At 41.9% G+C, this 113,090-nt stretch overlaps 7 protein-coding genes across 11 annotated transcripts; 3 read left to right on the forward strand and 4 right to left on the reverse strand.

The window, feature by feature from the left end:
- Positions 1-12,144: 12,144 nt before the first annotated feature.
- Positions 12,145-27,466, reverse strand: LOC310960419 (uncharacterized protein). 2 transcript variants are annotated; one of them, XM_083932123.1, is made up of 6 exons: positions 27,272-27,466; positions 24,820-25,079; positions 24,391-24,637; positions 18,504-18,713; positions 18,246-18,419; positions 12,145-14,587 (listed from the first exon to the last, which is right to left on the reverse strand). In XM_083932123.1, the coding sequence occupies exons 1-6, from the start codon at positions 27,404-27,406 to the stop codon at positions 14,423-14,425; spliced, it is 1,191 nt and encodes a 396-aa protein (XP_083788249.1). In that variant the 5' UTR covers positions 27,407-27,466; the 3' UTR covers positions 12,145-14,422. The 2 variants fall into 2 exon arrangements, with proteins under 2 accessions (XP_083788249.1, XP_083788248.1); XM_083932122.1 differs by having other exon boundaries at positions 18,246-18,422.
- Positions 27,467-33,289: 5,823 nt separating this feature from the next.
- LOC310959749 (protein NLRC3-like) lies at positions 33,290-42,988 on the forward strand (the record flags this gene model as incomplete). Its single annotated transcript, XM_083931208.1, has 7 exons — positions 33,290-33,512; positions 35,005-36,814; positions 36,908-37,081; positions 37,238-37,411; positions 38,347-38,393; positions 38,543-39,070; positions 42,726-42,988. The coding sequence occupies 7 exons, from the start codon at positions 33,290-33,292 to the stop codon at positions 42,986-42,988; spliced, it is 3,219 nt and encodes a 1,072-aa protein (XP_083787334.1).
- A 2,244-nt stretch (positions 42,989-45,232) lies between these two features.
- On the reverse strand, positions 45,233-60,605 carry rab11fip4a (RAB11 family interacting protein 4 (class II) a; the record flags this gene model as incomplete). 2 transcript variants are annotated; one of them, XM_083931470.1, is made up of 15 exons in its annotated part: positions 45,233-45,436; positions 45,543-45,686; positions 46,826-46,972; positions 47,043-47,180; positions 47,440-47,521; positions 48,202-48,342; positions 48,639-48,742; positions 48,830-48,938; positions 49,138-49,173; positions 50,360-50,494; positions 50,609-50,770; positions 51,105-51,253; positions 54,315-54,403; positions 54,629-54,716; positions 60,453-60,605. In XM_083931470.1, 15 exons carry the CDS (start codon positions 60,603-60,605, stop codon positions 45,320-45,322), a joined length of 1,794 nt encoding a protein of 597 aa, XP_083787596.1. In that variant the 3' UTR covers positions 45,233-45,319. The 2 variants fall into 2 exon arrangements, with proteins under 2 accessions (XP_083787596.1, XP_083787595.1); XM_083931469.1 differs by having other exon boundaries at positions 50,609-50,753; positions 51,085-51,253.
- Positions 60,606-62,945: 2,340 nt separating this feature from the next.
- Positions 62,946-69,395, reverse strand: coil (coilin p80). Of its 2 annotated transcripts, none has more exons than XM_083932059.1 (7): positions 69,126-69,395; positions 67,150-68,152; positions 66,781-66,870; positions 65,593-65,640; positions 65,444-65,513; positions 64,789-64,877; positions 62,946-63,272 (listed from the first exon to the last, which is right to left on the reverse strand). In XM_083932059.1, exons 1-7 carry the CDS (start codon positions 69,374-69,376, stop codon positions 63,225-63,227), a joined length of 1,599 nt encoding a protein of 532 aa, XP_083788185.1. In that variant the 5' UTR covers positions 69,377-69,395; the 3' UTR covers positions 62,946-63,224. The 2 variants fall into 2 exon arrangements, with proteins under 2 accessions (XP_083788185.1, XP_083788184.1); XM_083932058.1 differs by having other exon boundaries at positions 62,946-63,275.
- Positions 69,396-70,082: 687 nt separating this feature from the next.
- scpep1 (serine carboxypeptidase 1) lies at positions 70,083-77,309 on the forward strand. Of its 2 annotated transcripts, XM_083931882.1 has the most exons (13): positions 70,083-70,214; positions 70,418-70,560; positions 72,225-72,314; positions 72,533-72,688; positions 73,227-73,301; positions 73,860-73,932; positions 74,727-74,764; positions 74,853-74,981; positions 75,771-75,855; positions 75,931-76,044; positions 76,132-76,269; positions 76,549-76,712; positions 76,817-77,309. In XM_083931882.1, the coding sequence occupies exons 1-13, from the start codon at positions 70,154-70,156 to the stop codon at positions 76,877-76,879; spliced, it is 1,329 nt and encodes a 442-aa protein (XP_083788008.1). In that variant the 5' UTR covers positions 70,083-70,153; the 3' UTR covers positions 76,880-77,309. The 2 variants fall into 2 exon arrangements, with proteins under 2 accessions (XP_083788008.1, XP_083788007.1); XM_083931881.1 differs by having other exon boundaries at positions 75,771-76,044.
- Positions 77,310-78,166: 857 nt separating this feature from the next.
- engase (endo-beta-N-acetylglucosaminidase) lies at positions 78,167-89,204 on the reverse strand. Its single transcript, XM_083930614.1, has 14 exons — positions 89,075-89,204; positions 88,200-88,279; positions 87,918-88,119; positions 86,358-86,506; positions 85,711-85,865; positions 84,434-84,582; positions 84,158-84,329; positions 83,963-84,069; positions 83,766-83,877; positions 82,453-82,640; positions 82,213-82,355; positions 81,258-81,354; positions 81,053-81,164; positions 78,167-80,686 (listed from the first exon to the last, which is right to left on the reverse strand). Exons 1-14 carry the CDS (start codon positions 89,188-89,190, stop codon positions 80,288-80,290), a joined length of 2,181 nt encoding a protein of 726 aa, XP_083786740.1. The 5' UTR covers positions 89,191-89,204; the 3' UTR covers positions 78,167-80,287.
- Positions 89,205-91,463: 2,259 nt separating this feature from the next.
- On the forward strand, positions 91,464-106,639 carry csnk1da (casein kinase 1, delta a). The gene is made up of 9 exons (XM_083931379.1): positions 91,464-91,911; positions 98,198-98,308; positions 99,887-100,035; positions 100,248-100,476; positions 100,554-100,724; positions 100,832-100,980; positions 101,824-101,992; positions 102,087-102,196; positions 103,722-106,639. Exons 1-9 carry the CDS (start codon positions 91,836-91,838, stop codon positions 103,770-103,772), a joined length of 1,215 nt encoding a protein of 404 aa, XP_083787505.1. The 5' UTR covers positions 91,464-91,835; the 3' UTR covers positions 103,773-106,639.
- Positions 106,640-113,090: the final 6,451 nt, after the last annotated feature.

Here is a 113,090-nt window from a genome sequence, read left to right on the forward strand (position 1 = left end):
ACCCTCTTCACCGTGTTTACTTATGCCACACACTTATTTTCTGGTTTATCAGTTGATGCTAATGCTGTTAGCTGTCTGAATGTTTGCTGGTAGCCAGTGCAGGGGTCCAAAGTGTGCCTGCTCTCCCCGGGGCGGTTGGGACAGTATTATTTTTAGTTCATATCTTGTTACAAATCAGCAAAAACAAGACAAATGTTTTTCCTAATTCAATACCACCCACTTTAAAGTCACCGGGTGAATGTTGACTCAAGTACCGGCGAGACACACAAGACTGCCAAATTCCATATCTCAGTAATTAATTTATATTCATTTTATTGTAATAATAAATGCTTTCTTTTTATCAAACAAATGTGTAAATGAGTGGTATTGTTGATATATGATGTCAAGATTTAGACTGCATGTTCTGTTGAAATGATTTCTTTTATTTATGGCGTCCCAATCGACTTTAGGAGAAATCCATGTACAACAAAATTCTGCCTTTCATGTTTGGGTTGGGCTCTCACGCTAAAATTGTTAGCAGATACTTGCAGATTCATTACTGTTCAAGTATTCTGTGAGTAATGGAAGGTCGTTTCGTGTTGATACTCAAGCGTCCAAACCGACCACGCCCTTCCCTACTTGGGTAAATGCACTGAGTAATATTCAACCTCTGCACATACATTACCTTGGAAGAAGAAGAATCAGGAAATGACTTTCTGTGTGTGAGTGTGTGTGTGTGTGTTGGGGGAGGGGTGCATAGGTCAAAGGCTGTGCAGAAACAGGGTGAATTGGGCGGGAATGCAGAAGGAGGAGACAAACAAAGTAAATGGTTGAATGTTCATCTCTTCTTCTGTCCTCTGTCTTCACCCTGAGAGCGCTGTACGGGATGCACTGGTAGTCTCTGAAATGTTGTACGTATATATATATATATATATATATATATATATATATATATATATATATATATATATATATATATATATATATATACGTAAACCAACAGAACTGCTTCAACACAGACCAGTAGTTTACACTGTCACCTTTGATCTCACACATCAGGGTTCAGACGAAGTTGGAAAGTTTGGAAAATGCTTCATTTTAACAGTTGTGTTCTAAAGGTGCTTGAATTTCAATTGTGCTCCTTGGGAAATGCTTAATTTTCAACATTAGCTTAAACATGGACATATTTGCGCGTTGACATCGAGGGGTCGTGAAAGCATTCGTATGAGAACTGTGTATAAAATATTATACACGAAACGCATTAGCAAGCAATAAATAGTCACGATCGAAACATGGAATAAAAGTTGATATAAACAGCTGATAAAGTACACAAAGTGACACTTACTGCTTTGGGTATAATTTAATTATGTTAACTCTTGTTTTTCCCAATTGCATTTAGTAACAATTTACATGTGATGAGAGGTTTGGAGAGCCTGGGAATTGTTGCTTTAGGTTCTGGGAAAGTGCTTAAAAAGTGCTTGAATTTTACTGTTCAAAGCTGCACATCCCTCTGTACATCATACATATTTTTTTGTAGATTTGAGTGCAGAGCTGATTCACGGAGATTTCAGCCGGTACCTGCCTCAGCACAAACAGACAATACATAAACACTGACCACTACATACACAGCTACATATTCAAGATACTCAAAATAATGGCTTTTTACCTGCAGGCAGAGGGACAGTATAGATATTTACTGCCAGTTAAGCAACGTCACCAAATCGAATGTTCGTTTTTCAGAGCTGAGGCATCTGGGAAATGTAGTGTAAGCTCAAAATTCTGTCATCAGAAATTCATTTAAACACACACATAACACAATAGTACATATAAACTCAACCCAACAGCGAAAAAGTAAAGTGTGTCACAGCCCGATCTCTCTGCTTCCTTCATTAGAATCAGAACAAGTTTACCATGATTACACACACTAGTTTATTTTGACTTAGTCCTACACACACCACTGTCACAAATACTCACCAGAGCCCCAAGCGTGGATTGATCCGCTGCTGAAAATAGTCCCCAACAAATGCACTCTTTCCTCCTGTTTGATAGGAAACCAAAGATCCTCCCCTGGATTATTTTTTGTTGTTGTTTAAAACAAGCTCTCAAAATCTCTCTTTTGATACTTGTCTTAAGTTCATGTCTTAATCACTGAAATGTGTTCCTCCAAAAACTTTTGTTTACTTTCCAGATGTGATGTTGATAATTAAAATCATAAATCTGTATCAAAATTGTGTTTTGTTTAGGTGCCTATGGACCTTTGGAAAGTATATAGGTGCTTAGAACGTCATATGTTTAGTATGTGATGTTCTGTAACGAATCTCAGTAAAATGCTGCTACACTGTACTTTACTGTAACTTACTGTAACTTACTTCAGTAAGAAATGCTGCTACACTGTACTTTACTGTAACTTACTGTAACTTACTAAAGTAAGAAACGCTGCTACACTGTACTTTACTGTAACTTACTGTAACTTACTTCAGTAAGAAATGCTGCTACACTCCACTGTGCTTTACTGTCACTTAGTTCAGTAAGAAATGCTGCTACATTTTTAACACTGTTATCACTTATCGCTCCTTCTCACTTATTTAGTTTGTACTTTTTTTATTTCAGTATGCTGCTAAACTGCACGCTGCGTATTGTTGTATATTGTATAAACCTACGCTTAACCACAATGTCTGTTGCACTCTGTCACACTTAGTTATTGTTTGATTAATTTTACGTTAGCTTTACTTGGATCTGATTTATGTTTTTATGCTTATTGTCACTCTGATCCTTTCCCACCTTTGTATTGAAACTGTTCCACAATAATTTCCCTCGGGATAAATAAAGATTCTTGAATCTTGAATCTTGAATCGTGATGCTCATCCCCATGCTCTATTATGTCTCATAAATTGTTGCAGTAGTTTTTGGGATTGAAACCATTTGTTACACAGTTTCGGTGCTAAATTTAACCTTTTATACCACTTGAGAACTGGTCAAAATGGCCACAAATCCGTCCAAAATACCACAACAAGACACCGAGACCTTGAGGAACACGAGAGAAAAATCCATGCTGTGATCTAGTATCAAAAACCTTTGACATTTGGAGATTTCTGCAAGATGTTCTTGGTGATTGGACGGCACTCCTGTTGTGTAAACCGCTCAGAGACACATTTATCGTCAATACACTTAGGAAAGCCATCCATCCTCTGAATTGCTGAGCTTTTTTAATGATTTACGTCTTCAGTAGGAAACAATGAGCTGAGAGCCACAGACAGGGAGTAGGCAGTACTGAGAGACACACTGTTTTCATGAGATCTGGTGACAAAAAGAAAAATCATAAGAAAATAACCTTCCAGGTCAAATTCAAGCACCTTTTTCAAGCATTTCCTAGCTTTTCCAGACCTTACTGCTGTATTAAATGACATACTATTTGTACATGTATATACAGAATACTAATTATTCAATTTCATCACATTAAATTAGATGATATGGTGCTATAAACAACCAAAATATCACCAAATGTCACCTGTTAACTCTGCATGTATATAACCCGGATGAGCCCATGCAAAACAGTCAATAGACAAATAACTTTGTTAATACAAATAACACATTTCAATCAAATATTTAGAGGAAATAAATTAAAATAAGAGAAAGTAATCTTTGAGGCACGAAGTCAAAGAGCTCCTTGAGCCTTTTTAACTAAATTACATTGTTAAAACAAATAAAAACAAATCCGTACATGAAACGATATAAAATAGTGCAGATAATAAAATGGGCCTATCCCAGGTTAGGCCCATTAGAGTCGGGCCTGTTAGGGACAGTCCTTGAGGTCCTCGAGTTTGTTCGTTGGCTGTTTCTCCACCAACTTATTTAATCTGTTTATCTAAAAAGCTGTTTAGTCACACAGATATTTATTATAAAAGTAATTTCAATTCCAACCAGTTTCTAGCACCTTATTCAAAATTCAAGCGCTTTTCACACCTAGAAAACATCCCAGCACCTGTATGAACCTTGAATCTTCTCATTTCATTTTCAGGTCCCTGACGAGATGAGCCACACAGGATGTGTCAGAAGTGTAGGGGTCGGCGTTCACAGCAGCCTGTAAACAGATGGAGAAAAAGGTTTTTAGTGGATGCAAAGTGTGAGTGAGGAAAAAGGAGGCCCTGCGTATATGCAGTGGTGAGGTGCTGCTGTGTTACATAAGAAGGTCTCATGACAGACGGATTCTCAATCCAGAGTTCTCCTCTGCAGTGTTCCCCTTTCAGTGTCTAACACAGCCTGCAGGTGCAAACCGCTAGTGTGACGTCTAACCCTTCCTGCAGAAACAAAGGGCCTGAGCACTAACGATGAGGCTGCTGAGACAGGAAACGTCAAAAGGAATAATAAGATCCAGCCATTGTTCTTCTATTGTTTGAGCATAATACAAATTGAGGCCCACATATCTGCTTCTATACTGGAAAACATCTGTCATTTTATAAAACATACGGTATAATTTCAGACATGTGAGCCACCTCCATCCATTTACCGATTTAAATGTGGTTCCTGTGTTCATCTCTTTCCCTACCGTGTCAAAAAGAGAAAAAGTTGCATGTGAGTCGTTTCTTCCTGCGTGCCCATCGCACGTATTCAGAAGCTTTCCCAGAGTGTTTGCTTTAAGAAGAACAGAACCAGGACATCAGACGGTATGTTTTTCCTGTCATGTCTATATACTGTATTTGTCTTGGTCTATCATATGACCTCAGACATACGGAATTTTTACGGTGTATAGAAGAGATCATCAACAGGGGGTCCGGGACCCCCCAGGGGGTCCTCGGAGTTACTGAAGGGGGTCCGCCAAATTGTTTGATAATCTTTCCAATGATTTTTGGTCAAAAATATGTCGGAAAGTATACATTTACATGAATGCAACGTATTATTAGCAAAGATAGATTTTTGTGAATAAATTAATAAATACATTTACACAACCTTGATGATTGGCTCACTGGATTATAGGCACTTAGGAAGCCATGCACAGATTCTGAGCTGAAGGATTCAATGTGTCTTCCTAATGTATGTTTAACATTAACATAATATGATGTATAAATATATGAAAATGTTAATAATGATCACTGTAATATCTACTATTATATGCACCATAAAAAGCGGTGTAGGCTTTAGGCCGCCCTAGCTGTTAGGCCCAATTTAATATGCAACTCAATCTAATACAATATTTGTATTAGGGGGTGCTGCTTCATCTCTCTTTCACCTGAGGGACCCCTGCTGTAGCCAATGAGGCTTTGACCTGTTGGTTGACTAACAGTCTGAGCTGAAAGCATAAATGTGTAAATCCCAGTGTGTTTATTTTTATTTATAGTAATTTGTATTTGCGTGTACATCGTGGGGCTTATCAGATAAAACCGATGTGGCAGATTCCTTGCTGTCCAGATGTGTTTCATTACACATGTTCTCTCCGTCTGCCGACAACCACCTCTTCTCTTAACCGTTCAGACTAAACGGGTAAAAAGACCTCATTGACTGCAAATCAACAACCTCTCTTTTTGAACAGAGCGCCGAGCAGCAACAAGTTAAAGCTGGTTTGAGTTCCGCGGAATAACGTATAGATAACCTAGATAAGACAGGTGTGTGACAGTTATGGCAGCGTGTTAAAATGGACTCATTTCTTTAGGCTTTAAGTGGATCCCTTTAAATGATGTAAAGACATGAAATGATTGGATATTTATTTCTTTACACTTCTATTTTTTACACTGTAAATAAAGAGCAGGAATTTGCAGAAGCTGAAAAAAGAATCAGATCTTTTACTGCAGTTAAAGTAGTAATGCTAGCGTAGAAATACTTTGTTATAAGTAATCCTTTACTTAACTTAAAGTACAAAAGTATTAGCATCAAATTTTTCTTGAAGTACAAAGGGTAAAAGTACTACTACGCAGGCTAATGTATGTTATATTGTTGTATTAGTGTTCATCACTTTAATGTAGCAGCTGGTAAAGGTGGGGATCATTGAAATGACTTTATATACCCTGTGGATCAATAAAGTTTGATCATAACTTGATCTATAATAGGCCTGATGTGTCGTTATTATGTGTTGAATATATTGTGCATTAATAAACTGAATCTGCAAAGTTACTAAAGTTGAAGAAAGAAGATGGAAATCCTCACGTAAAGTAGCTCAAGATGAAATGTACTTTGTGACTTTCCACCCTGCCTGCCAGTGTCTTTCACTGCAAACGTCCCACCGAACAAGAAGTGGAAGGAGACTTTACACATTTCTGACATGTTTGAATATGAATATCTTCCTGATCTCACAGCCTGGAGGGGTGTGAATCATTTGTTTCTGCTGTTGCATTTATTCTGCGGTCTTGAACGGACAGTTAGTGAAGAGTTTAAAATGTCGTTACAGTCTATAAATGTCTTCATATGTACAAACATAAACATTGTGTGAAATCATAAAAGCATCCTTAATTTGACCAAGGGAACGCAAACCACAGAAACGGACTTAAAATAACAACAAACAACCCAAGGCCTGACTCACTAAGCTTTTAACCAGCACAGTCTTCTCCTCCTCCTCCTTCTTCTTCTCTTCCTCCTTCTTCTCCTTCTTCTTCTTCAAATCCAGAAAAAAAGACTGTACTGTCAAAGTGCAATTCTGTTTGGGAAAATACAAATTGGAGCCAACTGGTGGTTAAATACGTGATGAATTTAAAGAGAAATATTTCCTCTCATCGTTCTCTAACTGATCCGCAACAATCCACCGCAGTTTGGTTTAAATCCCAGTCTTTGTATCAGAAAGATATGAACAGTTCTGTCTGAGCTGTGGGGGAAATGTGTCTGCTGAGATCTGGATATTTCTAAGATAACCTGAACAATCTGCTCACTTTAAATAATAACGGAAACATTTGAGTTCAAGTTATTTAACTGATTGGTGTGCTCGTTACAAACCATGAGAATGAGAATAAAAAAGGAAACGCAGCTTCACTTGTCAGACCGTAGAGCTAAAGCGAATGGCTGTCACCCTGCAGAAGGCTGAAAACCCCTTTGATGTATGTGCTTATTAAATGTCCATGATGGAGGATGGAAATGTGTATAAAACATAGTTCCTGAAAAACAGATTCCGATATGTGACTCAAGTACAGATACAGATGGGAATGTTATTTACATACAAGAAGTATTATGAGAACAATGCACTAAGGCAGGGGTGTCAAACTCCATTTCACAGTGAGCCACATTTAAAAACTGGGGCAAAGTTTCGGGCCAAACTCAATATCTAGAATTAAAAATAAAGACCGCAAATGTGCATGTTTTCCCTTCTCTCCAGCTTAGGTCCTTGTTCTCGTCGTGGTGTTTCTTCTGTTTGATTCTTTGGTTACTCTACGGGGGAATTGTAGGTCTATGTTAATCATAGAGTGTGGTCTTTACCTAGTTTGTAAAGTGTCCTGAGATAACTTCTGTTATGATTTGGCACTATAAATAAAATTGAATTGAATTTAATTTAATTTGGTTACAGCCACGGTGGCTCTGCAGACGAGACAAACAGCTCTTTACCTTCAGACACAGATCATCTGCCTCCCACCGCTGCTGAAAGCTCCTGTCCTCCATCTTTCTTTTGGTCGTTTTTGGGGAGGGGTGGATTAAGTTTGTCAGCAGAGACTGGTAGCATGGATGCTCATGTGTGTTAACAGAAAAGTAGACGTGTATGTGCTTTATACTCATGGTCCAGCTCTCATAAAGCCTTGATATGATCTTGCGGGCCAAATATAATTACACCGCGGGCCAGATTTGGCCCACGGGCCTGAGTTTGACGCCCCTGCACTAAGGCTATATCGATTATTTGATCATTGTTATTACCTATAATTATTGAGTAAAGTGTTAAGTTTTATTTCACATGTAAAAGTGATGAAAGAGTTTTAACAAAGTACATGTGTGGGTGCAGCAGAAACCTGTGCAGGCTTGTGTGACAGCAACACACAACACACAAAAACATTTGAATACTAGAATACAGCACAAAACAATGAAATAAATCTGCTACAAAAGCAGCAAAGTGTAGAACAACAACAGATTATATCGGGTTTAATCTGTAGCAATGCATCATATTGTGAAGATCTTCACATGTTTGAAGAGGACTGAAAAATACAGCAGAGTGATAGTTGCAGTATTTCCTTCTGTGCTGCAGTGCAGCGTACAAAGAGCTTTAAATGGACTGAACAGTAAATGTACCCGCAGTGAAAAGTAACTAAGTACATTTACTTCTGTACTCAAGTACAATTTAGAGGTGCTTTTAATGGTATTTCCATTTTGTGCTACTTCATACTTCTACTCCACTCTGCTCAGAGATACATATTGTACTTTTACTACACTTATTTATATTATATTAATCTGACAACAGTTACTTTGCAGATTCAGGCGCTTAAAGGGAAATATAATCAAGTAACGACGACTGAATATTACTGGTTAAACTACCCAGCAGTAAATAAAGTAACATTAAAGTGATTCATATTAATGCATCAATGGATATAATACGATAATATAATATATATTATTTATTATCCATGTGTCTCATTGGGTCATTTAAGCTTATTTTGATGTCAATACTGTTGCACTTTTACTTGAGTTTAATTCTAAATGCAGGATTTAAAGAGAACTGAAAGAAACAAGTGAAGCAAGAAAGAATCATAATCAAACCTGCAGGACAACATAATAATAATAATAATAATAATAATAATAATAATAATAATAATAATAATAATAATAATAATAATAATAATAATAATAATGATAATTCAGTGTTAAATATGATTTTTTATTGCAATGGTTTCCACAAAGATCCAGGGTGAACAGAGAAAAGGAGCCTATGCGTGAGATCCCATTATAAATATTTATAATAACATGCAGCTATGTGACTTTTAATTATTAAACACACCGGAATGAGAGGAAAAGGGGGACTTTTGAACAATGAATGAACTGTCAGGAATAAGAAGTGTTGTGTAACCCGGCGTTAGAAACAGAGACAGAGTGAGCACATGCTGGGCGCGAGGACACGATCGGATCCCCTCGTGCAGCCTGATCCAGTCACACTGCATGTTTTCATTTCGGCCGCTCGGGATTGGATGAACGAATTAAAAAAAAAAAAACATCCAGGGACTTTTAAACCATTTATGATTCACACTCACCGCCACGAGCTGGATCACAGTAATATCCAATGAACAGCCTCGTGCGCCGGACTGACAGAGAAGACCTCTTTCACTGAGGACACAAAATGGAGAGAGAGAGAGGGAGAGAGAGAGAGAGAGGTAGGGTTTTCCTCCAACAAGCAGGGGCCGCGAACCAGTGAGCTCGTTACCGTGTCCACTTTAAAAAGCGTGCACACTGATCCACTGTGCATGAGAACAGACCGAGAGCCACCTCATCATGGAGGTGTAGGCTTAAAACACCGAGTGGTTCTTTCGTGGGGCTCTCATTTGTTTCAAACCGTTCAGTTTATGAGCAGATATTTAGTTTATGCATCATTTCAGGAAACAAAAGACAAGAGAAGAAAAAGGAAGCAGCGTCCTGAGGAGGAACAAACACGTGTGTCCTCCTATAAGATCAAACAGCCAGCTTCCTGTTTACTTAACAACGTAAAAACAACACTTTGATTCATTGTGTTAGTTGTTGCTTTTAAAGTGTTTTAACTGTTGGATGTGTTTAAAATAACACACGCTGCTCGTTAGCCTCCAACAGTAAAGTCCACTCATTCTGCTCGTCTCTTCCAGTCCGGGACACCACCGCCACCAACAGGCCGAGACAGGACGCTACACCCGGGCGAGCCTGCGCTGCGGGCCGGTGTTGGAGGGGAGGGGAGGGGACGGGAGGCCGGTGGGCCGGGGCCTTCAGCTGCAGGCCTGCTGGGGAACAATTCTATCCTGACACAACACCGACAACTTTTAGTTTGTGCCTTTCAATGACATTTTTATTGATGTAATTATGGTTACACCTTTTAAAAAAACAATCAAATACATTGTTTTTACTGAACTGAATCGTCCTCAGCTTTCATGTCTTTCGTCGTCATTAACGACATAATGTTAGAAGAATGAATGCGACTAAAACACTCGTTTAATTTAATTCAAATCATTTAATTCACTTTTATAAACTTCCATTCATTTAGATGGTGGGGGGAACAAAGCGTGTTCTTCTTCTGTTCTGATAAAAAGGACGTTTCCGGTCGGTCACAGCTGTTCCTAATGACCGGTCAGTGCGTGGAGTCAGTCCGGCTCAGGTCCGGGTCCGGCAGCGTGCTGCCCGGTGTGCGTCAGCGCCGGTTCCCGGTGTACGGGCACCGGGCTGATCCGCAGAGGCCCGAGCCGAGAGCGGCCATCGAACAGGCGAATGATTTCTGCTCAATAACCCTCATCGATACCGAACAAACGCCCCGTGCACCGACACGCGCATTTTAATTCGCTGCGATCCGCACCCAAGTCTCGCGCGGGGGGACACTCCCGAGCCCGTAACCGGCCCGATAAGACCGCGCGCGTCGGTCATTCATTTCTTTAAGAGTTCAATTAGAATGCGCGTTCACGCCGCGTGCACGCAGCTTGATGGCATATATTGAATTAATATTAATAATGGAGCTTGACTGTAGGGGTGTCACGTCATGTAATGATCATTTAATAATAATTTCATATTAGGCCTAATAATTATCAATGTTAACACTTTGACCCAGTCATAGTCTCTAATCCACACAGTCTACACGAGTTTATAACTTAAAATAAATAAATAAATATATATATATATATATATATATATATATATATATATATATATATACATATATATATATATATATGTATAATAATACAAAGAAACAATAAGACATCCTGTAGAAGCGTGGATCAGATGGAAGCATAACAGCTCCTATTATATTATATTTAATCATTTAATGTCACGGAAGGTTGAAGTCTGTTTATGAACATGTTATAAAACAGATAGGATTATAATATTAGTCAATCTGAAATATTGTTTTATATCCTATTATCAGGACACAGGATGCTTCTGACGTCCAGCACACTGCAGAGCCGCAGCTTTACCACATGTTTAATGTTTAATGAATGAAGTGTGTAAATGTGTCTTTAATGACATCTGCCTGGAGGCTGTTTCCATGTCCCTGTTCAAATGTGGAGTTCAGCCTCCTGACTGTTTAGTTGTTGCTTTTGTAAACGGGAGAGAGGCTGAAGTTTAGAGCTGGACCACATCAAGATGCATCATCATGATTGGATCTTATCTGCTCTCTCAGGATCTCTTACTTAATCCTTCTTCCTTCCTGGTGACATTCACGCTGCTCATCACTATAACAGAACTCATATTGCACAGCTACTGTTCAGAAAACTTGTTTTGGTATTTTTACTCTCAGTATTTTCCATGTTTGTGGGCATTAACATGTGACCATCTGAGCGTTAGTGAAGCTATGGGGGAGAGCAGTGTTTCACCTCCAGGTGGTTTAGTCTTATACATTATTCACATGTTTTTTTTTAACTTGTCTATATTGGTTATAAAATAACCACCTGTCTTTTGTATAGTAAATTTTTTTTATCTTAATTTATACTTATAAGAAAGTCCATCTACTGCATACTTACTCATACTTGCCATATAACATAATCTGAACCCAAATGGCACAGTGAGGGCTTCTGGGTCCTCATGATGGGCTGTACTGTGAAAAGTTCAGTGTTATTTGAGTGAAAGGTTAATAAACTCATTGTTTGGCTACAAAGTGTCATTGTGGCTCTGGCTCTTCATCACAGAGAGCATAGGGAATGATGTTATCAATATCCATTTGGACCATTTTCAATCAGATAACGGGACAGAGGGCAAATCGCCCCCTGGTGGCTGTTTTCTGAACGGAGCAGAACACCAGGCCAGTACGGGTTCAGACTGAATGAAGATCCCTTAAGGTCCACTTTGACTTGTTCTGGAGCTTTTCCCCTCAGCGCAGTCTTCATCATCAGAGGGAAACGGTCTAATCCTTTATTATTATTCATTATTCATTCATCTGAGCGCTTTACAGCTGTTCGTTGACCTTGAAAACAGCAGCAAGCAAGTAAAGCTCAGAAAAAATTCAATGTCCAACATCTTTTTAGTTCTCAGGAAAATCAAATCTATATTTTCATTTTTTTTTTTTAAACGGGACTACGGGTACTAAAAAGGAGGCACTGATGGTGATAATAATAAAACATTTTATTTGTATAGCACTTTTCTAAATACTCAAAGACACTTTACAAGGAGAGAGAAAGCAACGATGAAAACATGTCATGAATAAAAATAGAAACAACTTTAAAAAGAGAAAATACAATGTCAGTAGAATTGTGGGTATTTCGATGAACACCATGTTAGCGAGATAACGTAACAGGACTACATATTGGAACCATCATTAAACTGTTATTCATCAAGGTGACCGTTTACAAAACTCACTTCATCCTCTAGTTGGAGTTATCTGGCCAGGTGTGATTGGCTGCTTGTTAAAAGCCCCTGCAGGTCGGTGTTCACCAGATCCATCCTGTGAGCAGTGAGACGCAGAGGGGACGGTTTCTCGAGGGAAAGCAACACTGGAGGGTGTGTGGGAACCGTAGTGGGGGGTTGGGGTTGGGGCGTCCAGGGCTGCAGACAGGAGCCGTTTTCACACTTGAGCTCCAAACAATGTAGGGGGAGACAGTTTCCTTTTCACACATGTAGCACACAACACTAGATTCTGTGTCAGATGCGTTCTCACCTACTGGAAAATACTGTTTTTTTTAGACGAGTGGTGGCGCCTGGGTACACTGTGATCGAGGCGAGACATGAGCCGGATTACACGCAGTCACGTAGCCGGTTCATAATTTGGCCAAGAACAACCAAGTGTTTTTGGTGTTCATTGAATTTGTCTGGAGGACACTTCTCAAGTTACACATTTTCGTTGCCATATTGGTGCAAATCACCCTTCTTCTTCAACCTCAGACGTTTGTTTTCTTGACGTTTTGTTGCAAGCTGCATGATAGGAAGGTCATCAACACGCCCACTTCCTCCCCGTGAATGCTCCAGACAACGGACTACTCTATTCACACATGGGGCTCAGTCGGACATTACAAGGACTTTGAAATAGGTAACTGGCAGGGTAAAGTCCGTTCAATGTCCGATCCTACTGCTTTGGACATATGCGTTCTCACATACAGCTACTGTCTAGATAAGTTCAGGGTTGTAGCGCATGTGTGAAAGGGGCTACACTGTGTTTTGGCCACTGTGAATTCCAGATGCAGCGACGGTATGGGCTCCAAGCGGCCCAATACTGCTGCTAAGTCACTGGTGATCATGTGAGCGAGTGGGGATAGGGGGTTGATGTAAGGCGATGTTACATCTTCACAGCCGACACAGCTCTAGATACAGGGTGAGGGTGGGTGTCAAAGACGATAATAATTATACAGCACTTGTCTTAAAGTGCTTTAAAGTGAAAGGAACAAAACATGTTAACAGTCAGTTTGAAACAAATGGGGATGTTATCTTTTAGATTTGATTCCCAGCCAACAGATTATTAAAAACTACAATAACAATGAGCCACCAGTCAGATGCAAGTTTAGAAAAAAGTGAGCTTTCAGTTGTGTGTTAAAAGAGCGGTCCTTGTCGGTGTTTGTGGCTGGTAACATTGAGGTCTTTCTCAACAGCAGGCTTCAGTCTTCACCGCACAGAAAATGTACATGTCAGCATCTTGCACGGAACAACAGTTTGCTGGGTTGTTCCCGTTGTAGATGATGCTTAGAGAAGACCGGTGTGGGCACTGTGAAGTCAGGGGAGAACGGAAGCGGCTTTCGGAAATAGTTGAGACACCTGCTAACGCACAATATACACAATCTTCATTCTGTTGAAGGGGTATGTAAAATAAAAACAATGTCCCCTTCTTCTTCTTCTTCTTCTAGGAGCCTCATTTGACTAAAACATGGGTTTGTGTTCTGAAACATATCAGACTGAAGGAAGAATTTTGTCACATTTACTTTGACAGCTTCGTGCCCTGAAATCCTCGTTCAGGGTTTGGAACACACTCCTGATAAAAATAGCCTTTCGTTTCATTTAACATATGGAAAAGGGGCGGGGGAGGGGACACTATTCATAATAGGAAGGATAGATATTTTCATAACTAGAGTGGGAGAGGAGGATGGGGGAGATAAATTCTTAGTGAGGACAGACATTTTAACTTATATCAGTACATGGCATAGATCATACATGAGGGTCAAGGCAACACATTTTTTTTAAACCTAACTACTCAGTAATCAATCTCAACTAGTTCTCAATGTGCCCTTCCCCAATCCCAAACACGTTCCAAAAGGTGGGGGGAGGCGGTGGAGGGGTGTCCAAAGTCCTCCCTCCTTTATGCTCCTCAAGCGTTGGGTGGGAGGGTTTGGATGAGGAGGGTGTGGGGGTGCTGGAGGTGGACGCGACGTAATGGGGGGCGGCTGGTTTCCCGGGGGTCTCATTGATTGTAGAGGGAGCGCTGCTCCCAGGGCATGGCCTGGATGGTGCGTGGCACGGGGGAAGGCTTGAGCGTGGGCGCTCCGTTTGGATGGAGGGAGTGGATGGGGTTGATGGTGGTGAGGGGCCGCTGGGGAGCCAGAGAGAAAGTGTCCTGGTGCTTCGGCTGTAGGAGGAGTTGAGGGGGAAAGGGGGGAGTTAGAGAATCAGAAGAAGGGAAGGGAGAAAAAGAACAGCGTCAACAGTGTGAGCTTTCAGATTGATAACACTGATTGATGCACTGGTGAAGTTCAAATGGATGAGGAAACAACACGCATACATAAAACCAAGGGCAGAAATGAAGGTGTAGTTAGAGGTGGAGACAGAACATGGAGAGCAGAGCTGCACAAGCTGAGCAACATATTTTTGACGCCTAGTTCACACTACATGACTTTGGCCCCGATTCTTCACTCGCTGAACGTTTTTTAAGCTCCCTGACAAAAACCCCGGATCAAAGGCAAATCAACGCTTGAGCTCCATGTGTGAACTGTTCAAAGGCGTGAGCCAAGATCCTCACCAATTCTTCGCAGACCCTTCCTCGATATCTTTCAGGCTAAATATCTTAACCGGTCAGGGAGTCCAAGAACCAATGAGAGCGCAAGATACGGGTTGAGGGGGAAATCAGGCCCAGGGTTTAAATTCAGGTTAGCAGGAGCACTAAAGCAGAAGTAGCCGGAACGGCTGGTGGAAGTCTCCAGTGTGCAGCCCGCTCTGTGGGCCACACTTCATCATCATCATCATCCGTGTAACTTCAGACATGGCAGTTGAACCTTTTTGGCTCAATGCACCGCTAAGCAACTTTCATAGTGCTATCCCCTCTAATGCATTATGGTATTACGTCATGTCCCGTGTCACTTCTCGCATGTGTTTAACAGAATGAATGCACAGACATCGGGGGTTCCTCCTGGAGAAAGATCTTGTAGTGTGTGACCTGTCGCCGGTCAGTCATGTAGTGAAAACCACAAGGATTTAAAGACTCCAGATTACAAGAGCTGTGTAGTGTGAACAGTACAGCGATCTGAAGACACTGAAAGTCTTGTAGTGTGAACTGAAGGATTTCCTCTGAGGGCTTCACGTCTGTCTACAGGTTTCCTTGTTGAATCCTCAAGGTACACTATCAATATTAACCAAGGTATCAAATTCACATTAATCCCTAGGATTGTTATGTTGCGTTTTGATAATTACATAATTTCCGCAATATGACTCCAACAATCATCAGACAGGGTTAGTGCTGCTGTAGCATTCCCACATCTTACATACACCTGGTGAGTCCAACATTATCAATGCAGAATGGAAGGATGGAAAAATGATAAAAATAAATGAATAAGACCACAACTGTCCTTTAGGTTCACTGTAAGATTGTGATTAGAGTTTAATTAAATGTTCTCATTTCTTCTTACTCTTATAGATATTAATGTAAAGCAGATTATCTCAATATGGCATTTGAACTACTTGCCCTCTTCTTTTCAGAACTAGTCGTGATATTTACCAGATTTACAGTTATTTATGCTGTAAAATAAATACGTTTTTTTAACATTACACTTCTGGCATATACATATATATATACATACATACGTATACATATATATATACACACACACACACACACATATATACATATACACACATATACATGTATACATATATATATATATGTGTATATATACACATATATATATACATATATATGTATGTATATATACATATATATATATATATATATATAATATGTGTGTATATATATATATATATATATATATATATATATACATACATACACACACACACATATACATATATTTGGGTGTTAATACATGACTTTGATCTGGATCCATTCAGTATCTAAAACCTTTGAGAAGACTTAATAACACCTGAGACTTTCATCTTTTGGACCTGCAGACAAAGTGAACATTTGAGGAACTGTCCATTAAACTTGATGCTTCTCGACTGTTTAACCAGAGAAGGCATCACTGATAACTGCAATATCAACATGTGCAACACGAGTGAGTCAATGATTAGTGTCAAAATGTGAAAGGCAGAAAGTTAGCAGCACAGCCCCAAGTTAGTAGGTTCCTACCACCAGTTCAGAGCCAAGCTAAAGAGTGAGCCTGTAAATTGGCTTTTAGTCTGCTGTTTTCCTCTGCTGGGCACTGGGACCTTCAATTGAGTTAACTAGCCATTAGCGTGACTAATTGAATCTATCAGGGGGCTGATAATGTTACTGAATCTAATGAGGCCTGTACTGTTTTAAGTCCCAGTGTCTTATCTAGATGAATTTCTTGCCAGAGTTAGCCTAGGGGATAGTCAGCTAACTTTTCTTCTTCTTTGTGAAACTGTATAACTTGGATCAGACTAATCTAAGAGCAGAATCAAGAGTGGCCTCACTCTACAGACCAGTCTACAATATCTGGGTGAAACTGGCCCCGCGTGTCATCTATTAAGACGTCTTTCTAGCCGCTGAGCTAAAGTTAGCTGTCTTAGTTCAAAATCGAGGTCGATTATGATGGTTCAAATATGAATTCTTAAAATATAGGTCTAGTTAATGTTGTCTCCTATATCCTGGTATTCATAGTTGGACAGTGCAGTATGTGATTGCTTGCACACGTCATTTTTGTATGTAACATTACAGCTAGACCAACAGATTCACCGATGTCTTTTTGAAATGCAAAAAGAGACACAATCCAGCTGCTATTTTTATCATAATAGCCACAAAATGACCTGGCTACAGCTGCTAAAATCTAAAAGTGAGTAGGCTGCTTACAGAATTGACCCTGCCATCGGTTTTACAGGGACCACTGGGGAAGGGGGAGCTTGTAGTTATGGGACATTACCATCAGTGCCACATAAACATTTGAAATGAAAACAGCAGACAAAAAGCCAACTTTAAGAAGACAGCAGAGACTGTATCCACCAGGTGACTCCGCAGACAGCAGCACTTGAGTGCACCTATATTTATCTTAAAGGGACAGTTCACTAAACACATATTTTTCCTTTTACCTATGGTGTAATTTCTCAGTGATATCAGCGATGGAGATGTCTGCTTTCTCTGCAATATAACAGAGCTAGAGGGCACTCGGCTCATCTCATCTCTCATGTCTCATTCCAGAAATCATGAGCCAGTTAATCAAGATAATAATGTGAACGGTACCATTTATTTCGACCAAACTACACCTGCTAACTGTATCACAGCGCAGAAGGAAGCAATGGGAAGCTCACACAGAGATGTAGACATTAATGGCGTCATACTTTGCTTAGCTTTAAAGTAGTATTGACCTACTCCAGGTACTAGAGTACCTCTCGTTCTTCTGCATGGTGACACAGTCGTTAGGTGTAGTACGGTAGAAAGAAAATAGCTAGCCCCTATGGGGAACTGCTCTCAACAAAGTCTGTGGATCATCTTGAGTAACCGGGTCAAGATTTTTTGGTATTATTTGAGTGTAACTAGTTCCATTATATTGAAGAGAAGGCAGACATCCCTACGGCAGATGCCTCCAACACTCCGCAACTCACACTAAAACTATCTAGATTAATAAATAGCACTACAGGTAAAAGGAAAAATATGTATTTTTGACTTGGGGGCTGAACCATCCCTTTAAATCATGAAAACAAACAGTTCTCTGTCTTATCCATAGTCAAGAGGAGGAGAGACAGGAGCTGTGAGCAGAGACTCCCAGTGGACACATAAGATATTAGTTCCTCTCTCCTGATGTTAGTAGCCAGACAGAGAGAAGACAGCTAGGCAGCTAGCCGGCAGACTGTGGGTGTGTGGCGGTTCGCTCTCCTACCATGGGGTTGGCGCTCAGCCTAGTGTATCCCGAGCTCAGCTCCTTTACCTCAGGCACCAGGGGCTGGAGCAGGGAGTAGGAGGAGGACGGGGTGGCACTGGAGGAGGAGATGTGTTTGGAGGACGAGCTCCTCATGCTCTGGCTGCTCTGGGAGGACACCGAGCTGGAACGGCCCTGCTGGAACAGACGCACGCTCAGCACACTCTCATATTAACACAGAATGGTTCCCCAGTGTTTGCTCTGGTTTCTCCTCCTTACCTGGTGGGGGTCAGGCACAGACTGGCTGCTCACGCCGCCCGGCCCTCCCTGGGACATTGGGGAGACGCAGTGGGAGGGCAGAGGTTCCTGCTGGCCATGTCCTCCATGCTGCGGTTGCATCATGGAGTTAGCACTGTTCTGCTGCTGCTGCTGCTGTTGCTGCTGCTGCTGACGGCGAGCATTGTAATTGGAACGACGACCACCTCCAGACTGGATGGGAGGAGTGAGGAGAGCAGGAGGTGGACAGAGAAAGACAGGAGGAAGAGGCATTCTGTTAAACATTTCTGTCTTTATGCACATGGTTTGTGCTACATGCATGAAAGTAATGCATACAGAAGATACGGAGCGGCGGAGAGGTGACGGATGAATGTGATGAACTCCGAATCAGATTATTCTTCTTGTACCGTTTAGTGTAAATGTCTTAAGTTTATGCATTTCAACTCATTACCTTTCACTACCCTTTTTTAAACCTATTAATAAAATTCGATATGAGGCGATGGAGTGGTCAAGTTGTACACTCATGCACATACAAACAGATACACTCACACAAACATTAATTCCACCCAACCTAGAACTGTACAGACTGTCGACTTCAACATTAAAAGGGACAGTTCTCATATTTTGAAGTGTGGTTGCACAAGGTCATAGTCAGTGTAATACTACAGTACATGGCGGTCGGCACGCCCCCAGTTTGGAGAAGCAGACAGGAGGACCGACGCAGAAGCTAAGAAGCTATATGAGCTTAAGTGTACGCTATATTTAGAATACTTTCACCTCTTTACCTTGCTGTCAGACAGCCATGTTAATGTGGGAGGAACTGAAGCTCCCGTCAAAGCCACCAGACTCCACAGGGTAATTTTACCTCACAGAACACAGGAGTTGCTGGTTTACGGCTTCCTCAATCGGCTAGTTTGCTTGTGTTACGGAGTGATTTTGGCGTTTTGAATTGTTAAGAATTAACAGAGCACCTTAAAGTGCATCAGCGTTGTTTTAAAGCAAATTTGCAGCACTTTAATATACACTTTGAAAATAAGTAGTTGCGATAAATGACCTGTTGACTTCCAGCTGTGTCCCCTGGTCAGGGCAGGAATAAGCCACTAGAAGGCCCTGGGGCAAAAATGAGCTGTAGGCCTCTTTTCTCCCATTCTCTGTGCATTTTACATGGTATTTGGTTGGACTTATTTCAAAAGGATTTTTAAATGTTATGGTCAGACAGCCTGCTCTGACAGGCATCGACAGTTTGTCTTTGCTTTAAATGCTAAAGTCACGTTAACATCGCCAGCAGTGCAGTAACACTGAGACAGACGACAGCACAGAGGGAAAACATTTAGACCAGAGACAGCCTCAATCACAAGTGCTTGTGTTTGTGTGCATCACATCTAAATCTCCCTTACTCAAAGCTACAGTCCTATCTGCTGACTCTGCCTCAGACACACGACACACAACACACACACACACACACACACGCACACACTCCCTCAGGCTCACACCAACCTGGTTTTTGGCCGCGGCGCTGCAGCGGTGCTGGGCCAGGTCGAGCATGGTTCGGTAGCTCTTAAAGCAGGACGGGCAGTTGAACCGGTTCTTATGAACCAACCCCACGCACACACAGACACGCACAGACACACACACACATAAATTTGGATTACTAAACTTGTGAGGAACAATCCACTGAATTTGCGTCACTGACTCTTTCCCTAAACTGAGCCTAACCCTGGTCTAACCCTAACTCCAGAGGGTCAACAGACATGTCCTACAATATGTTACATGCAAACAAGGTAAATATTAAGTATTTATTACCACTATACATATGTTCATACACATGCACACATGCACACACGCACACACACACACACACACACACACACAGTAGCCTCTTTCACACAGCAGCGATATTGCCGTCTGGCTTCGCTTTATCACACTGATCCAAACAAAGACAGCGTAATGCGGGCCAGTGTTCAGCACCACAGCATTTGGTGTGGGTGTGTGAGCTACTCCGCACCGTTAATCAACCAACAGAACCCCACCAACAAACCTTTATGCGTTATAGCAGCACAATTTTTTAGTAGACAGAAGGACAGAAACGCACTGAAGACACGTCTTGAGAGTTTATGCCAACATCTCTAAAAAAACAAGTATTTCCAAGGCATCCCTTCACATATGAATACATGTCAATCATTATAAAACACACAGTTTGAGGCCCACTGGACACAGTGTTTGTAGGAATACCGCTTTGTCACATTTTGACCTGCATGTGGGTCGACTCACGCATCACTACTGCACGTGGTCCCGCCCTGCCAGCTGTCCCTTTCACAAAGACAGCGGTTCGGCACGGTTACAGCTCTGTGACTACACTATGTCTCTCTATTTTGTCTGAGAGATTAGAATAGATCAGATTAAAGGCGCACCAGCCCCACTCTGAACAGTGTGAAAGTGGCTGTTTCTCCTACATAAAGTCCTCTGTGGAGCGGCGCCAGTTTTACCACCTCCGCCACAGAAACATCAACAATCTCAATTCCATTATGAAATTTGGAATTGATTAATAAAGTGGTTCCTGTTGGCATACAAGTGGACAAACAGCACCTTTTTCACAGTTTAACAAGGTTACGCTTCAGAAGCTTTCAGTGCTATGTGAAGTTGACATTTGATTCTCCTGCGTCTTCAATGCATTAAGACTTTTCTCCGTTTACAGCGGAGGTATGTGACAAAAACATAATGATTATCACGAATTCAAAGCAACACATAGCATTTGATCTAGAAAATGGTCATTAGGCAGGTGAGGTATTCCTTATTATCATCTACTTTAGTGCGAAATTTACCAGAGAACACCAACAATTAAGAACTTTTAGACAGTGCAAATGTAACTTCATTTAAATTTAACTGGGTTATTGTTGGAATGATATTTCGAACTTTCTGCTCCTTCACAAAATAATAGTACTGTCTTTGTCTTAAGCCATTCTTAGTCAATTAACACTTGAACGATTGTGTCAACCAATCGATTAATCGATTTAAATCGACAGATTCATGCAATGGCACCTCTTTAAAAATCTTTACCACAGATGTGCTCCTAAGTTTTTTGGAAATAAGTCATTTAGCATGAAAAAAGCATAAAAATTGAATAAAGAACCAACCAATTAGTTGACTAATAAACTAAGTTGTAAATAGTTGTAAGTATAAGAGTTTTAGAGCTGTAAACATCAATAACATATGAACTATTATAAATAAATCTAAATTGGCCTTTCATGAGTAGTGGACTGATTTCCTACCACAGCCAACAGTGATGCTTTGTGTAACCGCACAACAGAAACAAACTAAATGAAACAGAATGATTTTAAGTTACTCTATACATCGAACAAAACATAGTAATATACTTCTGCAGACCTGACACACTGGTGTTACACGAGGACACAGTTCTGAGCACTAGTGTCGAGCTGCAGACCAGGAGAGCAGATGCAGTCTAATATTAAACCTGAACATTAAAGTTTAAAATGCTGCCTCTGTAGCCTTCTGTACATTATGTTGGTGCACAGCCCAGGTTCTCTGCCTCCTGCAGGCTACAGCTGCTCTGTTAAAGCACCCACATGTCACACCTGGAGACACGATGTGCTGCACGGTGACAAAGTAGGCCAGAGTAGACTAGTGAAGGCTTTTCGGACAGAGTGCAAGTGAGGGCTGACATCTTATGGTCATTTTTTACCTCTTTGAAACTCTAAATGACCAGATCTTCATCACAGAAAGATGATTACAACCCGGTGGTTAAAGCAGGGCACTTTAGCTGCGGTAACTTCAGTGGATAACAACTGTTATTGAGAGTTCAAACCAACACTATAGCACTGCATTGAAACTACCAAAAACGTTGCACTAGTGACGCCTCCTTGCATGTCAGAGTGCCTGTACGGAGAAAGGTGAACTATTACACCGTATAGAAGAACTTTGATGGCAGGTGAAAAAAAACAAAGACTTGTTGACGCCATGTGTCACGAAGGTAGCACACACACACACACACACAGCAGGGTTGGAACTAGTAAAGACTACAGGGCAGAGGGAACAAATATTTAAAATTTGGGGGAAACGATGAAAATGATGGCATTGTTGATAGTCCTAATTGTCACTAATTAGACCAGGGTCGTACAATTCCAGTCCTGGAGGGCCGCTGCCCTGCATGTTTTAGGCATTTCTAATTCTGAATTAGACTAATCTTAAGTGCAATTTGCTAACAGGCTAAAGTCAAACTTGTTTGTGGGGGAAGAAGCATCACTCTGAAACACTGCTGGAGTGTTTCTGTAGTTCCAACGGCTCCAACAGAGTGACACATCTTTTCTTAGGAATCACATGAATTTCAGGAGTTGCATTCTCCGGTTAAACTTTCATCCACATCAGATCAGTCGTTTAAACTTATAGACTTGATAGCGTTGAATCAGAACCTCCAGTCAAAAATAGGGTGTGTCAGATTTGTTAGCGACAGCTGTTATTTCAGTGCGTCACATATTCACATCAACGTGCTAATTAAAAGTATTGGGGTCCTTAGAAAACAGTTATTAAATACTGTAGAGTGAACAGCTGAGAGGTTTCACTGCTCCTAGCATAACAATAAATGTAACCGTGTGTTATTGTTCAGATAAATGACGTGCGGAATATTAATTTGTGTCTGGTGATATTCTTTATTTCTTTATTGTGCATTAATGCATGGCTGAAAATAGTCCCCAACACATGTACTATGTGTAGTAACGTTTAACTGTTTCTGAAATTATTTTTTATGAAACAATATAATCATTTGTAAAGCCCCTTGTGTCATTAATGTGTCATTAAAGTAATGTCACCTACATGCTCAACAGTGAATTGAATGAATGGCTGACAGGAGGTGATTTTCCCCATTCATTTACTCTGCTGACATTTCAGAAAATCCTTATACAAAGAGTTTTAAGCCTGCAACCGAGCCAACCAGCTACGGGAGGAATTGTGACCCCAAAATATTCAATCTTGCGCAAAAATACATTTGGAAAATAAAATAAAAGGCAAAGGTACAGGACTGTGTACATAAACGACCGTAGAGTTCAGTGGTAGACGTGGCATGGTTGTGTCAACATTACCATGGCAACAGCTACCAATCAAAGGCGGTGTTCACACTGCGGTTACAAGTGACCACTCATGTGTGACCTATAGCTGATTTGCTTTTGACAGTGTGAACAGCACAAGTCCCATTGAATCTGACATTTTCTAATCAGAATTAGGCCACTTTTAAATGTGCTACTAAATCGGACACGTATCGGATTTTTTTTAATGCGACTGCAATCGAAGCAGCAAGGTCACATATAATGCGACTTTGACGACATTCTGACGCGCGCTGCACTGTTTTGACAAATAAAGTTGATTGGAAGGGAAAAAAAGTGTGCCACAGGTGAGAGCCAGGAACAGAATCAAAACAAACATGGACAAGGACAGTAGTGAAGCGGGCGGTCAGTGGAGGGATAGTGAAGTTTTAGACCTCATAAGAATTTGGGGCGACACTTCGGTGCAAGCTAGAGTCGAAGGGTCTTATCGTAACCAAAATGTTTTGAGAGCATTTTGAGAGAAATGACGGAACAGGGCCGTAAAGTCCTACAATACCTGTTGTAGTGCTTGGGCACGGCACGAATGGACAGTGTGAGTGCGCCCTTAGAATTGTTTCACTGGTTTATGTATTTCAGACCTAATTAATTGTACAACACAGTTAGAACATTGAGACGCGGCTGTTAAATAGAAGAGGAGCACAGAAATAAATCTTCTCTGCTCAGAACTTTGATTCATAGACTTGATCACAGAATCTATCACATTCATGTAGCAAAACAAAACACATCATAAAAAATAACTCTCCCACTTCATCGTATATAAGCTCTCGCAGACCCACCTGGTTGGTCGTAGCAGCGGTGCAGCGGTGCTGGGCCAGCTCCAGCATGGTCCTGTAGCTCTTGCAGCAGGAGGGACAGTCGAAGCGATTGGGCCCGTCATCGTGGATCCTCTGGTGGTTACGGAGGTATCGGGCCAGACGGAAGGCCTTCCCGCACAGGTCACACATGTAGCGCTTCTGACCGTGGATTCGCATGTGGTTGCGCAGGGACATGTAGTTGGTGTAGGGCTTGCTGCAAAAGTCACACCTACATTTTGGGAGACAAGAAGAGTGCAGAGGTTAGAGGTAGAAATGTACCAAATGCACTTCACCTCACTACCTTCTATGTAAGTGATGAGTGATGCGGTGGGAGCTCTGAGAAACGGTGAATGCCTGGAGTGCAGGAAAATTGTAATCATCTACGCAGAAGAGGTTGGAGTAAGTCCCTACCTGAAGTCTCCAGTCTTGTGAGTGAGCTTGTGGTTGAGCAGGGAACTGGCATGCTTGTAGGCGCAGGTGCACAGGTCGCAGGCGTACGGCCTCTCGTCTGAATCCATGTCGTCTGTCGCCGTCGTCACTGGTGGCGGCGCTGGCGCTCGGGACTCCAAGGAGAGACCGGTGCTGGAGAGTGACGCTGAGGAGAGACTGGAACTGGAGAGGGCTGCCGCGGACGCAGGGAGCTGATCGCACCAGCTGATGGTCGAACTTGGCTGTGACAGAGGGGAACATATTAAAGATGAGTATTGCAACATATCAGCAAGTCATTGACACTTCAAGGACTGATTGTTTGAGCATTTTACTGGTAACTGGCCATTTTGATATGAAACGATATTTTGTCTTATCGTGCCATGACATACAACTAAACATGTTAAACACTTTTTAATATAATGAGGCAAGTCTTCAGATGTTTCATAAATGATGGGGATATCATTCTATCAAGCACCGCTGTAGTGAGTAGACTTAAAACATAAAATATGCCGTTACAGTGGCCGACCAGAATACACTTAAGGTGAAAACAATCTGGAAGTGCCGCAGCTCAGCACCACGGACAGCAACAGAGCCAGTGCTGCAGAAAAAGAAACACAAACACATAAACACTCTCTGGCAACTTTATTAGGTACGCTTATATAATCTAATGCAGTCCGGTGCTACAGCTCTGCCATAGCCTTGTTTATATTGGCACGGTTCTGTTCAAAAGCTGTTAATCCAACCATATGCGAGTGATGGTGTTGATCTGGACTGCACTGACTGAAATGTGTTTGTAATTTTCTTTCACTCTTTCAATGCAATTTCCATTGATGTAAACTACAACCTCCATGATAAACATGTAGGTGTAGATGAATTAACATCTCACGCTCTGACAGTGTCAAACAAAACCGACCATTATGTTTGTTGCAGCAGAGTTGTTGTATTAAAATATATATTTTTAAAAAACATAAAGGAGGAGTGGGGAGCTGAAAAGCACCCAGGGAGCAATTAGGGGTTCAGTGTCTTGCTCAAGGACACTTCAACATTTGAACAAGAAGCTGAGGATTGAACCTCCAACCTTGCGGTTTAAAGCAGAACCGATCTACCTGCTGGGCCACAGTTGCAGTGATTATAATGCCTTACACTGTAGAGGTGTACCTGACGTAAAGAAATGCACTGCAAATTGAGAAACACAAGAAAACACAAACAATTACGTGTCTTTGTGTTTAAATTGCTGAGATCTCTTGGCCACAGATCAGACAGAAATATAGTAATGTTATTATTAGAGGAAAAACCTGTCTGCTTAACATTGCCGCCTAAACCACTGTACATAGTGTGCCTTTTCCCCATCAACTGAGATGGATGATGAGCTGCACAGTTTCAATAACTGAGATGGGAGACACTGCATTTAGGAGCTGGTGTATGTATATGTATGGATGTGTGTGTGCGTGTGTGTGTACCATAGGGCCATCAGAAATGACCAATGATGTTAAATCATAATTTTTAAGATGCAGTGTTTTGATACCAAGAGTTCTGGGGAGGAAACTAAGCACTGGTTTTGGGAAATTCAGCAGCTCCCTGTACACATGGATGGTGGAATACATCTTGATTTAACTTGCATGTGTGTGACAGCGAAATATAGATAAAAGTAGCCCACATTCAAATATAACACTGTGGTACATATATATATTTAAAATGCGTTGGTGTGCGCGCTGTGCAGATAATCTGACCATGAATGAACCGCACAGTCTGGCATCACAAAGAGGTCTTTCAAAGTCCTCCGCGGGGCGTCTTCCGCTCCCGTTTCCTGTGGGACAGCCCCGGTCTGTTTACTTTGCGCTGTTCGCTAACAATATTGGGAGGCCTCCGTGCAAACACCTCCGCTTTCTCTGCTCCAGTGAAACCCTGTACGGTTCGTAGATACCGGAGCAGACCTTTCCAAAGAAAAACACGCTGCCTTATTTTGCAGGGCTCCGTGTGAGCTCGCCGTGCTGTGATTGGCTGAGGCAGCCAGTGTTGTCTGAAGTTAGCATTAGCTCGGTGATGCTCGGCTACAATAACACGCGTTTTTCGTGAACCTTCGGCGACTGTTCACAACACACATGTGGCGTATACGTCCAATTTCACTATGTACTTTATGGTATCTGTAAGAAATACGGTGTTTGGGAGGTAATAATTAACGTTACTGTGGTCACTTAGCTCGGCAGCTAAGAGTCAAACTAGGCCGTGAGCCGCTCAGCATGACGGTTGGTAGCTACGTTAGCACAGAGCTAACGACGCTGTTTCGGAAACATCACCCGCAGCTTCAGCTCACCAAGTGATGCTAAACTGGACTTCAGTGTGTTAAAACCCCCGTGTGAATTAGAGACCTGCTAGGAAATTGTAGCTTTCTTAGATATGTGTTCGTTAACGGTGGTGCAGCTGTCTTTCTTACTCCGGAGTCGTTGGGATCCTTCTTCCAGAACAATTGGGAGCAGTGGCCGAAAGACTCTGTCGATGTCACATAATTCACTCCGTTTCTGTCCTGAAAGTCTCCGTGTGTGCTGCCGGTGTTCGTCCTGGCGTACATCGTCGCTTCTCGGTTTATTCGACTTTTTTAGTGGCTGGAAAAAGAAATAGGGCCGCTTTGTCGGGATCTTCTTCCGAAAAGAAAAATATTTCTTCTGTGAAATGAGCGTTTTGGCGGCGGACATATCGAAGCACGCGGGCCATTACTGCCGCCTGCCGGACGGGAGTAATGACGACCACGGAAATATAAAATCACATGAAGTTTAATAGTAATATTAACCCTTTAATGTCCTAACTAAGAAAAAAAAAACAATGGATGTTTGTGAAATCATAATAAATCCATACTTAATGAATTAATGATGCGAGTTTTTTGGGCTAGCTTCACTTTACCACATAAGGACTTTTTTTTATCCTCAAAGCAATTTCAGTCAAAAACAACTGGACTGGTTGTTTGTCTAGGAAGACTGGACCAGTCCCAGCCTGGTCAGATGCGTACATGAACTGATGAAGCCTCTTGGATGAGAGGTGAAACGTCTTCCTAGACAAACAACCAGTCCAGTTGTTTTTGACTGAAATTGCTTTGAGGATAACGATGACCTGTACGAATGAGAACATTCACAGGCTTGAGACTTTTTTTAGTTACATCTGTTTAGTAAGACCTCTATAAACTAAAATACCTTGCACTGAGATCATTTCTATGGATCACACCAGCCACAGCGGCAAATTGTGTGTGTGTGTGCGGGGTGACTCCTTCTGTACTTCCTACCCCCCTACTTATGACGTCCTTCCTCAGACCACACACATTGATCTTGGCCTTCATTTTCATCTCAACTACACATCTGTAAAGTCCCATGACTCTATCTTGCACGGGCTTTCTCGGATCGCCACCATTTTCAAACTTGGCCTTCAATTTGATGTCCACTACACACCTGTAAAGTTTTGTGACAGTATCTTGCACCTCTGCAACGCTATCCAGCCACAAACATGTGTCTACAGACAGATAGACAGAAATAAACACCTGGAAAAATACTCAAATCTACTTCTGTGGTAGTTCCTGCTACAGAAGGTGTCTCCTGGACAACGTTTTGTCATGATGGCACACACAAACACTCACAAGGGGAAACAGCCAGGGTTAAATATGCCAACCTTTGAAAATGTCACAGCCCTCAAACTGGAGAATTTTTTTTTGTTCCTTCATTCAGGAGGCGAACTGAAAAGGCAAAGCAACAGTGACATCTTTTGAATTTCTTTGGCAAAACATACCTTAATCTAATAGTAGAGATTGCTCAATCGGGTTGAATTCAACACATCTTTTAAAAAGATATAGTGACTCAAAATGAGGAGAATGTTGGGGAGAACACAGACTGTGGTGGACCCGGAGGCTTCCTACACTTTATTTCTCGGTTTTCTCCTAAATATGATGCGATTAAGAGTTTGTACAACAGGCTCCTGTTTTATCTTTCAAATGACATTTTTTTTTTTATGGGGCTGTAGTAGCTCAGTCCATAGGTGACTGGGCTGAGAACCGGAGGGTTGCTGGTTCGTGTCCCTGTGTGGTCCATGAATGGAGTGTGGACTGGTGACTGGAGAGGTGCCAGCTCATCTCCTGAGCACTGCTGCCCAACTGGGGCGGCGGTCACTGGCAGCCCCCTCGCTCTAACATCTCTCCATTAGTTGCATGTATATAGGTCCTGTCTGTGCATGTGTGTGTATTTTGGGCCTGTGTGTGTGTAAAATGAAAAATAATAGAGTGAAAATTGAATTTCCTCATTTGCGGGACTAATAAAGGAATTCTTCTTCTTCTTCTTCTTCCACGCCTCTTTATCAGGGGCAGATTAAGGTTGTCATGCATCCTGAGGCTACTCTTTGTGTGAGGCCCTCTCTTTCTCACTATGCTACCAGAAAAAAACCTAATTTTGTGCTTAGCTTGCATGCTAGGAATACTACATGGCCCACATGCAGTGGGGTGCACTTGCATACACAAACATTAAGACAGCCTTTACTGTAAATAGCAATGCTACAGAAAAACGCTCACAGTGCATCTGCAAATTTGCAACACACAATTTTACACAAACCATGTATAAACTATAAGACTTTTCCGTTTAGATCAGTTAGTTAAAGTTCAGGTTAAGTGTTGATGTGACATGGCATGAATATTCTACAGTCTGTTAATCTTTTCCAAGGCTGCTCCTTATTGTAGCGATGATGATCGTATTTCAGCATAATAAACCCGCACCACCTGACCTGTGTTTGATTCAAAGGTCATAAGAATAAAGTAAAACATTTATTCAGTCAGCCAACAGTAACACTTTTACCTTGCTGCTGTCTCGTGGGGACAACTTAAGTAAGTGTAATTCTCTTATTATTAGTATCTGCTTCTTTTGAATCTTCCTTCCAGAAAGAATCTATCTTTGCATATGTCTTTGTTTGCTATAAACAGTAAAATAATGTTATTTCATCACTGATTTCTCTTAGATGAATGTTTGTATGTCCCAACATCGTATCAAATACAACTGGATTGACGTCTCTGTCTTTCTCTTTTGTCCATTTATTTTCACTTCTTGTCTCAGCAGCGGGTTCATCTCAACATGGAAAGGTATTGTGGTCAGCATTTTATATTATTATGGATACTACCTTTCTTTAACTGTAAGTAATTCACATGACAACCGTAATAAGACAAAGAAGTAAAATAATGAATGTGTAGCAGTACACACAATATATACATTTGTGCTGTTAACATTATAGATAAATATAAAAATTTGTTGAAAAGATTTCAAAGCTGATTCCGTCCAACAGAACGGTAAATACTGATTTCTGGACTCTGATCTCTGATTTTGACTTTGATACTAAGGCTATTATATTATTGATATAGTCTATTGTTACATATTTAGATTTTTTTACACCTTTATCCAAATTTTGACAGGTTTATATGTACTTTTATTGTGGTTGAAGTAAGTCTTTGTAGTATATCCATACATTATATGATGGATTTATTTTTATTTATTGCGTTGCAAAGTTACAAAGTGCTTTATACAATTTTAAAAACACAATAATAAAACAGTGGAGGAAATATTAGGATAAAGTACAACAGATTATAATTTAAAAGGGCTTTAAAGAAGACCATGTGTTGCCTCCACTGCCTCCAGCAGAAGGTTATTCCACAACTAAGGGCGCACTCACACTGTCCTTCCTGTGCAGTGTGAGTACAAACGGGCCTGGGGCGCGGGGGGAGAGGGAGGGGGGACAAGTACCCTAAAGCCCGGGGCGCGGTCCGGAAGGACAGTGTGAGTGTGCCCTAAAGGGCCCGCACAGAAAGGGCCCGTCCCCCTTTGGTTTTAAGAGGAATGACCATCCAGAGGATCTCAGTTTGCATTCAGGTGCTCAGGAGGTCGGCTATATATTCTGAAGCTAACCCTGTAGCCTTAAACAGGATCCTTTCATAGTTGGAAGAAGCATCATGAGACAAAAGAATTTATGTCAGTGAAAGTTGAAGTGGTTATCAAAGAAATTACAGAGGTTTCTGCAAGAGTTAGTAATGTTATGTTATCTGGGTTTAACTGTAGAAAATGTGACGCTTTCCAGTTATTGGTAGATTGTCAAAAGAAAGATATAATTGTGTATCATCAGCATAGAAATGGTCTCATGTGTGCTTATTAATAATATGACCATTGTGGTGGCATGTGAATAGAAAATAGCAAAGGAACGGATCCCTGTGGAGCTCCATATTTTAGTATATTGAAGCTCAATGATAAATTCCCATTTCAGTACAGAATGAGCTTTCTGAAAGATAAACAACAAAAGAAGAGAACAAATCTAAATCCAAACCTGAGATGCCCACCCAATTATACTGTTTAACTTAAAAAAATGAAAAACATTAAGACTGGTCTAAACGCTACAGACCAGTCTCCTAAGTATCTGTAACACCATATTGCCATAACCACCAAACCATTGAAACAAATACCACTTAAAGCCTATTACTCTGGACTGTGGCTACAATTGAGGACACTGAAATCCCAAATTGCACATTTTTACACGGACCCGTACAGACTTACTGTTTCATAGACTGGTTTAAGTATTTTTAGATGAAATGTATATTCAATTTTGATTCAAATGAATTAAAAAGCAACACAATAACAGCTGAGCGTGATAGTCATGTTTTGTAATTACTACCAACCCAGTGGGCCTAAAGCGTCTCATCCTCTCTGTCAATCAGCACCCAGCAAAAGGGGACACAATCCCCTCTCACCAGCTGTGCGTCCATGCAGAGTGGCCGTTCAATAGGGGGCCTGATTGATTTTAAAGACCAGCAGCACCCTTCCTCTGAAAACATGTAGGATTTGCACCATTCAGTTATGAGCATGTGACACAATATGTATCAATCTTCTCACAGAGTGTTTATCATTTTTACCTTACATCTTCTTCTCTGTCAATCAGCAGCCAGCAGGAAAGCGCACACTCAACTGTTTGCAGCGGCGTCCCCATGCAGAGTGACCGTTCAATAGGTGGCCTGATTGATTTTAAACATGCTTCTTTGGAAAAGAGGTACATTTTATGAGCATCAAAGTGTGACTGATTTTCCTATCCAAAACAATGAACCAACATAACAGCACCAATGTGTTAATATTGGGGCTCTTTGAATGCAGTGTTCAGAATTCATACGGAGTGATATGGGTTAAACGTTTCTTTAGGTAGCTTCCTCTAGCCTCCTCTGTACCTCCGGTCTCGCTGCCCGGCCATGTCTCTGTAGTGACAGCTAGTGTTGGTGTAGGTGTGAGTGTGTGTGTCTGTGTGTCAGCTTGGCTCTGTGTGTTTATGTGAATGTGTGAATGAACGTATATACATTTGTGTATGTCTCTGTGCATGATTGTGGGAGGGTTGGATTCTTTAAACTTTCTTCTCCAGATTTTATTTGATGTTTCTCTTTTTCTGTACATCTCTGTGAGGCACTTTGCGATGCTTTTCTGTATGAAGAGCGCCATATAAATAAAGGTTGTTTTGATTTGATTTGATTAATGAAACTTGTATTTTTTCCAAATTGCTCCCCTTTACACACATACACATTAAGGTATATAATATAACATTATATAGGTATAAAAATAAAGGTGATATTCCGGTGATTTGCCACCGCCTGCATTTGGAGGAATTGCAAGACACAGATTAAAAAAGAAGCAGCAGCAGACACTGAGATATCCTAAACGGAGGGGATTTTTTCCCCTGTCTGTTCAGATGCTAAACTACATTTTGTTGTCTCAGTATACTCTGTGCAAAGACGATAAAGTTGAATCTAATCTTGTATTTTATGACTATCGCCTGATGATAAAATAATAAAATATTGAAGGGTTTCTTATCTAACTTTTTCACCCTGGTGCTCCTCCCCTCTGACAATCAGCATCCAGAATGAAAGACCAGGCTCGTCCAGCGCGGTGTCCATGAGTGGCCACTCACTAGGTGCCCTGATTGATTTTAAAGATCAACACCATGCATTTGAAGATATGTAAGCTTGAATTTATTATTATTATTATTATTATTATTATTGTTATTAACAACAGTAAAGGATTGTGCTGCCGAGTCATTAACATAAAATGTACTTCAATGACAAAAAAAAGAAAATTATGACACTTCAGGCAGTTTGTGTTTATGGTATATCATGTCATTTTGTGCTATGTAAAATTGAATTTGATGCAATTTTATCCCCCCCCCCCAAAAAAAAAAAATATTGCTCATGTTTCAGTTCAGTTCAGCAGCGGGGCTCAGAGGCTACCAGTAGTGACCCTGTGCACAAGTATCAAACAGATCTGCAGTCCAAATTTACGGTTTGTATATGTTACTACAATTGGATATAATATGCAATATGATATGGGTCCTCATCAACTCCATGGCACACTTTCGGAGGGGAAACTCAATGTTTGTCAATGAAATTATATTGCAGCTGCTTGAAGAGACCATGATTACGTTCATGAAGAATGAGCTGAGAATCTTGCAAAGGGTTCTCTGTCCGGATTATAATGAAGATCCAGATTCAGAAGGTCAGGAGAACATAGAAGACACGGTGGACAGTGAGGAGGAAGAGCAGAGGAGGAGTAGCAACAAAGAGGCCCTTCTGAAGGTCGCACTGAACTGCTTGAGGAGAATGAAGCAGGAGGACCTGGCTGATTGTCTACAGAGCAGTAAGAGGTTTACTATGGTATAAAGAGGTAATACTGTAGGTGCGAATAGGCTTTATACAGGCACATGAGGTATGCTAACATGCTCGCAATGTCAAAATGCTGATGTTTAGCAGGGAATGTTTACAATATTAATAAGTCCTCATACAACCAAAACTTACAACTACAACCGAACTTTGAAAAAGACAAACTTTCCCTTTAAGGTTGAGTGTTTCACGCACAACCAGTCCAACTAAGAGCTGATGAATGACCTTATCTTACTAAGCCAATTCCAACTGGCTAAAGGCCAACTAGCTAATCAAACTAGCTCCCTATAGCAAGTTAGCTGCACATTTATCAGTATGGTCCAGCCCTTTCTATTTCCCTTGGAAGTCGTGGACTTTGTTGTGTTATCGTTGACAATGCCTTGTACACGAAACTAAACAGGCAACCCCTCCCGCAGTTTTCCACTAAAGCCATTCCTTGCGCTCTCATTGGCTGTATTGGCAAGTCTCTCTGTTCATGCGAATTTGTTGGCATTAAGGGTACGTCCACACGGCCTCGGCTCAAGAAATATCTGCGTCCAAACCAGTGAAACCAACTAAAAACGCTGTAATACAAATGCCAGGCCTGGATGTGGCACTGTAACTGCCACAGAAATAAACCAACAACGGAGAAGAAGAGACGGGGAGATGCTGTGTATAATACAAATACCGGAGAGTTTCTCGCCAAATCTGGTGACTTCCCAAATCCTCATCAATTCTATAGAGAAATCTAGCAACTGTTTCTGGTCTTATTAGAGACTTTTGTGCTGTTTTGGACTCTGATGCACAAACCGCTCTGCAGTTAGTGTCCTTACCGAGCAGCGGGTGCTGCTGTGAGCCCCTTTTCCGTCCCAAAGCACTTACAGACGGGCACTTTCTCGCTTGATTTGGCGTCTTTTTGCACCTTCTTAGCAACTTTATTTATAAAAAGCGACTAGCGACCAATTAAGCAACTTATTCAGATCATCAGGGAAAAGGGAGAAATATAGAGTCGGCCTAATACATTCACATGCATGTTGCACAGAGTGCAGTTCAGTAAACAGTCTATGTGTCTGTGTCTCTCTCCTCTCACGCAGCAGCACTGTTGTTGTTATGTGACGCCGCAGGGGTTAAGGCCGGGGGTGGGGCAATGACGGCATCGTTTAACAAAGTATGCGGTTTTGCCGTCCAGACAACAACGCCATGGGGGGGCGTTCTCAAATCTTCCCACACTGGGATCCGGTTTCAAAAGATACCGTTTTCAGGCTCAGATAATGCTGGCTGCGTGCCAAAACGATACTAAAGTTGTGCGGTTACAGGAAAATGTGTCTTTGTGTGGATGGGCCCTACAGATGATTTGCCTCTGTTCTAGGGCTTATGTCAGGAAGTTTCAAAAACTGACAGCAAATAAAAAATGAAGGCTAAAGTCATGTGGCGTGAACTAGGCCTTATTTTCATATATACTGGATTTTATTTTCTGTTTGTTCTTTCAGAAGCTGTTGTTCCTATATGTCAACAAAAACTCAAAAGTAGCCTGAAAGAGAAGTTCCAGTGTTTGTTTGAGGGAATTGCTAAAGCAGGAAACCCCACGCTGCTGTATGACAATTACACAGAGCTCTACATCACAGAGGGAGAGAGTGGAGAGGTCAATGACGAACATGAGATCACACAGATTGAAACGTCCAGGAAACCATCAGGACCAGAGTCTACAATCAAATGTGAAGACATCTTCCAACCATTACCCGGCAAAGATCATCAACCAATCAGAACAGTGTTGACAAAGGGAGTGGCTGGCATCGGGAAAACAGTCTTAACACAGAAGTTCACTCTGGATTGGGCTGAAAACAAAGCCAACCAGGACGTACACTTCACATTTCCTTTCACTTTTAGAGAGCTGAATGTGCTGAAAGACAAAAAGTACAGCCTGGTGGAACTTGTTCATCACTTCTTTACTGAAACCAAAGAAGCAGGAATCTGCAAGTTTGAAGAGTTCCAGGTCGTGTTCATCTTTGATGGTCTGGATGAGTGTCGACTTCCTCTGGACTTCCACAACAATGACATCCTGACTGATGTTACAGAGTCCACCTCAGTGGATGTGCTGCTGACAAGCCTTATCAGGGGGAAAATGCTTCCCTCTGCTCGCCTCTGGATAACCACTCGACCTGCAGCGGCCAATCAGATCCATTCTGACTTTGTCGACATGGTGACAGAGGTCAGGGGGTTCACTAATCCCCAGAAAGAGGAGTACTTCAGGAAGAGATTCAGAGAGGAGGAGGAGCAGGCCAACAGAATCATCTCCCACGTGAGGACCTCACGAAGCCTCCACATCATGTGTCACATCCCAGTTTTCTGCTGGATCACTGCTACAGTTCTGGAGGATGTGTTGGTAACCAGAGAGGGAGGAGAACTGCCCAAGACCCTGACTGAGATGTACATACACTTCCTGGTGGTTCAGTCCAAACTCAAGAACATCAAGTATGATGGAGGAGCTGAGACAGATCCACCCTGGAGCCCAGATAGCAGGAAGATGATTGAGTGTCTGGGAAAACTGGCTTTTGAGCAGCTACAGAAAGGCAACTTGATCTTCTATGAATCGGACCTGACAGAATGTGGCATCGATATCAAAGAAGCCTCAGTGTACTCAGGGGTGTTCACACAGATCTTTAAAGAGGAGAGAGGGTTGTACCAGGACAAGGTGTTCTGCTTCGTCCATCTGAGTGTTCAAGAGTTCCTGGCTGCCCTGTATGTCTTTGTGAAATTCATCAACACTGGTGTCAACCTACTGTCAGGACCACAATCAAGATCGTGGTGGTGGCCTAAACTGAACTGGTGGTCAACTGAAAAAACGATCTTCCAGAGTGCTGTAGACAAGGCCTTAAAGAGCCCAAATGGACACCTGGATTTGTTCCTCCGCTTCCTCTTGGGTTTGTCACTCGAGACCAGTCAAACTCTTCTACAAGGTCTGTTGAAACAGACAGGATGTGGTAGCTCATATACCAATCGTGAAAAAGTGCAATACATCAAGGAAAAGATCCATGAGAACCCATCTCCAGAGAGGTGCATCAACCTGTTCCACTGTCTCAATGAACTGAATGATCGTTCCCTAGTGGAGGAGATCCAACAGTGTCTGAGTTCAGGAAGTCTCGCCACAGACAAACTCTCTCCTGCTCAGTGGTCAGCTCTGGTCTTCATCTTACTGTCATCAGAAAAAGATCTGGATGTGTTTGACCTGAAGAAATACTCTGCTTCAGAGGAGGCTCTTCTGAGGCTGCTGCCAGTCATCAGAGCCTCCAAAAAAGCCCTGTAAGTGCACTACTAACCAAATATAATAAACCAGGCATTGATTTTACAGCAGACAAACTAAAAGATGAATTGTTTGTCTTCATGCTTTTTCAGGCTGCATGGCTGTTACTTGTCAAAAAGAAGCTGTGAAGCTTTGGCATCAGTTCTTAGCACCAAAACCTCTAGTCTTAGAGAGCTGGACTTGAGTAACAATGATCTGCGGGATTCAGGAGTGAAAATCCTCTCTGCTGGACTAGGGAGGTCACACTGTAGACTGGAAACTCTGAGGTGTGTCAAACACAAGTGTACAACCCGAAAGTGTTTGATATCTCATACCTGACACTGATTTATATTTAGAAATAGGACTCTGAAACCTTTTAGGGGTTTGCCCAATAAAACCCATTAATCTGTTGCCATTTGCTTGCTTTACATGTGTGTTGGCAGACTGTCAGGCTGTCTGGTATCAGAGAAAGGCTGCGCTGCCTTGACCTCAGCTCTGAACTGTAACCCTTCCAATCTGAGAGAGCTGGATCTGAGCTACAATCATCCAGGGGTCTCAGGCATGAAGCTGCTCTCCGCTGCACTAGAGGATCCACGCTTGCGGCTGACTACTCTCAGGTATGGAGAGACTTACTGCCAGGCTGATGTACTTATTCCTCTATTTTTAAATGTAACTACTGTGGTCAAAATCACTGTGACAACAGGCTTTTCCCCCTGGTGACTTTCCATGCTTCAATTGGGTCCTCCTGAAGCTCTTCAGCCAAGGAGGGAATGATCTCTCCAGCCTGTTCAAAGACTACTTTAAGGTCTTCCTCCAGTCAATTCTACCTAGAAAGGGGCAGTTATTCAAGGGACTTAACCTACCAACATTGACTTGTTTAAATGTTAAGGAGTAGTGAGATCATGCAAGGAAATCAGACCAAGGGTATATTGTGAGTCAGCAAAGCCATTGAGACTGGTAGCAAACTATTTGGGCTGATTTGTGACCAACTACCCCGCAACACACAGTACTTCACCGACAAGCCCCACACGTAGTTAGTGATGATGAAACAACTAGAAGGTTCTATCATAACATGTGGCCCAATGTACTAGTACAGTGTTTGAACATGGTTTTTTTTAGGGCAACACATGCTACAATTCACCACTCTGGTTCCGATTATTAGTGGCCATTCCCCTCAGTCATGTGCTTTCAGATGTACCAGTCCTTGCCAAGATGGACCCTTCTTCAGCCCCCCCCCAACAGCACTGAATACTTTCTGAAAGCAGTTCAATATTTTCCCATCTGCAACCAAGCTATATCAAAAACGAAGTCCATCCATTTAAATTAGCACCATCCTCCAAGGCCTGGCTACAAGTGTGTGTTCCAGTATAATTGATCTTATCTGCTTCTTACTAATCTTTTCAAACCAATCATACATAGGACAATACACAGGTCAACATCAGGAGGCCATGTTTTTAATGTTTATTTATGGATATATGTGATCTATGTATATCATTTTTTTTTTTTTTATAAATTACAATAAGTTCATCCGACTTGCATTTCTCACCCCAAGTGTGGAACATGACGGAGCGAAGAGGTTGAAGTGTGGTCCGAGGAAGTGTAAGTGTACTTTTATCTGCTTTGATACACAATTTTGTTGTAAGGATGCGGACTAATATGAATGAATGTAGAGGTGTTTGTCAAACTCATGATATATGAATCGATTAGATACGTAAAATAAGGTTGCGTTGTCTTATTCTCCCCATCAGACGCCTGTGAACTGACGCTGGACCCAAACACAGCGAACAGGAAACTCTCTTTGTCTGAGGACAACAGAAAAGTGGCAGAGGTGAAAGAGGAGCAGCCTTACCCTGATCATCCAGAGCGGTTTCACCACTGGAAGCAGGTTCTGTGTAGAGATGGTCTGACCGGGCGTGCCTACTGGGAGGTGGAGTGGAAAGGATGGGTTAATATTGGAGTGGCATACAAAGGAATCAAAAGGAAGGGGCAGGGTGACGACTGCTGGATCGGACAGAACAACAAGTCCTGGAGTCTGTTACGCTGTGATAACAACTACTCCGCCTGTCACAGAAACAGGAGAACAGTCATACCCATACACTCCTCCTCTGACGCTGGTAGAGTAGCAGTGTATCTGGACTGGCCTGCTGGCACTCTGTCCTTCTACAGAGTCTGCTCTGACACACTGATCCACCTCCACACTTTCCACTGCAAATTCACCGAACCCCTCTTCCCTGCATTTGGGATGGAGCTCAAGCCTGAGTCATCCGTTACCCTGTGTCAGATATAGCATCGGGTAGAGTCGCCTTTTGCATAAGGAAACACAGTTTAACAGAAACAATTGCTGAATGGAAAGTCCATTAAATAACTTACATTACTCGTTGGATGAAACATTAAACAGACCATACCCTTTTTATTCATTCATTGCATGACTACTTTTGTCACTTTCCGTGTGTGCACACAATTACAGCAGAGAACGGACAAAAAGTTAGAGTGGTTAACCTCATATTTGGAACCGCTATACACACTTTTGCATTTATACACATTGGGAATGTGACCCTGGCGGATTGACATGGTTTAGTTCTTCTCCTGGTGTTTGTTGGAGTTAACGCAGCGTCAGGGGCATTACCACCTCCTTCTGGACTGCAGGAGGGCCCATCCTAGTTTGCATGTAGCCGGGACCACCAAGACGGATTACAACAACAGAGGCCCTTATGTGAATGAACTGATGAACTAGACACATATGTCTCATCTAGATTGGATCTGGATACAAAAAAACTTGCAATGAAAAGGGCCGAAGTGAGTATGGTCTCTACATTTGCTTTACACAGTGCCATGGTCCTGGGTTATAGTTCAGTACGTTTCCTGTTTTAGTTTGAAAGTCACTCTCCTCTTGTGTCATGTCTTGTTTTACTTCCTGTCTTTTTTAATCGTTTTGCAGTTGTGTTTTGCTCATGTTTTGAGACACGCACTTCTGGTTTTGCCTTTGTCTGCTGAGGGTTTGGAGATCATTTCTTGGCTTGTTGCCTTTTGGCATTTGGGTCCACCTGCTCGCATAACCTTGACACATAGCAGTGAGTCAAATCTGTGGGAAATAAGACTGACACCAGAAATGCCACACAAAGCAAAATACATGATACACACAAGTTATTCTAAATACATGTCCAGGTGTTATTTTTAAATAAAGGATGTTTTCAACTTTATTGCTCGCCACTTGCTTCTCTAAAAATGTGTCCATTTGAGTAAAACACTAATTTACTTTAGAGCTGCTCGATGCTACAACAAGCTGTAACACACATTCACTGATATTTGGAGCATAAAAGAGTTACTTCAAATAAAACCATCATCAGGAGCAGGTGTCAGGAAACAACATCTGCATGTTTGTTTGACGGTAGAAGAAGAATTCCTTTATTCGTCCCGCAATGGGGAAATTCAATTTTCACTCTATTATTTTTCATTTTACACACACACACACACAGGCCCGAAATACACACACATGCTCAGACAGGACCTATATACATGCAACCAACGGAGAGATGTTAGAGTGAGGGGGCTGCCAGTGACCGGCGCCCCGAGCAGTTGGGGGTTCGATGCCTTGCTCCACAGCACCTCTACAGTGCCCAGGAGATGAACTGGCACCTCTCCAGCCACCAGTCCACGCTCCATTCATGGTCCACACAGGGACTCGAACCAGCGACCCTCTGGTTCCCAGCCAAGTCACCTATGGACTCAGCTATTTACCGCCCCGGTAATTGAACGGCACCATTGTGAATGTTATTAGATCAAACTTGCATGTTTTTCTGCCAGGACAAATAAAAAGGTGCAAAATGTGAAAAAGAATTGTGCTATATTATTATTATTATTATTGTGCATTGTGTGATGATTAGCTGCTATGGTGTTTTTGTGATTTTAGCTGTATTTTTCCTTGGGATTACAGCAAGGCCGGATTACCTACTGAGTTAAGTGGCCAGCTGCTACTGGGCCACTGGAGCCCCAAATTCACTGCATGTCAATGGGTTTCTGTCATTTCCTTAACTTCACATTTATTTGGTTTTCCTGCCATGACATATGCATGTAGATAGTGTAGTTGCCTTGTTTTACAGGGATTCCCTGTGTCAAATTCTACTTTTAATACCTTTATTGTTATATCGCTAATGTCCTCACAAATATATCATGCTTGCTTATTCCCAATCATCAATTTAAATCAATTTGCCTGAACAAACTGACACAAGGAAACACTGGGGCCAACTCCAGCCAAGTATTGGATAGTTTTATAATCTTTGTCTTTACCTTGATGGACACTTGGAGTTGAGAGGATACATTCACAAAGCACAGAGTGGGAGAGAGGCCAATAGGGCACACTCTTAGGCACCCCTATGTAGTAAAGTGGAAAAGCAAAGTAAGAAGTAGACGGTCATCGCCTGCTGTCATGTTCAACAGTAAAGGTAAAGCAGAGCTCTGAATCCTGCTGCAGAGACAACAAACAGACGGTGTCACGTCAAAGCCAATGGATTTTATTTACACATCTAGTTCATATAACATGTGCGATACACAAGTAAAAGAAAATCAAAGTGAACATGTGAGATGTGACAGTCTTGTTTTTTTTTTTTTCATCACATTTAATATTATTCCAGTTAAATACTTTAGCTATGACATGTTTAGGTGTGCTATATATTATTGACTTCATATTATAATGTCCAACACACATTTGTTATTTTGTGTCAAAACTCTAAGAGCTTGTTTTAATAAGTGAAATGACTTGCACGCACAAATAGTAACTAGATTCTGTACAACATTTACAACGTGTGAAATCACAAACACTGTGTCTTAAAGTAAAAATGTCAATCTATAAAAAAAAAAAGCAATGGACAAAATCATAGTCATTATTTTCATACCTCGTATGCAAATGCACAAAATTTGTGAAAGAACAGGCAAATTATCTTTGAAAAAAAACAAAAACACTTGTGCAATGGAGCAAAACTTTATACAGTGCAGACAATAGCAGCCTAACACTGCTCTCTTCACTGTGGCTGTAAGAAGTGTGTGTGAAACAATATTTTAGTTAAATACTTAGATGAAATTATCTGAAGTGAGACTAATTCATAACACGGGTAGAATAAAGTGGTTCTCCTTGTTCACGAAGACACTGAAGGCAGCAGAGAAATCCGTAGGTTGCTTATAATAGGTAGGTGCTTTTTTTATAGAACACTACAAAGTACACCGGCCACTGTATTAGGTACACCTGTCCAACTGCTCGTTAACGCATGTAGACGTGGTGAAGACGATGTGCTGCAGTTCAAACCGAGCATCAGACTGGGGAAGAAAGGTGATTGAAGTGACTTTGAACGTGGCATGGTTGTTGGTGCCAGACGGGCCGGTCAGAGTATTTCAGAAACTGCTGATCTACTGGGAATTTCACGCACAACCATCTCTAGGGTTTTTACAGAGAACGGTCCCAAAAAGAGAAAATATCCAGTGAGCGGCAGTTCTGTGGGCGTAAATGCCTCGTTGATGCCAGAGGTCAGAGGAGAATGGCCAGACTGGTTCGATCTGATAACAAGGCAACAGTAACTCAAATAGCCACTGGTTCCAACAGAGGTATGCAGGAGAGCATCTGTGAACACACGCCACGTTGAACCTTGAGGCGGATGGGCTACAGCAGCAGAAGACCACACCGGGTGCCACTCCTGTCAGCTAAGAACAGGAAACTGAGGCTACAATTCGCACAGGCTCAACAAAACTGGACAATAGAAGATTGGAAAAGTGTTGGCAGTTCTGATGAGTCTCGATTTCTGCTGCGACATTCTGATGGTAGGATCAGAATTTGGCGTCAACAACATGAAGGCTTGGATCCATCCTGCCTTGTATCAACGGTTCAGGCTGCTGGTGTAATGGTGTGGGGGATATTTTCTTGGCACACTTTGGGCCCATTAGTACCAACTGAGCATCGAGTCAACACCACAGCCTCCCTGAGCACTATTGCTGACCATGTCCATCCCTTCATGACCACAGTGGACCCATCTTCTGATGGCTACTTCCAGCAGGATAACACGCCGTATCATAAAGCGGGAATCATCTCAGACTGGTTTCTTGAACATGACAAAGAGTTCAATGTACTCAAAAAGTCTCCACAGTCACCAGATCCCATTCCAATAGAGCACCTTTGGGACGTGACGGAACGGGAGATCGCATCATAGATGTGCAGCCGACAAATCTGCAGCAGCTGTGTGATGCTGTCATTTCAATATGGACCAAACTCTCTAGGAAAGGTTTCCAGTACCTTGTTGAATCTATGCCATGAAGGATTAAAGCAATTCTGAAGGCAAAAGGGGGTCCGGCCCGGTACTAGCAAGGTGTACCTAATATAGTGGCCGGTGAGTGCATATTTCTAAAAACTATTTGGAATTTTTTTGTATTTTATATTATATCTGGAAATTATACTTAATACATCAGCAATCACTGTTTGTAGTAGACTAAAGTAACAGTATATGAAGTGTACTTTAAGGTGGCCTGTGGAGTTTTCCTGTAAACGCAGTGGTTGAACTGAACATTTTCTACAGCATGTGCATGTGCAATACAAACAGAACGGAGACCCACTTGCTCCACAGCACTAATAGTGGTCAACATCTCCACAGAGTTCCTTTTTTAAGGAGATTTGTGAATGAATGACCGCTGCTCAACTTCTGCAGTCACCAATGTTTCCAGATCTTAAGCCTTAATTGTTGACATTTCATAGTGACACATTTTTTGCATTTGTATGAGAGATGCGAGTCCGACTCTGTATGACGAGTGTGATGAACTATTTTCGTCCATGAAAACAGTGAAATATTAAGATTTGGCACATAATATTGGCTCGTAGCACCTTATACTGTATATGAATCATGTAGACATTCAGCTAAATTAAAGGGTTAGAAGCCGTGTCACCTTAAAGTCCCATGTCATCGTTTATGCATGTACACAAATATTTGATCATTAACAGATATTTTATTTCAGTTTTTTTTTTAAAGAATTAGTTCAACATCTATTCGCCAACAAATACTTCCAAATCATAACGTTCTGTTAAAACAAACCACATACAATTGGTAAATAAGTGATCCTTTGGACAGGACTAGGCTAACTGTTCCCCCTGCTTTCAGTCTGCATGCTAAGCTAACCACGTCCTGACTGACTTGGTACTGAACGCACAGAGCTGACACGAACGTCAATCTGAACATGTCAATCTACCGGTAAGTGCTTCTCCTTTGATGCTTCCACTGGCTTCCACTCATTCCCACACAGTATGAAAGTCATCTTGCTTTATACAGGTAGGTTGGTTCTACTCAGCGTTGCCACTGATGATGTCCATGTGAGAACAGAACACAAGCTCATTTCAAGACTCTACAAATTGATTTTCATACGAGCGGAAATGAAGGTTGCCTGGAAGACAGTAAACATCACAGACCGCTTTAAATGGTTTGTAGAAATCATGCAAAACGCTGGTATGGTCCTTGCAATGGCTGATTGGTTTATGTCTAACGCTCTCTTTCAGTCGGAGCCCCCAGTGAGTGACAGAACAATTAGCAGTGTCTACAAGAAATAATGTGAACACCAAAATATGTTATGTTTTCCCAAATATCTTCCCGAACCCACACTTCAGTACTTTCAATATAGATTTTATAAAATGTTGAAACATGGCACAGAAGTTCGACAGTGATTGACAGATTGCCTCATAAATAAGCGTTTGGTTCTAGTGGATAAGAGGACCGTCTGCCGTGGTTGTGTGTGTGTGTGTGTGTGTGTGTGTGTGTGTGTGTGTGTGTGTGTGTGTGTGTGCGTGCGCAACAGTTTCACTCAAAGTAGTGAAAACACTTAGAACACTAAGCATTTGGGCTCTAGTTTAAAGTCATAATCCTTTACATTTTCATTAAATCAGATACTGTTTGTCAAAGGTGGAGTCTGTCATTCCCTCGCTGGACTCAGACTGTCTTCCCACGCATCAGGGATCGACAGGAAACAATACAGCATGCAATCCAGCGTTACTACCAATACTTGTTTCTGTTTTAATTAAAATTGTTCTGTGGCTGGTAGGCTTGTTTCACGTGGGAAGAATTCTTTGTAACAGGTCAACATGTCACACGGGTCTGTTTACTGATTGGCTGCAGGTATTCTCTGGCAGCTCTTCACCCACAAAAGTTAAACTCAATCAAACGAAGTCAGAAAACGCTGAATATCGCGAACCCTGATCATTCATCCATCAAATGTGTCCACAAAACAAGACATGGAAATCAGCAGATTAGTCTGAAATATTACTGCGAATATGTAGCATGAACTCAGATTATAGAATGACTTCAAAACAAAATGAGTGTGTTTAGCTGAACTGTACAACAACACCTGCTGCTCTTCGGTCTTCTTCTGCCGTCACCCACCAGATCAACCAGCACTGAAATCATAAGGATTATAACTTTAAGGTACGAGCTAATATTCAGGTAATGGACGACCCCCACAACTACAGTAATACAAGGGTGTGCACGTGTGCATGTGTGCTGCCTTTAACTCTTGATCTCCAGGATGGAGGGGTTATGGTCGAGAATGGCCAGAATGATTTTGTCCATGTACTGCCGCAGACGCAGGTTGATCTCTTCCTGCTCCTTCAAAGCATCCACCAGCTGAGAGAGACAGACATGCGTGAGCAGAACAGTCAGAACACACACCAGCATTACACCATCCATCCATCCATCCATCCACCACCAGCAGCAGCAGCAGCACACTCACCTCATCCCTGGAAGCGTTGTCGATCTCAGCTGCCAGGCACTGGGCCTTGGTCTGACAGGCAAACAGGTTCTTAGCCTCGTACAAACTCAGACTGAGAATCTGAGCGTTCAAGTCGTCGTTCTGATCCCGCAGCTTATAGTTGTCCTGAGAAAGCAAAGAGAAAACAGCTCCTTTCAGAGGGGGTTGTGGAAGAAACTCTGCAACAAAAAGGTATTAAATATAGTCAAGTGTCACACAACGTTTGATTCTTCTTTATATCTCATATCTGTTAGACATGAAGCTACAGCTAGCAATTGTTTAGCTTAGCTTAGCACAAACACTGGAAACAAAGGTAGCCTTTTCTGTCCAAAGCTAAAAATACAATGCTCCCATAGCAAATAACCAAATTGATTACTGACATTTGGTGATAGGATGTGTTATTAAATATTCAAATGAAGAACTACACACAAAAAGAGAGGTGTTGAAACTTGTAATAGTGCATGAATTACTAATAAATAACTGGTTGTTGTGTTTGCCAGATAATAAGTAACCCCTTTTCTGGGATCAAAATATAACTGAGGAAGAAGTGACATCTTTATTTGTAATTATATATCAAGTTTGACACTTTATGATAGTGTTGCCCTCAAACAATCATACATGATAAAAGTAGAAGGACCTAACACTGGACTTTTACTCGGCTGCAGCTTTATATTCAGTGACAGATGCAGGAGGACACAGCTGCCAGGCTGAGATTCAACCACAAGTGAGTTTAAAAGGGATACTTCACTGGTGGAAACCTTAACCTGTATTGAAAGTGGGTCATTTCTATTTTGTTGTCTTCTTGACTGAGAAAAGTCAGAATGTGACTTTGTGGCACAAAACAAACAACTCCCAATATGCACCTTGTCCTCTTCAGAGACAGGCGTGATGAGGACATCTTGGTGGCTGAAGATGTTAATTTCTCCCCAACTTTGGGTCACAATCGGGCTGGAACATGTCTGATTATGTACTTTTTGGTTTTACAAGCCTTTATCGGTGATTTCCCAGGGTAAAAAGTGCCTTTACACGCTGTTACAGTCACTCTTGGGAAACACTGACCAATTAGAGCATACTGGGGTCAAAGAGACAGGCGCTAAAATAAAGGGTCTCAGGTTGGATACAGGTGCAGCAGCCATGGAAAGTATGAGAAAAATAATGTGTTTTACAAACATTAAAGCATAAGTAAACATTTTCTAGTGAACAGTAGTGCACTCTTTGTTTGGGAATGGATATAAAGAATTGACACTGTCTGTGTGTGTGTGAACCTGTTTCAGTCTCTTGACTTCATGCTCCATCTCGATCTCTCTGGTCCTGACGTTGAACTCCGCCAGCCCCTTGCCCTGTCCTGGGTGCTCCATCTCCAGCTTAAACAGCTGCAGATACTCCAGCTCCCGGCGGAGATCATCAATCAGCTGCAGAGAAAAGATAAGATGAGATGGAAGTCCTTCAACACTTTCCATGTCTATTATCTCTCTGCTTCACCTCCTGCATGGCCTCTTTCTCCTTTTGGAACTCGTGGCGGTTCTGCCAGAGCTTGTCCATGATCTTCCTGTAGAGGTCCATCTCATCTTTCAGCCGCAGACTCGTGTCCTCCAGTTTGTCTGTCATCCTCTGCTTCTCCTGCAGAGGAAAGGGGGCAGAAAAACAATTCACCACTTCTCTACTCTGACTTATTACATTTTGAGTCCTATTTCTGTTGTTTTCCAATAAGCCGTGATGAATGTTTACACAGTAATACTTCCACTTCCAACCTCTGGATTTTGTTTTAGACTCGTCTGATTGTGTAACTGCCCAGGGTTTTACCCAATGTGGTATATATAATGATGGCCAAAACTACTAATAATAACCAGGATCATCCTTTTAGTAAAATCACACTCACCTGGTCCAGTTTCTCAGTCTGGGACTTGAGTCTGCACACATTTATTTTCATATCTCCATTCTCTTCTTCCAACAGCTGGACCCTGTGTACGCACACACCCACACATCAACACGATTCAGTCTAATAACTGTGAGATAAATATACTAGCACAGAACATTCTCATGCTCTATTTTGTCTCATAAGTTCTTGCAGAAAGTTTTGGGTTGATACCATTTGTCACACAGATTTGGTTTTCAAGTCAAAAATCCCTCCAAAATACCACTGTAAGTGACTAAGAACTTGAGGAACTCCATAGAACAAAAACATGCCGTTATTTGGGATCAAAACATTGTTTTGATTGTCAATATACCTAGGAAATCCATCCATCCCCTGTATGGTCCAGGTCTCTAGTTAGTGGTTGTAAAGTTTCATGAGACTGTGATTGCCTAGAAGTCACAACAGCTATTTTAGACAGTGAGCTCAAGTGTCAAAAAATTGCTTCACTACAGTCACTGTAAGAGCTACTATGGGGACTAACATCGTCACACATGAATACAGCTGGGCTCATTGAATCCAAAAGAGTCTCAGCTTTCCAGTCATACTCAGTTTATGGAAATCCAAGACTGTTTAGAGACCCCAGTGTGCAGAAATAATCAAACACACTGTGTTAGAATAGCTCAAATAACACATTTGTACTACATGAGAAACGGCATGGCTTTTGGGACAAGCCTTGTATACCTCTTCATTGTGTGGTGGTCTGTGGCAGCAGTGTGGACAGATTACCTGTTACACAGCAGGTCTATCTCCATGTTTCTGTCTCTGTCCATCTTGCTGAAAGCCTCCCGGTGCCTCTTGGTCTCCTCCTCCAGACTCTGATCTGCCCTTGCCTCTGCATCCTTCACCTGCTCCTCCAGCTCATGCACCCTGATGCAAACACAAACGGCAACATTTCATGTAGTGACAACATGCAACGTTTAACACTGTGGCAACAAAGCTGCCATAAGATTGGGAAAGATGTCCAAACTGTATGATGTCCAGATATAGTTATGTGGACCTACGGAGCAAACTATCCGTCGGAAAACTGTACCCTAACACATAATCATACAGGTGCATCGATTAAATTACTGAAGACAAATGTGACTAATTCTAGGCCAACGTTAAAAAAAGCTTGAATGAATGAAGGCTTGATGATGAAGGGTTGAGTGATTGTGTTTTCCTACCTGTGTACCAGTTGTGTGTTTTCCTGTTTGAGTTTGGACTTGAGGTCACCGTTGGCCAGACTATCGCTTTCCAACTCTGTCACCTTCTTCTCCAGATAACTGACCTAAAAGAATACAGCCAGGCTTTAACACATCCACCTAATATATATATATAATGTACAGTAACTGCCTGCATGTGTGTGCGTTAGTACTTTCTCTGTGATATCGAGGTCGCAGGAGTCGATGCTGTCTGTGAACAGATCCTCGGTGCTGCTGCCCTGACTGGACCCGAACACGCTGTGGTTGGCGTGGAACAGCTGACTGCAGGGAGGAGAGGACACAGAGTTAATCCAGTCTACACGAGGAGGACTGTGCCAGCTGCTCAAACTGCTCTTCCATACACCACTCTGTTTATCACCCTGCTAAATGCTGAAACCGTCGTGAGTGACTGTGACTGATGATGATTCACTGCAGTATTTTCTATTAAAAAGGTAATTGGTAGGAAGGTCAGGTCACTCACCGTCCAAACGCTGTGCTGGAAATCTTTCTGTTCGGGCTGAAAAACAAGGGACAGACTGAGTCACGCGCTCAAGAATGACCAGGGACGGCAACTCTCACACACTTTCTCACCACATAGCTCTTGTGGCCAGATTCCTCTTATTTCTACAAGTGTCTCCGAACTCTGCCACTGAGGAGCCACTTTTAGCCTTAGGATGTTTTGTGAATACAGCCTGTGGTCTAACACCTTCCAGGGAGTTTTTTGAAAGCTCCTCTCCTCTTGTTCCAACAGTTTCCACTGATGGCTTCTCAGCTGGTTCAGTGTAACAAACCATCTGATGCGGCAGGTTTTAGAGCGGTCACACTGTTGAAAAATCACCATGATCACGTTGTAGAATAAAGTTATTGTTGCTGTGAGGGCAATTAACTAAACAACACATGTTGCAGAACTAATTCATGTTTCTGTTCATGCAGTTATCTCAGGATGTATTTCATCAAATAGAAATGATGAGGAAGCATCATGGAGCACAAGTTGTTATAGAGAGTAATTATACAGACACATTTGACTGAAAACACAGGAACTTTAGGCTAATTAAGGCTCTGATGTTTAGAGGTTCTTAGATCTTCGTTATATCAAATCCTGCCTAAAAACCTACCCATTTCCAAAGCTTTTGACCTCCCCTTCCCCTAACCACCTGCAGCCCTGGCTTCTCCCCTTGACTTCCCCCTCTACACTGCCTCTCCTTGCCATCATCCTCTGCAATGTAACTGTTAATGTACCCGTTTTGTCTCTCTGTCTGACTATTGTCATCTGTTTCATTCCACTATTGCTTCTATGTACTGTTGTGCTGTATTTTGCTTGTCCCCCCTGACCGTCATTACCCTTTTCTAGTTTTTGGGTTCTTGAAAAACAGTACATAAAATAAATGTATTATTATAAATACAACACATAAAAAATGAATCACTGAATTTTGAGTTGATGAATCCTCCTTGAACTGCCATGTTTATTTTGTCGCTGTATTGCATCTCACACAGAGACCAGCCCCCCCCCCCCCCGACACCCATGAGATTGGGATACGGTTGCTAAGGCAACAGCTCATGCGCACCCTTTAATGTGGGAATGAACAAGAGGCTGGGATTTGGGTGGATGGCTCATTGTTATATTGAGGCTGATGCTGAGGCAGCAGCTGGAGTGGTCTCATCCAGCGTGTGTCTCCCTGTGTTGTGTGTGTTGTGTTTGTCACCTGTTGGCTTTGAGGTTTCGAAGTCGGGCCTCCAGGTCGTTGAGTAGATTCACTTTCTTGCAGCACTGAGAGCAGTAGATATCAAGCAGCTCGCTGTTATACAGCTGCCGCATCTTCTGAGGAGTCTGCCCCGCACTGCAGACACACATTACATCAATATGGATCTATGCTGATAATAAGAGCGCAGTGAGAACAATATTAAATACAGTTGATGATATGAGAGGGTGTGATTCGGGCTTAAGTGCCAACCTGGAGGGCAGGGAGGACCCCAGGTCTGAAAAGGCATTTGTCCTGGTGTCATCCTCAGGGCAAGGACTGCTGGGAGTAAAATCCACATCCTCCCCTTCACCGTAGTCCTCAAACTGCTCTTCCTCCGAGATGACAGACGCAGACGCTGAGTTCACCAGGTGGCTGGGGTTGCATAGCAGGAAGTACAAGAAGGGAGAAGACAGATAAATCAAATATTGGGGCGGCAGGTGGCTCAGTGGTGAGAGCAGGCGCCCCATATACAGAAGCTATAAGTCTTAGACGCAGCGGCTGAAGGTTCAACTCCAACCTGCAGGCCTTTGCTGCATGTCGCCCCCTCACTCTCTCTCATATTCATCTCTCCTGTACTATAATAAAGGTGAAACAGGCATAAAAATAACCTTTAAAAAAACCTGCAAACAAAACAAATATTAAGGAAAATCATCACATGGCTACTGACTTCTCGTCTCTAACATTACCAGATGCCGCTGTAACTGACCTGTCTCTCCGTGTTGGATCCAAAGTGTCCGAGCTGCTGCCGTTTTCAGTGCTGCTGTCCATGTCACACTCCCCCTCACCATACGCACTGTTTTCTGGGTAGGACCGCGTACACATGATGATGGGAGGGCCTAGCTTGGCCTCACCGTTCTGCACATGCAAAAAAAAAAAAAAAACGTGAAATATTAGCATGTCAACGTGTGCACGATATACTGCCCTGGTGAGAGGAGTCAACGACACTCGACTGTGTTCAGGGCAGAGACAACTCAATTTGAGTTGAAGTTTTCTGCAATCACAGAGCATCGGACAGGAAAACCCAAGATATCTGAGGGTACTGTACCACTGGTAGCTAATTGGTACTGGGGATTGAATACAAGACTGTATCATGATGTCCATAAACTGCAAACTAATGTTTTCCAAAAATAAAATGGATGAGTCTCCCCTTTACAGACATTCCCACTATGATAATCTCATGCAGTTTTGGGAAAAAAACACTGCAGTCCTTCTCATGCAGCACTAACAGGGTCCCTAAACAGTCTTGGAATTGCATAAATTGGGTGGGACTAGAAAGCATTGCCTCTTGTGGTTTGATGTGTGATGGTGTTAGTCCCCAGAGTTGCCATTTTAATTCATCTTCAGGTTCCCAGCATTCAGATGTTTACCACTTCTATGTGGCCTTTTATCTCCACCTGAACATCCCCTGTCCCCTACCCCTCTAAAAAAAGGGGGTGTGGAACACTGAGATGTTAACAGATCTGTTAAAGCAGCAGCCCCCTACACAAACCTTAAATAAGACAGCAACCTCTTGTATAGCTGCAGTGTAAACCACATTAACCTGACGTTAAATCTGTCTTGAATAGAATTAAATTCACCTTGCAGACACATTCTGATACCACAGTTCACCTGACCTGGAGGTGGTCTCCGGGGTTGTTTTATCAGAATCATGCCCCAGATCTGCATCATCAATTATGCATATGCCTGTCTGGCTTCACCCAACTGAGGTGCCAAGGCAGGGTACACACCCTGTCTCTCACACACACAAACACACACACACACTTCAATCTGCAATTACAAAACAGTTGGTTTAATCCCATTTTAATTGACGCTATGGTTTGTGTGTTTTTGTACGCTTGTCTGCTGATACATATACACACACCCTGTCCCAGAGTCCAGCAGACATGGTACAGTCTCTAAGGAACCGTTGAGTAGCTTTCATTCATCAATTATACACATGTTTTTGTCTGAGATGGAGTGTGTGGATCTATGATAAATGAGGAAATGTAAATATTATTCCCTGCAGCTGACCTTACACTGAAACATACTGGGAGTTTAGACTAAAATCACAGATAAGATAATTCAATTCATTGTAGTGTTCGGTGACTCCCTGTATACAATGTATATACAGATTTAAAATATACAACATATTTGGAAGTCACCATCATGCCACCACAAGACAAACTAGTAGACATCATTTGTGACGTGTGTTTACACTTTTTCTTGCTCCAACTTCCTCCATGCAGTTCATTTCTTTAAGACTTGTGTCATCTGCTTTTTAATAGATCGGTGCTGTCTATTAAGGGTTATTCCCTAAAGCAAGGACGGCAGAGGGATCCAACTTTCCCTCAGCAGGTCTGTTAATCAGCAGAAGAAATTAGGAACATCTGTTTCAATCCACAAAGACCAACACCAAACTGCATGGACCCCAACAGGTGCAACATATCTGACACGCAGCAGTGAGGAAGATGTTAATCTAGCACAGCCTGCAAACTTCAGTTTGATTATTCAAATAAATGATATCATCATTTGATTATACAAATACATTATGTCATCAAAATGTTTTACTTCCAGTGGTGGAGACCAGACACACACATTATTCAAAATATTTAATCCACAGTGGATCCACACACCAGAAGTACAATAAACTAAGCATCGTCCCGCTTCTCCACATGTCTCCTCTCCAGTCTCATCACTGTGTGTGTGCACGCGAGTGTGTCATCCGAATAAACATACGGTATCTTTCGTGGAGGTACGACCAGAATCCGCTGTACTCCGGAAGCTTCAAGGCTCAGTATGCTGCACACACATAGGTATCCCTGCAGCTTTCTCATTCACACTGAAAAACGCACACATGGTTCAGCTGGGGCAAAGCCACACCTCCATCTCTCTCTCTCACACATGCTTTCGTTCACTCTTGTTGCTAAGCAACTCTTCACTTGGGCTGATCACTAGAGGGGACATGGGAAGTCATGCAGTGCAACACACAGTACAGGCAGCAACTTATGATATATTGCAGATTTATAAATATTCAATTCATGCTACTTTGCACGCTGATGTCCAAACATGTCGAAGCCCATTTCTGCCAGAGTTAGGAATGATACAAAATAAATATACTGATGGTAAATCAAAATAACTCTGTTCTCAGGAGGGGGGCGGCTGCCACCTCAAGCTCAAAATGAGGGTCCTAAACAAACAGTTGTAACTGAAACTAGTTGGATGGAGTCAACAATTACTTTTTTAGTCAGCAGGTCTTTTAAGCAGCAAAATAAATCAGGAACACCTGTGTGAATCCACAAAGACCAACACAAATCTTACAGATTTCTTTTCTTGCTCCAACTTGCATGTTTTAGGTTTCCCCCTGCTCTAACACACCGGATTCTAACCATTATCAAACCTGTGACAAGCTTCAGCTGAAGCTTGATAACGAGCAGAGCATTAGATTCAGGTGTGTTGGAGCAGGGAGAAACCTAAAACAACATGCATCCAGGAGCAGGATTGGAGATGCCTGGTATGAAGTGTCATGTGGTTAATCCAGACTGTTTACAGTATAGCTTAGTCCATTTATACAGCTTCCATTGAAACTCTATCATGGACTACATTTTGCTGTATTCCTGCATACGAACACAGGGAGATAATGGGTGGAGCTCAGCTGGGAAATACATCCTATTTGCATCTGTCCTAAGGACCTCACTTATAAAAGCTGATGGACTGCACACAAACACTATAAACACAAAGGAAAAGGTACAGTAATGGCCTCCAAAAATATAGGAGTTCAAAGAGATAGATGCACTTTGGGTGCCTGGTCTATCACTGTGTGCACAATGATGAAAAGACATCAGCGCCCCCCACCTCCAACTATGAAAGTGATCAGTGCCAAGCAATGACTATGTTCTTGCTGAGTAAATATCTGCCTAAACCTCACATTACACTGTACCTGGTAAATGTAACCATTGTCAGTCACGGACGGCTGGTTGGAGCTAACACTGCGAGGACCCACAGCCATCTTCAGGATCTCCTCACAACCTGCAGGAGGAGGAAAAGACAAGGATGTTTGTCCACTTTAAGGAATAGCGATTTAAGAATAAGAGGAGAAAATTGACACCATTCTAAGTTAGCTTAGCATAAAGACTGGAAACAGGGGGAAACAGCTAGCATGGCTCTATCCAAAGGTAACAAAAAAAAGCGCAGTACTACTGAGCTAACTATACCACTTTGCTACATCATTTCCATCTACTGTGCACTTCTGACCTTTAATGGCGAACACCGCGTGGCAGAAGTCTTTGAAGTTGACCTTTCCGTGAGCGCTAGGATCCAGGTACCTGGTTAACTTCTTCACCTGCAGGAGACAGAAGTCAGTCAGAGATCTTTACAACAGAACTAGTTCAGCTGTGTGCTATATATATAAAGAGGCCTGTCATTCGAAATGTACTGTGATTTGTAGCCGTGCTGGTGACAAGGCTCTATGGATATCAATGTCACCACTTTTGTTACAAATACAATTTTGGAAATGATAATTAGTACAGATTGCCATGTTCCCCAGATGATCATCTTGCACCATCATCATAGTTTGGTTTATGACTATATAGCCGTCTTACAAGCCTTAGTGTCTAATTACCATATGTTAGCATGCCAACATGCTAAACTAACATGGTGAATACAGTAAAACAACAGTTTGCTCACATTGTCATTATAAGCATATAGTATGACATGCTAACCTTAGCATTTAGCTCAAAGCATCAATGTGAACAATTGTGCCTTAATGCACGGGCTTAGCAGAGATTAAGTCCTAAATTAGAATATTATATTTTAGCACCTACATGAAGAATACTGGCCCAGGGAAGCCAGAGAGGTTTCCCATGGATCTGTGATGATGAGCACTCCCATGCCAGAGGAAAGGGACAGGCCTTCGGTTTCATGGGCAGGCCCCGGTAAACTGATTTTTTTCTACAGACTTTTAATGCAATAATTGATTCAAATTGAAAAGTTCAACATTATGTAGGGTTACAAGTTAAAAAAAACTCCCCATGACTAACTAAGAAATGTTAGATATTTTAATGACACTTAAAATCCAATTAAGTATGCTACAGTGGCGTAGTCTCAGCCACTATTAAACCTGACTATTCAAACGCAAACAGTCCACGGCCTCAGTCAGTTATTACTGCAAAAACAGGTCACTAAAACGGCAATACAGTATGTGGACAGCTGCACAATCAGCACCATGGACAGCACTGCACAACAAAACAGTGTGCAGCTCAGGGGACCTTTTATTCCACTCCCTCACATATCTGTTACTCCATTTTGGAAAACATGCATTAAGAAAAGAAGCTGAAAAACATTTCAGTACAACAACTGATATAAATTTGATTGTGTTTGTCTGTGTTTAATTGAAAAGACTGATCCTCTCGTGTTGCTGCTCTGCACACAATTATTGTCTTATATTAATGAGTTTCATATTCTGTTTACTGAATAAACTCTCCATTTATTTGTTGCTGATAATTGATCGGGGGTTCTGAATTAATGTTGCCTCGCCATGTGTGAACATCATCATCACACTGCTCTGTGTCAACATCAAACTCCTACAGAGTGTCAACCAACCTTATTACAAATGGCAAAATGGTAAATGGACTGCATTCATATAGAGCCTTTCTAGTCTTACCCCTCAAAGAGCTTTAGAACACAAGCCAGCATTCACCCATTTACACACAACAAACAATCAAAAACATAAAGCAAATGTTTAAATATTTCAAAAGTGGTACAAAATGCACATGTATACTATAATGAGTAGAGTCCATCTTAGATGTGTCTGCATCTACACTTGTTTATCCTACAGTAGCTTCAAAACAAGACCCAAATTATGTTTTAGCACAGGAACCAGCAGTACAAATATATTGCATACAATGCATTATATTACTAGTATATATTATACATTATATTACTATTGCATTTGTACTGTAATAATCCCACGTGTGCAATAAAGGAAAAGCAGTGTGGTGGCAAGAGAAACATGAAGAGTAAAGATGTTATGTAAAACTGACTGTAGCAATCACCAGACACTCACTGCGGTGATGTGTCTGGATGTGTCATTGTTTTTCCAAAAGAAACAAATGTAAACACAGGACCGGTGCAGTGAGCACCATCTCACAGGCGGATCAAATCGTTACTTAATAACCAACCAATCCGCTCATAGTGAAGCTCCCGTCGCCATGGTGACAAAGAACACAGAGATGAGAGGAGCTGGAGGGATGGGAGGAGGAAGAGGGAGAAGGAGCTACCTCTCAGTACGACGGAGTTATTTTTAGTAATGTGTTCAGGGCGCTCAGCCGCCATGACAGCTTAAAGGAAAATCTACTCTCATTGTTACATAGCATTTATCTGTGTCACTCATCCAGGATTTAACCCCATTCCACTGATTCAAATTTCTCTTCCAAGCTCATGTTTTACGCGACAGTCTCAAATAACCTCCCTTAGTTAATTGCATCTTTAAGCCCAATAACTACAAAAATGGTGCTACGGCATATAGTTTACATTGTTCCCCGATGCCTACCACAGGTTTAAAGATTCATGTCCAGTTCTTCCAGGCAGCCACTGGTTTGAATCTTATCCTCAGGGTATGGAGATCCACTTGAAGGCTTGGGAGAGTGTTAGGTACATTCAGACCGTTTCGTTATGCTTTGGCATGTGTTAAAGCAGCTGCAAACACGGACCATACTGAAAACTCTTGATGATTCAACCCTCAATGTATTAGATGTGGCTGACAAACAGCCAATGTTTCATCTGTGTGTGCTGGTTGAGGTTGGTTCTTTGATTTGAAAACACTAACCTCCTTTCTCTTGTTCCCGCCTGTATAATTACCTGCCCTGCCCTAATTAATGCCACCTGTGTTCATTAGTCACTCTCCTTGTGTATTTAATCAGTGTGCTTCCCTCTCCTTGTGCAAGTTCTTCTTGTGTCTGCTTCATGGTAAACCAGACCTTGTTCTTCATGTTTTGGACCTGGCTCCCACCTTTTGTTTTTGGATACCTCTGCCTGAGTTTTTGGACTGAATTCGGTATACCGACCTGTTTCCAAGTAAAGATTTTTCTACCAGCCTGTGAGTTGAGTTTTGCTTTTGGGTCCACTCATTGTCTGCTGGCCCCAGTGTTACAGCCGTGCATTCCTTACACGTTATCCTCTGTCTCCTTGGCTGTCAGAAATACCAACAGGCAAATACTTGCGTTATGTTAATGTAATGAATTATGTATTTAAACCACATCACTGAAGGTTGAATTTCATGGCAAACAGAAATGAATGGAATCTGGAGCCATCTTCTGTTACCAGTCACAATCTAATCCATCATATGGATGTGCACTGGAACTGGAAGCAGCTCTCTCCAGCCACCGCTTCAAACACGCCAGCCAACTAATGAAGATGGATTTAGTATTTGGCTCGATATGATAGATTAGCAAGCTGCAGAATCATGGGGTAAGTAATCAAGCGATGAATCAAACTCAGTGAGGTGCTCTGCTTTTAACCAGAACTTAAAAGGTATGATGATTGCTACCACACCGGTCTCAGCCTCTTTACATCAGCTCGCTGTTTGTTTTAGGATTGATTTTTAAAGCTCCTCATGACCTAGCTGGATTATAATTTAGACCTTTTAATTCCTTATTGACCTTTATGTTGTTTGAGAGGTCTTCTGTCTGAAAACCTCAAGGGGACAGAGCTTTTTCAATCAGGGCCCTGAGGCTCTGAAACGATGTTCCCCAGGAAATAAATCTGTCAGTGTCGTCTTTTAAGTCTCCGCTAAAAATGTACTTTTATCAGACAGCATATCCTGATTTTATCCAAGCTGCCGGCTTGTTTTATCGGTTTTTAATATTAATATTGATTTGAGGCTTTTAGTTCATTTTATTCTCTTTGCGGTTTTAATTGTGTTCCGTTTTTATTATAAAGCACTTTCTAACTGCATAATTATAAAAGTAAGTGTTGATCATTGGCGCCCTTGCTTGTCCCAGTATCACATATAGAATAACTAATCTGGGCATGACAATGCACTCTCCATGGTATTGAACCTAAGGCTGGCACTACCTGCTGCACCCTGTCAGCACTGTCGGATACATCAGATCCAACATTTGGACATCTGGAGTTAACCTGCACCGACCTCACTGCACCTGAGCGCAACACAAAAACCTGTGTGGATTCCATCTTATATTTAACACAAAGAATGTAAAATGACACCGGGCCCAGTTCAGCAACCATGGCGACTGCAATGTTCAACCTAAGGTGAGCGTAATGACATGGAATTACAGCGAGGCGGTTTAGCTTGGGTTGCTGCACCAACATGATGTGGTGTATATCCTGCTTCAAATTCAACAAGGGGTTGCCGGATTAATCTAAGGACGTCACGAGATGAGAAGAAAAACTAGATTATGCTGCACGACATACAGTTCATTCTACAGTGAAGTACTGAGGAGGCAGATGGTGGGTTTTACCTAATGACTCAAATGACCAATCTGAGAGGAATAATCCACTTGTTAACTGCTCAGAACTTCCAAACATGCAACAAGAGGTCACAGGGAGATATTTCTTCATATTAAATGTTGGGAAGCGTTTTCACATAATTACAAGCTGTTACTTGTATGAACTGGTAATAATAGCTTTTTATTTACTTGTGTTGGGGATTACTGTACGCATTTTAATCTGGTCTCATTTCACAATTAAACAGCATCTTTATGTACTAATTATTTGTATCTATTTAATCCATTTATGCTTCTCTTTACCACATAAGATCTAACGCATGGGTGTCAAAGTGATCCAGTAAAGGGCCGTGTGGCTGCAGGTTTTTCATTCCAACCAATCAAAAACACACCTGGTCCAACAAATCAACTGTGTGAAGACAGTTCAGGTGATGGAGTAAGAAGAGTCAGGTGTGTTCTTGCTTGGTTGGAATGAAAACCTGCAGCCACACGGCCCTTTACTGGATCACTTTGACACCCATGATATAACCCTTGTATGATTTTTGAACACAGAAAATGGTAGCAGTAAAAGAGACACTTGCTCTTAGATTAACACTGTAGGGTTAAACTAACAGTGGTGTCTCACAGCACATTAGGCCAGAGATGGACAGAAAAACATACATCACCAAACAGCCTACTGGAAAAAGACTAAACATACACGGGGAGAACATGCAAACTCCACACAGAAAGGTCCAGGCCGGGATGCGAACCTGTAACCTTCTCGCTGTGAGGCAACAGTGCTAACACATATATACATATACTGCTATTCTTCTTTTTTAACATGCTACCAGTATGTTATTTATGTGGATGTAGGGTAGCTGCAAAGATGATTCAATTAGTGGTCGACCATTAAATGATGTGCCATCTATTTTGATAATCGATTGTTTTGTGTTATTTTTTAAGAAGAAAGAAAGTCAAAATTCTCTGATTTCAGCTTCTTAAATATGATTATTGTCTGATTTCGTTACTCGGCCATGGCAGTAAAGTGAATATCTGAGTTAAAAACAAAACAAGACATTAGAACTTCATCATTTTTCACCATTTTCTGACATTTTGTATCAATTGATTGAGAAAAATAATCGACAATGGAAAGGATCCTTAGCTCCAGCCCTATATCTGCATATCTGTACATAACATTTGCGTTCATACATGGGCGTTTTTGTTGTTGGTTTGTTTATTAGCAACTGGTTGTGGGTGTAATAAGGTGCAAACATGATTATGTAATAAAAGTAGCCTATTCTTTTTTGAATACCAGAACCAGTTGACTGCAAAAATGATTTCCTACAGTAGGCTGATGATTCACCTGGCCTCTGACACACATTAAGACCCGATGAAGAGGCAGCACACACCATACCCTCTTCATCATATAGCAGCACTGTGCTACAGAGCTAGCTAACGTCGAATGAGTCACTTCCACCTCGAGCTGCACACCTGTGACATTTACACGCAGAGCAGGTGTGTGTCCAGCCCCGCCGCGTCACTGACGGAGCTCGGCATCAAAGCGTCGGCCGGTGGACCACCAGACGGCTCGACGGGGAACCATTCACACCGTGATGTAACCTATGGCAGCCTCTCACCTCGTCTCCTTGACCGAACTGAAGACCGAGGTCCACCAAGTGCTCCACCCGGATGAAGCCGTCGGCATCCTCGTCACACACGTCGAAGACCTCCTTGAGCCTCCGGAGAAACTGCAGCAGCTGCTCCTGCTCGGGGACAACGCGTCCTTCCATCGTAGAGAAGGAAGAAGGAGGAGAAATGTCCTGTTACTGAGCCGCCGCCATCATCGTATCATCACCAGCAGCCCGTCCTCCGTCCTCTGTCTCAGCTCCGGACTGCTGTTTCTGCTGCTGCTCGTTCAGGAGCAGCGACAAGTCACGGAAAAGGACGATGATGTACGACCGGAGCACGAGGCATTGCGTCACAGGCCGCCTGCTAATTAATAATCCAGGTGTGTTTCCAACCACCCGCCGGATGACACCGAGCAGCTGCTTCAGTGACCCGAAACGCCCTTCAGCTGTCTGTGAAAGCTCTTCAACAACAACAACAACAAAGACTCTTTCAATATGTGTTAGTCCCTGCATGAGACTTTGCTCCTGTGTCTGTGTTGTTATTTTTACTGTCTTCTAATGCTTGTTATTGTTGGGTTATATTGTATGAATGTGGTTGGTTTTAAGTGCTTTATGTATATACATATACATCATAATAGTAATACAAGTTGAGTTAACCCTCCCTTTATCCTTAGGGTCAATTCAATGTTTAACACTAAATACATAGTTGACATCATGACTTTTCCTGATTTTATGGGACAACTGGGAAAAACCTAAAATTGGTATGCTTATATTTTTTCTACAGACTTGCATATGGTAATTTTAAAGATTTAATCATTATTATCAATATTACAGTTTATTTAGAAATGTTTTTAATTGTTTTTTTGAGGTCAAACTGACCCTGTACGCCAGGGGCGTCAAACATGCGGCCCGTGGGCCAGAACCGGCCCGCCAAAGGATGACTTTCCGGAGTTTTAAAAATTAGCAACTGAACTGCAATTTTACAATAACAGCGCTGGAGCCGCCGGTGTTCTTTTGCTGTCAGGTGGACTTTTATTTGTCAGGATGGACGTACTGAACCAAACCACAGCCTCTGATCTATTCTTAACCAAGTGGTTTCCATGCCTAACCCTAAGCGCTCCCTTCTGTCAGCTATCATCGGCCATGTGACGGTGTTCTTGGTGCAGACACCAATAATAAGCATGCAAGAGCTATGATCCAAAATCAGGCCTGACCCTGCAGGAACCCGCTGTCCAAACCCAACTCGAGCCGGAACCACGGCAGCAGTTTCGGGCCCAAACTCAATTTGAATTTTCACTTTAAATGTCATATTAAATATAGATTTTATAATATTTATAAGAGGCTTCATAATGTTTTGTATAAAGACAGTAGTATTCAGAATGTACTTTTTCACACTAAAAGAAAAATTCTAGGTTGTCGTGATTTGGGGTTATGCTGTGACTTTACTGGTCCAGCCCACTTGAGATCAAATTGGGCTGTTGTGGCCCCTGAACTAAAACGAGTTTGACACCCCTGCTGTACGCGATACACGCTGCTGTCCTTGATAATGGAAACTGCTTTCATTCCAAATATTAATAACACAAAATAGTACTTACAAATAATACACTTCCTTTAAAACACACAAACAAATATCCCTCAATACAATTTTAGATCAATTAGTCAGATTTCTTTTTTTAAATAAATACACGCAGAATACCAGACATGAAAACTTTAGCTACAACTGTGATTCGGATGATTTTCTGGTTTAAATTGCTAGGCTCAAATAGACTCCAAGGATGAACGGTGATGGTAAAATTTGAAGGTAACAGGAGGTTTTCCAATAAATAATTATTTCTGAGTGAAGAAATTCTACACTTAGTATTTATTAACATGTCAAAGTGACAAAGGTACAAATATCTGGCCCATCTACAGTGTCTGTGCCCGCCAAATGTTTACACACGTTTAACAAACTGTTTCAGAAATGTTTACAAATGATTTGGTAATCTTTAAGAAAAAAAGAATATAATATATTAACTGTATATGTGCTACATAAACGTAATAGTTTACTAATGTAATATAGAAATATCTATCAAAATTACTATTGTCTCTTATCAGCTGTAATATATAATTGATAAAATAAGTATTTCAGTTGGACAAAATAATAAATTATTGCATAACTAATACCACTAACATTGAATTGTTAACATTGTTGAACTATAAATCTACTATTAATGGTTATTATTGAGAGTTATAGGTTTACTTAAAACGCTTGATTGTGCTGTTGATATTCATTTTCCTCCCACAATGCAAAGATTTGTGTTACTTGCCCCTTTTTTTTTTTACATTTTTTAATAAACCGCTTGATGTTTGACGTTTGATTTATCTCATAATTTTGACCTGCAAACTCTATTTTCTTGTTCTAGCATTCCTACTACTTTTTTCATTTCCTTCCATAAAAGAGAACATTTCCACATTGGAGTAAAAACATTATTTTTTATTAGAAAAACTGACCGACATCCTCCGCCACATCACTGTACAAAAACATAAAACCATCATGTCCCAGTCGTGGAATCCATCACTCATGCCTGCATATAAAAAAACTGCATTTCATACCTAACAACTATGTATAACATTTGTCAATACGTGCAAAGTGAGGGCCTATTTAGAAGAATATAATCAACCATCACATCCCTTAGCTGTCATATGCAGTTTAACTGAGGCTCTGAAGTAAGAGTTGGAGGATCCTGAAATAAAGTTAATGAGAGAAAAACTGTTGGATGTACAGTCTCAGTTTGGTCCGGTTTAAATGATGAGCCTTGGTTCCAGCAGGGAGTCCCAGCGTTCTGTCACCTGCTGGAGGAAGAGAAGATGAATTCATTTAAATACTGTAACAGGATATTACAGGAAACTGACTGACTGACTGACAACTCTCTGCACACATAAAGCTGTTTCTGTCAGCCCCCACTTTCTCCTGTTTGGATGAGTGATTGAAAAGAAGGGTTCACTGGGTGAATAAGTGGAGGGAAGGGGGCTCAAACCTGAGCTCAGAGACAAAAGAAAAGCTTTTGCTGGCCGCCAGTGTCACTGGAAGGGACCCACACCGTTGTTATTTATAAGGCACTCTAGAGGACGACCTGTTTGTTTTAAATAAAGGCGTTCAATTAGTGTAGAACCTTCCATTTACCTTGAATAACACTGGGTTTCTTTATTGGTATTTAAAGTTGTTTTTTTAATTACAATTTGATTGAAATCATTCATTTGGAAAAGAGAAATGTTTTAAACATATCATGGTCCACTGAATGTCAAATGCTAATACAACTGTCTGTACTACATACTGAGTCTCTTTTACTGTCTCTTAGGGCGCACTCACACTGTCCTTCCGTACCGGGCCAAAACTGTTTTTTCAGCTAAAGTCTAGTGCGTTTGAGCAGTGTGAGTGCACCCACTCTGCGCATAACTGCGGTCAGCTGGCCGTCCACGGCCCGTCTGAGAGAGGTGGGCTTTTGTAGAGCGCGTTTGCACATGTATGAGCGCGCACGTGTACGAGCACGAGGCCTACGATGCTTCTGACGTCATTTATGTGCGCCTGTTCGGACATAGAAGATAGAAGGACGGACCATGCGCGGACATTTAACAACAACAACAATGGCGGCGAAAGGCTCACGTTGGTGTGATGCGGAGGTGGAGTGTTTACTGCAGATTTGGTTGATGGAAATATTCAAAAACAGTCGACAAGACGCACAAAAACTCCGAGGTCTATGGAAAGATTTGTAAACAAAGAGACGCATCGCGATGACGTCATCAATGCGTGTGACGTGTTACGGCGTGATGACGTATGGACAGCGAGAAGCATTTGCGCGTGGCCCAGGCAGTGTGAGTACAAACGGGCCTGGGGCGCGGGGGGAGATGAGAAGATCGATATCGATCTCATGTACAGTCTCATTAAGTACAGTCAAAGTGGTTAACTTTGGACAGAGCTGAACAGCTGCGGACGCCACGATAGGCAGCCGTGACGGTAGATCAGTTAGTTAAAATATTCTAAATACGAGTAAAAAAACAGTAATTTTACCTGGCGAGTTGTCGCGAGTTGCTGGGCTTCTGCTGCCTCGATCAGGTTATTTGTTTTATAGTGTGACTTTGGGATCCAAACTAACATGGCGTCCACAGTTGTACATTGCTTAGCTTGAATGTTTTGCATGCACAGAGATTCCTCGCTTTATAGTTAGATAAGGAACACTACCAGGAAGCTACAGAACGATGTAAAAAACCTCAACCAACCCAATAATGATGGACCCACCCTTAAACACAACATGAGACTGATATCCACCCTCTCATCTCACTCTGGGAAAGCTTTGCCGAGGCTTACCTGGGAGCCTCTGGACACCGCATACTCCACGCTCTCTGAGCCGTCCGGGTTCTGGTAGACCAGGTCAAACTTGCCAGGCTCTACAGGAGCTGAGGGAGAAACAAACAGTCATGAGTAATCACAAATGTGTGGAAAACGTTGGAAAATCTGCTCTGTTCCAGCTCAGTAAATGAGGAATTCCTCTTAAACTCAATGAGCAGGGAGAAACCTATAATAACCATAATGCTGCGTATATAATAAATTCGTGGTAAGCTCACACAGCGCTAACACCATGGATTGTGAACTTTCTCAAAATAGATTTCCCAGACAAGTTTTGGAAGGAAAATCTTGACAAATGAAAGTGTAATTCTGGCACAAGCCCATTGGTGCTTTGTTTTATATGTAGGGACTCTTCTCATGCTACTGCAGAGGTTTGGTGTCATTTTGAGCTGCATTAGTGGTTGAAAAAGCTCCAAGCTAATCAGTGTTAGCCACGTCCAGGGTGTTAGCGACTTTCTCCATTAATAGTTCATACACAAAAAAACTGTCTTGATGGCTTATCTGATGTATGTAAGTGTCGAAAAAGACCGTGGGAGGATATTGCGCGGGAAATACGCTTGAACTTTGAATTAGGCATTTTGAAATAGGAGCGCGTCGGCGGTGAAATGATCCTTACCTTGAGACGTATGAAGCACTTCCAGCTCGATCTGTTTGGTGGTTGGGTCAAAGCTCACAATCTTTCCCTCCTGAAAGGTACAGAAATATGGTGAGGTGGCCGGTAGTGTGGTGACTCCAGGATGAAATAATCATTATGATAACACTCACCTTATATTCTGATACCTCTGGTGTATAGTTCTCAGTTAGCTCCAGTAACTGGGACACACACAAAGAAATTAGGTTAGACTCAAAGTTCAGTCTCTGATGATTTAATAGCACTGCTTATCATTTACTGGTGACAGATGTGTTAATAGAAGACGGATCACCAATATGGTTTATTACTGCCTTTAATGACATAAAATGTGAAAAGAATACGACATAAAACAGCATTAGCACAGCCGAATTCATCCACGCACCTTTACGAAGTATTTAGTCCTAGAAGCTCTGTAACAGGTGAGTTAGTGAACTACTGCAGCTGGTGAGCTATCTGCTAACATGCAGGTGGTGCTGTTCAGACACAACAGCTCTCTGAGCATCTTTCCATTTACTCACCATTGACATGTCTTTCTTTCGTACATAATGTCATAAAGCAGAAGTGCCCAATTCCTGTCCTCGAGGGCCACTATCCTGTAACCTCCTGCTAGTGAATTCAGGCGCGATCGATCTCCCCCTGAAGTCGCTAGTAGGAGGTTTCCACTTTGACTAGTTGGAGTTTCTCATGGCACTTGAACGCAGCATGAGCAGCGCAAGTGAAACTGAGCGACAATGACAGGCAGGAAGCAAATCATTTTAATCAGACTGAATTAAATGATTGGTCAGACTTTTATCAGATATATATATGAGAATTTAATATTTTTGATTTTCAACCCCTGGTGGATTTCTTTCACACTTGAATGTGCCATACGCTTATGAGCATTTTAAGATTACAAAGAAAAGTGTGAAAAAGGCCAGGGTAAGAATCGCTTTAAGTGAAAGTTGCTGTTATTCAGACGCCATTTTGTGAGACCAGACTGGATTTTCCCGCAAATTGTTTTGTCTATAAAATATTTGAAAATCGTGAAAAACTCATTCCCAGTTTCCCAGAGCCCAAGGGGCCGTCTCAACATGTATCATGTAAAACAAAGTACAGCAGACAGTGAAGGTTACACGTATGGTTAACCCATATATAATGTCAGCTCTCATGGTGGTGTCATTTCCACTTGTTTGAAATAACACATTTCAGAAATCAGCTTCTCTGTGTTTGTTTAACATGTCGGTCGATGAGTGGGTTTTTCCCCATTTCTGTGGAAGCCAGCAAGCAAGCCGGCATGCTGTGTCAGTAACAATAATAAATGATAAAGACTGGACTAGGCTTACCTTGAAAACTATCCTCTGCCCCACCTGTGGAGGGGCGGCGAGCAGGGGCATAGAGCTGTAGTCCGGTTTGGGACCTCCTCCTGCTCCGTTCTGACAAGAAGACAACAGAATATTATCAATGCCTTTTCTCACACAGTCGTTCTTAGTGCTTGATGATATGAGGCAACACCATTCTCAGGCTTCATACATATGACGGAGTGTTTGCTTAATCCATAACCTTTTTGTCTTCATGGAGACACAGAGTGCCTTGATCCTGAGGATAAATTACCTTCAAATACTGAACTTAGCAGGAATAGAAATGAGAAAGATAGCATCCTACAGTAACTGCACTCTCTACAGACATACAGGTAGAGACCGAAGCAGACAGACCTGGAGGACCACGGACACGTTGGTCAGTGAGTCAGTGAGGCAGGACGGCTCTTTGGCTCCATTATAGCTGAACTCAGAGCCGTGCCCTCTGAAGCCCCCTCCACCTCTACCTCCACCTCCACCCCTTTCCTTCTCTCCAGGACCACCACGCCTGCTTTGTCCTCTGCCGCGGCCTCTCCAAGACGACGAACTACCCAAACCGAGGCCCGGCTGCTGCTGCAAGGGCCGTCGGATCACCAGTTTGATCTCATCTTCGCTGTCTGAGTCCGAAGACGCAGCGGTTTTACCGTGAGGGGGCGGCGCTGCGCTCACAGCCTGTTTCTGTGCATCGCCTGTAGGCTGCGGGGCAGGTAGACAGTTGTCAATTATTCCTCCTTTGGGGGTCGTGAAGGTTAAACGGTTGGTTTTCACAGCAGTGGCCTCATCAGAGGAGGAGATGCTTTCTGAAGAGGATGATGGAGGAGGGTGCGATTTCGCCTGGGGGGGTTTGGTTGTTAGAGGCGTCTTTGAAGCAGCAGGGGTGGAGGAGGGCGTTTTGGCTGCTGGTTTTGGGGCGGCTGGTTTTTTGGCAGCTGGTTTTTTAAGAGCTGTATCCTCCTCACTGCTGCTGCTGCTGCTACTGGAGTCTGAAGAGGAGACATTCTGCGTTTTCACTGGGGGCTTCTTGGAGCTTTTAACTGGCTGCTCCACACTGGCTGGGGGTGTTTTGGTAGAAGCAGCTGGTTTGGGGGTGACAGTAGTTTCTTTCTTTTTGTTCTTCTTCTCTGTGCGCTTTCCTTCTGACTTCTTCTGCTTCCTCTCGTCAGCTGACGCCTGCTTGGCGTCCCTCTCCAGGCTCTCCTCGCTCCTTTTCTTCCTCTTCTTTTTCTTCCATCCGACGCTCACTCCATTTTCTCCTGGCCCGTCCTCCTCTGTGGCTCTCTGTCTCTTTCTGCAGTTCTCACTGGCTGTGTCTGGACAGCTGCTGTGCCCGTTCACCTGAGACAGACAGTCCACCTTCACCCTGGAAGAGTCACAATAAAGGAAAAGTCAAACATGTTCAGAAAATAGATTTTGTCACCTCGCCCAGAGACGGATGAAAATGTAAAGTTCATGACCTTCTTGACCTTGGGAATAGTAATTGGCAAAGGAAAATCTTGCAAACTGAAAGCCCTGGGAAAAGCTGGTAACCTTGAGAATAAGAATTATTTATTTGTTAAAACATTAAAACACTTTAATCAAGTGGCATGGAAAGACAAAAAGGCAAAGAAATATCTGATGCCTCCGACAATAATCAAGTTTGTAGTAGGGCTGCACAATACATCACACTTTTATAGAAATCCCAATATGGACTAAAGCAATATCCAAGGTCAGAGGTCAAACGTGTGAAAATCCCATCCTGAATGAAGTATTGTGTTGCTGCAGAGACGTCTCGCCTACAAGTCGTATTCTACAGACTTAAGAAAAATCTATTTGGCACAGATCCTTACAAAAATAAAATCACATCATCATTCTAATATATTTTTCAATGAGAATGATGATGGAAAAATGATAATTCACCCCAATATCGTGGATCATATCATTAATGCACCATTGGCAAGTCTTTGGCAGGACTGTGGCACTTGTCTGTCACCTGTCAACAACAAACCATGCACGCACACTTCTCTCCACTGAGGGGCCAGGGCCACTTCGAGGATCTTGGCCTTGCTGGGGAATAATAATAATAATAATCACAATTCAATATTGTCATTTTATTGTGAGGCCTAAATCTGTATATTGTAATTGTTTAAATGAACAAAAACAACAGACAATAAAGCTGGGGCAATTAAAGTGTCGGGCTGACCGGATTCTCTGAGGACTGCTGTGAACTCAGAGCATGACCCATGACCCCACAGAGAGCGAGCCCGCCACAGGCTCGACACTGAGGCGCAGGGACGCCGGTGGATCTCGGCCTTGTTTGGGAACAGGATCAGTCCCGCAGCGGCACATTAACGCACCTGACGCAGTCGTTGTCCCGCAGCAGGAGGACGCTCTCGATGTGCGGCAGGTAGCAGTCCTCTATGAAGAGGCTGAGGATGCTGCTGCGGCTGAACTCAAACTTCTCTCTGATCACGCTCTCCACATCCGCCACCACGCGACACGAGTTCAGGTCCACGAGCAGCCAGCACATCCGGCAGTCCACCACGGCCGGCGGAGGGTAGTCAAAGTGGAGGCGCACGCGGATAAAGTTGCTACTGTGGGCAGCCATGACAGCTACAGCTTCCACGCCGACCTCACGCCAAAACACACCGCTCGTTTCCGCCGCAACACGATTAGAGTTTCCGGTTGGGAGTTTCAGGATAAGAGCGATGTAATTTTACCATTAATTTTACCAGATACTTGAATTCACCAAATTTAGATTGCATTTTTTTCCAAGAAAATTCATTAGAATCATCATTTGAATAAATTGCATGATCTGTTTTTATTTCTATTTATTGTAATACATACAACTATAATAACGTACATTTATTTTTATGAAGTCCATTATTTTGAAGACTTTAAAAATATCAATTATTTAAATTTCTGTATATCAAAGACCTTATATTATGCATATATTTACTTTTATTCTGAAGGAATGTTTAACCGGAAGTCTGGCCTCTGTAAAGCCTCTCTTCACAACACCGCCCTCTGGTGGCGTGGAGAGCGACCACACAGCCAGGTGCTTCTCTCAGGCGACCAGACCGCAACATGCTGAGTGCAGTGCATCATGGGAGTTGTAGTTTGAATGCTAGATTTTAGGCAGCAACACCAGCGATACCGCAACTGATAACTGGCATAACTGCTTTGTTCAGCTCTCCCTGAACGGATTGTTTCTAACTACATTACTGACGACAACCACAGAGCTGTCTATCCTCCATCGTTATATGAGTCAGAAATAAAGAAAAAAAAATGTGTCAGCTGACACGTGTGGTCACGTGATTTCTCTTCGTAATAAAGCGGCGCAGAGCACTCGGTCCAAACAACAGGTCAACACTGAGCTTCAACAATGGGCCCGACAGAAGCAGCCTGCACTGTGCTGTGTTTACTGGCTATTGCCGTCAACAAAGGTATGGTGTATGTTCTGCATGTAGTATGATGTTCAAAGTGGAAAGGCAGCATAACGAGCAAACAAATGCTGGCTTCACGCCTTGATTCATCTGTCTGCAAAACGAAAGCGACGTTGTTACTTTCTCATATCTGATTGCGCCTCTAAGCATACGGTGACTGGATACAAGCTGAACTGTGGACGGTGTCATGTAATCCTCCGCAGGGCTCTGCAGTCCCCTGGCCGCAGGTAAAGAAGCCTGGGACTATGTGGAGGTGAGGGACGGGGCCCACATGTTCTGGTGGCTGTACGCCGCTGAGAGCCGCTCTGCAGAGCACCAGGAGCTGCCTCTGGTCCTGTGGCTGCAGGTGAGACACGACCAGGTCCACTCACTTCTGCTGACAACTTTAAACCAACTCTAAAACGCTGACTGAAGCAGGTTTTGAGTCTCTGCGAGTTAATGTTTTCCATCTTAGTAAAGTTGTCACAGTAACAGAATTTCAAACTGTGATACAATACTATCATAAAAACAATCAATACATTTTTCGATGCAATGACAAAAAGGGAGAGAAAAAAAGTCCATGTTGTGCATATTAGAGTAATCTTTGTCCCTGAACACATACCAACACAAAGTACGTGCAGTCTTGGATTGAACATCAGATTGTTGATCTACTTTAATTTAATAGCTTTAATATATTTTAGTAAAATTAGTGTATAACACACTCAACTCACAATGATAAACAGAAACTGAGTGCCCATTCCTGCCCAAGCCTATATAAATTAATTAATCAAGATTAGGACAGCGTTCCAAGTTTACTGATTATCGTGCAGCAGCTGAATAAATCGGTAAACTTGCAGCTCCTAACCTTATCTTTATTGATTAATACTTTCTATCAAATGTATTGTATCATTTTCAAAGCTGTGGTAGTATTTCGACTTGACAACCTTACGGCTAAGAATAGGAAAAAATCTGGAAATAAACAGTTGCATCAGAAACGCTCGTATGAGTATGATTGGCCGTCTCCTACAGTGTCTGTAGCTGAAACACTTAAGATGTTGCTCTTGTCTGTTTAAACAAGCTGGTTCAAATGACCACATAACTACAAAAAAAAAAAGCACTGGTGGTGTGGCTGAGTGAGCAACAACTGTGTTGCTTCTAGTGTCATCTGCAGAGGAACTGACTAATGGAGGAAGGGTTTATAGCCCTGCAAGTAGGGCTGCAACGCTTCAACAAGCCCACCCATCGGTTTGTTTTTTTTACAAATTTGAAGAATGGAAAAAACGCAACAATTTGACGTTCTCTCTGTGTTTTAGCGTTTGCAAGAATAGCATTTCTCTTTCATCCAGACATTTGATAAAATATGAAATAAACAAATATTCTTTCAAAAGCAAAAGTGGTTGTCCTACAGTCATCTCTACATTATTATTATTATTATTCATTCATCTTCAACCGCTTGTCCCTGTCGGGGTCGCGGGGGGCTGGAGCCGATCCCAGCTGACATCTGGCGTGAGGCGGGGTACACCCTGGACAGGACGCCAGTCTATCACAGGGCACATAGAGACGCACAGAGACAGACAACCATTCACACCTATGGGCAATTTTAGAGTCATCAATGAACCGAACACCTGCACGTCTTTGGACTGTGGGAGGAAACCGGAGAACCCGGAGAAAACCGGCGCAGACACGGAGAGAACATGCAAACTCCACACAGAAAGGCTGGAACCTTCTCGCTGTGAGGCGACAGTGCTAACCACCTGCTTCCTTATGAAACTGAAATGTTGCAGTTCACGCAAACCAAACCACACTTTGTGCAGAGAATCCTTTTTTTTCTATGACTCAGTTTTGTAGCCTTATCTTCAAGCGTTTAAAAACTTTATTTTTTCTCTCCTTCCTCTCCAATACTTACAGTTTTCTTCATGAAACTGGTCAGCCAATAATTATGCATTCTAGAAAATAATATCCCCTTAAATGCATATGTGACTGTCGCTGCTGTATTAAATACGATGAGGATGTTTGCTCGTGCGTCTGCAGGGGGGACCAGGAGGATCAGGAAGTGGCTTTGGGAACTTTGAGGAGATTGGACCTTTGGACAGGAACCTGGAGCCCAGAAAGACCAGCTGGGTAAGAAGGGTGCATTAACTGGTCTTTTTGTTCAAGCAGCTGTTCAGTGATCAGAAAACACAGCTGCGGAGCACTGCAGAGATACAACTTGTGACTGTGATTCACTGTTGTTCTTTTGTGTGTTGCAATTCCTTTAACGCACACATTGCCACAAACAGCTCCTTCTGTAACGTTGTTGTAGCGATGTTTGACGTGCTGATGTATTTTGGCTGTTTCAGTTGCAGGCAGCCAGCCTTTTGTTCGTAGACAACCCTGTGGGCACTGGCTTCAGCTACACTGACAGGCCAGACTGCTTTGCTACCAACGTTGCCATGGTGGCCTCAGACATGCTGGTGGTGCTCCAACACTTTTTCACAGAGAGGGCAGAGTTCCAGGTATGTCAGTCAAGTTATGATATCCTGTAAATCTCTAAACAGAACATGTTAAATGTGCTTTTATTTTATTGCCATTATCTGTGTGTAACTCACCGGAGGTCCCCAAAAGAGTTGATTGAATTGCCCTGACTTTTTTGAGGGCCAACAGTAGGTGATTTGTATTTATCATATGTCGGTCATATGGTATATTGAGGTTGAAAAAAGTAAATGTCAAAGCAAATTTAGAAATGAAATATTCGCTGATACAGGCTAACAGCACCTGCCTAATGTTTTCTAAACCCTTTACAAGCTGTTAACTCACCCAATAGTATACAATACAACAATTTTAAGGATTAAACAAATAATACAGCATTTGATAGAAATCAGGAACGTTCAGGAATAGAGCAGGGCTGCTATGATGGCTAACAAGTCAGCTAACTTAACTAACTACCTAAGCTCAGCTCTGTAGCCTTTGTTTTCTTAGCAATACTGCGTCTTTTCAGTTAGTCTTTAATGTAATGATTACAGCCTTGGCTATTTATTCTACTTTTGTGTGCAGAGTGTGCCCTTCTACATCTTCTCTGAGTCATATGGAGGGAAGATGGCTGCTGCCATCTCCTTGGAGCTCACCAAGGTGAGTTCCCAGCACAGTGTTCGTTCTCTTTCCAACGTCCCCTTCAGGTCCATGCAGTGGCATTTCAAGACTATTTAAAAAGGCTATGGCCATACCCAAATGGTGAAAGTTTAGAACATTATGATGATTATGACAAATTGTATCAATGCAAACATTCATCTCTCATCTCATCTTCAACCGCTTATCTGAGGTCAGGTCGTGGGGGCAGCAGTTTTAGCAGGGGACCCCAAACTTCCCTTTCCTGGGCCACATTAAACAGCTCTAACTGGGGGATCCCGAGGCGTTCCCAGGCCAGTCTTATCAATAAATAAGAATCGCAGTCACACTGCGAACAGTAACCATGGTAACCCAACACCATTCTCCAGTCAGCTTGATCAGTTTCATATCATCTACAGGTCGCCTATGTTGTGTTAGTAAACTTGTTTTGATTTGTATATATTTTGTTTTAGAAGAGACAATAGTCTGGAAACAACACAAACATGTTTCTAAACTCTTTTCCTATTTTCCAAACTTATAAGTGTCTTAATAAAACTTAATAAGTGTCTCTTGTCTGTCCAGGCCATAGCACATGGGACTGTGAAATGCAACTTTGCTGGTGTGGCCCTCGGGGACTCTTGGATTTCCCCTCTGGGTCAGTATCAGTCAGTCACATGACACAACCTTTACACGTGGTCATCAGTAACTGGAATGCTGCAAATTAGTTTAAATTACACAGTGACTCAGCATTCAGACTTGGTTAATGTTCCTTCTTGACTCTATTCAGTGGATTAACAGCTGCGTTTACCTGATGAGCAGGAAGAAATCAAACTATGCTTACTTGTATCACACTTGTGGTTGAAAACAATTATAGCCTGTCCACCAGGGAACAGCGCAGAGTAACGTTAAGCTTAGGAAGGTAATATAAGGACTTGTTTTCTGAAAATGTTCTGAGCTGAAGTCTAACAATAATGAATATGTTGTAAGATTTGTTTCAGCAACACAAAGACATAAATAAAGAAGTACAAATCAAATGAATACAAAAGGAGGTATATACAACTAGAAGTAAAAAAAGAAATGACCTATAGAAGAGCAGTTAAAGTTACAAGATATGATAAATAAGGAGTTTAGTGTGCAAACAGTGTACACCATAATAATGTATACTGTGATTAATACATATTCGTATGATGTGGTAAGACAGTGTTAACATAGTATGATTTAGTACAGAGGCATAATGCAATGTAGTAGTAAAATCTAGTATGACATAAATATTATAGTACAGCAGTACAGAGAGATCGGTAAAGTATATTGTGGTGTGTGTATTTAAAAGGCCACGTTTTTAAAGGGTGTTTGGTGAATTTGTCAGCAAGTTTTTACTGTTGCTGTTATTATAATAAAAGGTTACATATGTGACATTGATGAGCTTAAACACTTGTGCCTCATTCCCAGACTCTGTGATGACCTGGGGCCCGTACCTTTACACCACTGTAAGTAACAGTGCAGCTGCTCTGTTGACCGTCATGTGACCCATACACTGTTTTGTAAAATACCTCTCTGTGGCTTTGTGCTGGGCAGTCTCTGCTGGATGAGGCGGGCCTGGCAGACGTCAGCAGCGCAGCCGAGGATGTGAAGCGAGCTGTGGAGCAGCAGCAGTTTGAGAAGGCTACAGAGCTGTGGTCTGTGGCTGAGACGGTGGTGGAGCAGGTCTGTACGACACAGGATGATCCACAGTCACCTCTTCATATACAGGGAGATGTTTATAGTGTTTCATGGAAATAACAAGCATGGGTGTTACTTCATTTTTAAAGTGTCAATTCTTAAATGGTGTCTGAAGCTGATTTTAATATCCGCTTATTTTAGAGTCAGACCTTTATTTATTGTTTCCCTTGTTCCTATGTGTATATCATATTTTAGGAAGAAGCCTCTCTGTTTTAATGAGCTCTTAATGCATTCAACAGGAAGTGTGCAGTTTACTGGCACTAACTCAACATCGCTCAACATTAAAAGAATAGTCTTGGGAAATGTGTTTTGGTATTCTATATCTGAAGAAACAGTTAGCTTAGCACAAGACTGAAAAATCACTAGCCTGGCCTTAACACAAAGTGGTGTACTATAGCTAAGTAAGTACACGTATCTCCAAATTATTATACTTCAGTATTTCTATTTCATGCAGCTTTATATGCAGGTTATAGTGCAAAAAAGTATTGTATCAATAATTGTTATTGGCCTGCAGAAGAAATGTATAAATCCCCCAGCAGTATGTAAAGTAATGTATCTAAAGTCATTAAAATGAGCTTCACCTTTACAAGCTGCAACAATGAACACATTTATGCAGAATGTGTACTGTTGGACTAAACCACAAAGCAAATCTTATCATGGAATTTAAGACGTGTAATGCAACATTTTGTTACTGACAAAGTGTGATGGGTTTTTTTTCTTGCTGCACAGTGCTTATGAAGGTCTGATGTGGTCTTGTTTTTGTTTTCATGTCAGAACACCAACGGTGTGAACTTTTACAACATCCTGACGCAGGAGCCGGATGAGAGTCGCTCGTCTGCAGCAGGAGAGGATTTCATCGGTAAGACGCTCTGCATCTCCCAGCAGCACTGTAAAATGGCTCATTGCAGGAGTCTAAATGTCTTATCTCCACCAGCTCTGCAGACACGACGCCACATTCGACCCCTCCACGGCCAATCACTGAGTGAGCTAATGAATGGACCGATCAGGAAGAAACTGGGCATCATCCCCCAGAATGTCACCTGGGGAGGTACTGTATCTGACTATTGGACTGTGTGACCCCCCTCAGTTTTAGTCTGACATGCATCATATGGTTGTCCATCTGCTGTGTGTCTAGGCCAGGCAGAGGAGGTGTTCAGCTACATGGCAGGAGACTTCATGAGGCCCGTGGTGGACGTAGTGGACCAGCTGCTGATGGCTGGAGTCAACGTCACAGTTTACAACGGACAGCTGGATCTCATCGTGGACACCATTGGTAACTTACTCACTGCATCTTCTGTTCACCCGTCTGTGCTGTAAACACGTCTACATATTTAAATCTTCTGGTAAAAAGCTGTGTCTCTTGGATCTGTACTTCCTGTCACACGTTGAGGCTTATTAAATTAAGGCTGGGACACGGTCTGAGAGGAATCTATCCCAATGTACTATGGTTGTGTGCCAGCTGTTGGGGCAGACCAGATTTTACTGCATGTGTGTGTGTGTGTTGTACCCCAATGATATGATACGATATATCTTTTTACGCTCATTGTCACAGGTCAGGAGCTGTGGGTGAAGAAGCTGAAGTGGGAGGGGCTACCTGGGTTTAACAAGCTGAGGTGGACCCCCCTGGATGACCCCTCGTCCCCAGGTGTTACTGGAGCTTTCTGCAAGACTCACAAGAACTTCTCCTTCTATTGGATCCTCAAAGCCGGACACATGGTAAGACACTGGCACAAATGATTTAGTAAGTGCTCCTGCATGAGATAAATCCATATGTTACTAGATTTTCAGCCTAAAATTCTTGTCTTATCCTGTTGTCCCAGATTCCCTCAGACCAGGGACCTATGGCCCTGCAGATGATGAAGATGATCACCCAGCAGGACTGATTGATCCACAAACTCTGATGCTCTGACAATCAAAATGATCACTTCACCTTTTTTATAATCCTCTGCTAAACCAATGATCGATCTCAGCACTGACCTGTGTAACTTGGACAACAATAAAGACACTTTTTTTTTTTAAATGCTGCTGTCTCTTCTCTGGTTCAGTATCAAAGTATTCTTCTTACTACTTATCTAAGAAGCAGGGGAACCTTTTTGTTTTTCTTTCATTTGTGAATGTGATTTGTCTTTCATTACATGTGTGGACATGTGTTTTTACAGAATTCTCTACAGGGACGCTTATGGTGTGGTACAATGTAACTAACCAATGTGATGGCTTGTTCAGTCATTTAATGACTGAACTGCCTTTTATGGCATGTGGGAGTAAGGTTGACACTCCAGCCACACGAGCAACCCGCTTTATGTGGGCACAGCAGTTTCAGCATGCTAACAGCGACAATGCTAACATGTAATGTTTAGCAGGTATGTTTGCAATCTTCCAGTCTGGCATGCTGACATGCTGACAAAATGTACCACTCTAGTGCCATGGCTCTGGGGAAAGTCCACTACATTATTAATTGTAATAAAAAAGAAAATTGAACTTGTAATTCATCTGGTGCCATCATCAAGTTGCCCTTTTCTTTACTTATGAGCACAAACCTTATGACATTCCCATCAGCCTCAGTTACTTTGTTTGATAATGCTATTCATCGAATATTGGCATGCTAAACTAAGATGCTCAACATGGTAACCTCATGTTATCGTCAATGTTGGCATGCCAATGCTAGCAATTAGCCGTGCTATCTAAAGCTGCAGGCATGCCTGTAGTTCATAATGTGGGGAACGTCTTTACTAAATGTTGTGCCAGTCCGTTCTGTAGCCAACTGCTATTTTAATTGATCATAAGACACACTTTGCATCTCTCTACTGAAGTCAAGACACCTTCTCATTTGAGTGTGTATGTTATGTAACATAAGTAGGCTGTAATCTGTAGGTGGGTGATTTCAACATGTTGACCCAGGGAAACATACACTAAACATTTGACCTAAAGAAAAAACACTGACAGGTCATTAAGAGGATACAGAGCTTGTAAACTTTTACTTAAGTGAAAACTGTAATCAGTTGGTGGTGTTAGATGAACTGAGACATTTCACTCAAACCCAAAGATGACAACCTCATGGTAGGGATCATCTTGTACCAATCATTTAGTAGTTATTTCAGTCAGGAACAAAACATTTCCACCTTCAGAGCCAAGCCTCAAGTGTGGCTGAAACACACAACGTATTAAAGCATTTAGCTGCATTAACATACGCCACCCTTCATAAAGAAGAGATAGAAACCTGTATGTCCTGATAGACATACCAGCTGCATTTAACACTGATGCACATATTTAGACAGAAATACATTGTGTTGACTGCAGAGATCATGAGACTTTTAGCTGTGATTTTTCTTATAATAGCTTCTCTACAAAGTATTCACCTTGCAGCATAATAGACATCTGGTTAACCACAGTCAAATAATGCACATTGATCAACAGGCATTCTTTTTAATATTAAAAAACGAAAACTAATGTCGGTGCAACAATGCAAATTCATCTAAATTAAGTACAAATAAAACAAGTGTTATTGCTCCATTATCCATGATGCACCTGGTTAAGACATGTGAATACTGCGTCTGATGTATAGACTGTATGGAAGATGATGATATGATGTAGTTTAGTGTTTGATGTAGCAGCAGGTAGCCTGGCCACCAAATCATCACATCTCAACTTCAGGGAACTGTTTGAACAGGGGTTTTTTTACACAAGGATCCTTCAGTTATACAAGTTCTCCTTAAATCAACAAGCACAAACAGATCATCGACATTTACTTTGTGAAATGTATTGTCTGATATTTTTGGTGTTGCATACATATGCTGACATACAGCTTAAAAAGCACAGTGATTCAAAAGGTTAATCGTGCATATCTCCGCATATAATGAATAGAATGGGTAAATCATCATCATAGATATATAAGTGGCTTCTCAGAGACCTATTCCATTGCGATACTGCAGACTCACATCTCGTTAAAACACGGCGGATGACACGGCAAACTGAAAGACAGACTATAAATGAAATTCTCCAGAAACCCTGAGATGTTATACGAGTGCATTTGATTGAGCCGACAGTGTAAATCTCAAGCACAGTACGTACATGGTAGCCCTGGATAATTAATCCATCTCTACATTTCATCCTTTACAAGCCGGATTGGATCATTTTCATATTTTATTACCAGACATGTAGTGAGGTCTTTCTCTGCTCGAGCACATACGGAAAGTAAAATGTGGGGACGCATGAATAGTTTTGGGAAGATTGATAAGAGTTAAGTAAAACTCTCATGTCCAAACAGTAAATATAAAGCTACAGCAGCCAATTAGCTTAGCTTAGCATAAAGGCTGGAAACGTGGGGAAAGAGCTAGCCTGCCCATGTCCAAAGATAACATCTGCCTACCAGGATCTTTAAAGCTCGCTGGTTAACATGTTTTATCTCCTTCATTTAATGAGTTCAAAAATCAGAAACAGTGCAGCACAAAACTCCCTTCAAACCAACACTTGTTCTTACACTTTAGGGTTTTGTACAAATAGGAAAGTATGTTAGTAAGTAAATGAGTGAGCTTTAGCTGGTGGGTGGATTTTGTTAAATTTGGACTACAAGTCTCACTAACCGGATGTAGACTGTTGGGATAAAGCTAGCCATTGGCCGCCTATTTCAGCTGACATTCTCCTTCCGTTCAGCTAATTATTTGATTATTATAACAGGTTTTAAAGAAAATCTAACAAGCAAGAATGCGTTTTACACGTTTCTATCCCAGAATGTTAGCTCGTGCAGCCAGACCTTTTCTCCAATGCTGACACAGCGCGATGGAGTCCGTCAAACCTCATCTAACTCTTGATAAAAAAAGGAGCAAATAAACATCTATTCTTTTAAGGTCCACTTGCTATTTTTACTGAAGCATTTAATCATATCCCAGTTGTCATGGAGATGGAGCTGTTACATTATGATGAAAACAGGATGGTGGTTGAAAGCTCAAGAAAAAGCCACTACAGTATGTGGACAATGAATTGTCAAAAGAAAACTACAGATTCTGAAGATGAAACAAAGCCAAACAGAATAATTGAGGCAGATTAACGTCATGTTCATCACTTTGTTTGATCAATATCTGTACTTCTCCCCCCCAAATTTCAAATGTAATAACATTCAGATATAACAGTGGACAGCCGTCTCCCAAGCCTCCAAAACTTCTCAGCAGAAAACTAATTGGAAGCTGTTGAAGTGCTCTTACTTGGGAACGTTGAATTTGACATCAGAGTCATGATTGCAGCTCTGTTTATTAAAGAAGCAGCCTAATAATAATTGTTTAAGTCATTGCGTTGAGTCATTGCGTTGAGTCATTTGCATAGCTGAGGCTTCTTCTTCCCCAGTGGCTCTCTGGGACCGGGAAGCCCTTCCTGATCACCGGCTCTACCACCAGCTCCAACAGGCTGGGTGCTTCCGGCACTTCCAGCTCTGTGACTCTAAAAAGGTTAGAATATGCCCGGCCCACGAGAAGCAGCGGACCCGGGGGGATTCGGGGATCAGGTCCTCTCAGCCGTCGCCAGTACACCCTGAAGTGCCGCACAAGCTCAATGGGGTAGTCCCAGCGCAAAGTTGCGTTGAGGTGCAGGCAGGTAGAGTTGGACCCAGAGGTACCAGCACCACGCAGCCACACCACGTCATAAATACACAAGCCTTGAACCAGCTCAGGGGGGACCTGCAGGCTGGCTGCATCCAAGAGCTGACAGAGAGAGAGAGAGAGAGATGTCTATTACTTATGTTTAAGTTGTATTACATTTATAAATAGAAACATCTACATTTCCTGTGGAAAAATAGAATGTGCAATTGAGACATTTTATATAGTTGAAATAATTGCAGTTGAAGTCAAAATACAAACTGAAAGAAGTTGAACTAGCCCTTCAAATAGAAGTGCTGAAACTGAAAGACAATAAAGTGTAAAACTGTCAGCACTGAAAGGAGCGGTTAGAGCTGAGTCTGTTGTTTTAAATTGGTCCCAATTCCAGTGAATAAACTGAAAGGCAATGTCAGCTAAAAGCAGTTATGGGCCTCTAACAATGTACAGTAGGTAGAGAACACATTGTCTCACCATGAGTTCTCCCACCCTGCAGCTGAACGGTGTGTCCTGAGGCTCTCCGTCCCTCTGGACGCTCAAACAAACCTCTCTGAGAGCGCAGCCACGAAGCTCTAGCTGTGAACACCTGCAGCCCACAGTGACATGTTAAAAGGAACACAAACTTAATAATGAAATAAATCCACTCACTCAGTTGTTATTTAGCTGTTAGCTGTCTTACCCGACAGTCCAACCATCTGGACTCAAGTTGCCACACAGCTGAGAGAACTGGCTCACCAGCTGGAGCACCTCATCCGGGGCAGGAGACACACTGGGAACTGTACAAACACATACAATCAGTGCTGAGCAACCAGGACGTCAAGATGTGACACACACACAAACACTCAATAACACTCCACGCTCAACTAGATTTCACCCCACTCCACTCAAATTGAATCAAATTCACCAGTGGCTCCAAAAAAAGTTATGTTAATTCCAAATAAGTTACGTTGCGTTGCGTTACGTTGCGTTGCGTTACGTTGCGTTGCGTTGCGTTGCGTTATGTTGTGTTACGTTGCGTTACCTTGCGTTGCGTTGTGTTACATTGCGTTGTGTTACGTTGCGTTGTGTCACGTTGCGTTGTGTCACGTTGCGTTGTGTCACGTTGCGTTGTGTCACGTTGCGTTGTGTCACGTTGCGTTGTGTCACGTTGTGTTGTGTTACGTTGTGTTGTGTTACGTTGTGTTATGTTGTGTTATGTTGTGTTACGTTGTGTTGTGTTACGTTGTGTTACGTTGTGTTACGTTGTGTTACGTTGTGTTACGTTGTGTTGTGTTACGTTGTGTTGTGTTACGTTGTGTTGTGTTACGTTGTGTTACGTTGTGTTGTGTTGTGTTACGTTGCGCTGCATGGCGTAGCACAACTCCAAAACAACATATTGCACAACCTGTCCATCCTGACAGGTCACTGTGATTCAACAATCAGCACTTGATTCTGCTGAATATCAACATATATTGAATGTGACATCCCTGAGGCTGAAAAGAGAAATACATTTAATCCTAAACTTCTTCTTGTACGAGTGTTCTAAGTTGAATTTAGGAAACTCTCTTAACTGCAGAACATGAGAAGATCATGTTCTGATTTATAAAGTGATTAAAGCTGAAGAATAAGCAGGTATTGGACTATGAGAAACTTACGTCTGACATCCTGGACATCCATGTGTGTGCACTGACTGGGGTCCGTTGTCTTCAGCACCAGGGACACTTTGATCCCAGCAGATGATTTGTAGATGAGGGTCACCAGAGTCTTGGATGCCAGGGGTACATGGAGGGAGAAGATACTGAGAGAGACAGAGATGTGTGCATCAACTGTGGTGGCAAGATCACTACCCCCCCACACATGAAAACAAAGTCAGAGTAAACAAGAAACACACACACTTTGCACAAACTGGAGATGTGTGAGTGGCGGGGATGAGTCCATCCAGGAGCAGCGAGCAGCCCCCGTTCCAGGCGTCCTCTGGGCAGCCTCGGCTGCTCAGCCAGCCCTGGCCCTCCAACTCTGTATGGTAGTACAGGGGCTGGATTTCCTGGGCAGTCAGGTTGAACCAGCTCCTGTTGGCCTCACGCTGCACGCACACAGACACACACAAACACACAACACCAAACTGCAGTCACCAAGCACACACACTAAACAAACAACGACAGATCCTGCAGCTACCATACTTTTAAAAAATGTTATTCAACCTTTATTTAGCCAGGAGGGTCCCACTGAGATTTAGAAACCACTCTTTAAACGAAGGCCTAACCAAGACAGGTAGCAGCATAGATACAAACACACATTTACAGACAGAACACAAAAAAAGAAACACAATTTAGAGAAACTAAATATCAAATCAAGGGAACTCACATTTCAAAAGAGAAATTAAAGTTGTAATCTCAAAGTTTTATATTTAAATAAATGTCTGTTAAGTCACTATCTATCACCAAAGGAGGTAATACAATGGTGACTGAGTTGTGGTGCACTAATTAAAGTATTGCAGTATTTGTATATATTTGCAGTATTACAAATTGGATGCCTGTGGTGATATACATGCAAAAAATCTGCATAACAGTTTTTCTCCGTTGTATACTCACACAAAAATGGAACTACGCACAACATTTAAAGCACTTTGCAAGTATTTAATGGTCTTCACAAGAGTTGACCACAAGGGTATACAACCCTGTTGATGAAAATTACCACCTGACACAGATTATTTATATAAATAGTAAATATAAGTGGACCCAATACAGAGCCCTGTGGTACACCTTTGAAGACTACACAGTGCTGCTGTTCCTTACAGTGTAGCATGGCCACAGACTTTATTGGTCTACCAGTGTGGAGGAGAAGCATCACATGTTCTTCCTCAGAGGATTTGAAGCTCTCAGTAAAAAAGTGAGAGGACAGTGTTTTGTTTGAAACATGTAACACCATGGCCCTGGATGTATTACTGAATTCTAACAATACATACATGACCAAAGTCCTGGTAGCTGCTGTTAAAATGTGTCAGCCAGCGTCATACATTTTAATGCAGCGGACGATTTTCAGACTTTGGCCGAGGGCAGCGTCCTTGGTCACCAAAGCTCTAAATCCAATGTGTCCCATAATGTGATCAGGGTTAAAATAGCTCTTAGACAGTGCCGTCATCTGTTTACCTTCATTACATCATATAAGCTCCGTTTGTTTGTATCACCATTGTACTGATTTAAAGTACCTGTCCTCTGCAGTAGAGGGCCTTCCCAAAGCCCTGGCAGAAGGAGGAGATGAAGGGGAGAGGTGATGCTGGCCGATGGATGTAAAGGTAGTCTGACAGCAGAGCCCAGAACCTGAACACAGGGCAGGGCTCTGTTTAGAAATCCTTATTAAGTTAAAAGGTCAATGTAAGCAATAATGACAGTGTGTGAATCTCACTTGTCCTGATTCTCGCGGAATTGGCTCTTATCATTGTTGGTCTCGTACACCCAGCCTGGAGCAAAGATGGCTGCAGAGAAGTTGTGTTTCCGAATGATTTCCAGCGCCTGTTGACAAGAAGGTGAATCGTGTCAACGATCTGATAATGAGCAACGCTTCTTCATACCAGACACCCATGTTTCACACAGTGAGTACCTTGTTTGTTTCCAACATTCCTCCCACCACCTTGCCTCGGGCGAACACGTCCACCCCGATGTAGATGTCAGCCTGGCGGCCCTGGACCCCGCTGTAGTCCCTCATCCCCTCCAGGCTCTGCTCTGTCCAGTTGTAGTTGGTGAAGAAACCATCACAAGCATCGAAAAACATCCTGGGTGTTGGACAAAGTGTTGGACAGTTATTAATGAACTGAAAAATGCTTATAAATGTACCTTGGTTGACCAATGTGTTTCTTTTGAGTTATAATGCATTTACTTGTTGGACTGGTTGAGTTCATTTTGCCATGTCAGATGTCCGCTCTCGATCACACTGTCGTACCACAGCACCAGGCTGCCAGGCACTCTCTCGTGCATCTGGTCCGTCAGATAGCGCAGGAACAGAGGTGTGTTCTTCACCGCAACCTCCTGCAAGCAGAGGGCAGCACACACAGGGCGTCACATGCTTCAGTCAGCAGGGGAAAGAATGAGAGAGGAGAGAAGGGGCTCTTCTCATGTCTGTGTTTTGTGCCTTTCCTCCTCTCGCCTGTGACCCAGAGATCGTTTCTCAGCGCTCCAATATATGGATGTCTAATTTTGTCAAATGCCTGTTGCTTCAACTTCTCTCTCCTCATGTGTCTTACTCCACTCACAGGGCATCACAGGTAGGAGGGACTAAGACGTGAGGAGGTGAGGCAAAGAAAGGAATCATGGAGGCACATTTGATAATAACCAGTAAACAGCGTACAGCTGAGTCTGATGGGGATGTCTGTAGATATTTAGTCATATTGAGTCAACTTCTATTCATATTTTTGTACAAAGAAGAACAAATAAGAAGTATATCTGGATGGGCTGGGATCGGCACAGCTGTTGCTTTGGAATATAACCTTGTTTTAAACAAACTGGATTGGTTCAGTGTAACAGAATGTTTTTCATCCTCTGTGTCTGAGTGCAGTAGCATCTTTGTTCTTGTTTGCAGTCTAAAGAAATGTGCTTATTCCTTTTGATTTGTGTACATGAAAAATCAAAGCTACACAGACTTTGAATTTACAGGATGTGCTCTGCGAATAAATGAGATATAAATACCGGGCACAGTAAGAAAACTTGTGGTCAAGACTATTGTATTTCATTATCTTTACTTATTCATGAGTTTAATTTAAGTATGTCATTGTTTGACTCACCTCATGGGCCCTCTATGACTATAACGCCTGAGCATATTATAAGGTAAGGTAACTTCATTTGTAGTAGATTTGATTGCATTTAAGAAGAATAAGACACTAACACACACACACACACACACACACACACACACACACACACACACACACACACACACACACACACACACACACACACACACACACACACACACACACACACACACACACACACACACACACACACACACACACACACACACACACACACACACACACACACACACACACACACACACACACACACACACACACACACACACACACACACACACACACACACACACACACACACACACACACACACACACACACGGTTTGGTATAAAAGTTTTACTAACACTGAGGACGTTCTCGATGTTAATCAGCCAGCCGTCGAAGCCGTAGCAGTGGCTGATCTGGACCAGTTTATCAGCCACAGTCCGGTACAACTCCTCCTCTTTGAGGAAGGTCTCGCACATTGCCGCTCCATCGGTCCACTCTGTGATCAACGTCCCTGGAAGACACAACATAAAATTCTATTTGTCTCGAATATAAAAGCCAAACTGAGGCTACATCCTCACTACTACTTTTTCGTTTAAATTGTAGTGTGGATGTAGCCCCAGTTTATCTTTGAAAACAACTTTTGCTATAATTACGCCTCGTGTCCAAACTACTCCTGTGTTTCCGAGCCCCTAAATCGGAGACATTTAGAAACGCTGCTGAGCCCATTTTAGTTTGAAAACTTCTGGGTTGCCTTTCAGTCTGTAGAGGCTGACATTTGTGAGTTCCCCCTTTGCCATGGCTTCCTCTGGCGGTGGATAATGGGGTCGGTACCACTTTAACATCATCATATATACTGTATATCTATGTTTTCCACCACCGTTACTGCCTTATACCCATGAGACGGAGATCTTTTCTTTCTTTTTGTTTTTAACGCTGTTTTCGAATGAAAACGCAGTAGTGTGTGGATGCAGTCTGAGGACTGAACTGGACGTGGTTCTCTCACCTAGAACAATGACTCCATGTTTATGTGCAGCGTTGGTCCACACAGCCGGAGGGATAGTCACCAGGTTGTGTGTGAAGTAGTTGAAAATATCAATGTACTGCCAGTGGTAGAAGGCATATGGAGCCTCCGCATGAGTCCCCTGGGCAAACCTGAACAGCCGAAGAGAGCATGACAGCATTACGGTACGTGGATCAACAAACAAACATCTCTGTGAGAATTACAAGAAGATCCATCTGTGAATGAAAGCCAACATCCCATTCTCTGCCTGCTAGTCATGTATAAGGAAACACCCATCAACACTAACTGTGGTATTTACAGTAAGCTCTGCCTGTTGTACAGTATTTCACTGTGAGGTGGCATTTGTCCTATTTTAAAGGAGTGATTTCAGAGGGCGAACATGTCGAGTGGTCCTGAGCTGTATATGAGACGTCTCCACAGGGAAAGCACTTCATTAATCATATTACCTTCATCTGAATGAATGTGGACTTTAATTATTATTGATGCCTAAATCAACTCAAATACAATATGTAACTAAAACACACTTGATGCAAAATGAATAGTCTCCAGTTCAGTAGTTGTTGGTAGAGTTTCATCCTCTGTAGGCTGTAATACTCTCGTATCTAATATCTCAGAGACTGCTAATATGATGTTATGGTTATGTTGTGAAAATTGACCTTTGAGCTAGTTTCAATGATAATTACACAGTTACAGCTATCGTACCGTGAAAGTCTCATACTGTTGTGACCCTAATGTGGACACCCTTGTTAAGTTAAAGAAATTCTTACCTTTCAGTCATGTTTAAAACTTTTCTTTTGTAATCTTAAAATGCTCCTAATAAGCATATGGCACACTAAATCCACCAGGTGTTAAAACTCATCAATATTTAATTCTCATATATTTCTAATAAAAGTCTGACAAATCACTTTCTTCCATCTGAATAAAATTATTGGCTGAGCTTCCTGCCTGTCATATCTCGCTCAGTTTCAGTTGTGCTGCTCATGCTGCGTTCAAGTGCCAAGGGAAGTCCGAAGATTTGGACCCCCCAACAAGACAAAGTGAACTGGAATGCCTGTCAAAGGGGAACCTCCTACTAGCGAATTTGAGGTAGGTCGATCTCCCCTGAATAAGCTAGAAGGAGGTTCCACTTTGACAGGCATTCCAGTGCACTTTGTCTAGTTGGGGGGTCCGAAACTTCGGACTTCCCTTGGCACTTGAACGCAGCATTTTTCTCTCAACACACATGTCAGGGGAAAAGGGAGCTCTGAGGGCAGAGGATTGGACTTTGGAGGAAAGTCCTGAGTGATCTGACTGTGACATGCAAGAAAGGTAAGAAATGTTTCAAGGGAAATCTTAACGCTACAGCGGACAATGATATTGTAAAATAGTGTTCTTCCAACTTCTGGGTCAGCAGTTTGTTTTTGTGCCTCTCCCTGAACATGCACAAAGACAGACAGGACCAAAGACAATGAAATGTACACTAGTTCATGTCTTTAAAGTATCAAGATCAGAGAGTGTTACTTTAAGAAGCAGACGTTTGAATCCTTCCAATTATCATCATACCGGTCATCCAGGTAGCCGCCCATCATGTCATGAGACACCAGGGTCCGGCGTGGACAGCTGTCGAGAGGAGGATCCCGAGGTGCCAGAGGGACGACTGCCACGTTAAAGGGGTTCGCTTCGCTTCGTTTCCACGACAACAGTTCCTCCAGAGTCTGAAGACCACAACTGATTGGTTCGGTGGTGTCGGCATCATAGTGTTTGGCTGAGAGGGAGAGTAAAAGGTCATTCTACACACACCGAGACATCAACTGCCGCTCCCACTGTTTCAGACAGGGAGCTCACCTGGTAGAGATAAGGGCGTGTACTTGACGTCTTCGTGGACACTGCCTGAACCCATTGGTTGATCCAAACAAGACTCCAACCTGGTGAAAGGAGGTAGAAAGATGATGCTTATGTAACATTTCTGAATTAAAATGTCCAAAGACGACTAGACCTATGTTATGTATTTGTATGTGTACATTATTTTTCTTCACTTGTCTAAAGTTTAGATGACTGCAAATGTAAACTTACATCATGCATCTCTAGGTGATTTGTTAAAAACGGACAACCTATGTTAATATAGCTGTTGCGAGCTTATCATGGATGGAAGGTCAGGACCCACATGGCTCAATGTAAGCAACTTGTTGAAAATGAACATATTTCACTAGCATTAAATGTAAAATTATATTAAAAAAAAGGTGAAATAAATGTGTTTATTAAATGGCTTTTTTTTTTAAAGATAAAGTTGCTTAATATGACTTGTTTATTTCAATGTTACAACTGCCCCCAACCACTGTTACAACTGCCCCTTTAGTGACTTTTTGCAGTAAATGTAATATTTCATCTTTGTCGTATTGGTGAAATTATATCAATTGCATTATTAATGTTTGAATATATATATATATATGTGAAAAATACCTGGTGTATTTTAAGTATTCTGTGAGTTATGAAGGTAAATGTAAACAAAAGTTACAATTGGCCCCAGTCTCCCCTTCTGCCAATGCTGTTGTTGAATGTCCTTGAAGATTAAATATTTCTGTTTGATGACATCGTTGTTAATAATCCTTAAAAGTATAAACAGCATGAAGACAGTCACAGTTACACGGTGCTGCTGGTACACTGTGAACTACTGACATGTAGGATGGTGAAAGTAACCGAGTAGAACAGTAATAAGTTACCGGCTGCCGCTGCCGCTGCTGGGGCCACTGGTGTCCGTCTGCACGCCGACCTGATCCCGGTCCTCTCCGGCCTCTCTCCCGAGGAGAAGCTCGTTTCCATCCACAGTCACAGACATTTCCTTGAGTTTAGCTGACGGACCATTGAAGAAGGAGGAAACACTGACAGCAACAGCAGCAAAACACTTCCGGCCCCCAGATCCTTCACAATAAAAGCATCAGTTCCGTCAATGCAACGACAAAGTATCACGTCAGAAACGTTGACTTTGTGTAAAATGCCCTACTTCGATAGTTTCATTATAACTTGTATGACCGTAAGGTATTGTGTTCCCTTTCAAAGAATGGACGGTGAAGTTAATTGTTTCTCATTAGAGGACACACTGAGGACTGAGGCCAGCTGGACAAAGGAACCCGCACTCTTTGTTGTTGTGCAGGACCAGAGACTCTAAACTTACAGGAGATCAGTCTCCAGCAGGAAACCAAAGGAACAACAACACGGGGAAGGGAAACATGGCGGCCGCATAGGCTCTGCATCATATGCACAGCTTAAAAAAAAGAATGAGCTAAACGTTAACACTGTAATATCATATATTATATATTTGTGTTATATTGCTGTTTTATAGACATTTGACGTTATATGGTGCACAAAGTTATACAACTGCGTTATGTTGCTTCACTACATCTTATTCAATTCAATTCAAGAAGCTTTATTTATCCCGAGGGAGATTATTGTGCAACAGTTTCAATACAAAGATGGGAAAGGATCAGAGTAACAATAAGCTAACATAATCAAATCAAAATAAAGCTAACGTCAAATAAATCAAACAATAACTACAGACATTGTGGTTAAGCGTAATTATATACAACATACAACAATACGCAGCGTGCAGTTTAGCAGCAGATTGAAATAAAATAAGTACAAACTAAATAAGTGATAAGGAGCGATAAGTGAAAACAGTGTTAAAAATGTAGCAGAATTTCTTACTGAACTAAGTTACAGTAAACCACAGTGAAGTGTAGCAGCATTTCTTACTGAAGTAAGTTACAGTAAAGTACAGTGTAGCAGCATTTTACTGAGATACGTTACAGTAAACCACAGTGAAATGTAGCAGCATTTCCTACAGAACAAGGTTACAGTAAGGCACAGTAAGTGTAGCAGCAGTAAGTTACAGTACCACAAAATAAAGTGATGTAGTGGTGATATAAAGTGACAGTGTAAAGTGCAGCAGCCTTTCTTACTGGAGTAAGTGACAGTACAACTGAATAAAGTGGTGCAGTGATGATATAAAGTGACATAAAGTATATATAGTATAGTATATATATAGTATATATATTGATAATTGATTCCTCTCTTTATTAATTAAAATGTAATCTCTTTATTGCCCATTAAATATAAAATAATGAATTTAGTTAATAATTAATGAAAGGCAGAATAACTATTTCTGTGACTCTTTGGTCCTCCAAGGTCCCAGTCAAAAGCCATATTTAAATGAATGATTCAATCAATCAAGGTAAATGTGGGGCAGGCAGGACGCATAATCCTATCAAACCAACAAAGGCATAAAATGAAAAGCATATTGTTACTGTTATCACCAGCTATCTACAGATTCAGTTGTTTCCTAAAGCAAAAAGTTGTTAAAACATGGGCTTTATGCTAAGTTTATTGTGACCCTAGTTAAAATAAAGATTTTTTTAAATCATTAATTCATCAAATCTAGAAATGATATTGATTTGAGCTGTGACGTCTGTTCTGGAAATGTATATATCCACCTGTAAAGTGTCGAGATATCTCTAGATTTCTTTTGGATACTGTGATCTTTAATGGTTTTCTTTGTTTTGTTGTACATTCATCAATGTACATTTGATAAATCAAAGTTCATTTGATTTATTTTATTTTCCTGTCATTGCTTCCCTGTATATGTGGGCTTCTTATGTACCTGTTTGTTTTGAAGTACCACTGTTTATTTGCGTCAGGGGGCGGCAGTAGCTCAGTCCTTAGGTGACTTGGCTGGGAACCGTAGGGTCGCTGGTTCAAGTCACTGTGTGGAGCGTGGACTGGTGGCTGGAGAGGTGCCAGTTCATCTCCTGGGCACTGCCGAGGTGCTGTTGAGCAAGGCACCGAACCCCCAAACTGCTCGGGGCGCCGGTCACTGGCAGCCCCCTCGCTCTAACATCTCTCCTTAATTGCATGCATAGGTCCTGTCTGTGCATGCGTGTATTTCGGGCCTGTGTGTAACATGATTAATAATAAGAGTGATAAAGTAATTCTTCTTCTTCTTCATGTTCCGTACAAGGTGCGCTGTAGCTGTTGGCAGCTCTTCTTCACGGAGAGGCTCTCTGGCAGCGTCCTCCCTCATCACGCAGCAGGAAGTGACGTCAGACAGCGGACACCTTCAGCAGGTCACTGACAGAACCGAGACAGCAGCGGAGATATTACGGACCTCCTCTAAATCCGTCTTCATCCGTGGACTATTAACTATTATCCGTATCAAAAACACCGGGAGCATAAAGTACAGACCTAAAGCTTTCTAACGACCTGCGTATTTACTCAATATGACGTTACTAAGGTTTTAAAACAAGAGGCGACAGATCCCGAGAGCTGACTCCCATCACCCACAGACGTTAGATCATCGCCGCGGGAGGTTTTGATGTGTCTGTGGTTCTGTTAAACACTTTGAACAGACCTGGACTTTTAAAACCGAACATTTCTGGATCTTTTTTTGGAGCTAGCGGGAGAGCTTGCTAGCTGAACACAGAGCCGAGAATGGAGCTGAGAGTGGGGAACAGATACAGACTGGGCAGGAAGATTGGCAGCGGATCGTTTGGGGACATCTACTTGGGTGAGTTATATTTTCTCTATCCTATATTAATTGCAGGCGAATACACCTGGTGTGTTGTCTTTGTTTCCAGCTAACTAATGACAACCTGGTACCTGCAGCTCCGACTGTTTGTCAGTCGATCAGCTGTTCAGTGTTTGGTCTTAGCAACGTTAGCTGCTAAGCTAATCTACCACTAGCAGCAACAACTCGTCTGTTACCTTTAGTGATAATTCAAGTAGACCATGTTCATTGTACTCCACTTGGGAACACTTGATATGTCATTATAATTTCTAATTAATTTCCAAATAACCGTGTTGACGGCTGTCTGTTGAAAGATTAGCTAACCCATCATTAGCCAACGTTAGCTCATATTTGACTACACTACACAGCAGCAGTGCTGGAACAGAAGAGCTGAACAGGCCATAATGTTTACTGTAAAGTCCCTGAAATGAGACAGGATGTAACCCTTTTGTATTTTATTTTTTATTATTATTTACATTGTATGCAAGCATATGAACACAACACAGTGTAAAAATCAATACTCAAAACCCAACCCAGTCATACACGTATACATGTATACACACATACTTGAATTCTGCAGACAAGTACACAATAAAAAGTATAACAATTGTACAGTGGGTCTGCTTTAATACCCAGTTTATTTTAACCACAAGTCAAGGAAACTAAAACTCCTAAATGCCTTGTAAGTAAAAACTAAAGAAAGGCAAAAACAAAATCATGAGGATAACAAGGATAACCACTTATATAAGAACAAGTAGAATCAAATTGCCACCAGCTGTTGCAAAAAAGCAACACATGATGTAACCTAAATGATCCTGAAGACCTCTGACATAGTAGGCCGGTTCACTGTCCTCCCCTGATCCTCATAATAAGAGGGATTAATCAGAAGGCTAGCTCCATCTATCAGGAGTCTGTCCCTGAGAGGTTTCAGAGGCTCACACAGTTTAATTTCACAGTGATTCGACTTCTTTCTGTAACCAACATATCAAACGTGTGGGTGTATTTGTATTTCATCTGGAAAGACTCTTAGATCAAATAAGGCTCCATCAGCTCAATGCCTGAGGCTGGGGATGTGTTCATACATTACTGGGTTTCATCAACAAAGTACAAAGATGGGCTGGGCCTATTGATAAGGTAGGTTTTTTAGTAATTGATTGAATGAGTTGATTCTGAGTAAGGGTGAAAACATTAGCTGTGCTGGTTAAAGTTTATTCTCAACAACAAGCCGATGGCCTTTAGATAGTTAGCAATGATCTTCTCATAATGGTTGGCCGTGGAAAATACGGCAATTTGATAATTCAGTATGATAAATTATCGTATTTCAATGGAATCAATGATGTGGGAAAAAAATATTATGAAGTAATATCTTGACAATAACACAATAACAAGTGCATTAAATCAAAATTCTCAGAAAATGTTCTGTGAAATACCCAAGGGAATATCGTTTGAAAATTTCAGTTTTGGTTTTTATGGTCAAACATGAACGCACAGTTCAATGGGATTTACATTAACTGGATTGCCTAACTCAGGATTTCACATAGACGCAGATATCGTCATATATTGAGTTAAAGGTCGTCTTCTATAGAAGTGTATCTTGTCAAAACTGTACAAAAAGGTCTATCATATAATCTTTCCGATATAATTTCTAAACTGAGCTCTGTCCATTTGACAAACGCAATCACATTACAATATGCAATGTGTATTAAACATTGTAATGCATCCTCTGGGGGCCATATTGGAGGTCCACGGATCCTGGAAACGGTGTTTGAGAACAGCTGATCACATTTCGGAGGTGACCAACAATAGAGAGCAGACGTTATTAATTCATGAAGCCTTTTTACTGGCTCATCACTGGCATCTCATCAGCCCAAGTCTTACTGTTGGCACTCACTCACAATGATTGAGTTATGACACAATGTTGTGTTATTGATATTCAGTGCGGCTGGATTAAGAAATTAATCAGTGTGAATTATGTGCATTGCTGCGAATGAAAAGGGGATACAAGTTCGATTTCATTCATGATAAAAGTGATTTAAAAATATCAACTCTCATTGAAAATGATCAGATCTAGTAAGCAAATAAATACGAGTACAGACTCAGCTCCGTCAGGAAGGACATCAAACCAGGGCTTCTACTTCTGTTTTCTGTAGATTATTTCTTCTATCAATTGTTAGTTCATAAAATGTTAGAAAATAGTGGAAAATGCAGGTCCGAGGCCAAACAACCAACTAGATTTTTTGTGTTTTTAATGATCCAAAACCCAAAGATGTTTTTGTTTACAATGATATAAATCAGAAAGGCAGAACAGCCTTACAAAGTAATAATTTTGTATGGTCAGCTGAGGTGGTCTATATTGCAGATAAAAAAGATATTTCATTGTCAATGAGGAGAGGATTCTGTTCATCTACAATTTTTGAAAATAAAAAACAAATATCCGAATCCCAAAATTGAAAACCGATTACCATTAAACGAATATCTTAATAGTTGAATGTTTGGGTCCAGCCTCATACTATTTTGATGAGGACTAATGATTCTTTGCTTGTGTTAAGTGAATGATACAGAAGATAAGGAACTTTAAAACAAATGACATACTAAATTACAATATTGATCTAAAAAAAAAAAGGCAATTAGATCATCTCCCTGTATCGTTGAGCAAAATGCAAAATGCAAAAAAAAAAAAAACCGAAAACAGCACTGCTTCACTTTCTGACCTGTTTGACTGAGACTTGTATAACAGACTCTTAACTTGTGATCTGTAGGTAAACTGAAAGCCGTGTATGCTCAGAGGGCTGGGTCATCCTTTTACATAAGCGGAGCTAACAACATAACAGTAGTTGAAACACGCTCAGACCTGCTGCTGACTCACAGCTGACTCTTCTACCTCTGAAGCTCCACAAAGTTACGGCTTTTATAGCGGTTAATGATGACGTCCGCTCCGACAACTACTTCTCACAAGCTTTAGAGTTGAGAACTTTTGCTTGCAGTTGCAAAGCGCGGAACACTGTTAACTGTGGAAAATTGGCTACATATTTCTGAGCTGGTGACATCTCAGGAATGTTGAACACGTCCTGCAGTTAACAGCTGGTATGATGTTTGACCCCACAGCTCCAAACTCTGACATTTTCTGTGACAAGTTGTCTCTGCTTGCTCTCACCTACTGTAGCTCTCACTGCTACAGTATTTGTTAGAGGGGACTGTTAGCATGCTGGGGCTGGTCTACCGTGCCTTGCATCACATCATCCTTCTTACGTTTCCTGTGTCTGCACTGTGAATGTTTAAGTGACACTTCAGAGTGAGTTTAATGAGGGCCAGGCTTTTGTGTTCGAGTCTCAACAATACTAGAATGCCTGAGTGGCATCAGTTGGTATTTAATTATTAACAATATTAAAAAAGTTTGTATTCTTTAAAGTGTAAATTAGGTCTCATATCTCTGTTGCTTCTGTTTGTGAACTAGTGTAGAGGGATGTGTCTCGACATGTTTCACCTGCCGCTCCACCCAGGAAAACATTGAATTGCATTCCCCTGAATATCTGGCCAGACAAATCCTATTCCCTTGAAAGAATAAATAAAAAAAACTGAAGTGTGCTGGGCAGACTGAAGAGCATTTGCAGACATTATTACTGTTGATGTTTGTTTGGCCAAGCATAAAACCTAATCAACAAGTCATTTTGACTTAAGTGTCTCTCTGTTGTGCTGAAACTAGGGGTCTACGGTATGAATGGAATAGACGGCAGGACGGTATGAACTTGCGCTACGTTATGGATTTTGAATCTACTGTGTAACCGGCAGAGCAGCACTGACGTAATGACACCAATGAGTGCAGGCAAAACCAAAACCGATCCGACCTGCGAGGGAATATTTACTAGCCCTTTGAGTCGAAGCCTATGTGAAAATGTAATTTGTAATGTCAACTGCCGTCCTCTCTCACATCTCGGCGCAGCTGTCTCATAATGTCAAATACTGGTGCGCTCTGAGACTTGCTCCGCACGCTTTCTGTAGGCGCACGGCCACAATGCTCCGCGCGATCACACTACAATCTTCTTTGTGTGCTTCTCATAGACTGTATCGTATCACTCCTCTCCACAACAGCCCACTTTGTTTCGGTTGTTGTTCTGTCTTGTTAAATACAAGGTTAAATTACCACAACAACAAAAAACAAAGGTTGACACAGAAAACCGGAAATTCAACGGCGAATGGACAGAAGAATTTTATTTTTAACTGTCACTGAGAAGAATGTGTGTTTACTCTGCAACAAGTGTATATTGGTGCGAAGCAAAAAGTACAGTAATTGTACAGTAATTCATTAACATTTATATGGAAATTTCAAGATAAATCAATATACCATGATATAATACCATTAAGGTCTATGCTTCAAATTATATGTTGATACAAATTTTAGACCATACTGTACAACCCTAGCTGAAACTAAAACAGAACAGCTCCTGTTTACCTACTGTCACACAGACTACATCTACACTGTTTTTGTTTAAAATGCAGATCTTTTGCTATGTTTACGCGTCCACACTACTACGCGTTTCCACGCCCCTAAAATGGAGACATTTTAAATGCTGCTGAGCCCGTTTTTAATTTAGAAACTCTTGGGTTACGCCTCGTCGTTGGACCAAGCAATTAAGTCTCTGGTCAGACATTTCACCATTGCTGTTCTTCTGCCGTTTGGAAACAGCATTTTAAAATGAAAACGTAGTAGTGCGACTGGTGTTTAGTGGCGTTTTCACACCTGCCTGGTTAAGTTCGGTTGAACTGAACCCTGGAGCGTTTACCCTCTTTGTGTGGTTTGTGTGGGCTGGTGCGGACCAAAACACCCACAAAGGAGCCCTTTCAGAAAAGTCCTATTGGTCCCCATAATGCTTCCCATAGATAAACAATTCCCATTTTAACATCATCATGACACTTATTTAGCAGCTTTAATGTATATGAGTAATCCACTCATCACCAGTAGGGACATAGGTTGTTTTCCATTTATTGGAAATAATTAGGGATGGGCAATGATTTTTGAGTTTTCAAATGGCTAAAACAACTAGTTTAGGCGACTATCGTCTTGTCTTCCCTTGTTTATAAAATGTGTGTGGCACGTCCAGTTTTGCACACAAGGGCACAAGCATTTGCTACAGTGCTGTGAAATGTGCTCTGTGTAACTGTACAAACAGGAGAAACATGCAAAAATTACTACAACCATAGAACTAAAAAAATAAAGGAAACCAGGTTCATTGCGGTTGCATTGTAACCACATGATTTATGTATTGGAGCTTGAATCTGTTGTTTATAGCGAGTTGGAGTGAGTCCCACCCCAGCCGTTCAGTGTTGGTGTTCCCAGCAAATGTCGATCCGATAGTATTTTTGCTCGAAATGCCCAACCCTGGTAATAAGTTTATGGCTCCTTTCTGTGGAGAAACAAAATGTTGTCCTGAAATGAGGTGAATTGATGGTGTAAAGTAAACGGTCTGATATGGATTTGGGTATCCAGCCAGGGGAGGATCAATGTCATTTGATGTGGTTGCACAGTTGATCTGCAACAGAACTTTCTGTTTTCCAGCACACTCTGCACAGCCACATACGCATAGGCTTGTCTTCAGCGTTTCTTGAAATGTTCTGGTGTATAAATTATATAATATTAGCTTTAAAGTGAGTCATGGCCCTTACTGAGTGCCCCGCCCTGCTTCTCAGCATGACCAGATGACATCATACAAAGAAATCAATGATGCACCATTGGTGTTGCCGTGCGTGCTTGCGTGAGTGTGTGTGTGAGATATTACGTAACCTGGTGTCCAGTTACTGTGTTATGTGGAGGGAACTGGACCCCAGAAACATATTTAGGAAGAAAGCAGCAGAAGATTGTCAGCAGAGACTGGTCTCATAGAGAAATCCTTGTCTGATGAAAATGTAATTATAGCTGAAGAATTTGGGCTACCCATGCAGGTAGGTACATGATAGGAGAGGGTACACTCAGTACTTACTGTTGGTTTCTCTTCCATGCTGGCAGGCCTTCTTCACTTTAATCACCAACCACTCACCTGATTTTTGTCTCTTCTGTGACCAGCAGCTAATGTGCTCACTATTAAACCCAAGGACAAGGCAAACTATTTATTGTCTTCACGTTTAATTAGCGTGGACTTGATAAACATAAAGACATGACCTGACAGTAATACTTATCCACACTCTTTGCTGCAGATTAGATACTGTTACGTTAGATAATTGTGAGTGTCTGTGTACTCTCACGTTTCCATGCAGCTCACCACTCCGTCTGTCTGTCTCTCTCTCTCTCCAGGTACTGATATCTCAGTTGGAGAGGAGGTCGCCATCAAGTTGGAATGTGTGAAGACCAAACACCCACAGCTCCACATAGAGAGCAAAATCTACAAGATGATGCAGGGTGGAGGTACTGTATACAACACACACACACACACACACACACACACACACACACACACACACACACACACACACACACACACACACACACCCTGCCCCTCTGTGAAGCATTTAAAACCTGTATAAGAGATGGTTTATCAAACGGTGTATACGACGTTTTAAACCAGAGAGCTCCTGCAGGATGTCCAAAGATCCACATTGAGAGAGAGGATACAAAGCTACATTTTATACATTTATAAAAATTATAGTGCTGTACATCAAGAATGTTTCTGGGTGTATTTTTTTATTAACAACGTGTACATAGTGCTGGTACACAAAGTGTGGGTATGATGGCAGAATGTTGAGGTAAAAGTATTCCCTTATTCTGCAAATGTTCAGACACGTTGAAGGAAACTGAGGTAAACTGGGTTAATAATGGCGGCTTTATATAGGGTTGGGTACCGTTCACATTTGAACAAATACTGGTACCTTTTTTTTCAGTACTTGATTCAGACACGAAAATGTAAGTTCAGTTCTAGAAACAAGTCCAAACCTATTTATCGTATGTAGAACATTTAGTTATTTGTTTAGAATATTTTACACACTACATAATCCTCATTAATGTTCTCTGTCTAAAAACACAAACAGCAGACTTGACTTCAACTAAAGAGACAGTTTGTCTCTGTGAGCACAACTCTGCACACATTTGTATTTTTGTTCCAGCATGGTAGGATGTTCTGGGGCATGGTGGCTAACCCAGACTGTGGGATGTATTTGCGTTTGTATGTATATAAATAGCATGTGTGTGCACTAGGTGCTGAGCAGCAGCATTTCGTTGCTGTCTGCCTGTAGAAGGAAATGCCAGATGGCCTCTTTGCCTTGGCAACGTCAGCCAATTACAGGCTACTACTAAACCAGCTGGCTTCTGCCTTCACACCGCTACTGCTGTGTTCGTATGTGTGTATAGTCTTAGTTTTGTGGAAGAGAAATGTATTTAAAAAATATTAGACATGTATAAAGCATGTTTGCAGATTCTAAGAGTGATCTGGTAACTAATAGTTTATACTAATGCATATATTTTAAATAGTCGTTGAAGTATTATGCCTTTCGTAAAGAAGAAAAAAAATGAACTGCAGACTCCCTGGCAGAGTGCCATGGACACCTGCTCTATAGTGGTATTACATTACACTTTTAAAATCGATTGATTGTAAGACGTATATCGCATTTAGCCTTAAACCACCATAGAGTTGATCCACTAAATTATAACAGCTGATTGATGGTGAAAAATTAGGAAGCTTTTTGTCTTCTAAGAGCAACCAGGATAACTTTAGTGCTCCTTGGCACAGCCTTGTAGTTTATTTGAGGCTGTTGGGTACATGATGAACCCTTCAAACATCAGGAGATGAGCGTTAGTGGCTCTACAGTCTTCAGTTCCATTAACACAAACATACCAGCCACAGCTCATTTTGTAATTAAGACATTCAAGGTAGGCCTACTTGTGTACATCAGCTTAATGTCTTTTGGTAACGTTTGAAACCCTTTGCATTACAGTACCAAATAAATCAGTATTAAATAAATATTGTTTCTACTCCCTCATCTCCCCCAGTTGGTATTCCCACGATAAAGTGGTGCGGGGCCGAGGGTGACTACAACGTGATGGTGATGGAGCTGCTGGGGCCGAGTCTGGAGGATCTGTTCAACTTCTGCTCTCGGAAGTTCAGCCTCAAGACCGTCCTGCTGCTGGCTGACCAGATGGTGAGAAAACAGAAGAACTGGGAGCTGTAGGGAATCTGTAGTCTAGCTTTATTCAGTCTTTGTTGCCGTGACAGTGGTGACTGTAGATGTGAGTCTGTTCTTTTAGCTCTATTGTGAAACGTGACTATCACTGCTGTTTGTGTAGCGCTCTCCTATTGGATGTTTCTCTCTGGCTCTTGTATCTGACTGCACTTTACCACTGCTCCCTCTAGATCAGCCGCATTGAATACATCCACTCCAAGAACTTCATCCACCGAGATGTAAAGCCAGACAACTTCCTTATGGGGCTGGGCAAGAAGGGTAACCTGGTGTACATCATCGACTTTGGCCTGGCCAAGAAGTACCGGGACGCTCGCACACACCAGCACATCCCCTACCGTGAGAACAAGAACCTGACCGGCACCGCTCGCTACGCCTCCATAAACACACATCTGGGCATCGGTAAGATCAGCATCCACTGAATACTGACTTCTGACCCCTCTGTGCTGCTGGTCTGACTCTGTCCTCTCTGTCTACAGAACAGTCCAGACGGGACGACCTGGAGTCGCTGGGCTATGTCCTCATGTACTTCAACCTGGGTTCTCTGCCCTGGCAAGGCCTCAAAGCTGCCACCAAAAGGCAAAAGTACGAACGCATCAGCGAGAAGAAAATGTCCACGCCCATTGAGGTTCTCTGCAAAGGCTACCCATGTACGTACAGCTGCTCCCTCCCAACTTTATTAGTTCACGTTTGATGTTAAGAATCATGTTTTAAAACTCTCACTGCTTACATGTTCCGGTCCTTTTCCTCCCCACAGCCGAGTTTGCCACCTACCTTAACTTCTGCCGCTCTCTGCGCTTCGACGACAAGCCGGACTACTCGTATCTCCGCCAGCTCTTCAGGAATCTCTTCCACAGACAGGGCTTCTCCTACGACTACGTCTTTGACTGGAACATGCTCAAATTTGTAAGTTGTATTATCACGTCGACGGGATTCCTTTAATTCTGTGGCATCTCCAGTTCAGAGAATGTATTATAGAAGTATTATTATCATTATTATTGAGTCAAGGATTATTTATATAAAGCCTTGAAGGCACTGACTTTGTAGGGAATAACTTATTTTTATTTAAAGATATGTGAATATTTTTATGGTGTCATCCTAAATGTAAATCACTCGTACTGTAGCCAGAAGCTCTTCATGTGGACCACTCCTGAAATTCCTTCATACCTCAGTACCAAGTTTGACATTGTTGGTGAATGCACTGAATTGACTAAAGAACAAATCTGTTCTTATTGGTGTTTTATTCAGATTACACATGAAATCTGTCAGAGCTACAAATCTGAAGCTAAGCTGTTAAAGCAGCCTTTTTGATGAACTTGCAAGTTTTCCTGATGTCTTTCAAACAGGACTATTTATCAGTGTGAAGCCATTTTCTCAGATGCAGACATTGTTCGTAGTTTCCCCTTCGCATATGTAGAAAACAACAGGAGCTTGTCTGTATCAGACACGTTCTCAGGTAGTGGAAATACTCAGTTTGGTTTAAGCGAAGGGGTGGAGCCTGGGTAAAGCGTGCACAGGGGAGGACATGGCGTAGATTACACCACGGTCACATATCCTGTTCATAATTTGGTCATAAACAGTCTCTTGCCGTTCTTTGTATTCGGCATCTGCCCAGGTTTGCATGTACAAAAGGGACTTCAGTGAGGTTGTACTTACAGGAAAACCAAAATATTTAAAAACAGGATATTCAGGTTAACAGGTAACTGCTACTAGATATTGAGAGACAAACCATGTGTTTGTTTGTGTCAGGGTGCCAACAGAGCCGTGGAGGATGCAGAGAGGGAGCGTCGGGAACGGGAGGAGAGGCTGAGGCACAGCAGGAACCCCGGCGCCAGGGGCATGGCCTCTGCCTCAGGAAGAGCCAGGGCAGCTCAGGACGTTGCAGCGCCATCACCACTTAACCCTGCCTCACACACAGGTCAGGACACACATACACACACAAACTAACTGACAGGTGCTTGTTTTGAATAATTTCATGTAAAGTAATCATTTGACTTGCTTTTGTCTTTCAGGTTTGGAAAAGGAGAGGAAGGTGAGCATGCGACTTCATCGCGGAGCACCTGTCAACATCTCCTCGTCAGACCTGACAGGACGCCAGGACACATCCCGCATGTCCTCACAGGTAAACACACACACACTGCCTAGTTATGTAATGTACAAAGTCCACAACGGGTTTCTGGTACCAAGCTTTGTCTTCACAATAGTGCAGGAAAATGTTCATTCGGGGGGCAAAGTAAAAAGGACAAAAGGAGGACTTTGCGTTGCTCCACAGTGAATGTGATGCAATATCATCTGTGCTCAGCTGTTTAACAGAGATTGAGGAAAAAGAGGAACTTTTTATCACAAGGGAACCCACAGTATGTATCAGCATAGACACTTCCCTTTTCACTCGTACCAAAAGTTAGTTTGTTCCCCTTTTTCTTGCATTTTGACATCAACATGACATTCTAACATGAAGCAACAAAACAGCAGAACTAAATTTGACAGACTATCGAAAACAACCTAGTTAAAGATTCTCCTGTCCTGCTGCCAGTTTCCTTTGTTCTTTCCCTTCTTCAGACCTAGAGCTCCCCCAGGAGGTCAAAGGTTGTAACAGCCAGTTTATCAACAGTGCAGCACCTCCAAGTCATGCATAGGAGGCAGTGTTTCAGTGGAATTAATAAATGATCAGCTAATTATGGCTGTGCCGACAGTCTCACAAAGCGCAGTGAAACTACACTTCTAAATATACCGTCAGCTATTGTCAAAGAAAGATACAAACAAAACTCATTTATGTTTTATAACGAGAAATACCTTTAATAAGATTCCCGTATTAGAAAGCAGCACTGGACTCACATGCACCCACCGCTGTCCTGTATCAGGCGCTCACCACCCAGAATGAAAGGGTTTGTTACATTCACAGTGCAACTAAAAAATAATAAATAGTCCAAGAATACTTGGAAAATGCATTTTGCAGTTCACTTTTATCAATGGCGTACATTAAGCAAAAATAAATAATATATATTTATACATTTAGAAAGTAGGTTTCTCCTCCCCCTCTATCTATTTCTCAAGAGTTGATGTTAGAATGGATAAAATATGAATACAAACGTGCCAGAGTGTTTTTCCCCTTATCTCAGAATGATAGATTTAAAAGAGAGACAGGAATCGCATGAAGAGACTCGCTGAATGCGCCCCTTCACATGTTTGTACTCCTACACCTATGAAGTAACGTCATGTACTGTAACCACGGCGTCTCCCAAGAGAAGATACACCACCACAGCACTCTGCAAAAACATAACTGCCTGTCTGCACTGTTTAGGTTTTATTTATTTGAAGTTTATTTGACGGGGACCATGTACAATAAACAGCATTTCAATAATTGAAATCTGATGCATTATACAGAGATGGCAAAGAGCTGATATTCGTCCCCAGTCCCAACCGCACAAACAATTTTTATTGCTATTTGCACAATTTCAGCACAGCCAGATACAGTTCTTAATGTTAGAACTTTACTGACACTTAATGCTGCTTTTACCTTTTTATTTATTTTATGCATTATCAATACAGAAGTTGCAATCCTAATCTTGCTTCTATACAATGACAATAAATATATTTTACTCTTATGTGTTGATGATGATGATGTCATTTTCATGCGTCTCCTGCAGGCCCTTTCCCGTGTCACACCAAGCGGCCTCCAGTCTGCAGCTCCACGGTGAAACCATCCATCCACCTGTTTACCATGGAGGCCTCGACACACTCCACCTGCAACACGCGCACACTGACACACACACACACACACTGACACACACACACACACTGACACACACACACATACACATACACACACACACACACACACGCACACACACACACACACACACACACACACACACACACACAGAGCTCTTAAATGACACAGAAGACTACCAACCAATGCACCCACACTGAGTCTGGCTGTGCTGTTGTTCACTTTACAGAGGAGGAGGTGCACAACCAAAAGTGTCTGTGTGTGCGTGTGTGAGTGAGAGAGCGAGAGAGGGGTGGGTGAAGTACAGTTTGGTAGCAGCCATGGCCTCCCTTCTTCTCACTCCCCCTTCCTGTTGATGAAGCCATGGATTCACTTTTGTTTTCTCTTCTTAAAAACTCTGGTTTTATTTCTTTTTGTTGTTAAACATTAAAACTTCTGACAGCAGCTCCACTGATCAGACTTTGCAAGGTTTGAAGATGGAGAGAGGAGTCTGTTGAAAATAGTGTGTGGGACATTTTGCTGACACGTGATCCATCACAGCGGCGTAAAAGCACAGTGTCCTGAAAGACTCCTTCAGATCCCCTAAGTCAACTCCTTTTTTCTTTTGTTTTCGGTTTAAATTGAAAGGCAGGATAACGCCGCTGTTTTTAGAAATGGGACAAAAGATCTTTTATGTTCTATTTTCAAAGCTGATCCCATAGTATGAGCTGTTTTTGTGTCCTCAGGTGCGTTGAAACCAGGATGTGTAGTAAATCCAAAAACACGCAGCATACACTTTCTTTCTGTCTTCAGGTTGTGACTGCAGCGTGCTGCTTGGGAAAGCTGTGAATGGAACGAGCTGTCCACATTGAATGGATGAGATGTTGTTTTTAACCCAGTGCATAGTGATGTGGTTTAGTGTGTGTGTTTCTGTGGTTCTGTCTTAGGGTTATACAAGCTCAAAGGGGAAGGGAGAACATATTGAGGCAGAATTTCTTTTTTTAGGATTTTGACTCTTTGCCTCCTGACCCACAGCCCAGTTCTGACACCTCTGGACATTTTCTACCTCGACCCTGTCATACCCTAACTCTCCGTCTTATTGATGGGCATGGACCAACATTTTATGGAGTTGCTTGTCTGGATTTGCCTCTCCAACGCTGACCTTATATACACTACAAAAGGAGCCTCACTCATTAAATAGTCTTTTCATTACGTCGTTTTCAAACTTCACAGTTTCAGTCAGCCACCAAACAAGGATTTAAACAAGAAAATGTAATACTGAATATGTGCCAATGGCGCAGATTTTGCTCCATGGTTGCACAGTGCACAACTAAACTATTAAACCAGTCTGTTTGGATCAGTTTATCAGCCACAAGTTGGTTTCTCCTGTTAACTTTGGACAATGTCCGAGACGAGTTTCCCTTTCACACGTAGCACACAACAGGACATTTTTGGTGTCAAGACTCCTCACTTTTTGGAAATGCATTCAGACAAGGGGTTGCACCTGGGTAGAGCGTGCAGTAGGCAGGGCGTGATCCGAATTACGTCACGTTCCCGTTCATAATTTGTTCATTAACAACCAAGTCTCTTGCCGTTCCTTATTTGTCTGACCACTTTGGCTTCAGCCCTTACCTGCAGACGTTCCTGAATCTTGTCTCCCTAGCTCAACACATTTGTTGCTGTTTCTGTGTAAATCACCCTTCTTCACTCTCAGATGTTTGTTAACTTCTGGTTTTATGCCAGCCGCATGAAAGAAACGTCATTAACACGCCTATGCACTCGCTGTGAATTCTCCGGACAATGAGCTGCTCCATTCACACACAAGCTAAATCAGACATTACACAGACTTCGTACTAGGGAGCTGGTGGGGCAACGTCTGTTCATCTGGTCCAACTAATTCAAACATTTGTGTTCTCACGTACAGCTCCTCTGGGTAATTTCGAGATAAATTCAGGGTTGCAGTGCATGTGTGAAAAGGGCGCAGTAGTAAAATGACCATGTGTTCCCGATACTCTCCTCAGACATTTAATGTGTAGAGAAATTAAAAACACAATAAGGTCAAAGATTCGATGGACCACAGAAATCACCAGGCTTAACAAGTGCAGGAAGTCCCCATGAGAAGGTCAGGCAAGCGATGTGAGAGGCCAGGTAGAAAATGGAGCGGTGTTCTTTTAACATGAGGCTGAATGGAGGTGAGGAGGATTTGTAGAGCTGTGGACTGAGTGTTGGATAACGAAAGGAGGTCCCAGCTGAGTCCTCTGTTTGGTGACCTGTGTCCTTCCATCTGAGCAGGTGAATAAATCCTGCAGATTTCGCTGCAGGAAATCCTCAATGTGTTAGACTGGTTGCAAAGTATTGTAGGCCTTTTTGTGTAGTTGGAGGGGGATGGGGTTGTAGTGGTAATTTGTACATGTTTGTTCTGTTGTTGTGTATAGGATGTGCTTTACTCTTACAACCACGTCGACGGGAGCCGCTGTACGGCTCCGGATGATGGCGGCGGTGTATGGTAGGACTGGGAATGCCTCACTCCATTAGTGTGTTTGTTTTTTTTAAAAATACCTCACCTGTGGGCTTGAAAAACAAACAAAAAAAGTGATGGATTAACTTGTTTGTCTCACTGATGATGGCTATGATAGATGCAAGTACACTTTAAGGGATAGTAGGTTGTTTTTTTTCAGTCTGTCTGCTTCTCAGTTATTTCCGATTTTGCTTTTTATGCAGTGGATACGACTGCTCATGTCTCACAATGCATCATGGGAAATCTTTCTTTCCACTCCCACCTTAAGACTTTTGCTCCTCATTTGTAATGCCACTGTATTTGTGTATTTTAAAAGTGTAAATAAATTAATAAGTACTTGTATTTGTTTCTCTTTATTGATTGGTTTGGCTGAATTTAAAAGCTGAGAGGATAAGACATTTGGGGTGAGGGGGTTTGCATATTTCTATTGTGATTTTTGTATTTTCATTTTTTAGAAATCATCCTCTTGGGACCGCAAATATCCACATATCAGAATGTATAATAATCTAATTCACGTCATCCTGTGTCTTTGTGAATGGGGGTTGAACTGCTATCTGCAACATGAAGCTCACTACACATTAAACTCTACACTAATGTTGTGTACATAATCCGCTGTTCCTAACAACTGTACGGGTCACATGCTGTCATGAAATAGTTATTTACATCAGGGACATAATGTAACCACTGGGTGGTGCTGTGTCTGCTGCTGCACAGACAGGACAGTTATAAAACAGGTTATTTGCTCCTGCAGGATGTGCACAGATCCACACACACAGAGAAAGATGCAAAGAGTAGAGTTAATGTTTGGATTGTGGTGCTGTACATCAAGAACACTTGTTTTTGTTTTTTTATTAACCTGCACACACTGCTGCTTCATAAAAAAAATCACTAAGTGGGAGTATTGTATTGTATGTATATGTTTTTATATAATGAAATGTGAGCACATTATTCCAGGGGGAAATGTCTGTGTAAGTGTGTGTGTGTGTGTGTGTGTAAGACAGAGTTCAGGGTCGTTGACGTCAGCAAACGACCGTCTCTACCCACAGCAGCAACACAGCACTTTATTTATGCTCTGATTATTAATTCTGTCAGTCAAAACATTACACTGCACAGCAACACCAAATACATCACACGCGCACGCAGGAAATGCACAATGTTGTATTTCCTTTCTATTGCTTCTTTTTAGCCTTTTTTTACATTTTATATTTGTAGATATTCGTATTAGTACATGAGGACTTAAGGCTAGGGTGCCAGCTGGTAAAGGAAAAATAACTGAATCATACGTATCTATATAGCTTTGTGGTTTTACACTAATACAGTTGATATGCACATAACCGTAATAGGAAAACTTGGGCATAAGTGTTGATGGAATAAGAAGAGGATACTTTGAGGTTTGGTGTCTGAAAGTGAAACTGCAGCAGAGGTGGGACAAGCAAGTGATCACCACAGCTGACAGTGACAGACACCTGTCAATCAAGCCAACACGCCCCCGAAGCATGAGTCTCTTTAAAGCTGCACTAATCCATAGTTTTATAGTAACAATGACCGCAGAGAATGACACATACCGCTCAGTAGAGCAGCAGAAAGTTAGTAAGCCCTGATGATGTCATGCTGATGATGTCATCAGACTTATTTCAGGTTAGGCTCGAAAACTTGAAATGAACAGAAAGCCTGCGGTACCAACCAAAGGTATGGTGTCTTAAAATGTGGACATTTACCAGGCAGGGATGATTGCATACAAATATTACATTATAGGGGAGTGTAGAAAAGGTGTTACCAGAACTTCACCTTCTTTTTCTTCCATCTATCTGTTGCAAATTTATGAAAGTGCAGACCTAAATTGCTGGAGTAGCAGAATTAAAGACAAACTTATGATTTACTAAAGTTTTGAATTTTGTTTTTGTGTAATAATGCATTGAGAAATAAAGGGTCAACCCACCTTTACGCTCTTCTTAAAGCCACTACAGCACACTCCTACAAAAGGGATAAAAGGGTGTGCCAACCTTGCATTGTTAACAAAAACAGAAGGCCTGAAATAGCAGCGCTGGATATGCCCTCATTGGTCAGTGTTGAGTGACGACACTGATCTGGAGGCATTAGGACCCAGCATCAGGGGTGCTGCTCCTCTGCAGACGTGCGGGGGAAAACGTGGATCTGATGCTGAGGCGGGAGGAGGGACAGCAGCATCACCCGGTAAGAGACTGAAGCAGGAGGCTGGAGGAGGGACAGCAGCATCACCCGGTAAGAGACTGAAGCAGGAGGCTGGAGGAGGGACAGCATCATCATCACCCGGTAAGAGACTGAAGCAGGAGGCTGGAGGAGGGACAGCAGCATCACCCGGTAAGAGACTGAAGCAGGAGGCTGGAGGAGGGACAGCATCATCACCCGGTAAGAGACTGAAGCAGGAGGCTGGAGGAGGGACAGCATCATCACCCGGTAAGAGACTCATCACCACTGATCACATTCAATTTCTCCTTTTATAGTCAAATGCTAGTCAATATGGGGCTGGTGCACATTTCCCCACATGATACCAGCCAGCCTGCATGTCGTGACAGAGTTGTGGCATAAGGTGTGCAGAGGCTCTTCATGATACAGGATACTGTGTGTGTGTGTGTGTGTGTGTGTGTGTGCGTGTATGCGTATAATAATGTAGTAATTTAGTGCAAGTAATTTAAAGAAGTTGAAACCCTTTTCGGGTATGATGGCACTTATCGGTGGTGTGACATTATTATAATTGCTAATTATCTGTTCTGAAATGAATACTCATTTTAACTTGATTCATTTATCACTTTACAGTACGTCTTTACTTAGTATACTTAGACTTATTTCCCTTTGCAGACCTAGTTTATAGGTTGTTGCTTTGTAAAGATGTTTCCGCGTTAAGTCTTTAAAGCTGCATTTATTAACACTGACATGTTATTGCCTCATAGAGCTGTTAAAGCAAACGTGTTAGCAAACAGTTACTAACATCTAGAGGTCGGAGCTCACTTCTTACAGCATGTAACGTTACATAACATACAAAGTTATATATATATATAATTATCATCATACAGTTCATTAAGCTTCTGGGTCACGAATTCCAATAATAAAAGAACTTGGCTGTTCATTTTAATAAAATCATAAAAATCAACAATACCTGAAATCTTATTGAAATACCTTTTGCATTTTGACCCTCAAGGTCTAAATGTAGAATGGAATAAACATTGTCCAGCCGCATCAGGAACATTGCCTTTGGTCTCACCAAGGGAAATTTAGATATAAAATGCAATATGTACATTCACTGTTGGATATTCAACTGTTTTAAGATGGGAGGACTTTGGGGGTCACTCCCGACTGCTTTTACAGAATCAGAAAGAGAACCTGAGCTGTTTGCTAATAAGCAGAGCTGCATCCATCAGTTAGACCTTTGGCACAGAGTGTATCTTTAATATTTTATCTGATAAACTCAGAGGATGGTTTTTAAGAAAGCAGATATTACAGTCCAAACAATATTACCAACAAGGGCTGGGTCTGACTGTAATAATGCAGCATTTTGCCCCGGGGGGGGGACGGACTGACTGGTCCCATCCTGGTCACATTCCCTTCAGCGTGAGCCTTGAAATGATCGTGTTACCTGGAGACGCTGGCTGTTGGTACTGAGCCCAGCCTGTGTTTCTACCTCACAATTCATTCTTTCAGCTCTTAAGCAGATTGTAAGTCAGCTGATGTCTTTACTGCTTTGATTTGTAGAAATGTAGAGAGAGATGCTTGTCCTGGGACTTTAAGATGGATGTCAACAACTGTGCTAATCCTGACCTCCATCCTCTGCAAGATTTGGATAGACCCATATACACATGTGCACATGTACACATACAGACAGACATGTTTTATTTATATTCCAGAGTGCGGAGGTACTCTTGGCCATGGTGTTAAATTGGGGTTGTGGTGGTAAAAGCCACGTCTGGCTCCAGGGAGACTGGAACCATGAATCACCTTGTGCTGGTCCATTACTAAGAATAATAGGCTGCAGTGTAACAGTGATACGCTTGGTGTTCTGGTTACTGCTGGCTGTAAATACTGGAGGTGATGAGGGAAAATGTTCTGAATGAAATCCACTGTTACGGACAGAGTGTTCAGATTTGATGGTGTGTGTAAATGTGACCAATGCCATGCCTAAAATAGCTTTAAGTTGTCATAGTTTCTTTGGCTCAGTGTTACAGGTTCGTCCTCCAAAGATCGGCGGTTGGATCCCCAGCTTCCCCGGTCCGCATGTCGAAGTGTCCTTGGGCAAGACACTGAACCCCAAATTGCTCCCTGTGGGTGTATAAATGTGGTGTGAATGGTTTGATTAGATGGTATGAAGATGTCCACTGCCATCAGTGTGAATCTCTGTGTGAATGTGACAAGTAGTGTGAAAGCGCCTTGAGGAGTCAGAAGACTAGAAAGGCTCTGTATAAGTACATACAAAACCATTTACCAAGTCCACTTATTTTAGGAGACCAAAATAAGCTTAAATAAAGTCATCATATGTGTGCGACTCACATACATCAGCTGCTACTGAGGCTCTGTCAGGCTGGCATCTTCACTTTACACTGGCTCCAGTGAGACTGGTGTGGGGTCAGTGGGGACACAAGGGTGTCTCCAGTCTGGTCTTGAGCAGTTAAACATCATCAGTGGTGTCAGACCTACTGTCTTGTCACGTTTTCCAGGACAGTCCCAGTGTCTGCTGTCCCCAGCTGGAGTTGCCCTCGGAAATGACCCCATTTATAAACTGTGTTAAAAACAGACCACAAAGTAAAAGAAAAAGTTTGTTATGTGGCAAGAAAGACTGGGCAGCAGAGCCGGTTTATGTCTCAATCTTGTTGTTGGGTTTTTTGTTACCCTGGTCAAAATACATGAAACCAGAATAGTCCCCCATGTTTATTTCACAGATAACAACATGGGATACTTATGATACTAATGATATATTGACCGCCAAACTGGAAATGTCTCTGGTTTTCACTTCAGAAATGTGGTCACCTTGCTTTAAAACCTCCTTGGTGGCCTTAGGTGTTTGGCATTATTGTCCAGCTGACAATAATCCAGATATCAAAACACTAACTAGCTCTACTCTGCAGTACAAGAACACTGCTGTTTCCTATGTCCATGCCTTGCATGGATGGAACGGATGCTTACTTTTTTCCTTAGCTTTAGCCTCAGTCTTGTAGCAAAAGAAACATCAAGTACCAAACATGAAATACAAGTTATTTGGTCCCTATTCTTTTTTATCCAGTCAAGTCACAGGTTAGGTCAAGTCAAGTGGAGTCCTTACTTAAGGCAAGTCCCAAGTCAAATCACTTTTCAAAATTCACTCTTTGAATCACTACTGCAGTCTTATTCCTTGTCAATCATAAAATGTCCCCTCCCTCCCCGTCACTTTTACCGGTAAAATATGTCTAATTTTGCTTAAGGCAGCGTTTTCAACCAACTCATGGAGCTTATTTTAGTTTAATAAGCTAACTACAGCGGGGTCGTTGCTATGTTGATGAGGTCCTGTGTCTCAGACACTCAGGGCTAAACACTGTAAAAGATTGGAAAGGGCTTTCTTCACAGTTCAAAATGCAAAAAAGAACGAAGGAATGCGGACATTTCAAATGCAGTTTGAATGGTAAAAATCCATTCAGCCACTGATAAATGAAGAATTTCAATATAAATGCTTTTATATTTTTGAGCAGCATATCTGTACAGTTATCTGAATATGGTTGGTAGCAGTAACTTGCGTATGGATGAGCAGTGTGTATGCGTTTTTGAAGAACTAGTATGTATTTTAAGTAGCACCGGTCTATGAGTTGATCTTTTGCACAGTCTATGTTATGGTGTATTTTTCCTGTGGTTTTAATGTTCAATATGTTTTTTTGTTTTTGATGTTTTGTTTATGTTTATGCAACAACTTGAACTTGTCCAACACAAATAAAGACACCTTGACCTATACCGTGAGATATCAATGTCTGAAGTCAAGAAAAATACAAATGTGAAGGTACGGTGGCTGTAACGTTTTCCCTGATCCAGATGGGACCTTTGTGGAGATCCAAATAAATTTCCCGGAAGCTTAAAGTTGATAATAAACATTCATAAAAAGATGACTTAACTTGAATAACTTGTACAAGTATTATCTGAGACAGGACTGAGATGAAATGTTGCTCTGGGCTTCTTTCTCGGGAATGTAAACCTGTCAAATTTGCAAATCACCTATCTGAGTCTCTTATTTATACTGAGCCACAACAAGGGCATATGTTTCAAGGAGTATAATATCAGTAGGCTATAACCTGTGGGTAATTTCAACATCCTGACCCAGGGAAACGTACACTGAACACTTGACCTATGGAAAAACATAAAGTCATATTGACATGCTATAGATCTGGGGAACGTAGATACAGCTCACAAATCTGCAGAAGCAGTTGTTATTTCAGCTGCTTTTGTCTATTTTTTGGGATAATTACTAAGAATTTAGGATCGTAAATCCTTTTTATTTATTCTTTAATTTATGTTTGCTTTAGCAGATACATCCTTAATGAATAGCCTCCCATTCAGAGAGCCTACTGATTTCCAGCTACTCAGGCTTCTATATGAAGATGATCTGTGTATGTTTGAGGGCCTTCAGCTTTAGGAATTGCTCCTCATGCTGAGGAGATGTTCATACAATATCCTCTTGAAGGTACAAACTCTCCATAGCGTCTCAGAGGAGATGACAGCAGTGGAAGGCTGTTCCATGTTGTTACAGCGGAGTGGAGAAAGCTCCTGTCCAGTCATTGGGTGTTAGCCCTGCCGAGT

Source organism: Echiichthys vipera (genome assembly GCF_963691815.1).
Source record: "Echiichthys vipera genome assembly, chromosome: 17".
In the NCBI taxonomy this organism is placed as follows: domain Eukaryota; kingdom Metazoa; phylum Chordata; class Actinopteri; order Perciformes; family Trachinidae; genus Echiichthys; species Echiichthys vipera.

What these genes read in the sequence shown, in the direction of transcription:
- LOC310960419 (XM_083932122.1), bottom strand. Translation starts at nt 27,406, where the DNA reads ATGTACGCCAGGACGAACACCGGCAGCACACACGGAGACTTTCAGGAC. An exon ending in CACAAGACTGGAGACTTCAG is followed by an intron (nt 24,638 to 24,819) that starts GTAGGGACTTAC and finishes CCCAAAATGTAG; the next exon opens with GTGTGACTTTTGCAGCAAGC. An exon ending in GGCTGAGCGCCAACCCCATG is followed by an intron (nt 14,588 to 18,245) that starts GTAGGAGAGCGA and finishes CTCCTCCTACAG; the next exon opens with CCGAAGCACCAGGACACTTT.
- coil (XM_083932058.1), bottom strand. Translation starts at nt 69,376, where the DNA reads ATGGCTGCCCACAGTAGCAACTTTATCCGCGTGCGCCTCCACTTTGAC. An exon ending in CGGGACAACGACTGCGTCAG is followed by an intron (nt 68,153 to 69,125) that starts GTGCGTTAATGT and finishes TGACTCTTCCAG; the next exon opens with GGTGAAGGTGGACTGTCTGT. An exon ending in GGCAGAGGATAGTTTTCAAG is followed by an intron (nt 65,641 to 66,780) that starts GTAAGCCTAGTC and finishes TGTGTGTCCCAG; the next exon opens with TTACTGGAGCTAACTGAGAA.
- scpep1 (XM_083931881.1), top strand. Translation starts at nt 70,154, where the DNA reads ATGGGCCCGACAGAAGCAGCCTGCACTGTGCTGTGTTTACTGGCTATT. An exon ending in AGCCCAGAAAGACCAGCTGG is followed by an intron (nt 72,315 to 72,532) that starts GTAAGAAGGGTG and finishes TGGCTGTTTCAG; the next exon opens with TTGCAGGCAGCCAGCCTTTT. An exon ending in TCTCCTTGGAGCTCACCAAG is followed by an intron (nt 73,302 to 73,859) that starts GTGAGTTCCCAG and finishes TTGTCTGTCCAG; the next exon opens with GCCATAGCACATGGGACTGT.
- engase (XM_083930614.1), bottom strand. Translation starts at nt 89,190, where the DNA reads ATGTCTGTGACTGTGGATGGAAACGAGCTTCTCCTCGGGAGAGAGGCC. An exon ending in ACATGGAGTCATTGTTCTAG is followed by an intron (nt 85,866 to 86,357) that starts GTGAGAGAACCA and finishes TGTGTCTTCCAG; the next exon opens with GGACGTTGATCACAGAGTGG. An exon ending in GGATGTCCAGGATGTCAGAC is followed by an intron (nt 81,355 to 82,212) that starts GTAAGTTTCTCA and finishes GTGTTTGTACAG; the next exon opens with TTCCCAGTGTGTCTCCTGCC.
- csnk1da (XM_083931379.1), top strand. Translation starts at nt 91,836, where the DNA reads ATGGAGCTGAGAGTGGGGAACAGATACAGACTGGGCAGGAAGATTGGC. An exon ending in CAAGATGATGCAGGGTGGAG is followed by an intron (nt 98,309 to 99,886) that starts GTACTGTATACA and finishes CATCTCCCCCAG; the next exon opens with TTGGTATTCCCACGATAAAG. An exon ending in AAACACACATCTGGGCATCG is followed by an intron (nt 100,477 to 100,553) that starts GTAAGATCAGCA and finishes CTCTGTCTACAG; the next exon opens with AACAGTCCAGACGGGACGAC.